This window comes from Sceloporus occidentalis, unplaced genomic scaffold (genome assembly GCF_023333645.1).
Source record: "Sceloporus occidentalis isolate IW3139 unplaced genomic scaffold, rSceOcc1.0.p SCAF_2, whole genome shotgun sequence".
Taxonomy (NCBI): Eukaryota; Metazoa; Chordata; class Lepidosauria; order Squamata; family Phrynosomatidae; genus Sceloporus; species Sceloporus occidentalis.
The window spans coordinates 93,572,040-93,690,594 of NW_028316982.1; the positions used below are offsets into that span (position 1 = coordinate 93,572,040).

The following is a 118,555-nucleotide window of genomic DNA, read 5'->3' on the forward strand; positions in this document are numbered from 1 at the left end:
AGTTTCATAATTTCCCCCGCTTTTTTTCCTACCAATTTTTTCCTACCAATTTATGACTTCTGTAATACTATGAGAATATATATATATATATATATATATATATATATATATATATATATATATTCTTGTATGCCTTGTAGTCATTTCCAGCTTATAGCAAATCTAAAGTGAACCTATTACAGAATTTTCTGGGACTGAGAGTACGTGACTCGCTTTAAGTCACCCAGTGGGTTTTCATGGCTGAGCCAGGGACTGAACCCCTTTCATCAGAGTCTAAGATCTATGCTCAACCCACTACACCATGCTGGTTCCTTATTTAATACATACTGTCTGTAAAAGTTGCAAATCAAAATGGATTCAGCTCATAGTTTTAAAAATGGTACCCATTTCCTCAAGATGTGGTCATAGATGCCAGATTAGATGGCTTTAAAAGCATGTGAGACAAATTCATGGAAATAATAATAATAATAATAATAAAACTTTTATTTATATACCGCCCTTCCATTGATCAGGGCGGTGAACAACATAGTAAATACAATACATACATTAATCAAGTTAAAAACAATATAAAAACCCCCGGTCAGCCATCCATCTTGCCGTCAGCAGGGAGAGGGAGGCCATCTAGGACTTCACTCGGGGAATGCAGTTTGAAATAGAAGGGTTTTTAAATCCCTTCTAAACTGGGCCAGGGAGGTGGCCGAGCGGAGCTCTGTGGGCAGCGTGTTCCAAAGGGTCGGGGCAACGATGGAGTACGTCCTCCTCATTGTAGAGGAGAGTTTGGCCCCGGGGACCCTAAGTAATTGCTGCCCAGAAGTTCTGAGGGTGCGGGGCGGAATGTATGGGGAGAGGCGGTCCTTCAGGTATCCTGGGCCCAAGCCATGTAGGGCTTTATAGGTAATCACCAACACCTTGTACTGTGCCCAGAAGCGAATAGGCAGCCAGTGCAGATCTTTAAGCACCGGTGTAATATGGCTGGTCCTGGAAGTACCAGTGACCAGCCTGGCCGCCATATTCTGTACCAGCTGTAGCTTCCGAGTATGATACAAGGGTTGCCCCATGTAGAGCGCATTGCAGAAGTCCAATCTAGAGGTTACCAGAGCATGTACCACCGTTTCAAGGTCTCTCTGGGCCAGGTATGGGCGCAGCTGGCGAATAAGCCGAAGCTGATAACAGGTGTTCCTGACCGTCGCATTCACCTGAGATGTAAGGTGAAGCGATGAATCAAGAAGCACCCCCAGACTGCGCACGGAGTCCTTCACAGGAAGCGTGATCCCGTTCAGGACAGGTGGAACCACCGCCATTCCTGGACCAGGGGAACCTATCACGAGTACCTCCGTTTTCTCTGGATTCAGGCTGAGTCGGTTTTTCCTCATCCAGCCCATTACTGACTCCAGGCATGCCATGAGAGGAGAGACGCCATCCTCGGTCACTGCATCAATCGGAGACATAGAGAAGACTATCTGGGTGTCATCAGCGTACTGATAACCCCGCGCCCCATGTCTCCGGATGATCTCTCCCAGCGGTTTCATGTAGATGTTGAATAGCATGGGAGACAGAATGGCTCCTTGAGGGACCCCAGTTGTGAGGGCCCTCTTATCGGAGCACACGTCTCCCAGCTGCACCATCTGGAACCTCCCAGAGAGGTAGGACCGGAACCACTGGAGCGCAGTGCCCCCGATTCCCACCTCAACCAGGCGTTCCAGAAGGATACCATGGTCTATGGTATCGAAAGCCGCTGAGATGTCCAAGAGCACCAACAGGGACACGCTTCCCCTGTCGATGCCCAGACGGAGATCATCGACCAAGGCGACCATGGCCGTCTCAACCCCGTAACCCGCCCAAAAGCCAGTTTGAAATGGGTCCAGATAATCCGTTTCATCCAAGACCGACTGAAGCTGGATTGCAACCGCCCTCTCGATCACCTTCCCCAAAAATGGCAGCAGCGAGACTGGCCAATAATTGTTATATACCAGGGGGTCGAGGGAGGGCTTTTTTAATAAAGGTTTTACAGTGGCCAATTTTAACTCAGATGGAAATTGCCCTTCCCTCAAAGATGTATTAATAATCCGTCGCAGCAACAAAGTTACTGCCGGTCCCCCCTGCGCTGCTAACCATGAGGGACAGGGATAGAGAGAGCAGGTTGTCTTCCGAACACTTCCGAGGATCTTGTCCACATCATCGGTACTTACCAACTCAAACTGATCCAGTTTAATGGAGTCCACGGAGGCTCTGGACGCCTCTACCCTAGGTTCTGCTACAATGCCAGCGTTAAGACCTTCGCTTATCCGAGAAGTTTTATCCGCGAAGAAGTTGTTAAATTGGTCACAGCAGGCCTTAGAAGGTTCAAGGATCTGGTTCGGGGCGGGAGGGAGCTGAGTTAGCTCCCTGACCACCCTGAACAACTCTGCTGGACGCGACTCCGCGGACGCGACACGAGCAGCATAGAACGAGTTCTTAGCTGCTCGTATCGCCTCTCCGTAGTCCTGCAAAAGGCGGTCTAGGAGAGTCTTGTCGGCTAAGCATAGGTGTTTCCGCCAGCGGTGCTCTAGCCGTCGCAGGACCCGCTTCCTTGCCCGGAGATCTTCCGTATACCAGGGCTTACGTTTGGAAGCGGGCCTGAGAGGGCGCTTGGGAGCGATGCTGTGTATAGTCCTAGAGAGACCGGTATTCCAGATACCAGTCAGGGCATCAACAGAGTCGCCGTCACTTCCAACCATGTATCCCTCTAGGGCTTCCTGGAACCTATTGGGTTCCATCAGCCTTCGAGGGTGGACCATCCTAATAGGTCCACCACCCCCGGGGGGGATCTGGGTAGCGACCTTGATTTTTGCCTCCACGAGGAAGTGATCCGTCCATGACAGGGGGGAAATATTAGTTATTTCCACCCACGGATTTTCCGCATCCGAAGAGAAGACCATATCAAGTGTATTACCTGCAAAATGCGTTGGACCCGCAATCAGCTGGGACAGGCCCATGGCTGCCATGGTATCCATGAATTCCCGAGCCGCACCAGGTGGAACATAGCTGGCCGAGAGGGCTATGTTGAAGTCGCCCAGGACTAAGAGCCTGGGCGTCTCCAGCATCAGCTCCGCGACCAGCTGTGTCAGCTCGTTAAGGGAGTCCGCTAGCGCACGGGGTGGTCGATACACCAACAGAATCCCTAGACTGTCCTTAGCCTTTAGAGTCAGGTAAATGCACTCGATAAAGGACGTCTGCCGGATGTGGTTCCTGGTGAGAGACAAGGTGTTCCTATGTATCAAGGCCACACACCCCCCCCCGCCCACCTAACCTGGGCTGGTCCTTCACCGAGAACCCAGCAGGAAGGGCCTGTGCCCACACAGCGTCACCCTCAGGCCCAAGCCAGGTCTCGGTAATGCAAGCCAGGTCGCAATTAGTGTCCTCCAGCAGATCGTGGAGGATGTGGGCCTTGTTGTTAATCGACCTGGCATTGCACAGGAGCAGCGACAGGGTTTGTGGCACGGTTGGAGTGACCCTCAGGTCCCTTTGGTTGGGAGGGGGACAGGAAGGAGAGATAGATATGACGCATCGATCCCGCCTTCCTCTGTAACACAAGTCCCTTCTCCCACCGCCATATCTCCCCTTGCCCAGCACTACCTCAATTGGGGCTCCGCTCATGCCGATGTTATCCCCCCCCTCCCCAGTCCGCGCATCCCCCGCATCCATAACCTCCTCCCCCCCTTCCCCAGCAATAGAGAGAGCAGAGGTTAGCCACTTCAGGCATCCCCTGCTCTAAGGCTGACAGCCACACAGCCTCTTCTGGCTCTTGCGCCGCTAAAACTGCGCCGCTGCGCGGCTGCGCAGTTGCGCAGCTGGAGTCCTCCAAACAGTCCGTGGGCGGCCTCCCTGGGGCGGTGCGCAGATGCGTACCTCTGACACCCCAGAGAGAGCCGCCCGGCAGCAGCAGCTTGGCCCTTGGCCCAAAGTCCGAGAGGAGAGGGAGGCGTGGTGAAGGAGGAGTCCAGGGAGCTGGTTTTCAGCGTGTTGCTGCCACCGACACGCCCCTCACTCCACCTTCCCCCCAGGTGTCCCCAGTCTGGTCCTCCGGAGCCGCCTCGGAGCCACAGCAGAAAGCACAGAGGAGTCCTCCAAACAGTCCGTGGGCAGCCTCTCTGGGGCGGTGCGCAGATGCGCACCTCCGACACCCCAGAGAGAGCCGCCCGGCAGCAGCAGCTTGGCCCCTGGCCCAAAGTCCGAGAGGAGAGGGAGGAAAGGAAGGCAGTGAATGGTTTCCAGTCATGGTGGTTATAGACAGCTATCAAGACCAAAGGCAGCATGAATCTCAGTGTCAGCCAACAGGGAAGCAATAGTAGGTGAGAATTACTACCATCACACCCTACTATTGACCTTCCTATGAGCAACAGGTGCTCCACACAAATTGGTCCTTAATCTGACCCAATAGGGCTCAGTCTGAAACCAATAGGTTTATGATGTTAATGGGTAACCAATATAAGCATAGCTGATGCAAGGACTAAATGCAGATAATAGGTTTAACAATACATGTTTTAAAATCCTAAAGCCAAGGATTGATAACAATAGGACATTTTAACTTTCCTATTGAAAATATTTTCTTATTGGAAAACATATTTGCTTTCTGATGAGCCACCTTTTTTCACTGCAGCAGTTTGAAGAAGCCAAACCTGTAAGTATTTTAGATCAACGAGACAATATGAATGGAAAAAATAAACTTCAAAGAGAAAGACACTTTGTTTTTTTAAAAAGATGATCTGCCAAGTTAAAATCTGTGCTAATATAATTGCACAAGGATAAAACATATGCACAAAGCCCTTTGTAAATCCATAGTTTTATTAAACGCTAGTGCATTATTGCAAAAGATGAAACAAATACGTAGCAAGAAAAAGGTTACCATATTCAAAAGCAGCAGTTCATGAATAATAGACATCTGTTCATCATTTCAATAATCTCATTTTGCATGTCCTTGGTTATTTTAATGAAACAACACTGGTGAGGATTATGGATACTTCTTAATAATTTAAATTATCAGTTGCACTTAGCCCTTAAAGCAATATTATTGAGTATTATGGATTTTTCATCACATTCCATTGACTCTGTGCCTATGTACTAATAATCAAGGTTTCCAAACATCATTTATAAGAATTATAGATATTTCTTCATTATTTTAATGATATCCATGTACATGTGCTCAGGTGCATCAAGCCCCCAGATAAAGTCTAAATGTTGCCATTCAGGAATATACTTTTCATAAATGAGATTACTGATCCGTGGGACTAACATTGCTACATCTCTTGGATCTGCAAAGAAATCTTGCCCACCTGTCCAGATCGCAATTGGAATTTTTATATCTTCTATTTTGTAGGTAGGAGGTACTGTCTGGAGATAAAAACAACACAGGACTTGATGTCAGATTTGTGCATGTTTAATAATATAGGCAGTATTATATGACTGTATAATTTGTTGATGGAAATGTTTAGGACTGATTAACACTGACGTACAAACTTGCTTATGACAATGTGAACTTGTATGTTGTTAAAGATACATAATGGAAGCAGGCCAACATTTTAGATTATGTTAAGAGTGTCTCTGATAATTGGAGAAAACCTACGAGTCCAAAACAGCTGCGACCATACTTTTAATTATGACTGATTCCCTCCTTTTTTGGCGGGGGGGGGGGGAGGCTTCTAGATGGATGTCGATGTTGTTAGGCCCATTAGGATATTATCATGCAGCCACAGCCTCATCTTACTAGGATGGAATCATCATATATTCATATGTCATGAAGTGGGCTGCTGACAACACCACTTATGCTAAATAAAAATCTTTAAGTTGCAACAACACCCTTAGATTTTATCCTCTGTAATGGACTGAAATGGCTAACCCACTTCAAATCATGTGTTTTATGAAAGTTCATTCAAAATGAACTAGTTGACAACAGGATTTTAGGGATATTCTCCTATACATTTTGGATTATTAGCATGAGAGCAGTCTGACTGAGATCAAAACAAGGGAAAGTAAAGACCTTTCTGTTTGCTCCTGGCCAGCCCTTCAGCTTGCTATGGGGGCCTGGCCCCTCTCCCAGCAAGGACTGAGAGAGATTGATGAGATGCCAAAATTGTTTACCTGACTAGATAGAAAAATTTCATAGAATTTAGGAATAATTTCTGTTTGTTACATAGGTGGAACCTGACATCCATAAGGTCAGGTGACACTGAGCCTCCCTTTTATACAGCCTGCAGAACAATGGGAAGACCTACTCTGTCTACTCTTACTCGTTTCTCAGCCATTCAACCATCAACTGCAGAATAGATGGACAGTAGGGATAAATGACTCCTTGGGTAGATTAGCCACTGTTAGTCACAGAGGTTGCTGTGTCCTCAGTGTTATTACAAATGAGAACACAGTGTAGAGCTGGAAAGAATATTCAGAAATATTCAAAAATGGATATGTATTTTTAAGTGATGACATAAATTAGACATGTTACCGTCATTCTCACATTTTTGAGCAAAAAGCAGAATGTTTTGTTTTCTACTTTCTGCACCAAAGTTGCTCTTTTCAACACAAAATTATGGAATTTTACCCAAATAACTGAATTAGTCTTCAAAAGCTGCAGTTTTCACACTTTTTTTTTTGCAGCAATTGGTAAATGTACATGTTGCTTTTTTCTGAGAACTGGATTAGTGAAGAATCATATCTTTAACACAATGTTGCACGTGATGACTTCTGAAGGTAGGAGACAACTTAGTCTTGCCCTCATCCCAGTGATCCTATTAATAGCAGTAAAGAAATAACAATCTGACCTGGATCCTAATCTTCCCTTCCTGTGCTCTTAGCAGGCAAGGATGAAGCCTTCACTTAAGTAAAGGGGTATATGCATGCATGCATACATGTATCTCCTGCCCCATCACCCATCACAACATGCAACCCTCAAGACTACAAAAAAAAAAAAAATCACCCTTGCTGTTATTTGTTGTTTTAGGACAGGTTTGCTGTGTAAGAAAGTAAAGCACTGAACTTATATACTGGGTAAAGTGCTTCTTGGGATTTGAATCTTCAAATTAGCCCAAAATTAGCAAGCCATTTTGCTTCTACTTTTCTTGCACAATACCAAGTTAATTGTCTTACCTGATTGTACTTTTCCATATTCTTTTCTGTAGAGCCATAGTCATATGCTTGAAACAACTTTGCTCTATTCATCTATAAGTAAATAGAATATCTTTATAGAAATGAAGAATAATGGTATTAACAGCAGTTACTGAATTGTCCTGTTTTACTTCACTGACTGTTTACACAGTGAGAGAAAGAAAGAGACAGAGAGAAGATAGATAGATATTGATCAATCTTTGAACTATTTTGCAGTTATAGCTTCAGAAGCTTCAAAAGACAAGTGCTAGAATTCCGCTAGTGTCATGCACACATGTAACACCAATGTACGGGCACACAGCTCTTGTTATTCACTAGCCTTTTGCACACCATAGAGAATTATCCAGGGAGCTACCAAGTCCCCAGAAACTGCTGCCACAGCCATTAAATAACTGAGGGCAGGAGAAAGAGGAGACAAAGCAGAGAGGACTGCATTGTGTCCCAGGGTTAGGGTAGTTAGAGAAACGGTAAAGACCTAAACAGAGTTTTGGGAGCTAGAAATGAGGAAATTGTTCAAGGAATTTATGCTTAATCTACCCTAGGGCTCCTGTCAATAATCTTGCCTTTTACCCTTAAGATCCCTCCCTGGATCTGGGACTCAGGCCTCAAGATGTCTGTTATTCTGGACAAATGGCTGTGTTGATCAGTGGGCTCAATGTGGTAAAGCATGACCAGTTCTCCTTATCAATTCTTAAATGAAGCAGCCAGGCACAGTTGTAGAAAATAAAAGAAGTAAAGATTTATTATATAACAATTAGGTTAAGCATGAACTCTCATAACTCTATTAAGATCTTTACCTTCTCTTGCACAGTTCTAACACATACCAGGTGGGGGGGGGAAGGGAAACGTTGGGCTCCATTATGTCATATGAATGCTGTCTTTTAAAATGATCTAAAAATTATGGAAATTATGATGTATGAATTATATAAAGAAATACTTTTGATTGGGGATTCTCTAAGCATTTTCAGATGGGTCATGTTTCTGTATGTACAGTGGGCTCTCAGTATCTGTGGAGGTTTGGTTCCACCACCCTGGGGATGCCAAAAATTGTGGATACCCACGTCAGTATTTAACATTTAAAATTACCTGGATGACAAAATCCAGACACCAGGAAGGCATTCCTCCTGTACTGTTTCCCACCTTCCCATCATGAAGGCTCTGCCAGAACTGAAACCCTTTCCTGGCCCTGTTTCCCACCTTCTCATCCTTCCCATCACAAAGCCTCTGCCAAATTTGAAACCCCTTTGCCACTGATCCAGATCAGGGAGGGACAGCAGAAGGAGTGGGGCAAGGGTTTAAATTCTGAGAGAGGCTTCCTTGTGTTAGGCAGGGAAATGGAGTGAGCCAGACGTTTAAATTTTGGCAGAGGCTTTTTCATGTAAAGGTGGGAAAGACATTGAGGAAGAGGTTTAAATACTGTCTGTGGCTTTGTGATGGGATTGACCTCTATGGGGGAAGGAGGCACCCGTTTGCCTGGGTCTTGATACAGCTATTGCCCTGGGACTGCTTCTCAGCAGTGAACCCCACAGGAGGCAGGGCTTCCCGAGACTGAAGTGGCAAGAAGGTCTGGGGGTGGGTGGGTGGTGCATTTGGTGTCACCCCTCTTTTGGGGTGTCACCCAGTATGGGCTGTATCTGCCACACACACTAGTGACACCACTGTTTTCTAGCCTGGCTATCACAGGTTAAAAAATTAATTGTTTCTTCATTTCAAACAGTGATTGCTTAAATCCATGGCTATCAAGTATAGAGGGCCCACTGCGCCCCCCCCCCCCCATTTTTAAAATATACAGTAACGGCTGTAATGGTGTTTTGCTAATTATGGTTCTTATCCACTGAAGATGAAAAGGTAAAACATATATATTGTTGTAACCATATAGGTTGGATCCAGATTAGTCATGCATAGAGTAAACCAACTGATATTGGTGACTTTAATGGGTATAAACTAGGTCCAATTTTATTGAATCATTTCCTGTATTGCTATGTATTTGGTATGTATTTTATATGTATTATCCTACTAGAGAGGCAGGCTAGCTCCAACAGGCCTGCCTGGAAGAAGATTAACCATCCATTAAGAAGCCAAGCCCTCCCTCCAGTCCATCTCCCTTGGTTCAGGCCTCGGAGGTAGAGAAGAACTGTGGGACCTCATCCCCTTCCCCAACACCATTCCCTTCTCCTTTTGTGTCATGTCTTTTTAGATTGTAAGCCTGAGGGCAGGGAACCGTCTAATTAAAAAGATTGTATGTACAGCGCTGTGTAAATTTACAGCGCTTTATAAATAAAGGTTAATAATAATATTAATAATAACAATTCATAATAAAGTCATCTGAAAATCAATATACCTGGATCCAATGAAGAAAATTTCTCCCTGATGTTCCAGAAGACCACTGTGCTGCATACACGCCAATTCGGCTCTAAAATAAAACAGTTGTTAAGCATTATGTCTCATGGAACAGTACATATTGTCTCTCTAAGAGTCTAAAGGGCTAGTCAGACAGTGAAAATAATTCAGGACAAATCTGAGTTGAATCCCTGTTGTTCACACGCATCCCGAATGCACACAATTAAGTTTTGGGAGGAGGGCTACCCCAAATCCCACTAAACCCAGGATAATCAGTACTGGGTTTCCCCCCAAGTTTTTTCAAAAGATTTGCATCATGGTTAGTGTGAATAAAGATGCGAATAGACCCAATACTGAAACCTGTATGCCCGGCTGCATCTTTCCCTTCCAGTGGATCCAGTGAGGAGGACTCTCCCTTGTCTCTTGGCATCTGGCAGCTCCAGGGAACAGTGGGAGACATTATAGATTATTTCATTACAGTCTTATAGTGCTGCTATTCCACTTTTACTGCTCTGGTGGCCTCTTACTGCTTTCTGGGGTTTGTAGTTCAGTGAGGCCTAAAAGCTCTCTGGCTGAGAATTCTAAATGACCCTTCTTAAACCGCCAATCCCAGACTGCAACAGGAGGCAGCCAGAGTAGTGAAAGCAGAATAGCAGCACTGTAAGAGTGTAGTGCAGTAATCTACATTGCAGCCACTGCCTTGAGCAACTGAGGACAGTTTCTCCCGGGGTCATCAGAACCTTTGGGGGGGAAGGTGGAAGGATGGCGAGCATGTCTGAGAAACAGAATATGGAGACGTGAAGAGATGTGATTCCGATGAAAAAATGGTGTGAATAACAAACCTGGAATGTGTGAGTTGGCTTATTTGCATCATCCCGCTAAAAAAAAAAGATGTCTGAATAACCCCTAAGATTCAACCAAATTGTTACAAAATCTGGAAGGGAAGGGAAGAAAGATTTCACCTTAATGGACCTTATCACAAGGGAAGCAAAGTACCCAAATGCCCTGGATAAATATCCCAAAAAAGCAGGATTGTTTTCAGACATGTTGGGCTAATTGATCATTAATGTGACATTAATCCGTGCAGAAAGTGGGCAAAATTGTGCCGCTTTTGGGATTTTCCCAAAAGTAAAAAATGGTGCGATTTTGCAACTCTCTGCACAGGTTAATGTCACATTAATGCTCAATTAGCCCAATGTGGTCTGAAAACAATCCCACTTTTGTGGGATATTCCCTAGTTTAAACCCCATTTATCCATGGCATTTGGGTGTTTCCCTGCTGTGTGATAAGGTCCTAAGTCAGATCCGCCTGTTGTTCTCCTGAAATGTAATGGGAGGAAGTATCTGAAGACTAGCCAGGGAAGGACCTAGTGATATTATGAATGTTTCAAGGCCAGTTTTAAAAACTTCTTAGTCCTCCTCTATTTAGTGAAGCAGGCAACTAACACTTGACATGCTCTTCCTTCCAGGTAACACCATGAAATGTATTTTCTTCTTCATCGGACAATGTATCCAGACTGACACCATGTTCAATGTGCCCTACCCAATAATTCAGTTTTTTCTTAACCTCTGTGGGTAAGCCAATTATTTTCTTCATTGACTTCTAAATTTTAATTCCACTGCCATTGATATATACCTTTGTAGTCTACTCTAGCTGCTGAGCCAGGCAGCTATTTTCCAGTGTGGACAACAATCTAGTTTAGGAAAACAATAGACGCTTTATTTGACAATATGTCCTCACTCCCAATTAGTCCCTTTCTAAATAATGATCATCACAAGCTTTTTTCTCCAGAAAGTATCTGTTTGCCACTCCAAGGTCCTCCCATAGGGTTAACATTTCCTCAAAAGTATTACACACACACAAAAAGATATCCACTTACCATGTTTAAATTAGGGATGTTAAATCCTGATATTGAACAGAAAATGTGGACACAGAATTTAGGAAGATATGCACAGAACATAGCAGATAGCTTTCTTGTATATGTAGGGAGGTGAAACGTTCCTTTATTTAAAAATCCAAGCTGAAATATAATGGTGTTTGACATTAGTTACTGCTAAGTAAGACTATGAATATATATTTTTTGTTCTTGCTGAATTTCTGAATTTTTCAACAGAGTTCATAATTCAGCCCTTTTGCACACATGAGAAATACCTCCTGAGCTGGACATATTCATAGAAATTGAGTATTTTAAAAAATTTTAAAAATTACTTAGTATATACTTTTCAAATGTATGTCTTTTTCTACTACACTTTTATATACTTTTACAGTGATAAAAGCATGTTTGTGTGCATTTTTTATATTATTTGCAAATTGCTAAAATCTTACACTTCCCTACTTCGAAATGCTGCCCTTCCTCTTTCACACATTTCCAATCCAAGATGTATTCTATTAAGTTGACAATCTTTGTAAAGTGGGTATTTTGACAGAGAAATGTGAGTTCTCTATGGAATTCTTGACTAATAAGAATTAGTCCCACCCTAATCCAAATCAAATAGCAACCCAATATTGTTCACGGTTTGAAAGCTCCTGCTCCTCCTTCCCCCACCATAAATCTAATGATAAACCCTTTAGGAAACAACATGTCATTCTGTGCTTTGTGCCCCTGTTTTTCTATCTAAGCCCAACTTTGAATGTGCAAACATATTATTTCCTTATAGCTAAGTTTAGTGGAGAGAAAGAGAAATCAGTAAGGGGCTGTACAGACTGGCCATTTAGACCGGCCTGGGGTGGAGTCAGGGCATGGCATCCATACGATGCATGTCCCAACTCCGCCCACAGGTTGGCATGATGCCATGCACCACACCACACAGTGCACAGTGTCACACCGCTCTTCTGCCGGTGTGTGGTTGCCACAGGCCTGCTCTTGTGCAGAGAGAGACGGCTGCAGACCACCCCTTAGGAGCAGTCTCTACAGCCTTTTAGTCTCTCCACTAGATAATGCATGTGAAACAACTTGAACACATGAAAAAATCCAAAACACACATTGGCCTAAATCCTATTGATAACTCCTGACTAAAACTCCTGACAATGAAACAATAGGATTTAGTGCTAACTTGCCATTCAACATTTGATTGAATAGGTCTGCTCTAGTGAGAACTAATCAAAAGGGTTCTGGCAATTAAGTATTATTAATTCTAACTCTACTTTGAGAACTGGAGAGAAAGCAAAGAGGTTACATATTCAGTAAAACAAATACTGTATATGTATCTTTACTTAAAAGCAAATCCCACTCATTTTAGTGATCTTCCTCCTTAATAAGTATGGTTGAGTTGTCAATAGAACAATAACCCCAACCCAGAAAATATGGTACAATAAAAATTCAGAACAACAAATACCAATAAATCAATATGAGATAAAGCATGAGCCTTGTTTACAAGCAGGATAAAACTGGAAGTATTATTAATATTTTTAATAGTAATACTTCAGTAAGAAAAAGTGGTCACAAGCGTAACCACACAGTTACACTGTTACATACTCTGTTACTTGGAAATAAATCTATTTATTTCAATGGGACTTCCCTACAGTAAGTATATGTAGGATTGCAACATTAAGCTGCAAACATGCATATGTGTGTATACGTTCCATTGGAGTCAGTGGAGCTTGCTTCCATATAATTTTAATTATTCATATGCATGCCCTTGTGAATTTGCTACACAATAAAATTGGGATCAGTGTTTAACCAACCATTATTTAAACAATCAAAAAAGCAACAAAGCAAAAAAGCATCTTCTTTGAAGATGCCAGCCATAGACACAGGTGAAAGTTTATGAATACATTTTTCCAGAACACGAGCATAAAGCCCGACAGCCCCCCCCCCCCCTCAAAAGACTATGGATTTTGGCTATGAAAGCCTCTGACTTCACAAAAAAGTAACACATACTAACTGCAATTTTCCTATATAATAATCAATTGCTAAAGAAGCAGAACTGAGAGAGACTTACATGAAATAATTTTTCATATGCAGCTCCCAGTTTTATTATGGGAGTTGTAGCAAATGTTATTGTAGTTATGGGTGCCAAAGCAAAAAATACTTTGATTTTTTCAGCCAGTTTTGGCCAAGTAGAGAATGCTATGAAACCTGAGAAATGAAAAGACAACTGAGGCAGACGAAATTGACAGTTTCTTCAGGTAGGCAATAGAGATGTACCATATATACTCGACTTTAAGTCGACCTCATGTATAAATTGAGGGAAAGTTTTGGGGCCAAAATATGGATTTTGACATGACCCATGGATAGGTCGAGCATAAAACTTGGAGGCTCCTTCAATGTGTATATGCAAGTGGCAAGAGGGAAGCAGCAAGCAATACAAGGCTTCAGTGTTTCAACCTTCACTCCCAAGACAGCGAAGTGTGCAGGTGGGAGAGGGACAGTAATCCATCAGACACCAAGGACTCTTATCTGCTTGGCTCAGGACAGAACGAAATTGCATGGGGAAATTGGTTACAACTAGATATTCATACACATTGGCTGGCATCCTGCACTGCATTTATGTATTCATAAGCTAAAGTTACTGATCCATATGTGCTCCATATTCACCTATGCCACTTGTTCATAACCATGGCATCACTGTTATGGTTTTAAATACCCCTGGAAAATAACTTTAACCCTGAGAGAGCTGCTCCATGTGGAGGAGGTCCGGGTGGAGGCACTTCAGAATGATCCAACTAGCCCCCTCCCACCCTTGAGCAATGAACAGAAGCTTCTGCTTGCTGTTCCATCATTCAGGGGCAGGAGAGTGCTAGTTGTATCATTCTGAGCATCTCTTTTGATTGTATTACAGACCTCCATTGCACAGAGGAGCTGCCTCGAATGGTGAGAGACAGTTTTAACAGCTGAGAGCTGACAGTTGGATGAGTCAGAGGAGAGAGTCAGTAGAGAATAATTCTATACTGTGTCTGAATTGATTGAAGGAAAAGGTTTGACATAACTCATGTTGAATATTGTTATGTGTTTGGAATAGCAATAGCAAGTACATTTCTATGCCACTTATCAGTGCACTTAAACACTCTCTAAGCACTTTACAACTTGGAAGCTAATTGCCCCCAACAAGCTGGGTACTCATTTCAGCGACTTTGGAAGGATGCCTGGATGAGTCAACCCAGGAGCCTCTGGCTGGGATTGAACTCATAACCTTGTGGCTTGTGAGCGAGTGGCTGAAGTATTGGCATTTGTAGCCACTAGGGCTCTCTAGGTACTGGAACTTGTATTAACTATTCTACAGGATATAATAAAACACACTTGTTAATTTGTTAATGCTGCCTTTGACTGGCTTCCTTAACCCTAAATCAAGGATGGATCATGCTTACCATAAATAACACAAAGCTAGCACACATTAATACACAGTGCCGTCACCTGGAGAACCAGTCACCCTAAATCCAAGGAATAATTCTAAGGGGGGAGTTTGGGCTAAGGTGAGAGTGGCAGGCATCCAAAGCTAGGAACTACCAGTCTTAGGAAGGTCAATGTCACAGTGAGTTTAGACCAGCAGTTCTCAACTTGTGGATTGCGACCCCTTTGGGGGTTAAACGACCCTTTCACAGGGGTCGCCTAAGACCATCGGAAAACACATATTTCCGATGGTCTTAGGAACTGAGTGAAAATAATTTTATGGCTGTGGGTCACCACAACATGAGGAACTGTATTAAAGGGTCGCAGCATCAGGACGGTTGAGAACCATTGGTTTAGACAGTACTGAAGCAGAGGTAGCAATGGATTGAACTGATATAAGCGGCAGTGGCTGGTGGCCTCTATGTCAGTAAGGCACTGAATTCATTTCAGGTTTTAGTCCACCCACACAAAATATGAACCAATTTGGGATCCAGCTGTTTGCAAAGTCTCTTTAAAGTTTAGACTAAAAGCCAAAATAGATTCACTACCCAGCCTTTTTTTAAAGCAGATATTCCAGCTGCATAAATTTCACACTCTAAAACCAAATGCCAAATGAACTCAATGCATGCTTTATTCCTTGCTTGCACCTTGTACTGTTGACAGTTTCTCCACTGGAATCAGCACTCTTACTTATATATGCAACAGCAATATATACAGCAATTGCCTCATTTTATTTGTTAATGCTGCCATTAATTGGGGAAACAATTCAATGACTCATGCAGCGGTACAAATGCCAGCTCAGTGCAAGTAGTATTCCTCTTGCCTCATGAAATTTACACTGCCAAAACTGGCACCTCTCAAAAACTGGGCTTCTGTTTTCACCACGATTGCATGATAAAGAATGTCATTTATGTGTCTGCTCGATAAACACTTTGATGTGTCCAGTTTTCCTCTCATTTTCCAACTGCACATTATTAGTTTTCACACTGAGCATTTTTTTCCAGTTGTACATTTTGAGTGCACAGTAAAAAAAACAAATCTCCTGCTGCTCAACTGATATGGGGGCAATCAACCACCACCGGATATAAGCCAGCTTCTCTAGTTTGTGAAATTACACTTCAAAATATTCACCAATAAGTATGAATTTTGTAACATACCTGCAGTTGAGCCCTCAGAATGGCCTATATAAAATAGCTGTTTTTGCCCAGTTTTATTCAGGATGAAATCTATGACTGCTGGAATGTCATAGTATCCCATCTCATGGAAACTAGAGACAGAAGCACATAGAGAAGGATGGATAAACAATGGTGTTACTAAGTTAACAATATCTGGCAGAAACTGCAAAATAATACAGACATGGGATATTTAAACTGGCTCATGGCAAAATATTCTTGAGTTCTTATCCATTTGAAATGGAGTAAGAACAGACAATGTGATAAAGCAAGCTAAGCAAGTTGGGTGTTTAAATATTTGCTCCCCATCTGCCCCACATGTAGAAAGGGATGTTGCTTCCATTCTGCTCTGTAAAACTGCAACAAGGCATCTGCTTCCTTCCATTCTTCTTTGATTTGAGAGAAGGAAGTTGTTACCAGGTTTTTTCATTAAAAGTACTATCTAAGTTTTGAATAATTGTGCTTTAAAAAGGCTGTCAAGATGGATCTCTTCTGTCAGGCCTTCCCTGACTGATCATCCCAGTCCCACTGACATAGATTGCTTTATGACTACCCAAGATGTCTCATTTTAACTTTAAATTTGACTATTTTAGTGATTTTAACCTGTATGTTATAATGTTGTTGCTGGGGGATAAGGGGATTATGTAATTTATTTTGCATGTAACTATGTATTTTATTTATATATTTTATTGTTGTAACCTGTCTTGATCCATTGGGAGAAGCGGGATAAAAATAAAATTATTATATTATTATTATTATTATTATTATTATTATTATTATTATTATCATCATCCAATCAACAAGGTGTGCTTAAAGCAGGGGTGGTCAATTGTGGAAGGGTAGGTGGCCCCATTAACAGAGACCTTCGAAGGCTGCATGCTTCCATGCTTCCTGCTACAAAAAGCCACCACCACCAGACAAATGCATTCTAGGGGACATGGGAGTATTTCCCCCATGTTTTTGAACCTTCCTTGATTGTTTTGGATCAAGGATGCTTTTTATAACATCAAGAAGTGAGTGGAATGCATTTCCTGGCCTTAAATTGGCCACAGGTGGGGCAAAATATGTGGAAATATCACCTATACCCTCAACAGGCTTGAAAAACCATGGGATAAGCCCAAGTTGCATACAGGCTACATACGGGCTGCATATGGAATAATGAGATAAGATCGGTCTTTGAAGTTAAAGGCATGTGTATCCAGCTGGTAAAAAGACAGGCTAAGGAGCATGTGATAATCTCTGCCATCCATACCCTACTGAGGGCATTTTGAAGCAAAAAGATTTTTACCTCTGTTGAATCCTGGGGGGCCTGGGGACCATATGTAAACCACAAGACATTTTCCCCATCCTTGGCTTAAAGGGAGCAGATGACTCCATTGTTACAAGAACTTCAGCGTTTCTGAACAGAATTCATACTGCTGGTTGTTACTCATAAAGTTCTAAATGGCTTGGGTCAAGGCTATCTGAAGGATTTTGCCTTACAAGCCTGCCCTTGGGATTGCTCCCAGACTCTGGAATGTCTTTCCTAGGGAGACTACACTACCTTTCTCCTGCTTGTCTCTCCATTAACAAGTAACACCAGCAGGCTTTTGGGAACTGACTGTTCATAAACAAAGAGCTTTAATAGCATGCTGTACTATTTTTTCAATGGATATGTTTTATATTGTTTTTAATTCTATAGACAGTTTAATTTCATTTTAACAACAACTGTTTCTATGTTTTTGTGCGTAGCTGTTTTGATTTCTGTTAGTTGCCTTGCGCCCCAGTTTGGAGGAAGAGGTAGAAATAAAGGCACAAAAACACAACAATCATTTTCATAAATACAAAGGGGTAATTAATATCAGTTTTCCTTTGGGTCCTATCAGTTTTCTTACCTAAAGTCCCAGAATTTATTTTCACTCAGATCCAGTGTTTTATGATTTGAAGAATAGGTGTTCCCTCTGCTGTTTCCAATCCAAACATCATAGCCAGCATCTGCCAAAATGAAACCCAAACTGTTGCTGGGTTGATTTGAAATCCATTGGAAAGCACCTCCAACGAAAGGATGTAGAAAAAACACAGCAGGCCTTGAGCCTGGAAATAACAACAGAAAAGGAGGCTTTATTGCCTGAAATATTTACATATTTACTCTTGATAATTCAGTCCTAAGGGATATACTATGTTATTATGTCTCACATATTTCTACATTTCAAAACTGTTAACAAATGGTTCTATCAAAACTGCATCTTCAAAGAGTTTTGGGGAATACCATGGATTTGAAAGGTGGCTGTTTATAACCAATCATATTTGCTATACAAACACCGGGCAGGATCCAAACACATGCATGTATAGAAAACTGAAATATTGACCAACTTAAATTGCTTTAGTATCAGTAGAATTTCTGTCCCCAGCATCATTTTGCCATATTTTCCAAAGTGAGTCCAGAATATCTTTAGTTCACTCTTTCTGCATTTGCTGGTGAGAAAGAAGTCAGTGCTCAGACTATAACATGATATCAGATCAAGACAGCAATCCTATATGACTCAGCATAGTATAGTAGTTCTGCATATGGACCTATGCTAGAGACATATGTCATTGCACAGACTGATCATACAGCCTTTGAAGTCCCTCATGTAGCCATTCCATGTCTCATGAGGAGTGGCAGGTTCAGGGAATCATCTGAATATGTCCACAGATGCAAGATGATTTACAGATATCTACCAGTGTCCTCAGGAAGTCTCAGCCCAACTATAATCATTTTGCATCTGGGTATGGGGACATAGCCAGATGTTCCTCCAGTGCTACCTACTCTCCACAAAGCAGAGAATAGCTGTGTAGGAGAGTATCAGAGATGGTATTTAAAACATACTATATTATACTGTAATATACAGTAGAAACTAGTTCAGAAAATAATCAGTAGAGAAAGAAAAGCTACTGAACAGAGCCATAGAGCATGCACACTCTCCAGAAGGGCTCCAAACACTTTTCTTACATATGGACGTATGATCAAAGGGCCTTGACCATCTTCATTCCATTCTAAGGCTCACATTTTTCTTCTTCTCCAATCTGTTTTTCTTTATTTCCAACATAACAGTTTTCTGCTCCCTAAATCAGTTACCTGACATGGATTCCAAAAAGTACTCTCTGTCCTCCCTCCCTGATGTCTTCTCAAAGAAATCACCCAGGTTAATCTGCCTAAACACAAGGCCATGTGACACATTTCTTCCAATTCTAATATGTTTTCTCCTGAAGGAGCTGGCTTTCCTGTTTTATTGAATGTGACAGAGAGAGAGGCACCCACCCAAACAAATTCTAATGAATTCTGATGGCTGGATTTGTTAAAGCCTATTTTAACTTCAGCATTAAACTAGGCAATCTAGAAAGTTAAGTGAAATTATTAGAAATTTTCATGGCTTGATAAACTGACAAGTTACTTGCAAGTTCTAGGAGAATTGTTTGAATGGTGAAAAGAATTATCTCTCGTGGTGTGCTAAGCTCGACACAGGCTTGCAAAGCTCGACTCAGGCTTGCATCCTTCCGAGGAGGAAGCTAAAATGAGTACCCAGACTGTTGGGGGCAAATTAGCTTACTTGCTAATTAGCTTACTTGCTGTTCACCGCTATGATCTTTTGGAATAGCGGTATATAAATAAAACAAATTATTATTATTATTATTATTATTATTATTATTATTATTATTATTATTACCTCAGCAGTAATTCAGTACCCTGAAACACTGTCCTATTACACTTTACACTCTAGTTCAGGGAGATGAGGAACCTGCTATTTCCTTCTTGAGAATAATTCTTATCTGCTCAGCAAAGGTCTTGCAAGAATATTGCAATCATTCAAAACTCTGACACATGTCCTCTGGAGTAGGGACTTTATCACATGGGGAAAAGTGATGGGAGCATAGCAGATGCTCCCGTCGCTATCACACTAGTGTGCTAAGATTATCAGACAATGTCGCGAGATGTTGTCATTATTGGGTAAATAAAAAGGAACTCTAGCACTGCTTTTCATTCATGGGAAAGTCCCGTGAATGAAAAGTGGTGCTACGGTTCCTCTTTATTCACCCGATAATGATGGGGTTATGGCAACGTCGCACTACCATCATTTTATAATCTTAGCACACCAGAGCTATAGTGACAGGAGCATCCTGCTATACTCCTGTCACTTTCCCCATGTGATAAAGTCCTATGTTTCTTTCTTTCTTTTCCTCAGAGTTCCACTTGGATTCTTTCAAAGGGACAGTAATAGATATTCACACTCAGAAGTAAGAAATATTAAGACAGATTCTAAAAGGATAAACAGACTGGCCAAAAGGGCCAGCATCAGGATTGAGTGGGGGAATGATGGCCACATGATGTATGCCCTGACTCCACGCCCAAGCCACTGTCACATTGACCGACCACATGGCAGGCAGCGTTACAGTACTCCTTTTGCGTGGCGTTCAGATGCTGCATAACTAAAAGAGCTCTGGAAAGTGCTGCTGCAGCAGCAAGGGTGGCTTTTTGCTGATTCCAAAAGGACGGCTTTCTGCCACTTCTTTTAGAGCCGGCAAAATGCTGGATTGGTGTGTGGTTGCTGTAGCCCTGATCCGGTGCACAAAGGGGCAGCCTGATGCCGCCTTGTTAGGGCTGTCTGTTTAGGCCCTAAGCAAGTAAATTAATTATCCTTTATATGTACTAAAGCATATAAAACCTGGGGGGTGGGGGAGATAAAAATTGCATTTATGTTATTCACATAGCCTTTTTATGGCATTACTTTTGTCAGCACCATTGTATCCGTGAGGTATTCTAAAAACTGTAAGGATGTATCCATCTTCTGTCTCAATATGATATTCCTCACTTGGGTATCCATGATATTGGATAATTTCGCTCTGTAAAACATAGTACATTTATGTAAAAGTTTCTTCTCAATTTCAGAATGAAGCATTCATTCTAACAGAAGAACATAATTAATGCTAAAAGCAGTTTAAGAATATGGCAGCCATATATCATTGCATAGCATTTAACACTGGATAAGCTACCAGGCCCTCCAAAGGCACTACTTTTCTAGGTGGTGGAATTGTGTGTGACATATTCAAGTCTTTTAGTCCAAGTCTCAAGTCAAGTCTCAGGTCTCTACCTTCAAGTCTCAAGTCCTTGAAGGCTATTTTCAAATCGAGTCTCAAGTCTCAGAGCCAATTTTTAACAGAAAAAAATGGAGGCAGTACATGTTTCTCAGAGGGAAACAGAAAACATGTTAAACAATGGGTATAATGCAGGGTTTGAGGTCCACTGAGCAGCCTGTTCCCACAGTACATCAGAGGATCCTTTTAAAACCTTTCAAAAAAGGAGGAGTCCTGGTTGTGCTGTGGTTCAGTGCCAGTACTGCAGCCACTCACTCACAAACCACAAGGTTGTGAGTTCAGGGGCTCAGGGTTGACTCAGCCTTGCATCCTTCCAAGGTGGCTAAAATGAATATCCAGCTTGATGGAGATAATTAGCTTACAGTTGTAAACTGCTTAGAGACTGCTCAGTGCAGTATGAAGTGATAGATAAATGAGGCTGCTATTGCCTCAAGCTCATTGCCTAATGCCTTTGCTGCTCCCTTCTGAGAAATACACCCCATGCCTTGGGTGTGGGTTCTGCCTATGGTTCAAAGTGAATGGAACCTTCTTCCCCCACATGCATACCTCATCACTTCTCTACCCAGTTTCAAAACTGAATTAAAGACTATATTGTTTAGAGAAGCATTCCCAGAGGTGAGCCCCTCTCTGACCCAGGAAGCCTCCTTTTAACCATCTATCAAGAAGCCAAGCCCTTCCTCCAGTCCATCTGCCTTGGTCCAGGCCTCGGAGGTGGAGAAGATCTGCTGGACCTGATCCTATTCCCCACCACCACTCCCTTCTTCTTTTGTGTCGTGTCTTTTAGATTGTAAGCCTGAGGGCAGGGAACCGTCTGACTAAAAAATGTATGTACAGCACTGTGTAAACTTACAGCGCTTTATAAATAAAGGTTAATAATAATAATAATGGCGCTAGCAAGCCAGTCACTAAAATATACAAGTTTCAAGTCAAGTCAAGACAATGTGTCATATTTGTCAAGTCAAGTACAATTCAATTCATTGAATTGACCTGAGTCAAACTTAAGTCCAAGTCAGTTTGACTCAGGTCTACATCATTTCAAGAGGCTATGCTGCTGAAAGTAATGCTGCTGATAGAGTTGCCTGTGTGAGACAGGTTTTTGCTGAGGAACCAGATTAAATCTGCCAAACAGTAACTGGGCAGTAGCAGTAGTGGGGGGATGATATGGCAAAGCATCTTTCAGACACAACAGTAGGGGAACGATAGGTAACACTTGTTAGTACTGTGCAGAAGAAGGCACGGAAAACCTCCTTTCAATGTCTTTTACCATGAAGCCTCATGATGAGATAATTAAAAAAAGGAAACAAGAGACAATGGGCTCTGAGTTGTCAGGGGAAAAGTGGGCTGCAATGGCCCTTTTGACCTTTATGGCACCTGCTATCAAAAGACCGTTGGTGATCTCAGTATCTAACTTACAACATTGAAAAAGCACTCAGGATCCATTGTATGTTCAGTTGCAAGTTGCTCTGAAGTCCAGAATCCTAAATTGGTTATTCCTTGCCACAAACATGCTGTTATGATAACAGTCCATATAATCAACCTGTATCAAACAATAATTGTTTAATATAAATCAGACATAGAAATGGTGCTTTATGTGGTGATTATATAACATTTACAAAGAGGTAGCTGAAAAACATATGTTAATTATATTGAACAGGACTCTTCATTTCCCACATACATTAATTCTATGTTGGTATTTAAATTTCTGTTACTTTACTGTACTAAAAACCCAACCTGAATAAAGTTGAAAAATATATAAATGATTTGCTCTTCCTCTTCCCTATTCATTCCTTTTTGACTTTGGGAGATAATGAAACAGTTAAATGGATTATTGAAAACTTCATTTCTCACTCATCCACCTACTGAAAGGAAAGGAAATAAATATTCTAAATCTTTTTTTGTTTGTTTCCACTTTGCTTGGCATTAGCATTACTGAAAGTGCAATAAGACAAGGGTGGATGATGTATGTGCAGATACAGTGACAGTCAGACATGAACATGAGGTTAGCTACATGGTCCCACCATGACTAAACCTTATCTCTCTCTCTCTCTCCCTTCTTCCAACCCTAGTGTTTTCTTTATGTGGCTAGTCTGGGGAGAAATGTTCTGACTAGAAACTGTTAATCAGACCGTGTTCACATGAAAAGCAGAAAACTACAATTTGTTTTCATGTCTTTCTTTTTTAGAATTTTGTTTAAAAAGCTACTATGGTAGTTACAGTGGAATGGGTACATACAAAGGTGGGTTACAGACCGCCGAAATGTGGCGGTCTGCTGCCGCCACCGGTTCCTGTGTCTGGGAACCGCAGCAGCCAAACGGCACAGTTCCCGGACACAGCAAAGAAGGAGCGCAATTTGCGCTCCTTCTTGTGGCCCGGAAGAGATGCCATGAGGCGCTAGTTGCACACTCGTGGCGTCACTTCCGCCACGCGACGTGTGGACGCAGAGTATCCATTACATCAAAATGGCGGCGGCCATGTGGAACAGCCGCCGCCATTTGTTACGGACTCCATCCCTGCTAGGGTTAGGGGCGTCTGGAAGAGACGCCCCTTTCTAACCCTAGCACAGACTGAGTCCGTCCTAGGGTGCCCATCTATAACGGGCCAAAGTTTTTTTTAAACCAACAACAGATAGCTTTATAGATTATGACACTTCACAAAAGTTAAGTGCTCACCTTGAATTTAAATTATTACCATTACTTCAGTATTTATATTCCCATATAGCATACACATTGATATACTGGGGTTAAGGCAAGATTGCCAACACTGTAACTGGAATAGGGATGCAAATATCTGCCAGTTTTGTTCTATTGCTATAAATCCCACCTGTATCTTCCTTCTGTCAAACCTTTTGGTGATTTTGTTGAATTTTTGATAATCCTGCTTGCATTTTCTTGATTTCTCTTCTTCATACTGGGCTGCAAAACTTGTGTCTTCTCTCTGTATTGAAATTTGCAAATTTTAAAGACACTTTCTTAATTCGTACTTTTATTTGTGAAATCTACCTGCAACTTTATCCTACTGTCAAAAGAATTTTTTGTGCTTTAAAAAAAATTATATCTGTTTACATTTTAGAATACAGTTGGTCCTCTGTATCCACAGATTCTGAATTCATGGACTCATAGTTCAAAAATATTCACACAGTTCCCTCACCCCCCAAAGCAAACTATTTTACTATGACATTGTATATAATGGGACTTAAGCATCCAAGGATTATGGTATCCACAGGATGTCCTAGAACCAAGCCCCAGTGGATACTGAGGGACCACTATGCACATTGTTTCGTTCATATTTTATTTCTTGAAACTACCCTGTCAGTCTTATAAATATAGGGATGCACTTGGGCAATGTGCAATACTTTCACAGGGAAGATGTGAAAATGCTGCATTCATTGAAACTTCCGAATTCAACATTTCTTTCTATTTGTAAACTATTACAGTATGTCTGCAGAAGTATTAAAATACCTGACAATCCAAACCCTTCAGCTATTTCGGATAACTAGTCTTATCAGCCCAAGAGTGCACTGTTTATTTTAAGGGATAGAGTTGTAATTCAAAATATCTGGAAAGGCTAGAGCTAAATCTCATAGAGCCCCCTCCCCCTCTGTAAAAGAAGACTCACCGAAAGCAAGGTTGCTGTTCCTCTCTTTCCCCTTGAAGCTCTTTTTGTGCTGAAACTCCCCAATTATGAAGGGCAAACTTGCTGTGCAAATGTAAATTTCACTTTGCAGCCTCCATTTTAGATTACCTTCAGAAAGCAACAGAGAACTGAATTTCACAGAAGGTTTTATAAAGCAAAATCTGTTAGTGCAAGCATTGACAGGTAGTAAACACACTCCAAACAGAGCTATAATTATGCTGTTGGGAATTGGGATGATCAGATGGATAAATTCCAAAGAATTTCATAACAGCTCTTTCATGCTCTTTCATACTTTTTCATACTCTTTCACACTCTCATATTCAGAGATATATAGGTAGGTGTTTCTTGAACATAAGCCATACCCTCCTTCCAATTCCTTTCAAAACTGAGGCACTGTTATCCACAAAAGCTTCTGTATACATGATCGCACCCCAACCACCCATATTATTGTTTCTGGTCCAAAAGGTTTTTCAGGTTCATTGCAAAGATCTGAAAATCTTCAAAACCTGCTTAACATTGGGCAGAAGCTGGTGAAGGGCAGAGAGCAATGTGTGTAGCATCTCGATGCCGTTCTGCTTCTACCACCTTCAACCCTCCCATAGCTCCCCAAAACTATTCTCTTTTCCCATCCTTAGTAAATACATCACATTAGCTCTCAAGTCACACACACCCCCTTTGTTTATTTCTCCAACATGTGATGTAAGGGGAAACCGCAAGGCTGAATTCACTGGCTGAACCTTTATAATCACATCCTAACTGCCCCACCTTGCCCTGCACACGTAGGGCTAGAACAGGTAGATCTGTTTTTGCACATAGCTCCTGCATGTAATTTCAAACTCTGATCTCACACATAGATCCCCCTACTTTAGACCCTCCTTAAATGTTGAATCTTCATTTGTGAAGATGCAGCAGTGGAAGTGTCTAAGCCTTTCCTGTATGTGATCATAAGTAGGTACAAAGAAACAGCTTCAAAGGGATTAACTAATTCACCAATTTGTTTTCTAAAATGAAATTATTCTTTCCCCAGGTGTCCTGAACAGTGGTGTCCCTAGGGTTGGTGTCACCCAGTGTGGTAACTCATGGTTTCACTTCCCCCCATTGACTTCCTCCCATTTCACACTTTACAGAATCCTTAGCAATGCTTTTTTGCACTGATGTTACCCATAAATCATAATTCCCATATACCACTGAATGTAATCCTAAAAGTTGTGACATAAACAACTAGCAAAATTAAAAATTATATCTCCAAATTACCATATCATATGCATAATTTAAATGTATTTACATATACATAGTGAAGATTTGGTTAAAATGTAATGTTTTTAAAGAAATTTTTAAAATAATATTTATTTTAAAAAATCAAAATTGTATTTTTATTTTAAAAAATTAAATTTGAAATTTGAAAAATTATGGGGCCCCTCCTTTCTTCTCTCACCGAGGTTCACTTTACTCCCACCATCTCTTAAAGCATTTTAAAGAGATATAGGCAAATGCAACAATGTTTGTGCCAAAATACAGGTGTTTGAGCAGCAGTGGTGTCAACACCCCCCCCCCCCCCTTTTAGGGTGTCAGTGGTCCTGAATTACATGGATGTGTTCCTGAAATTATATTTTCACTAAACAATATATAAAGATGCTGAAAATGCCTTTTAATAATAATAATAATAATAATATAGTTTATTTATACCTCTCCCACAGATCGAGGCGGGATTACAACCTTAAAAGACACTTAGTACAATTTACAATCAATACAACAATAAAATACTAACACTGAATTTACCAAGAATTCCTATTAGTTCTCTAAAAATTCCAATTCCAATTGCCTGAATTGTATTTGAAAGTGCACCATCTGCCTACTTTCTTCATAAAACATGTACTGTATGCACCCAATCATCTCCACTGTCCTTACTCCGTCAAGGATTTTGACAAACTGGAAATAGTTCAGAGTAGCGCAAAATACATTATCAGATGTATGGGAAATTAATCCTATGAAGAAAGGGCAAAGAACCCACATGGGGGGTGGGGGGGGGGGCTGTTGGCATTCTTAAACTGTCACACAGGTGAAATAAACAAGAGAAAGCAAAACTAGATCTAATAAGATGAAATCAGAATAATAGATTGAAATCTTGAGGACAGTAGGAGCTTGACAATGACACTAATGATGAAGTGAGTGATTTTGAAAGATACTGATTATGACAGCCACTAATAGCAAAGCTTCTGTTCAGGAAATGCACCCACATTTCTCTAATCTAACTAATGAGGATGCAGTTGTGAAAACTGTTGGGATATTTGGGAGTGAGGATCATTTTATTTTCTAACAAAATATTTTGAAGGCTATGGTAACATCCCTTTAGATTAAGCAAGGTTATCTTCCAAAGACCAAAACCCAAACAAAGCCTGGACTAGGATACATCCTTTCCGCTGTTAATTTTGCAGAAGAGTCCACATTTCACCAAAACTGATTTGGAGGAGACTATTTATGATGACATTCCATTTGAATCTGATTTACATGTCTATTGCAATGTAAGGAATTGCAGTAATGTGATTGGGTGGGGAAATGTTAGTCATGTATAGAGATAGAAAGAATCATTACTATACATGTATTTGAAGAGCGCTAGGTTTCCTGATGCTTGAGAAATATCTGCAAGAAGAGTAGTTCAGTGGTGATAATTCTAGAGTTTGCAATGTACTTGTGGAAAATTATTTCTATGCAAAAAATACACATTTTTGTACAGAAATGTTATTTTATTCACCAGAAAACATTGTTTCTTGCACAAACAAATTTATCCTGTTTTGTGCCCAACCCCTTCCATTTTTTGCCATGAAAAGCCATAGGTCCCATCCTGTTCAATATTTACTAGACTGTAAGCTGGGCTGAGGATCTCATAACTATTTGGATTCATGTTTACCATTGTTTATGAACAAATATGATCTCAAAAGACTAACCTCTTAATCCAGGCAATGTCCCAACTGAAGGTGTTCTGAACTGCTGCAACTCAGGTCCCTGGGAAATGAAAACTGTAGCACTCTTGTAATTGTGGAGTGTGTTGAGACAAGCAAGTGTAACAGGATCCTGCGGGTTTCACCAGCTGCCTATGTGCCTTGCAATTGGAAAAGTACTGCAGTCATCACTTCCCAGTTCCCTCATATGTAGCACCTCAGAAACATTTTGAGTGGGTACTGCCTTGCTTAAAAGAGAGAGGGGATGGCATCAGCAGGTGTAGCTAAAATATGAACTTCATTGTTGTAGTATCTGACAATGCAGAATCTCAAGGCATATGTATTTCTGGATAGAATAATTCCACAAAAGGCTTACCATTGTGCAAAAACTGGGAGAATAGTATAGAAAGATCTTTGTACTCTTACACAGTGGTGAGAGTACTATGCAAAGTTTTTTTTTAATGTGAGCATCAACAGTGGAAAGGTTTGCACGCCTAGAAAGTTACTAGCATTTTAAATGATATAGATAGCAAGAAATCAGGTGCAAATGCATTACAGAGAGAGGAGTTTATCATACGGGAGGGAATTGACCAAATCCCGTGAAGAAATGAGATTTTAATTTTGGGAAATCCTGCAAAAAAGTAGCCTTCCAGTAAATCTCCTTTAAAAATACTTTCCAGATTATTTTCTGATAAAAGCACGAGATGTGACATTTGAATGAGAAAGGTTAGAGAGTAGTGCATCTAGATGAGTTTAGATCTGAGGTGTAATGGTCTTACCAGGATTAGAGAGAGGAAGGTTTGTAGTTAAATAGTTGCATATATCATTTCAGTTTTGAAGCACATAGCTAAGTGTGCAAAACTTTCCACTGCCCATGCTCACAGAGTAGGGCAGAGTTAATTCCTCCTCTATGCCTGCTGCAAATTCAGTAATAATCACTTTTCTAATCCCTGCCCATTAAATGCAGAGCTACATCAAACTCTTTCATATAGTTTCCTAAAGCAAGACTGAATTAAAGTGGGTGAGGTCCATGTTACAATGGTTACTATATGTTATTTTGTTTTTTTACCCCCTGAATGTTGGGGCGTTGGCTAGGGTGGGGCAAGAAAAAGCACTGTCCTGGATGCCTTCACTGGGTGCAGAAATTGTTAGTTAGGGAACTGATGAGGTGATTTAGAGATATAAAATTTAGGAAAAGGTGAACTAGAAAAAAAATCAAACGGATAACCCATTCTTTGGCATTAAAAGGGTGGGTTTTAATATAGTAAAACAAAGAGATGTCAGGATGTTTTAGGAATGAAGCAAGAAAAAAGAAATACAGTGGGTCTTTTGTGTCTTTGGGGGTTTGGTTCCAGGACTTCGTGTGGATACCAAAATCCATGGTTACTCAAGTCCTATTAATAATAATAATAATAATTTGTTTTATTTATATACCGCTATTCCAAAGATCATAGCGGTGAACAGCAAGTAAGCTAATTTGCCCCCAACAGTCTGGGTACTCATTTTAGCGACCTCGGAAGGATGCAAGCCTGAGTCGAGCTTGAACCCTTTTGCTGGTCTTGAACTCGCAACCTTGTGGTTTCGAGTGAATGGCTGCAGTACAGGCATTTAACCACTGCGCCACCAGGGCTCCTTATTGTATTATATACAATGGTGTAGTAAAATGGTGCTCTTTATATAAAACAGCAAAATCAAGGTTTGCTTTTGAGGAAAAACTTTTGCGAATACTTTCGAACCATAGTTGGTTGAATCCACGGATACAGAAGGCTGACTGTATTTTGATGAGAAGGTTACATATGGGAAAATTCTAAGTAAAGATCAGAATTTCTAATGTTAGATTTGAAAATTACTTCAATGATGTTAAAAGTAATAAATTGAAAAAAAAATTCACTAGCATCAATACCAATGATTGAAAATGTTTTGTAAGTCACATTATTGTTAATTAACTTTCATTGGATCACTGCTATCCAGGACAGATCATGGGGTTCAGAAAGATTGCAATGTGGACCTTCAAAACTACATTTTCTTTCAATGTAATGTTACTTTCCCCCAAACTGAATTTTTTCCCAGATGGATTACAAAGTCCCTCATTCAATGTTTTCTTGGGAATGGTGCAATTTCAACATGTTTGGAAACTTTCAGGCTTGTCCTAAAGCATGACCTCTCATCTTAAGAAGTTGATCATTTGTCATTGATCTGCCTTTCTGTTTTCTTGCCCTAGTTTCTCCTACCTATACCAACTTGTACACTGTTCACTTGTCCTTCAAACAACTTGTTTTTTTTTTAAGGTTATTAAATAATGATGTTAAAGGTTTGTAAGGAAAAATGTCTTTTTTCAGGTATAGCACATTGATTCATTTAATTCAATAGAATTTACTTCTGAGTCAGTTTTTTTAAAAAGAAGAAAGGCATCGGAGGTTATCATACCTGAGCTTACCATGGGTTAAACACTGGCAAAACGCTCCAGAAACATGAAGGTGTGATAGCCAGTCGTGCATCTGAAGTGTCACTGGAATGTCCCCTCATCTCTCCCATGCTCAAAGCATTCACAGAGCAGCCATTTCTTTATAACGGAAATTCCTGTTATTGAAAAAAATGGCTGCTCCGCAAACACTTTGCTAATGGGAGAGGCGACGGGATGCGTCAGTGACGCTTCAGAAGTTTGATCACACCTTTGCGCTTCTGGAGCATTTTGCCAGCATTTAACCCACCGTAAGCCTCCTGTGTGATAATTCCCATAGGCAAAGATATGTTGGTGTGAATTACAGTTGGCCCTTCCCTTACACGGGGGATCTGTTCCGGACCCTGCCACGTAAGGGAAATACCATGTAAAGTCAAGCTCCACTAGAAACAATGGGGTTAGTTCCTGTGGTGTGCACCCAGCATGCCGGGGGGCACACACCACGGGCATGCACCCCATTATTTCTTCTGGGGCACAGGAGAAACTTTTCTGGCGCGGCTCCCAGCATATGCCTGCGTATGATGTGGGTGCACTGTAGTTAGATAAATCCTTTGGACTCCAAGCTCCAACTTGACCAAATCCCTCAAGATATGTGATCATAGAATCATAGAGTTGGAAGAGACAATAAGAGACATCCAGTCCAACTCCCTGCCATGCAGGAACTCTCAGTCAAAGCATCATAGAAACATAGAACATAGAAATGGTTGTGTTGTGGAGGTTGCACTGCTGAAAAGGTAGACTTTGGTAGATTGGTATTTGAAGACACAGCTACATACCTGTAGCAATATCTCCTGAGGCAAGATCTCAGTCACTGTTTCACCCAACTCCCTGGAGTTATAGGGCTGGCTATTTTTCTCTACTACCGTATATACTCGTCTATAAGTCGAAAAATTTATGCCCAAAAACTGATCTCAAAATCTTAGGTAGACTTATACATGCGTCTATACGGTAATGCAGTTCCAAAAATGGCCACCGTGACTCTTTCCGGGGACTGGGGGTTGGTTTGCAGGTCTTTCAGTCCAGGGAGAGGGCCCTTAAGAGAAAGGCTGCCTGCCTTCCCTCCCTGGGTCCCTGGCGCTTGCCTGAGTCGCCAGTGCTCCTGCAGCTGTGGAGGCATCCCTGCTTCCTTCCTTCCTTCCTTCCTCCCTCTCTCCCTTGCTTGCTCCATGAGAGCAAAAAAGAGACCTCCTCCTCTGGGCTCTGCAGCATGAGGAGCCAGGAGGAGTAGCAGCAGTGTTGCCGACAAGCCTGGGAGATAATTCCCGAAAATGTTTGTCCCAAACCCGCTGAATCCCCCCAGATCACACGGAATTTTCAGTCACAATTCCCGGAAAATTCCCATAATGTTAAAATGGCAGATGTTTTGCAAATAAACGTAAACATAATTGAATAAAAATAATTGTAACTTATTTCAACTCTCAAAATCACCATTGAACCAAACAAAGAATCTTTCAGTCCTTTTAAGATATTTATTTTGACATGAAGGGGGTTCAGGAAGCTTTGTGCCAAATAGAAATGTTTTAGGCTGCAACCGCACTGCAGAAATAAATCCAGTTTGACACCCTTTTAATTGCCATGGCTCAGTGCTAGGGAATCCTGGGAATTCTAGTTTTCGGAGACATTTAACCTTCTCTCTCAGCAAACTCTGCTGTGACAACAAACTACAATTCCCAGGATTTCATAGCACTGGGCCATGGCAGTAAAAACGGTATGAAACTGGATTGTCTCTGGAGTCTGGAGTGAAGATGCAGCCTGCGTTGGGTCCAAGACACACTGCAGAAATAAACCAGTTTGAGACTGCTTTAACTGCCCTGGCTCAGTGCTAGGGAACCCTGGGAAGTGTAGTTTTGTGAGACATTTAACCTTCTCTCTCAGCAAACTCTGGTGTGACAACAAATTACAGTTCCCAGGATTTAATAGCACTGGGCCATGGCAGTTTTCTTCCCCTTTAAAAACATGAGCAGAGATCCCTTCACCTTTTCCCCCCAGAGAAGCCTGGCTTGCTTGCAAGCCCAGCGCCTGGGAGATTTCCCCAGATGGGCTGCTTCAGGAGAGGAAAGGGAGCAGAGGAAACACTCACTGGAGCCACTCAAGCATCAGGAAAAGAAAATCAGCGATTGCTGGTAGAAGTCAGCTTGCCTGATTTCATCAGCATCAGGAAAAAGAAAAAGGGGGAGAGCTCTATGGTTCCCAAACTCTGGCCTTCTAGGGGTTTCAGACGTCAGCTCCCAGAATCCTAGGCCATTAGCTAAGAGGGCTGAGGCTTCTGGGAGTTGAAGTCCAAAAAACCTGGAGGAGCAAAGTTTGGGAACTACTAGCTGCTCTGTTCTTAAAGGGGCAGAAGCTTAAGACTTGCTGGAGAGCCCAAACTGAAATGGTGGGGGAGAAAGGAGCCTCTCTTTAACTCTTTCCTCTCCAAAATATACAAAGGAGCAAAAAAAATCTGAATCTCCCTCTTTGGAGGTCTTTAAACAGAGGCTGGATGGCCATCTGTCAGGGATGCTTTGATTTGGATTTCCTGCATGGCAGAATGGGATTGGACTGGATGGCCCTTGGGGTTTATTCCAACTCTATGATTCTATGAACACTTTGAGTTAGAGAGCCCCAAGGGAGAAGCATGGGAGAGGGAGCACTGGGGAAGGCAGCAGAGATGGCTTTTTGGAGCTTGCCCTCACAGAGCACCAAAAGGCAAGCAGAGCAGCAGGGAAGTCTCGGGGGGGGGGGGGGTAGGGTTGCCATAAGTCAGGACCTCCAAACCGGGACAAATGTAGGACAAATGCAGGACAACATTTTCAAATGTAGGACACATTTTTAAAAATGGAGGACACGTGAAAAAAATCAGGCTTTTTTAGAAATGTTCATAGAAATGCATGTTTCTTAGGCATGATCAAAATGGAGGACATTTTGACATTATTCGTAGACAGATTGCAGAAATGTACTTCCCTTTCTGGCCACCCCCCTCTCCCCATTCCAAACAGCACCTTTGGGCATTGAACACTGCTTTATTTTAACATTGCCTCTTGCATATTTCAGAGGCTTATTCCACAACCAAACCCTTTGGTCAAGGGACTTTGGTTTTTCTTCATTTTGGCTTGTTTTGTCTGTATTCCTCCCCACTAAATAAAGGAGACATGAAATGGAGTTAATGGGTACAAGTAGTTAAACAAAAAAGTCTTGTGAGACTCTGTAGGCAAGAGGTGCACCATGTTAAGAACTGCATTAAGCACATTTAGGCTGCTGCCACACTGCTTTCACTCTCGTCACTCCATCCTATGGAATCCTGGGATTTGTAGTTTGTTGTGGTGCCAAGGCTGGGCTTTGAAATCTCAGGCATAAGAGAGGCAAAAGGCTTGGGCTGCATCTACACTGGAGAAATAATCTGGTTTGAGACCACTTTAACTGTCTTGCCTGAATGCTATGGAATTCTGGGAATGGTGGTTTGTTCCAGCACCACAGCAGAATGGCAGTTAACCCCTGGAAAGCTCTCTGACCAAGGTGACCAATGCCCTCACCCCAAAATGTAGGGCACCCAAGCAAAAAAAATGTAGGACATGGCCAAAAATAAAAGCTAAAAACACCCATGTACTTATAAATCCATGCTTCTTAGCCATGATCCAAATGGAGGACATTTTGAAATTTGACAGAAGAGGACATGTCCTGGAAAAGGAGGAGGATGCCTGGTCACCTTGTCTCTGGTCCAAAACACACTGCAGAAATAAAACAATGCTGGACTGAAATGCCCAGAGTTCCACACTGAGGAAATAATCCACTTCGAGAGTGACTTAACTGTCCTGGGTTAGTGCTGGGGAATGCTGGGAATTGTAGTACACTGTGGCCCCAGAGCTATCTCTGACAGGGAGTCCCATAACCCTCCAAACGTAGTTGAACTGCAGTGCCCAGAATTCCTCCCCAGGTGCATCCACACTGAGGAAATGGTCCAGTTTGAGACTGCTCAGTGCTGGGGAATCCTGGGAATTGTAGTCTATTGTGGCCTCAGAGCCATCACTGACAGAGAAGTCTCAATGTCTTCCAAACACTAGCATTCCCAGGATTCCCTAGCACTGAGTTAAAGCAGTCTCAAAGTGGGTTATTATTCCTGCAGTGTGTGTGAGAGATATAAAAGCTAGGGACTGGATTCATTTGGAGGATCTCTGTGTCCAAAACACACTGCTTGGACTGCCAGGGCTCAGTGCTATGGAATCCTGGGAATTGTAGTTTATTGTGGCACCAGAGCTCTCTGACAGAGAAGGCCAAATGCCTCACAGACCCCAGAATTCCAGAGCATTGAGCTTTGGCAGTTAAAGGGGTCTCAAAGTGCAGAGGGGGGGGGGGGAGAGAGCAAAGCCAGGGAGTGTGAATGAGCTCTGAGAGGAGGAGGAGGAGGAGGAGGAGGAGGAGGAGGGAGAGAGCCAAGGGAAGTGGCCAGGACCACCAGAGGAGCCCCTGCTTTTCCTCATCATCGCAGCCTTCTCACTGCTGGCAAGAGGCTCTGCCCCCAGCCAGGCAACGCCTCCATTCAGTCTCCTTTTGTCAAAAGAGCTCTGGTGCCACAAGAAACTACAATTCCCAGAATCCCATAGCACTGAGCCATGGATGTTTAAGGGGGGGTAAAACTATTTCTGCAGCCTTTTGCTACCCCAAAGCCTTCTATTATTTACCAGCAACTTACAAGGCAAAATCTCTTCCTTCACCAAGCCATTGAAAACCAACCCAAATGGAGGGCTGATTGCTTCTTTCCCATTGGTCAGCTTTGGGAGAAATTTGCATATTACAAGGAAAGGTGTTTAGGGCCTCAAAAACGATCCTGTGATAAAGAATTACAAGAATACTGAGTGCTATACATTTAAAAGATGAGGCATTTAGACTCCCAGGGAAACAGGAACCATTTATGGCCTTTTTTCCCCTCACTGTAACCTGGAAAGTAAGGCCTCTTGCAGGGTATATATACCAAGTGGGCTGGCCAATAGCTCTGAGTGGCAGGTCTCCTGAAGACCTGCTCTCTAGGCTATCCCAGGCAGGGAGGCGGGAAGGTGGCACACAGCCATGGGGAGGGGTGGAGCTGCCTCCAGGGCCTCGCTGGGGGGGGAGTCCTGGGGGTGGGGCCAAACTGGGGTGGGACCGTGTGGCCCCGCCCCAAACTGGGAAAGTCCCGCCCCCAGGTGGGATATGGCAACCCTACTCGGGGGCAGCAGCCACTCAGAGGAGCACCAAGAGGCAAGTGGAGCAGAGGGACTGTGACTGCACCCTTAACTTATCCACAGGTCATATTAAAACCCATAATATTGGCCTCCAAACCCCACCTCGACTTATACATGAGGTGGACTTATACACGAGTATATATGGTAATTAGATATACATCAATTCCCCTATAGAGGGATCCCCTCCCCTCGATTTGGAAATGATCTACTTGAACTGAGGAATCTTCCAGGATGCTCTGAATTCAGAAACACTCTCATGTCTCACAGGTTGACATATGAGGCACAAAAGAGCCAGGATCCCCCCTTCACTAAATGGTTATCTCAAATGCCCTGTAGACCACTATGCCTTCTCTTGTCATTTGCATTTCTTCCCCTTCAGCACTTTGGGTGCATCTAGACTGTAGAAAAACTGAAGTCTGACACCACTTGAACTGCCATGGCTCCAGCCTACAGACTCCTTGGATTTGTAGTTTTGAGAGGCACCAGCACTCTTTTGACAGAGGAGGTTAAAGACCTTTTAAAACTACAAATCCCAGGATTCCATAGGATGAAGCTATAGCACTTAAAATGTTGTCAAAGTGCATTATTTCTATAGTGTAGATGCACCCTGAGACAGTGGGAAGTTTATTGAAAAGTAATAAGGAAACAAAACAGCATAATGAGTTATGATGAAAGTGGTATGTGTACAATATGAGCAAGTTACTTTTCAGCTTGGTAATAATCTATAGGACAGATTTTTTTCAAAGAAAGTACTATAAGTTTTGGGTGGTAAAAATGATGTGAGCCTTGTTAAAGCAATTAGGTTGTACTGCCAACCTCAGATGGACGTGTTAAATGAAGCTGTGGTCCTACTCCATCCAACTCTGAGTCTCACTTCTTAATTTCTGGGTTGTGAGTCAGTATTGTTGTTCTGTGCCTATAAGTCATTTCTGACTTATGGCGATCCTAAAGCAAACTTATCCTGAAGTTTTCTTGGCAGGTTTGCCTTTGCCCTTCTCCGAGGCTGAGAGTGTGTGACTTGCCCAAGGTCACCTAGTGGGAATTCATATCATGGTTTCCAGAGCTGTAGTCCAATGTTCTAACCACTACACCACACTGTTTCCTCAGGGGTAATATATCACTATAAACATTACACAGTAGCAAGTGCTGTGTAATACAGAAGAAGAATTCCTCATTTCATGTATGATATTAGAGAGAGAGAGAGAGAGAGAGAGAGTGGAACAGAAACCCAAAGTATATGGTTATAGCAGTCCAGATGACATGCAAGCATTCTTGGGCTGTTCTAGACTAGCCCCTCTCCAGAATGATCAGCTTTCTGAGACCTCATAATAATGCAAAGGAAAGGCACTGTAGAAATACTTTCCCCCACTCTACCGCTTTATTAAATATCAGCAACATTAGAAGATCTGCTTACTGAGATGGATTACCATATATACACAACTATAAGTTAAAAAATGGATGCCCCAAAATTGACCCTAAAATCCTGGGTTGACATATATGGGTCAATACATTAATACTGCTTAGAAAGGTCCTGTCCCATGCCCCACTCTCCATGCCTGGCAGTGATCTCTGAAAGAGCTGCATAGGCTGTGGATGAGAGAGAGAGAGAGAGAGAGAGAGTGTGTGTGTGTGAGAGAAAGAGATGATTCTCTCCTCAATACAATTTTAAAACCTTCTCTCCCCATCCTCCTACTCTGGATCTCTCTCCCCACCAAATCCCCCATTTAACTCCACTTTCCTCCTTTCCCAATAAGATGTTAAAGCCTTCTCTCCCCATCAAACAGAGACTCAATCCAATGTTAAACCATCTCCTCCTGCACCTGGGAAGTGGTGTTAGATGGTTGGGAGAGGTCCAGAGAAGAAGGGAGGGAAGTGGTGTTTCCCCCCCTTTACATTCTTTGTTGCTGCCCCTAAGTCTTGCCCTCGACTTATCCATGGGTCATATCAAAATTCTTCCCTTGACTTATACATGAGGCCAATGTGTACACGAGTATTTATGATAAACAAAGAGATAGCAAAAATTTCACACACTTCCTCCCAATCAGCTTTTAGTGAATTCTTCATCATCTCAGTAACCTCTACCTTGTACTTGTGCCCCTCCCCACCTTTTTATTTTTATTTTTGCTGTAGACTTTAAAGAAACAACACCAAGATGGATTCTGGATATTTATTCATTACGTAAATGAGGTCTAATTCACTTTGGTTTTAAAATAATATTGTGTAGTATTATACACTTTTCATTTCTGTGTACATATACTAATTGATGAAAACTTCTTAACAGTTCTTATTGGAATTATGGATATGCCTTCATAATCTCAATGATCTCCATGTACATTTTCTCTGGTGCATCAAGCCCCCATACAAAATCTAGATGTTGCCATTCAGGAATATGCTTTTGATAAATAAGGTTACTTATCCGTGAGGACAACATTGCTATATCTCTTGAATCTGCAAAGAAATCTTGCCCACCTGTCCACATGGCAAGGGGGATTTTTATATCTTCTAGTTTGTAGATTAAAGGTGTTGTCTGGGGGAAAAACAATAAAGGGTTTGACATTGCTAGATTTTCAAATATATAACAAAATAGGCATTTTTGCATCACTAAAAATTTCTTATAGAAATCTTTCGAGCTGACAAAATTGTATGTATGTGTGTAGCATACATTTGTAGTTACCCTCTATTTGTTTGTTCTCCTTATATTCAGGTGTATAAGAAGAATAACAGCCTACTGTATTTGTTTGTTCTGCATGCCCTTTGAATAGCTTGTGGCTGTCATAAACATGTAGATATGCACAATTAGAAGATGCTTGAACTAATATTTCTTGGGATCTTTCCTTGGGCTGATCCAAAATAAAGATCCCTTGTCACAGTATGAATTCAACATAATTCTGTGTGATAAATTCAGTGTGAATTTAATATAACTGTGTGATGTAGTTATTATTATTATTATCATCATTATCTTATATCCCGCCTTTCTCCCACTGTAGGGACTCAAAGTGGCAAACAACAATATAAAACAATACAATTTAAAAACAGTAAAACATTAAAATAGATAAATATAAAATTTAAAAAGATTAAACAATTGTAAGTGTTAAAACAGTTAAAGATTAAAATGTAACATGTTAAAAACACACACTTTAAAATTTATATTGCACAACATTTAAAACCCAGCCCTTATCAGCTTAAAATGCCTGACTGCACAAAAACATCTTCACCCGACACTGGAAGGATAGTAGGGATGTTGCCATCCTGGCCTCTCTAGGGATGGAGCTCCAAAGCTTGTGAGCAGCCACTGAGAAGGCCCTCTATCTTGTTCCCACCAAATGTGCCTGAGAGAGTGGTGGGACAGAGAGAAGGGCTTCTCCAGATGATCTCAAGACTCTAGTGGGCTCATACGGGGAGATACGGTCCTTCAAATAACCTGGGCCCAAGTTTTATAGGTCAAAACCAGCACTTTGAATTGTGCCTGGAAATAGACTGGCAGCCAGTGGAACTGTTGAAACAAGAGAGTTGTACACTTTCTGTAGCCAGCTCCAGTTAACAACTTGGCTGCAGCTCTTTGGACCAGATCTATGTCTTTAAGGTGTCACTTCTCTGATTTTTGCCGTAATTGATTGACATGGCTACCCCACTGGGGCATCATAAAATTTGCCAGAATGGACTAGTCAGCAACCTCCTTCAAGATGTATCAGCCTGGGATTATAAACATTATGGGCAGTCAGAACTCCACAGAGAGTCATGGCCCGGTCTGTTTAGTCCTGGATAGCATCTAACTATTTTGCATAATACCTTTTTTTTTTACTGTCCTACCTGATTGTACTTTTTCTTATTCTTTTCTGTGGATCCATAGTCATATGCTTGAAACAGCTTTGAATTACGAATCTAGAGTTAAAAAGTTTATAGAATTGTGGTTAGTGTTTTATAATAATTGGTATTTTCTAGGGTGTTGTGTAGTGGCCTGAGCATTGAACTATGGCTTTTGGAGAGTTTGAATCTCTCCTCAACCATGGAAAACTACTGGGTGACCTTAGGCAAGTCACACTCTCTCAGTCTCATCTTGACAATCTTTACAATTCAGTTTCTGTTATGTTCTATTCTAGAAATGCTGTTTCCTGTGTTGAGAATGCTGTGTTCTGAGAAATAAATAAATAAAGACATTTAAAAATTACTCATTCCATGCTGAAATTAGTGAAAAATTACACCCTCAGTATTCACATAGAGGCTGAGCTAAACTATATTAGTCATACTTTAATTTCAGTGAAATAAAAGAAATTTCTCCCCCCTCCCCTCCTATTTCTTTATCACCCACCTTTTCCCCATTCTGGGGACGCAAGGCAGTTTACACCAGTTAAAACAAACATAGCTAAAAAAGTATCTCATATCAAAGTTAAAAAGACTATTAAAGTATCAATAAAATTAAAAACATAACATTCATAAGAAAGTGACAACTAGACAATACAGCATATTATGCAAGACCCATTCACCTTAAGCAGTCAGTCTTCAAAGCTCTGCTAAAACAAAAATGGGCACATTGAGACGGAATAAAAAGACCAGAACACTCAGATTATGTCCCCATTTTTTCTGATTTATTTTGGAGACTCATATGCATTTTGTTTATGAGAGAATATTTCCTGTTAACCCCTGGTACAATCAGAGACTTTTTAATACCAGCTCCATGTTTTGGTTTAGTTTATCCCAATATAAAATTGAAAAGCCCAGCGACAAAATCAGGGACTTTTCAATCAGTCTGGGTGCACCCAAAGTCATCACCTGCTTCCATAAAGATAGAAAGGAGGCTGCCATTCTAACCTATCTAGGGAGAGAATTCCAGAGCCTGGGAGGAACCACCAAGAAAAACCTTTCCCATGTTCCCACCAGGTATATTGTGAGAGTAATGGTCAGGGAGAAGGGCCTCCCCAGGATACCAAGAAATGGCCAGATTTATACTGAAGCACATTCTCCTCCTGATAACCTGGGACTGAGCCATATTGGGCATTATAAATCAAAGCCAGCACTTTGAATTGTGCCCAGAAACAAACCAGCAGCCAGTGGCACTGTTGTAACAAAGGAGTGATTTGCTTTGGGACGTTAAAGGAACAATATAGCGATGCTGTGTGAAAATCTTCTATATGGAAGTAGGTGATCCCTCAGATAGGTTGGACCCAAGCCATGTAGGGCTTTAAAGGTGATAACCAACACCTTGTACTGTAGCCGGAAGCCAATAGGCAGCCAGTGGAATGACTTTAAGATGGGTGTTATGTGGTCACTCCTAGATTTTCCGGTGACCAACCTGGCTGCCATATTCTATACTAACTGAAGGTTCTGAACTAAGCACAAGGGTAGCCCCATGTAGATATTCAAATGTTCCCCCCAAAAAACATAGGATCCCTATGGCAAGGGTAGGGTAGGCATGCTGCAAGGATGAGAGAACCACTTTTGAGACCCTCCTGCATCCCCACCATCTTCATGACCCTAGAATTAATCCATCTCACAGTACCACTTCATCGCTGTCACTCCCTGCCTGGCCTTGCCTCCACAGAAAAGGTTAGAAAGACAAAGGTTTAGAAAAAAGGCTAAAGGTGGGAGAAAGCAGATTATAAATATAGGAAAGATAGAAAGATTAAAGTCTTTAAAATAAAGCAAAGGAATGAGTGGAAAAAGGAAAACACAGCTTAGACAAAGCTGAGACAGGAAATAGAGTGAAGGATGCCATGAAATCTACTGGGTAACCTTGGGCAAGAGACATGGGAGATTATCGCACTGGGTTCTGAGAACGTTCTCATCCCGTGATGAGAACGGAACGCATTTGAGTATACCGCACGTATGTGTTCCAATCGGGTTCTCAGAACGCTTAAATGTGTTCCAAATGTGTTCCAGGAGGGTACAGATATGAATGTGTTCCCAGAGAGCTGAAACGTGATGAGAACGTTCCAACAGAAGTGTGTGCGATATTCTTATCTGTTCTCAAATCCGTTCTCGCATTCCTCCGTCTCCTGATTGGCTGAAAGAATGACAGGCAGGGAGGGAGGCAGGCAGGCGAGCGACTGCAGTGAGGGAAGGTGTGTGTGTGTGAGGGGGGAAAGAAGGAGGGAGGGAAGGGAGGAAAGTTGGGACAAGTGAGAAAAGAGGAAAGAAGGGAAAGAGAGAGAAAGAGAGAGGGAAACAGGGGGGCCAGAGCAGAGAGCAAGAGGGAGAGGGTCTGGCTGCTTCTGCGGGGGCCTCTAGTGTCATGTCCAGTGGGGCTCCTGTGCTGTCACAATGCAGGAGGCAGGGATGCCCAGGACCTTCTCCTCCTTCCCTCCAGGAGGGAACCCACAAAAGCTCCTCTGTTTGGAGCACCACAGAAAAGCAAGCAAACAACTCCCAGAATTCCATAGCAAAGAGCCAGACAAGAGTTAAATCGGGGAGGGAAGCTCACAACCTGAAGGCACACATTACATGCACACACACAGGAGCAAAAGGGTGTCAAGCTGCCAAAAAGGGGAAATGGGATGACAGCAGAGGACTCTTCTTTTCTAACTGGTTTAAAGAGCTGCAGTGGCTGCCGGAGCTCTGCCCTTGGTCCAGTCCCCTCCCTTTCCTTCCGCTTGAAGGGACCTCCGTGGAGCTCCCTTAAAGCCCAGGCTGCCAAGGAGGGGACTCTGCCCTTGGCCCATCAAGTTACATAAGTTTTATCCTATTTTCTTCAAACATATGCCAGCATATGAAGCCCCAGCATTTTATAGGGGCTTGCCTTCCTTCCCTCCCAAGAGAATCCTCAGACTCCCTTCGGAGGGAAGACAAGATGGGAGGGGGGGATGCTTGCCTTCCTTTCCTCCCAAGAGAATCTTCGGAGGGAAGACTTCTCAGTGAGGCTGAGAAGCACTCTCCCAGCCAGAGTCCCTAGGCTTACTGAAATCCCCCACCTCCCTTCCCCATAGAAATCAATCCAAAAACTGAGTTTAAAAGGAGCAGAGGCAAGCCCTTTGGGTCTGCATCTGGGAGAGATTTTAAACTCCGTTTTTGGATTGATTTCTATGGGGAAAGAGGGGAGAGGGAGAGATGGCAGGACATCCCCATAGCCAAGCAAGCTCTGCCTCCTCAGATGAAGACCCATAGGGCTCTCTGCTCTTTAAGCTCCGTTTTTGGATTGATTTCTATGGGGAAAGAGGGGAGAGGGAGAGATGGCAGGACATCCCCATAGCCAAGCAACCTCTGCCTCCTCAGATGAAGACCCATAAGGGCTCTTTGCTCTTTTTTAACCTCCATTTTTGGATTGATTCCTATGGGGAAGGGAGGTGAGGGATTTCAGTAAGCCAAGCCTCCCTTTTTCCTCTTTCCTGGGAGCAGCGCCTCTCCCGAGCCGTCCAACCTCTGAGTGGCGACGTCATCAGAACACAGCCCACAAAACGTAATACAGCAAACCGTTCTGAGAACGGTTTCGCTGTGCGGTAAAATGCAGTTCTGATCACGTTCTGATCACGTTCTAGTTTACTAATGCAGTAATATCTGTTCCAGGAATGTTCTCATCACGTGATGATAGGAACGTTCTCAGAACGCAGTGCGATAATCTCCATGCTCTCAGCCTCAGGGGAAGGCAATGGCAAACCTCCTCTGAACAAATCTTGCCAAAAACCTCCATGATATGTTCACTTTAGGATTGCTGTAAGACAGAAATGACTTGAAGGCACACAACAACAACAACAACAACAACACAATGGTGGGGGTTGCTCCCCTGGTGGTGACTCCCTCTAAGTCAGTTTTCTGTCTACCAGAGAAATGAGAAGGATCAACCCATGATAAGATGTTTTCCTTCTCCATTACTGAAAAAAAATACATGACTAATTTTATTTATTCCAATGGGATTGAGATGTGTGTAAATTAGCTCCTTTTCATACTTCAAGAATATGAATTGAATTGAAAATTAATTAATTTATTAATATTAATATTTATTCTTTTCTGCTATGGATGGATGCTTTAATAAACATATAGGGTTGGATCCAGAATTAGTTGTCCTTAGAGTAGACCTATTAATATCAATGGCTAATATGCATTCCATCAAACTGAGTCGGTCTATTGTAATAGCCAGTGTTGGATAGTGATTTGAGTGCTGGACTAGGAGTACAGGAAACTAGGGTTGAAATCCTCACAGAGCCATGGAAAACGAGTGGGTGATCGTCAGCAAGCCACACACTTTGGGCCTCAGAAGAAGGTAATAGCAACCTCCTTGGAACAAATCTTGCCAAGAAAACCCCAAGATAGAATTATCATAAACTGAAGTTGACTCGAGGGCATATAACAAGAACACTGAATCTGTGTATGAGTGAAGGTGGATTCAAATCATAATGAATATAGAATATATGAAAAGTCAATATACCTGGCGCCAATGAAGACCATTCTGTACAGATGTTCCTGCGGGATTATGTGCTATATACATATCAAGCCGGCTCTGAAATAAAACATTTGGTAATCATAATATGTCTTAAGGAATAGAACATATTGCCTAACTAGAATTCAAAAGCATTTTATTGGATTATAAATCCATATTGTGGCAATAACTTTATTAGACAAATCGAAAAGGAACAAAGGAGGGTGAAAACATTTGAGATATTCAGATCTCTTCATCAGCTAAGATATTTAAAAGTCAGGGAGGAGGAAGAGAGGAATGAATTTACTTTAAAGTCAGGTCTATCTGTTGTTTCCTAAGGAACAGTGGAAGGAATTATTTGGAAATTCACAAACAGGCCTCACAAACAGGACACAGAAAATTCTGAGCTTCCTCTAAGTGAGATCCCTGAGTGCCACTTGGTCTTGGCCCAGATGCAGTAAGAAGTTTGGGTGTTGGAGTAGGACTCTGGAGAGCAGGGTTCGATTCCCAGCTTGGCCATGAAAAACCCACTGAATGACATGGGGCAAGTCACATACTCTCAGCCCATGAAAGGTTTGCCTTAAATCAGAAACGACTTGAAGGCACACAACAACAAAATTGCTCTTGCTGCATATGTGCAGCCAAACCTGGAGTTGTGCCTGCAAGAACATAGCACCTTCTTTGTCTTTCCACTCTGATCAGAACAGCTTCAAGCCAAACCAAGAAAATATGTGGCATATTTATATGCAAAAAAAATGCATATGGAGGCAGGCAGATAGCAGCAGTGACGGCGGAGAATCAGATGGCTGTTTTGGTTTCCCAACATAGTTCTGATTACAACATATTCTCCAGCATTTAATAGATGAAAAATGGGATATATGTGGCTAAGAGATATCAGAATGTGGTCAAGATGGCAAAAGTTATTAAAGAGGAAAAAGAGATGAGCTAGATGAAGCTGCAGTAGTTTGCTTTTCGTGTTGTAGTGGTTTCAGTGTTTGACTCTGGAGACCAGTATTTAATTCCCAACTCAGCCATGAATCCCACTGGGTGACTTTGGGCATGTCAGGTGCTCTGAGCCTTAGAAGAAGGCAATGGCAAACCTCTTCTGAACAAATCTTACCGAAACAAACAAAAAAAACCCAAAAACCTAACTCGAAGGCACACAACAACAATGACAAAACTGGAAAGGGGACGATTCTGCTTCCTCCACTCTCCTCTCCCACTGCTGAGGTAACTGAGTACAAACTACTCTTTTGTTTTGAACTCAGTTTCCATAAACTGAGCTAAGATGAGTGTGGGTGGGGTTGGTGGTCCAATCTTGGGAAGGCCTCCTTTGGGGTCCATGTTCCCACTTCATGGGAAAACAAACTATTTAGAAGTCGTAAGGGTGAGGCTTTCAACATAACAGTGATTTTAATAACTCAAACAAACTAGGCATGCCTCTCCGGCGACGAAACTTCAGAATAGTCTGAAAAGGAGTAGGGACCAGTTACCTCACTGTCCCTCTCCACAGTCCTCTTCTATTCCACTCCATGTTGTGAGGAATGGATGGTTTTATGAGTGAAAAGTGGCATTAGAAGACTGAACAAAATGGAGATTCGCAATGCATGATATGGGAGTTACCTGGCAAGGGAAGCGAGGATTTTTGATCCTGTTGGTGAGGTGATGGTGCATCTATGAAAACCAAGATGTAGCTGCCAAGAGTTATCTATAAGGAAAGGACATTCCATCCAAGGGTTGGTATGAACTGCAAGAAGTTACAGAATGTTTGGACATGGACTGATATGTAGAGAACTCATCAATCAAGGAAATTTCTGTCTGAAGGCCAAAGGGCAGTGGACATTAGAAGTGGAGAATCAGAAAGCCTTAAAAGAGAGAGTTTTCCCAACCAGAAGTGTGCTCCTGGATCCGTGGCAACAGGGCTCCCACGCCTTCATGAAGACGCCTGATCAATGGCTTCAGTGAAGTGCCATCTGTGTTTGTGAGTATTGTATGAATGGTGTGTGTGAGAGCTCTCTTGGTACTTGTATTTGTTTATGTCTGTGTATTCCAATAAATATTACATGCATAGTGTCTAAAACCAAATTTGGTGTCTCTTTGTCTGTGTCAGCCCTGCTCTGAAAAAGTCCACTGGGAGGGAGATTTCCACTGCACACTCTCAGGTTAAACAGGTTGCCCTTAAGATCTGGGCATAACAACGTGGGGCCTGCTCTTCTTCCGGAGCTCCTGCCCGAAGGGGTCTGAAGGCCCTCTCTGCTGCTTCCACCTCCGCTTGAGCCCTATCAGGGGTCCGTGTGTCTCTCATGAGGCACCTTTCCTTACACTTCCACCAAATTTCCTCTGCTCCCGGAAGTCTAGGGCCGGTCCGTCCCAATCTGGGATGGAAACACCTTCCCAACGAGGGCTAGCCGGGTGAGCAACGTGGTGAGGTCCTACCTGCCGGTGACGGAGTGATGCACCAAGAAGCCATGGCCGGCCCAGGGAGTGGAGAACTCTCACCTCTCCCTCTTCCGCCGTCCTCACCGCGAGCTCCTCTTCTGCGTCGTTGTCTCTTCCCCCCAGGCGCCTCTCCCTCCAACCTAAAAGGGCTCCCTTGCTCCACCCCCAACTCTCGGGGCCATCTCCCCACTTCCCAAGACACTTCCACCTGTGTGGGCTCTCCACCTCTCTCCTTCTTGTCCTCCCCAGGGTCATCCTGCCTGTCTCTTTCCTTCTCCGCCTGCTCAACCCGCACCTCCTTCACCAATTCTCTAGAATGAGATAAGAGTAAAAGTCGGAGAAGGAAAGAGAAACTGGAATGTTTTAAAAGCAGCAGAAAAAGTGGGGTGACAGAGGGTTAATTGAGACTTTCCTGCCAAATCAGGATGGAGAGTATGCTATAAGAGATCAGGCAAAGGATCAGGATCCAGTGTGGAAGCGAGTTTTCTTTTAGTAACTAATAAATAGCTTGTCTTAGGGAAGTGGGGCTCTGTAAGGAGGCAGTTCAAATTGATTTTATGTTGCACTGTTTTCCCCCCAATAAAACTTGTATTATTGGGCCCTTGTGGCACTAGGCTCCCCTCACACTAAAAAGCACTGTTTTCAAAGGAACCATGAAACCAGGACTGCTCTCTCTCTCCTATCATACCTTCAGAATCTTTTCAGAATTGTAGTTTTTGTTCACTCTAGAACTGTATCACACATAAACATTTGGCACTGCCTATCAAGCACCATCTCTTTTCCTAATTTGGTACACATGTGGAGATGCACATACACATACAGGTTTCCCCACAGAGATATAAATAAAAAGTTTTAAAGGCTTATCCCCATACATTTCTATGTTCATGCATGTCTTTCTGTTTCCTCTCTCCACATATCAGGATAGATCAGACTTCTCAGCAGTCTAAATTAATCAATGGCGTAGTGGCTTGAAATTAGATTCCACATTTATTTATTGTTTCTTCCTCATTGTCTCTGTCCCATGCTCCATTCTCTCTCTCTCTCTCTCTCTCTCTCTCTCTCACACACACACACACACACACACCCCCCTAATTTCAGGCCACTGCTCCACTGATTAATTTAGGCAGTCGAGAGATCTGATCTATCCTGACCTGTGGTGACAGTGGGGAGACAGACACACATGTGTGCATATGCATGAAACTGTAAGGGGATTTATATTGATGTGAGGGAACCTGTATGTGGGTGTCCGTGTGCATGCCATATGCTTGTACTTGGTGGGCAGTGCCAAATGTCTGTGTGCAGTTTGGTTTTAGCATGAACAAAGGCTGCAATGCTGAAAGGATTTTGAAAGTGAGATCGGGGATAGACTAAAGTAGTCTTGATTGTACTATGGACTTTATCACATGGGGAAAATCGAGAGTTTAAGTAGTGATTATCCTGTGAAAGTTGTGGGAATGCAATTAAGATTTTTGCACAACATTGCAATTAAAGAGCCATTATCCCGGAAATAACTGTGCAATAAACAGCAACAAATCATTCATGGGAATCCCATGAATGATTTGTTGCTGTTTATTCCTTGGTTATTCCATGGTTATTGAAAAACACGCATGAATAACAAACAGGACTTAATAAATGTATTAGCAAAGTGTTTTTAGCTTCTGCTTTCTTCAGCTGGTCAAAATAAAAATGAGATGCAACCATGGTGGCAGTTTAGAACTGTTAACATCTTAAGCAGATGATGGTGCTACATATCATCCTCTAGGGTGAGGCCATGAGATGTTAAAGTCTTAAGTCCGTGGGTTTCTTATAACCACAGTATTTGAAATTGGCAAAGGAGTCAGGCAAGGCTTTATTCTACCACCCTACTGTTTCAACATGTATGCAGAAAATACGCACAAAAAGCAGGTTTAGACTCAGAAGAAAGAGCAGTGAAGATAGGTGGAAGGAACATCAACAATCTATGACATGTTGATGACACCCTAATACTAGTGGAAAACATTATAGACTTGGAACAATCACTAAGGAAAATTTAAGAAGTGCAAAGGCAGACTTACTGCTGAACATAAAGAAAACAAAAATAATGACCATGATGGAGCTGCATAAATTCAACCTAGATAATGAAGAAATAGAAATAATTAAAGATTCCCTGTACTTCAGACAAAACATTGATCAGAATTGAGATTGCAATCAAGAAATAAGAAGACTAGGAATGGGAAGGGCAGCTATGAAAGAACTGAACAAGATCCTAAAGTGCCAAGATATACAACTATGCATTAATGTTGGAATCATCCAAGCCATAGTGTTCCCCATCACCATATACAGATGTGAGAGATGGGCAGTGAAGAAAGTGGATAGGAAGAAAATCAACTCATTTGAGATGTAGTGCTGGAGAAGCCTGAACTTGCCCTGGAAACCAAGATGGGGGGACTGAGGCTGTCAAATTTTGGCCATATCATGAGAAGGCATGACTCATTGGAAAAGACACTTATGCTATGGAAGGTGTCTACCGTCTGGTAGTAAGAACGAGAAAAAGACCAGATGGCTACATTCAATCAGGGAGGTCACGGACCTGAATTTTCAGGACCTAATCAGAGCAATGGAGAATGTCTCGTCCACAAGGTCGCCAGATACCAATAACTACAAATGATGTTTCACATTAGAATATCCTATCCTCTGGTTGCTCAATCTTTCCTAGTCAGGATTACAGATTTTGGATTCCTGAAACATGTACTAAAGCCAGAAATAGGACTGCAGGACCAGCAGCTGATTACCTATAAGAATATCTATGGTACAGGCCATCAGCACATCATATTTCTGCACACATTGCTGGGGCCATGCCAAGATTGCTAAGGAAACACTACTCAGTCACTATTCCACTGATTAAACAGGGAACAGCTGGGAGGAAAAAGAAGGCTCTTGCTGCTGCTCAGTTGATCAAGGCCAATGAAAACTTACATCTCTACCCCACACTTAACCCCCAAATAATGTATCTTTCAGCTTCGCAATTTTTCTTTTGCTGGTTAAGTAGTTCACTACAAGTATTCCATTTCTTTTACTGGTTAGGTAGTTCAAGGTTGAAGTGATCAACTACCAAATAAAGAGTGCTGATCCTTACTAGCAAAAATAATATCTCTAAATGCAGTGATTTATGATGGAGCTCAGTATTTTCTGTCTTGAAACTTCACCAAGGCCTCTAGTGGCAGAGAAAGTATGGCATGTCTTCCAATTCCATTCTAAACCTATTGAATCTGAATACAAGCCTCCCTCAGATTTCTCTTAAATGTTGGCGGGAAAAAGATTCTCACTTACCATGTTTAAATTGGGGGGGTTATATCCTGATATGAAAAATAGAACGTTGGTACAAAATTGAGGGTGATGAGTACACAATGCAGTGGCTGCCTTTCTTAGATATGTAGGGTACTGAAAAAGTCCTTTGTTTCCGAATATGATCTGAAATACATGGCACTGGAAATTAGCTACAGCAGAATAAGAATGTGAATGTGTATAGGTCCTGTTCTCACTGAATTTCTGAATGTCCCACCAACCTGCTTACTCCATTCCATTTCTGTACATGGTCATGAGAAATATTCTATCCCTCAACATGTGCATATTCATGGCAATGCATAATTTTTCCTAATTCAAAATATATACATTTTGTATGCATTTTTCTATTATAAATTTTGGCAGAATTTTACTTTGGCCAAGGAATATCTGCATGCATTAAAAAAAAAAAAACACCAAACATCTTGCATTTAAAAAAAACAACCTATGGTTAACTGGAAATGTATTACATTTTAAAAAAATGTTTTTTAAAAAATGCCCCCCTGATTTTTCTCACCAAACAAGTGACTATCTGTGAACAATGTTTTGTTCATAACTGTTTTTTCCCATAAACTGCCACAATCTTGGTGCAAATTGTACCCCTACCCCATGCAGAATAATTTCCTAAACATTTAAGATCTGTGAATTCTGGGTGACAATTATACAGAAATAGTCAGGGAAACTTACTTCCATAGACCTTTAATTATATGGTATATAAGCTGTTTTGAGTTTGCTGCAAGAAAAAGTGGGGTCAATGTTTAAACAAATAGTCTGTTGGTTGTAGCAATCAGTAGTCATAGAAGGAAAACTCAGAAAGACTTACACGAAACATTATTTCAGAAAGCTTAGCCAGTTTTGTGAGGGGGGTTCTAGCAAATGTTACGGTGGTTACAGGTGCCAGGGCAAAAAAAACTTTGATTCTTTCAGTCAGTTTTGGATAAGTAGAAAATGCTATGAGACCTGAGAAAATAAAAGACATCCTAAGCAAAGAAACTGACAGTTTTTGCAAGTAGGTAATTGTATATTGAAAGACTCCCACTAACTAGCATGTGAAGTGTACAGAGAAATGTTGGGACCACTGACACATTAACAGAGAACTAGAAGTGAAATTGCATCACTTCCAGTTCCTATTTTCAGTGCTATGCCCTTTTGGTGGGTGGGCTGGGAAAGATATATCAAGTAAATGACTATGTTTGGAGGTGATTTTAGGTTTATAGGGGGATGAACCCAGGCAAAAAGCAGATTATTTTAAAGTAAAGACACTATTACTCCCCAACTTTTTCCCAGTCCAAAACTCAAGTCTGCCTACAAAGGTAAATAATAAATAAATAATAAATAATAAAAACAGACACAGATTAAAAAAAATTCAAATCATACAAAATACAGAGGCCTCACTAGGTATGGGGACATCCTGGGGTGGGGTACACCTGGGGGTGCGGTACACCTGGTGAAACTCTCTCAACTACTAGATGAGTGAGAAAGAGCACTGGCTCCCTTTCTTGTTCACCCAGCAGCTATGCCAGGCCTGAAATGAGTCCTCTTCTGGGGGGGGGGGCATTCCTTCTGTTTGGAGTGTGGTTACTGGGTGAGCAGCTATGCAAGACCGCAAACAGGCCCTCTGGAGGCCGCAGTGCTACCCAGATCATCATCAGCTGCTGCTGTGGAGGGGGGGGGTCTTCATTTGGAGTCTGTCACAGCTGCACGGGCCAACCAAATGGGTCCAGCTGGCCAGCCAGAGAGGGCAAGCAAATGAAGCAGCAGGAGAGAGGGAGGGTGCTGCTGTCTGCTGCCCATTCTGCATGTCCCTTTCCTGGAGCCAAACTGGGTGACAACAACCTTGGTGAAACCACTGCAAAAATATAACTAAACTAATACTAGAATTAAAAAGCAGCTAAAATCATGACCATCAACACAACAAGAAGAAAGAAACAGTAGCTGGAATGGAGCTTGAGCATAGGTGGAATTCACCTTACGTGGGGAGTCTGGAATGAATCTCCCGCGTAAGGTGAGGTTCCACTGTATTTTACGTGCTAAAGGATCATTGCCTTTCCTGAAATTACATTAAATATTCACCAAAAAGGATGATACCAGTAACTTACCTACTGTTGAGCCTTCAGAATGGCCTATAAAATATAGTTGTTCCTGGGCAGTTTTCTTCAAGATGAAGTCTATGATGGCAGGAATGTCATAATATCCCATCTCATGAAAACTAGATAAGAAATACATGTAAGAATATTTAAAAAGTGTTAATCGTCTATTGGGTTAGCAGTGTCTAAGCTAGAGTTAGTACAGAAAAATGAAAGATACATGAAAAATGTGATCTGGCTCTCAACAAAATAATCTGATATTTTTTTTATCCACCAGAAAGAAAGTAAGAGTAGATTACCAAATGGCAGTGCAATCATGGGGGAAAACATGGACACCTGTACAGGAAGAGGGCTAACTAAATGTTCCTCCTCTTTCCCCTGTACAGATGAGAAAGGGAAGAATAATGCAGCTCTTATTCTGATCTGTAAGGTGAAGCTAAGCATCTGCTTTCTTTCTCTTAGGAGAAGGAAGCCTGTTATCAGTTTTCATTATTAGTAGTGCTGTCTCAGTTGTGAATATTTGCTTTTTAGCACAGGTGAAACATCTGTGCCAAAAGATTAGGAAACTGCTTTTCATTTCTGTCCATTCTCTACCTTGTATACTAGATATACTCTGACTTGTATAAGTAAATACAGCCTCACTTATAGTTTTTGTGTGGGTTTTTCGGGCTATGTGGATGTCTTCTAGAAGAGTTTATTCTTGACATTTCACCGCCATCTGTGGCTGGTATCATCAGAGAATACTGGCATGGAGGTGAGTGGTGTGTGTGTACACACACATACACACACACACACACATACACTGTGTGACCCTAGAGTGATTTGCATGTTGAGCTGTGAATTGTTCTGTTGTGGAATGGCAAGGCCTCAGAGTGGGAAGTTATGCAAGGAGGATTTGTGCCTGTTTAATTTGTGATCTGCTGAGGAAAACCCTGATCCTGGGTGGCTGGCTGAACTGAAGAGTTTTTGACCAGGGTGTGTTTTCTCCTGGTGATTTTGTTGGTTGGGTCTTGTTTCCGTTTTTTTGTATATTGCAGGATCCAGGAGATCTTTGATTTTTTGTTTGTTTGTATGGTTTATGATTATTGTGGCATTGCCTTTCTCTTCATGGAGAATGATGATTTCAGGGTCTGAACTGAGGTCCTTGATGTCTTTTCTTTCTTTTTTTGGTTATGTTGCTGGGAGTGGTTTTGCCTTCCACAGAATCCTTGATGTTTCTCCGCTTGTATCTCCCACTTCCTCCTCTGGGAGATGGTGGAACCTCATTCATTTGTGAGTTTCCAGCCTGTATTCATTGCCTTGGTCCAGTCACAGTATAAGTTTCCTGGGATATCTAGGAACTTCCTATACTGGGAAAGCAGCTGCAGTCTTGTGATGGTCATGGCCTTCCAACATTTCACAGAGACAACTCCTGACGTGGGACAGAAAAACCTCACTAGTATGAGTTGCTGACTTGATACACTCTACTGGTGGACCGGCAGAAACTCTACAGTATAGAGCTGAGAGTCATGAGTCAGGTACAATACCTTCTCTGATTTTAATAATTTCTCTCCTTCCTGTCTACCTTCAGCCTCTCTGCCCTTCTTCCCACCCTCTCTCTTTTAGTTGCATTAGTCCATTTCAAATTATCTTTTGTAACCAAATTTGTGTGTCACTCACTATTCAATAATATTTTAAAAAATGATTGAAAAAGTGTCAGGGAATCCTGGACTGACCATCATCATTGCAGTTCAAGTCTTCTTCTGTGCAAAATTTGCTCTTTTTTAAAATGTAGAAATGTAGTTTTCCTATCATTACCTTCTGGTAAAGAATTCAAGTATTAAGAAAATTCTGTGTGCAGAAATTGCTGTTTTCTGTACAGACACGCATATACACCCACACAAAACAAGGTGCCAGTTCTGTGCAAAACGCAGCATTTTGGCACAGAAATATTATTTTCTGCAGAGAAAGTGCTATTTCCTGCATAGAAATTGTTACTTACTGAAGAAAATGGGTCCATGTGAAAATTTTGCGCAGAAAAAGCCAGAGCTGCAGATCATCTTTGTAAACAGTACAGTTTTGGAAGACTGTCTTGTAGAGGGAAAAAATATTGATAAAATTATTTGTCCTTTCTTTTTATAATAAAATTAGCTAGGAACTACATCCCTATGATTCCATGGTTAGCATGATGGCTTAAACATAGCTTCCACATCATTATGATTACCAAGATAGTGTTTGGCACATTTATAGAGAATGATGCACTGAACTGTCTAGGGAACCTGGATGAGTTCCCCATAAAACTATTATATTTAATGTTCCAGGCCAATACAACACTCTGGAGCCATGCAAGCATTCCTCAATTATCATTTGCCTTCTTACTTTTTCTCTCTCCATCCTTCCTATTCTGATTCTTGCCATCACCGGCCTCTTTATCTTTATGTCCAGCTTCTTTTAATTATACAGTTAAAGAAAGATGGGTCCAGATAATAGTGGGTTTGTTAGATATTTCATAATTAAAAATACAGATGAAACAAGATGTTTTGGGGAATGGATCTCTAACCCTTGGGGTTCTACCAGTTTAGTCTCTAATTATGGTTTGTAGTCATTGTGTGCTTTGAAGTTGTTTCTGACTTATAGTAACCCTAAGGACAACCTGTCATGGAGTTTTCTTGGCAAGATTTTTTCTTGCCATTGCCTTCCCCTGAGGCTGAGAGCATGTGAGTTGCACAAGGTCACCCAGTGGTCATTATGGTTATGTTATGTGGTTTGATGACAGAAGAAAATCATTCTCATATGATGTTCTATTGCAAAGCAATGTTATATGAGAAAATAAATGATAGGCCAAACTAGATGGGACTAAGTGCAGTGGGCCCTCCCCATACATGGGGGATCTGTTCTGGACCCTCCCATGTATAGGGGAAAATGTGTAAGCTCAAACCCCATTTGTTTGAATGGGGGAGTGCTCCCACGTGCAGCATTGCATGCGCCCCATTATCCTTCCCATGGCTTAACCTTCTGTGTAAGGTTAAAGCAGCGTATGATGTGCCAGAGTATGGTACAGACGTGCTGTATATGTCTCTAATGTCTGCAGTGTGTACGGGTAAAACGAGCTAAATTTTTGTTTTTGAAAAAAAGATGTAAGTGGGTAAGGGGAATGAACTTTAGCTAGAATTTTGTCTACATTATATTGCTGGCGTCATTTTTCTATCATTACACCTGACTGAAAGTTAATGAGCTAAACTCAGAATGAGTCAAAACATGAGAAGCTAAGGCCCAAAACACACTGCAGAAATAATCCAGTTTGAGACCACTTTAACTGCCTTGGCTCAGTGCTAGGGAAGTCTGGGAACTATAATTTTGTGAGACACTGAGTCTTCTCTGTCAGAGAGCTCTGGAACCACAATAAACTACAATTCCCAGGATTCCCTAGCACTGAACCAGGGCAGTTAAAGCAGTCTCAAATTGGATTATTGCTGCAGTGTGTTTTGAGCCTAACACATGGAATGAGCAGAACACACAGTACCTTTCCTTGCATACAGTATTGTAAACATTAGATTGTTCTCTGCTTTACATCTAGAGAAGACATGTGAACAAACATATTATTCTTCATCAGCTGTTTTGGTGAGGATTGGCAATTAGCTCTTACATTCAGCCTATACATGAGTTTTTATATGCTTACGTATGAATAAACTAGTTTAAGGCACTTAATAGTTAATCACACAGGCTCTTAACAATAATATTAAGAATGTTTTCTAGTAGCTGTAGTCAAGCTTTTGTGCCGTCTATGACTTCAGTGTCATAGATTAAGATGTTCTGTTCTGGAACGCCTGATAAATTGTTCTTTTGTTAGAAAATATTCAAATGCCCCCTAACATTAATTTGGTCCTGGAAACAGCACTAAACCTATGGCCTTCTCTTGCAAGTTGAGGCCTGCACTGCACTGCACTACTTTCTAAGCAATCAAGAAATAGAATATTTTCACATGGAAAACATCAACCCAAACAGTTCCGCGTTTTATTGAGGGATTCTCTAAAAACATTGCTTAGGGAACATTTATTAAAAAAAAGTTCAGCTCTAAGAGTAAAATACAATAAACTTGCCAGATGCAGATTAAATATTTATATTTAGATAGATGATAGATGTTTAAAGCTTAAAAATCTAGATTAAAAAAAGAGTCCTAGCACAGTTGGAAGTTTGCCTATACTGAATCTTAAACTGTATTTTGGAGCTTTCCAGCCTTGTAAGGTGATTATGCCCCGGTACATACCTGCTTGAAGGTCTGGAGCAGTGGTGGTGGTTTTTCCTCTGCAGGGAAGCCACAGCCACCAAGCTGCATGGCTTCCCTGCGGAGGAAAAAGAACCTGCAAAAAACAGGTTCTTTTTCTGCCATGCCAGTTACGTCTGAGTGTGCCAATGGCACACTCATGACGTAACTAGCGCGATGCGACGTGCGGACACTATGCATCCATTACATCATAATGGTGGCGCCCATGTACACAGGGTGCTGTCATTATGTCGCCGCCAGTATGTACTAGGGTTAGGGACCATGCAGTTGTTGCATGGTCCCGTAACCCAGCATGGCGTGAGCACGGTGCTTTTGCGCCATCTGTACTGCACTTTAGTTAAGCCACCAAGATGAATCCAGCATCTGGCTCTGAAGAGAATTCAGAATCAATCTACAGTAGAAGCACTCTCTGCCTTTTGTTAGAATCTCAACTATAGCTCTGTCCAAAGTTTCTAATCTGTTTCTCTATATTATTCTATGTGCCTGGTGTAAATGGTCTAAATTATTATTATTTCACCTCTTATTCACTAATCATTGGATCTAATATAACTGAATAGACAGTAAAGGAGTGGAAAAAGAGGAGACATAAAGGTATTTTCTATAGAGGTATGGCTCTCTCCCTAGAATAATACAACAGAACCTATCTAACCTCCAAAACCCACATTTTTCAAGGTATGTATCTCATGCATTAGGAATCCCAAGAGCATTTACCCTTTATGGAAATTTATATCCAAATTTTAATTTTAAAAGGCTAGTGTCTAGAATATATCATTGACCCTTATATTACTCTTACAATTTGGCAAAGGATCTGAAAGAAGGGTGTCAATCAGAGCTAAATCTGAAGATAATTTAGGCTGAACAAATGCCTCTCACTGGAGAGAAGCAGACTGTCCTGTAGGAGTGGCCTTTGGCTGCTCTGGCCACAATCAGGCTGGGACAGTGCTGACCGCACGGCCCATTCCCAAAGGGGGCCTCCACTGCAGTCCCAACCCATGCCGGCCAGGATAAATTTTTAGGCCCAGAGTGTGGCCTCGGCATGGCTTCTGCAACTTTGGGGAAAGTGTCATGTAAATGCCATGCCCCCAAAGTGGCTGGAAGCTGCTTTATTTGGCCTGTGCATGATGCATTTCGGGCCATAGACAGCAAGGCTTTAGGAGGTTGCATCATTGTTACTTCACTCTGTCCAAACTCCCTTCACATTATTATCACCTTATTGGTTAAGTACCAGAAAGTCTGATAATTTTGGTTCCTTTACACACAGTGCCCATGGCTGTTCGATTCACGCCACAGATTCTACACTTAAATTTTGGGATGTGCTACTTTTCTTGCCAATCTTTACAAGTTCAATCAGTAAATTAAGGTAGCAACTCAGCAAGTAGGATTATACACTGAGGAGCTTATTGCTTGGCTATTAAACCCAGCTCACCTCTATCTAGTTTAAAGATTAATTCAGGTGGCATCCTGATCTTATCAGAAGGTTTTTGCTGCTGAATTTGCTGCCTGAATACAGCCCAGTTCATCCCCACTTCCAGGAGTGCTCCACATGGCTCTTTTTGGATCCAAGAGAAAATGGCCAGTGGAGCACTCCTGGAAGCTGGGATGGTGCTTGGTGATAGCTGATTTCCAAAATAGGGAGAGATGTTACACAGCATACCAAGTGGTGCCATCCTATCCCCAATGCTGTTCAAATCTACATGAAACTGCTGGGAGAGAACATTCGGAGGCATGGGGGCAAGGTGCTATTGGTATGCTTATGACACCCAAATATATTTCCCCATGCCTTCAAAAACAGCCTCACCTAATAGTGTGTCTCCTCTGAAGGAATGCCTGAAGGAGGTAATAGTTTGAATGAGGAAAACAAATCTGAAGCTGAATCCAGACAAGATGCAAATGCTTACGGTCATGGGTTCTAACCAGGGTTTGGAGATGTGTCAACCAGACATGGATGGGGTTACATTTCTCCTAAAAGACTGTGTTCATAGCCTAGGAGTACTTCTGGATTTGTCACTCTAAGTGACAGCTCAGGTAGGTGCCACAGCCAGGAGTGTTTAATATCAACTTTGACTGTTAAGATAAACTACTAGAGCTGGAGGATCTAAATATGGTATTGCACACACTGGTAACCTAAAGGCTGAATTTCTGTTATGCACTGTACATTGGGCTACCTCTTTTCCAAGTTTAAAAACTTCATTTAGTTCAAAACATGGCAGCCAGATTGGTTATTGGTACATCTAGGAGTGATCATATTACACCAATATTAAAACCACAGCACTAGCTGCCAATTAGTTTACAGACAAGGTACAAAGTGTTGGTTGCTACCTTTAGGGCCCTACGTGGTTTGAGTCCAGGTTACCTAAAGGATCACCTCCTCCCATATAATCTGCCCCATATACTGAGGTCCTCTGGTCCTCTGGTGGAAATTTACTCCAGTCAATCTTGTCTAAGTTAGCAACTGTCACCCAGAGGACTTTTTCATCAGCCATCCCTAGACAGTAGAACAATCTGCTGAAAGATATTCGACCACTGAACATTCTGCATTTTGTACCTACTCTGAATTTAAAACTGCATTAAAGATCAATATTTTCTAGCAGATCTACCCAGATTATTTTTAAATTAAGAATGTTAAAGTATGAACTGATTTTTAAAATATGTATTGTTTGTATATGTTCTTTTCAACTGATGTTATGTGTTTTTAACTGGCTCGTGTGTTCTATTTTATCTCTTTCCCCCCACCTTGATCAATAGGCAGGTAAGAAGGTGATGATATTATTATTATTATTATTATTATTACTGTGATAATATGTTTAATGTGGTTTTACCATTTGAACACATTTTAAATATTTCCAGTTTAGTGTTCCTGATTAATTAAAGATGTCTATTATTTTTAAATAAATTATAAAACAGTGTACCCAATGAGCCACCATTCAGCTGCACCTGTGATTTGATTTCATTTTGACAGATCCTTGAACCTAGAGCCTGAACACACCAGCACAATGCACTGGCTTGAGGGCGGTGTGGGGATGTGGTGTGTAAATGATGCATGCCCTGATAATTCACACTGCCTGCCTGACCAGATGGCGGGCAGCATTACGGTGCTCTGGCGGCACAGCGTTCATATGCTGTATGCTGCAGGAGCACCGAAAAGCCATTGCTGTGGCCCCAAAAGGAGTTGCATTTTGCTGCTTCTCTTTGGGCTGGAAAAATGCTGGATCAAAATGCCTCCAGAGAGACACCGCAGCAGCCAAACCATGTGGTGTCCCTCTGGACCAAAAATAACCCAGAAAAACCAAGTTTTTCTTGGCGCATGCAGATGACATCACCAGTGCGCCATTGGCACACTGTGATGCATCCATGATGGAAGTGCAGAGCCCGGAGGTGCGGACGCTGTGCCACGCCTGCATCATAGGCAGAATAAAGATGGCATCACCCATATGTGCTAGGGTTCCAGAGCGTGTGGATGCTGCATGCTCTAGAACCCTAGAATTGGTCCCAGGCAGCCGCAAACTGGCAGTCTGTACTGGGCCTATAATAGCAACAAAGGCCATTGTTAGTGGGGATGACTGTAACTAGTTGACAGCATACCTCATCTGACTATTATAGCAAACAGCAATAGCTAACTGTTAGATGGGCAATTTGAAGGCTCCTAATTGTGTTTTAAAAAAATATTTAAATGAGTCATGCACTGGAGAAACTCTCCTAAGAAAAAATACCTTCAAATAAGAATTTTTTAATACAAGTGTTTCAGTTAAAGGATAATCACTTGGAAAGTAGCATATAGAGGAAACATTTCTAGTTTCACCCTTAGACCCATAAAGCAATCCCTTTCACAAATGTAAAGGTGAGTATTACTATCAGTTTCCTATTCGGTGTTACAATTTCTGTGTTTTCTTACCTAAATTCCCAGAACTTCTGCTCATGGGTTTTCAAGGTCTTATGATTTGAAGAGTAGGTGTTGCCTCTGCTGTTCCCAAGCCACACATCATAGCCAGCATCTGCTAAGATGAAACCCAAACTGTTGTTGGGTTCATTTGAAATCCAGTGAGAAGCGTCTCCAAGTACAGCATGTTGCAAAAACACGGTAGGCCGTGAACCTATAAACAATAAAAGTAAGAGATGCTTTTTATTGCCTGATTATGTTCTTACTGAAGGGCTCCAATTTTCAGTCAGGCCTGAATACAGTCTGCTTGCTGATTAACTATCAATGGAAGCTAGTCAAAATTAGCATTTTTTAAAAAAAATATGAACTTCATATTAAACTAGTAAATCACAATTTTCTTTAGTGTGTCTTCCATCTTTCCTCTGCTCATCTTGAAAATAGGAAGCAGCACACTGAGCTTATTCTTGAACTTCCAAGATGTTTTTTTTAAATAGAACTTGTGTGTTGTACTTTTATTCTCATTGTTATGCTTTTATATTGCTTTAAATTAGTGGTGTTTTAATAGGATAGTTCAATTGTTTTAAAAATTAATGTATTATCATTGTTTCACAACTGTACTTTGTTTTAAATGAGAAAATATTTCATTGTTATAAGTCACTGTCCAAAATCCTGCATTGGGGTTCTGACAGGTTTTGCAGGGGTCTCTAAAAGCAACAGACTGTCAATTTATTAACTGAGCATTTGGCTATGTCAAAGCAGATTCTCCCCAACCAAGAGCCAGTGTAGTGTAATGGTTTCAGCAATGGACTATGACTCTGGAGAGCAGGGTTCCAGAGAGCAGAGTTTCAAACCCTGCTTGACCATGAACATCCACTGGGTGACTTTGGGCAAGTCACACACTCTCAGCCTCAGAGGATAGCAATGGCAAACCCCGTCTGAAGAGGCTTGCCAAGGAAACTCTGATAGATTAGCCATAGGGTTGCCATATGTAGGAAACAACTTGAAGGCGAACAGCACCACACCAAGCGCCCTTATGTACAATGCTGTGATTAATAAATAATATTAGAGTAGCACAGACACTTCACAACCAAAGTGTATATATTAACATGTTGACCCCTGCCTTGAGGAGAGGCAGAGAAGAAATAATAATAATAATAATAATAATAATAATAATAATAATAATAATAATTCCCTTTCCTTATCAAAGCATTGGTATCTAAAATCACTAGCAAAAAGAGAGATACAAAGTGAAGAGCAGCACCATTAAGCACAGGAATTCATATGAGTACATAGTTGTTAAACAAGTACCCTATATACTCATGTATAAGTCAAGGGCAGGTTTTGGGGCCAAAATTATGGATTTTGATATGACCCATGGATAAGTCGAGGGTAAAACTTAGGGGCATGTGAGAAAGGATCTAAAATGAAGCAAGTAAAACAATGGCACACAACTTACCAAATTTCAGCAGGCACAACTGTTTGTGCTTATCCTAATCTGCTTCCAGGACAGATTGTGCTCTTCATTTTCACCAGAACATGGATGCTTTTTAAATAAAAGTTAAAGTACAGTACTTACATTGACCCATGCATAAGTTGACTCAGGTTTTGGGGGTCAATTTTTTGACTAAAATTTTTAGACTTATACATGAGTATATACAGTATATCTCTTATGCTCATATCAAAAGATACATGTACTGTCAAGCAATATAATATTTCTTATAGAAGTTGAGGGGGAAATCGAAGTTGTATGTTTCATACAGTATTCCCTCAGGCCAGGGACATATTTTCTGGTGAGGAAAAAGTATCCATCTGTGTTCTGTTCGGACCATTATGTAAGATTGCCATCAGACATGTTCTTAGTGTTACATATTTCAAAGCCACGTGTCCCTCAAAGTATATTTTTCAATACCTAGTAATGATAATAAGCGTATAATATATGTTTCATAATGTATGTGTCTTGGCATGAGCAAAATGTGCATAAAGTTGGCCAGACTAATTGGCCCAATGCCCTTGTTTGAACCATGTAGGCAGCTTTTGATCCTGGCATGAACTTTTATACATGAATTTAGTTACTCAAGATTTACTGTACCAGGTGTGGACCAGTGCCACGTTCCCCTTCCTCATTACTTTTAATTAGAAGGACCATATATCTTGTTCTCTTGGCACCAAGCCCATTTGAGCCTGCTTGAGCTTCCAGAGTTCATGGCTTTGAGCTCTCCCAAAGAACTTTATGGCTTGGGCAATGCAACTAAACAGTTTCTGACACAGGGTGACCCACATTTTTCTAGATTACAAATCTGTTGAACAATTTATTTCACCACATCTTGCCAGACTGCAGGAAAAGCTGAAGCTTCCTACCAATGTTCCCTGCTACATGGAAACTGATTCGTTTCTGGGCACAATTCAAAGTGCTGGTCATAACCGATAAAGCTTTGCAATGGTTAGATCCAGTCTATCTGAAAGACCATATCTCCCCATATAAACATGCAAGGATTCTAAGATAATCAAGGAAAGTCTTTTTTTCAGTCCTGCCACCATCATAGGCTCACTTTGTGAGGATATGAGAGAGAGAGCTTTCTCAGTGGTCTATTTATGCTTTGTAACTTTTGTGTTTACAAGGTAATTTTATACTGTTTTAATTAGATGATTTTAATTGGCTTATTGTTTTTAACTAGATTTGTCTGTGAGCTGCCCTGGGTCCATTTTCAGGAGAAAAGCAGCATATAAATAAAATAAAAAACATAAAAGCACTGAGTTGGGTCCAGATGTAGCCATGTATGGAGTAAATCCATTGATTTAAAGAGTTTGTTACAAGTTGCATTGATTTCAGTGGTCAGATGGATGCGAAGTACTGAAATCTGGGAGTATATTTGAATTATAGAATCATAGAATCATAGAGTTGGAAGAGACCACAAGGGCCATCCAGTCCAACCCCCTGCCATGCAGGAAATCCAAATAAAAGCATCCCCAACAGACGGCCATCCAGCCTCTGCTTAAAGACCTCCAAGGAAGGAGACTCCACTACACTCCGAGGGAGTGTGTTCCACTGTCGAACAGCCCTTACTGTCAGGAAGTTCTTCCTAATGTTGAGGTGGAATCTCTTTTCCTGTAGCTTGCATCCATTGTTCTGGGTCCTGTTCTCTGGAGCAGCAGAAAACAAGCTTGCTCCCTCCTCAATATGACATCCTTTCAAATATTTAAACAGGGCTATCATATCACCTCTTAACCTTCTCTTCTCCAGGCTAAACATCCCCAGCTCCCTGAGTCATTCCTCATAGGGCAAGGTTTCCAGACCTTTCACCATTTTTGTCACCCTCCTCTGGACATGCTCCAGTTTCTCAATGTCCTTTTTGAATTGTGGTGCCCAGAACTGGACACAATATTCCAGGTGGGGCCTGACCAGAGCAGAATACAGTGGCACTACTACTTCTCTTGATCTAGACACTATACTTTTATTGATGCAGCCTAAAATTGCACTGGCCTTGTTAGCTGCCGCATCGCACTGTTGACTCATGTTCAACTTGTGGTCTACTTGGACTCCTAGATCCCTTTCACATGTACTTTTACAGGCCAAGGCTAATGGCTTTTACTCTGTTCTCATCCTTCTTGATTTGTCTGCAGCCTTTGACACCGTTGATCACTGTCTCCTAATTGACATACTCTCTGACCTTGGGTTCTCAGACTCTGTTCTTGACTGGTTTAGATCTTATTTATCAGACAGATCTTTTGCAGTGGTTGCAGGTGGTCAAACTTCATCTCCTGTTCCCTTATCTGTTGGAGTTCCCCAGGGCTCTGTTTTGGGTCCCCTTCTGTTTTCTCTCTACACACTGTCCTTAGGTAAACTCATCAGCTCTTTTGGTTTTTCCTACCATCTGTATGCTGATGACACCCAGTTGTATCTTTCCACCCCTGACCTTTCTCCAAGGCTTGAACAGCAAGTTTCATCTTGCCTCACAGCTGTCTCACAGTGGATGCGCCATCGGCGTTTGAAGCTCAACATGTCCAAGACGGAGCTTCTTGTCTTTCCTCCTAAGCCCACCCTTCAACACTCCTTTTCTGTCTCTGTGGACAAGATTTCTATTCAACCAGTCCAGCAAGCCCGCAGTCTTGGTTTTATCTTTGATTCTTCTCTGTCGTGTATTCCTCAGATCCAGACCACAGCCAAGGCTTATAGATTCTTTTTGTTCAATATTGCTAAAATCCGACCATATCTCTCTGCCTCTACTGCCAAGATCCTGGTCCATGCCCTAGTGATCTCATGACTTGATTACTGTAACATCCTTCTGGCAGGACTTCCTCTTTCTCACCTCCGTCCTTTAATTTCTGTCCAGCATTCAGCTGCACGCATTATCCGCCCACCACTGTGACCATATCTCTCCTGTGTTGGCATCCCTTCACTGGCTCTCCCTCCCTTTCCACATTCAGTATAAGCTCCTGCTGTCGACATTTAAAGCCCTCCATGGACTGGCCCCTCCTTACTTATCAGACCTTATTTCTCCTCACCTTCCCACTAGGGCCCTCCGTTCTGGTAGTCAAGGTCTGCTGTCCCAGCCCAGGATTTCCTCTGCCCCATCTCGGATTCGCCCCTTTTCACTTGCTGCCCCTCACTCCTGGAACCTTCTTCCCCCACGAACAAGAGCCATCACTTCTTTAACCAGCTTCAAAACGGAGTTGAAGACCATCCTGTTCAGGGCAGCGTTCCCAGGCATTGCATAATTGTCACTTGCTATTTGATGTTCTTTTGTTGCCTGTTTTATTGAATCATTTCCTATATTGCTATGTATTTTATATGTATTATCCTACTAGAGAGGCCCCTTCCCCACCACCACTCCCTTTGTGTCGTGTCTTTTTAGATTGTAAGCCTGAGGGCAGGGAACCATCCAATTAAAAAGATTGTATGTACAGTGCTGTGTAAATTTACAGCACTTTATAAATAAAGGTTAATAATAATAATAATAATAATAATAATAATAATAACTTTCATTCAGCCATGTGTCCCCCATCCTATATCTGTGCATTTCACTTTTCTGCCCTAAGTGCAGTACCTTACATTTCTCTGTGTTGAATTTCATTTTGTTAGCTTTGGCCCAGCTTTTTAGTCTATGCATGGTTGTCTCTTACTGTATTCAGTGGCATGAGGTGAATCTGGATGGGGCAATAAAAACATACAAATAGTGAGTTACTCATAATTTCTTTTTCCATTATTGAAAGGATAAATGAGTTATTGTCAGGACCATGTTAACTAGCCATATATTTTATATATGTTTTGTAATACTGGATGATGGGAATAGGTTACACCAGGGGTAGGCAACCTGCGGCCCGCGGGCCGGATGCGGCCCCACGAGGCCTTGGGACCGGCCCCAGCCCGGTCCTGCCGCCGATTGCCGCCGGGGCCGTTGGGGGTCAATTGTCTATAGAAGCCTCAGAAACATGCATTTATATTAACATTTTTTTTAAAATCAGCAAATTTTTTCATGTGTCCTCCATTTTTTTTAAAAAAAGTGTCTTCCATTTGAAAATTTTGTCCTACATTTGTCCTGATTTATTTATATATTTAATTTTAAAAAAAAAAATTAATTATTTATTTTTTGGCTTCGGCCCCCCAGTTGTCTGAGGGACAGCAACCCGGCCCCCGGCTCAAAAGGGTTGCCTACCCCTGGGTTACACAGATGATGGAGATGGGTGGAAATATTGTTTAACTTTAGAGCTGGCTAATGAGCAGAAGTGAGAGGAGGAAATAAGCAGTGTGGGCTGTCAAGGTCAGTTTGGTGGGAATGCTTGGTATGGAGAGGAAGGCGGGTAGTTTGGTGAAGAAAAATGTTTTCATTTGACTATGAAAAGGGTGCGAGCATGCAAAAAATTTTGAATTTCTATGTAATTAACAAGTGCTTCAGTCCTAACAACATTGTAATGTTGTGAGCATCTTTAGTTTTTTGATTAAAGCTTTATGAACTTTATGAAGTTTGCTTTTGTGAATGATGCAGATGTTTTAGCAAACTGAATTACAGTTTGCATATATTGAACCAGAAAATCAAAGCTTAGGTGGGAGACAAATTGCAATTTTTCATTTGTTTCATATGTTTCATTTAGCCATTCTATTGCATTACCTTTGCTTGCACCATTATATCTTCCATGAGGTATTCGGAAGACTGTAAGGATGTATCCATCTTCTGTCTCAATATGATGTTCCTCACTGGGATATCCATGATAATGCATAATCTCACTCTGCAAAACACAGTAGACTTATTTAAATGGACCCTCTTTATACCAAAAGGAAGCATTTATTTTGAGAGAAGAATGGAATTTGTGCTTATAGAAGCCCAAGAAACTAGCAGCTACATGGCATTTGTATAGTATTTCACAGCGGGAAAATTACTAAGATTTCACTACAGAGTGGCTATTCATACTTGGCAAAATAAGTGAAAACACAGTCATCCTCTTAATAAAAAATACATTTATTTCAAGGTGTGTTCAGCAAAACAAAAAAAAATCACTCTTTAATGGTGCCATCCTGGCATAAGTAGTTTCTTTTCACCTTACTTGAAAAGAATAAACTACAGAAGACATCTTTTGCTACTTGGATGAAATGGGAATCATGAACTACTTAGACTTAGGGCTGAAACAGACTGCCCCAAATGTCCAGATCTGCATTGGCTTGGGGCCGTGGCATTTAGACATGCCATGTCCCCAAGCTGGACAGAAGCCAGGCCTGTGATTACATGCCAGCCCGCTTCTGTCCAGCTTGGGGCTATGGCGTTTAGAAGTCACTCATCCCAAAACCATCAAAAAGCCGGCTCCAACAGCAAAGTGGTGGCTTTTTTTCCACCCCAAATAGGAGCTGATTTTTTCTGCTCCTATTTGGGGCAGAAACTGGCCAGATGGAGACCACGGTGTGCAATTGCTGTGGCTCCAATCCAGATGTCTCAGGGGTGGCATGGAAGACAGTCTCACATAAAAAAATTAATTAATTTTTATAACATTTTCTTCAATAAATAAAGTGAAAAGTGATTGAGTCAGGAAGATACACTCACAAACCTCATACCTTATGCTTAAATTAGCACAAGAATATATAACATGGGCTGCATCTGCACTGCAGGAATAATCTAGTAATTGTGATAGCTGAAATTAGAAATTCTGGACATTGGTGTTTGTTGTGGCATCAGAGCATTCTGTAGCATTGTGCCAAGGCAGTTAAGTGTTGTTAAACTGGATTATTTCTGCAGTGCAAATTCAGTCTTGTTCTTTTGTATTCTTATTCTTACTATTCTGTGATACAAATAAAGTACTTCTGCCTTTTCTGTCCACATGAAATATTCTTTGTATCTCATGATAAAAACTGCAAAAAACAAAACAAAACAAATGAGCAAACACGTTTGTTGAGTGGTACTTTATAAAGTTGATCTAAGAGTGCTTGACAAATTTAATGAACTGAAGTAATGCAAGAATGAAAAGGTTAGTATTTTAGTCTGAACTTACAAGACCCATTATTGTGTTGCTAGCAGTCCAGTGAGAGGTAAGAACATGGAAAGTTACTGCATCATTGGCTGACTCAATGCATATTTTGCGCCAGACATAAAGAGAAAGCAGATTAAGATGATGGCATGTGCACGACCATTCTTCTACCATATGAGACTCTTGGGGTTATGAGATCTCATGGGAAGGCTGCTTACTCTGATGTGAGCGGCTGACTTTTCTCAGTTTCATGGTACCATCTAACAAAAGGCCACTGGTCAAATCTGTGTCCAACTTACAACATTTAAAAAGCATTCTGGATCCACCGTATATTTGCTTTCATGTTCTCCTGATGTGTAGAATCCTCCTAAACTGATAATTTCTTGCCATAGACATGCTGCTATAATGAAAATCCACATCTTCATTCTGAATGAAATAATGCTGTTATTTAATGAGAGATTTAATCAGAGATAGGAATGTCAGTTGTATTGCAATCTGGAAAAATTAGGTTGATTATGTTGAAAACAAAGTTTACAATGACATTGCACCAAAAACCCTGTATGAATGTGAAAAATCTAATCCAGGATTACAGTTCTCCCCTCTACCCCACTGCCCCTCTCTCCCCTATTTTGAAATGTTGCAGGGAGCAGCTGCATGCATGTTTGAAATCCGCATTACATTTCTTAATTATTCATCCAGTGCAAGATAAAGAATGAAATTAAAAACAAATGTATATATAAAGGAAAGATGCCAGAAGCAGAAGGTTTTCCTGGGTGGCAGCATGACAGTAATAAAAGAGATGGCAATTAAAAAACAACACCAACACACACACAAACAAGTAAGTACAATTAATAGAAAAGTTGAACTAATTCCCTGTCCAAGACTTCAGTTGTTAAACAAGGGATATAAGCCTCAAAGTACAGAAATGTCAATTCAGGGTCACTCCCACTACCAAAAATTTTGGATCTTCATTCAAGCTATAAGCCCCTCGTTCCCACTGGAAATCGATTTGATCAATTCCAGTGGGGGAAAATGGTGAACACCTAATGTAGAGTATGGGCACATCCAGATTGATGGAAAAGTCCCAGATATTGTTCCTGTGCTTGTTCATCCTGATTTTATAAACATAATTCCAGGTCTTCCACAGAAACAGAGCAGGCTGGCACCACTTTAATTGTCATGGCTTCATCCTGTCAAATCCTAGGGATTGTAATTTGGTGAGGTATGCAGCCTGGTTTGTCAGCATGTTCTGATGCCTCACCAAACTACAAATCCCAGGATTCCATATGAAACAATCACTTTAACATTTTTGTTAAAGTGGTGTCAAACTGCTGAATTTCTGCAGTGGAGTTACCTCTGGAGAGCTGGTATAAAAAGTCTCTGGGCATACTGAGAGCTGAAAGAAAATATTCTGAGATAAACAAAACATGTATGGATTTCTGAAATAAAATTGAAAAGAACAGGGATAAGATCTGGGACTTTCTGGTCTTTTTCACTAGTCTGGATGTGCCTTATATTACTTTTTCAAACAGTTCTCCTCCTTCATCTGGGTATAACTATGTATGTGTAGCCTTATTATAAATTTAAGTCAAAACTGTTCTTATTTCTGTGCCAATTATGTTCTCAAAATCTCTGTTTGCCATTTCATAATTAGATCCTGCAATACATTATTTCAGATAATTTCATATGAGCTGATATCCACATGAGGTTAAGCTGGTTTCTACCTTACGCTCTTCCACAAGTATGCAAAAACATATTTATTTAGACACGCTCTTGGATCTTACCTGGTTTTTCTGGAAGGGGCTTTGTAACAAGGGGTGCTATACTTGCAATTTTATTCTTATGTTTTCAGTGTTTCAAATTGTAACTTAGCTTTAATAGAATGTTTTAAACTATTATGAATGAGTTTTAGCTGGGCTTCATTTTAATCTATGTTGTGAATCACTTTGGGTCCCATTTTGAGAGAAAGGCGAGAGAATTATTTTTTTTAAAAGAAAAATTTCTTGTGAAATTTTCTAGTATATGAATTTCCCCCCTAAATTTCACTACAATGAAACCACCTCTGTATGTTTCCACAATCACCCTTAAGTTTCCTCCCATTTATAGTCAAGTGCTTCTAGTCAGGTTTACTTTTTTTCTTGATTTTATGCCACATTGCCTATAAAACATTTGTATGTTTCTAAATTACAGTAAATTGTGATCCTGGGATCACAGAACTGGAAGGAAACACTCTTTGGACTAGGCCATTGGCCAGGGCATCAAGGGGCATTGGGTGGTTGCTTCTTCTGCCTCCTCAGAAGAATATGATGACAGATTGGAAGGGCAATATAACTCCATTGGACAGAAATGGAGCAGCACAACAAGCTTGTTCTCCCGCTCCACATATACGTCTGACCATATCCACACTTTTGGCACTTCTGGCCATGTGCACACTTTTGTATGCATACTCAGGGCAACTGTTAGTATGTGCATACCAAGGGTAGGCAGTTGCCCTGGGTATGCTGACCGAAAGAGAAACTCCAGCACCACTAAGGAATAAAGGCAATAAGAGAGGCTGTTTGTTAGACTGGTGGTTCTTAGAGTCAGGAAATGGATCCTGGATTATGTTGACTTCACCCTGGAAGAGAAGGTCTGCAGCTTAGGGGTCCTCTTAGATAGTTCTGTCACAGGAGGCCCAATTGAATTATGCAGCTCAGTGTACTTGGAGTCAGCGTGTACTGGCTTAGCATTTATAGCCTTTCGTGGACAGGAATAACTTAATCATACAATTTCATGCACTGCTAATTTCCCAATTAGACTCTTGCAATGCACTGTATCTGAGGCTGCCTTGGAAGATAACTCGAAAACTGCACCTATTGCAAAATACAGCAGCTGGACTGCTGACTGCAACAGTTTATAAAGATCAGATAAGACCTATTTTAAAATACTATATACTGGGTGGTTCAAAAAGAATGGTGTATAAGGAAAGCTGTTCTTATTTGGTTTTATACCATTCTTTTTGAATCACCCTGTACTTGCTGAGTGGGGCATCTTCCCATTCTGTTGCACAAGAGCTTCCCCAAGACAGCATGGGGAACTTAGGCTCTTTCCATCAGCCTAAGTTTGTATTGCCAGTTTTTAAGGATGCAAGTAATTGTATTAGTCAGCCCTTCTTATATACAGATTTTTTATACATGGATTCAAGCATCCACAGTTTGAAAATGTTCCAAAAAAAGTATAAATTTCAAATATCAAACCTTGATTTTCCATTTTTTATAAGACACACCATTTTGCTATGTCATTATATTTAATGGGACTTGAGCATACATAAATTTTGTTATACATGGGGGATCTTGGAACCAAACCCCAGCGTGTAACAAGGGTCCACTGTACAAAATATGAGTGGGGATACCATCTGGTAGAAGGCTACACTCGATCTATGTCTGCTAATCTGAAGGGTTTTTCTCCCTTCTAAAGTAGAAAAAAACATATCTGTCAAGAGAAACAGAGAGGGAAAAAGAATGAGAGAACACTCACCCAAAGCACAGTTCTTGCACCTCTTCTTTTTAATTGAAGCTATTTCTTCCAGCTATATAAAGGGATAACTTGGTTTCTGGGAAGCTTTTGTTTGTGGTTGCGATTCAATCTCTCCAGAAGTTGAAGATTTGGGTTAGATTAGATTCCAGACAGAAATGGAAAATATTCCTTGAAGAGCAGTAATTAAGAAAACCAGATGATCATATGTTAAGTGGCAAGGAGCCAAAGAATGTCATAACTACTCCTTCATAGCATCAGAAGCGATGAGTGTATGTTGATGGGGCATAACTCAACCATACTCTCCTCCTAATTCCATGTGACAAATTGCTTCTAAAATTAAGGCACCTACTCCAGCCAAGCATGGAGTTTAACACTGCGTCTATCACCTGCGTTCCCTGAGTGGCCACTTGGAGGTGGAGTTTGTCTCATGACTGAAGTATAATTGCATTGGTCTAGCCGTACAACTGAAGTTTTAAAAAACAACAACTGAATCCCTTTTACCTTTGCTTCCCCTTCAAAAAGACATTTTACTAGCTGGAACATGAAGATCAACATAAATACATATTCAAGAAGAAATCCTATACTCCAGTGGAATGTTGTTAAACATGCTATGTAGGTAAAATTGGTGAACATTTCAGTGTACAAAGCAACTTGCTGATCGCCAAAAGTGGAACTCTTCCCTCTATCCTTTCCCCTTACAGAGACTCTGAATACACAAGCAATACATTCCCGTTATCATTAAAAAGTACAAACGAGACATAGGTAAAGGTAAAGGTTTCCCCTTTGAGGTGATTGTCCCCCCAAAATACAAAGGAAAGACATATAAGTAGGTGAAGGTGGAGAAAGGGATCTCTTAAAGGTAAAAGTAAATGTATTCCTCATTGACAAGGTTGTCAAGTAGTGTCCGACTATGGAGGGTGGTGCTCATCTCCATTACTATGCCAAAGAGCCAGTGTTGTCAAAGTCTACTCTGTGATCATATGACCAGCATGACTGCACAGAACACTGTTTACCTTCCCACCAAAGTGGTGCCTATTTATCTACTTGCATTTGCATGCTTTCAAACTGCTAGGTTGGCAGAATCTGGGACTAGTTATGGGAGCTCAACCCATCATGCGGCACTCGGGTCTCAAACTGCCAACCTGTCAAACTTGCAATCAACAGAGTCAGTGTCTTAACCACTTGAGCCACTGAATCCCAGTGCAAAATAATTTACCAATGCAAAATATTGGTAAGAATTCTCCCCTGAAATCCACACATTTCTGATGAACCAATGCTACTCCTAGGAACAGCCAAATGAGCAGTATAGTAAAGGGACATAATTTAAAATTCTGCTTTTTGGTATCTAATTACAAATAAGGCTACATGGTTAATTAAGCATGGTCAGAAATTTCTATATCTGATGTTACTTTTAAAAAGAGCCCCAACCAAAAGCAAGCCCTTTCCAGCATCCAAACTGAGCAAAATAAATGAATAAAATGAACACTGCAGGGTGAGGCTAGTTCTATCACTCACTGCTGTTGTATGTCTTCAAATTGTTTCTGACTTATGGCAACCCTAAGGTGAAACATCTTTCTTGGCAAGATTTTTCAGAGGGGGCTTGCCTTTGCCCTCTGGTGAGGGAATGTGACTGGCCCAAGGTCACCCAATAGGATTCTATGGTGGAGATTCGAATTCTAGTCTCCAGAGTCACACTCACACTACTACACTATCCTGAGACTTCCGTAACTCATATCAGCTCCAATTCTATAGCCACACAGACAATAGAACTGTTGCAGTCTATTAAAATGGGAAAAGGTTGCACAAGGTGGAAATGTTCAGTGTATGAATTGAAGTTTAGAAAGCAACTTGTACTCTGGGTTGAGGTTGCCATCCTATGCCCATTTACCTTAGAGAAAGAAGCAGTGAATTCACTGTGGCTAACCTTAGAGTGGATATGTGTACAATTTAACTGTGAAAGAGTTTTCACATTTTATTCAAAAAAGGCGATGGGGTATCTGTTCTCATTTCTTTTTAACATGAATGTGAATAAAAGGGAAAGAAGAGATCAACATTATGTAAGTTTTAGATGTTGATTCCCTGCTTCCTTTTCCCAGTAAAAACCATGAGAGATCTGACAGCTGTTTTGTATGGATCTATTCAAAGTTAAGTAGCAGCAATGCCAAACACCAAACTTACCAGCATATCTTCTTCACCTTTACCTGGAATTAAGTCCCATCAAATTGAAAAGTACATCCTTCTGAGTATGTATGCACAGAATGGCAATCTTTGTTATTATTTCAGAGGCAGAACTCCGAGTTCCATGCCATTTAAACAGTCTGAGGGAAACTTTGCACCAACTGGTTTACCTTTAAACAGCAAAAACTAGTTGTTCTTGGTTTGGGAGAAGGTGTGATGGACACCCCAAATCACCTTCTTTATTTCCAGTCCCTCTAATGAGTTGTTGGGATCCCTGTTTCTTCTTTTGGAGCACGAGCACACTCATAATAAATATTATGTTTCCACATGGCCTTTTAGAGGACAGGACCATTCAGAAGTGGGACAGAATCCCAGGATTCCTATTTGTAACACAAATGCAGCCAATGAATGGAGTATTTTTTTTATTAGTAATACAGGACCAGCAGCCACTTGCAACACCTTGAAGGTCCAACTTGCCCAGGATAAAGGCAGTAAAGAAAAAAAGTAAAACCAGCCAGAGAGCAAGCCTGAGATGTGTAGAGCAGGGTGATAGCAGTAGCATCTCTCAGCAACGTTTGAGGCTTGGGCAGGCAAGTCTTGAAGATGGAGTGGTGGGATATAGGATCACAAGAGGGAAGTTTCCAATACCAGGCCAAATCACCAAATGTCTTGAAAGGGGGATTATCAGGGGGGGATCTCACTACTTGGACTGAAGACAATAATAAATAAAATATGTTTTCATCACCTTTCTACTGCCTTACATTGCTTTGTTGAATTTCACCAGTTGATTTGCTGGCGGAATGAAGCAATAAAGTACTCTCTCTTCACATATGTGGTTATCATTTTCTTTGTTATAGAATCAAAGAGGCATCTGGTCCAAATCATTGCCAAGCAGGAATACACAATGAAAGTACTGCGAAGGGGTAGTCATCAAACCCTTTTTTAGGAACCCCCAGAGAAGGAGAGTCCACTACTCTCTGAGGCAGTCAATTCCACTGTTAGAAAGCTCACGCAGTCAAAAATAATTCTTCCTAATGTTTAGGGCAAATCTCTTTTCTTGTAATTTGAACCCATTGCAAGCAGAAAAGATGCTCCCTTCATCTTCTACATGACATCCTCCAGATATTTAAAGATGATTATATCATTTCTCCATTTTCTCTTCTCAGTTAAATATCAGTTAATACAGCACAGGTTAAATCCTGTTTCTTTCACTACATGCCAAGTAGGTTAAAGGAAACGAACTCATCAGTGGGTAACAAAACTATGCATGTCTTAAAAGTTTTTTTTAGTTGTGCACAAAAACACACTTGACTATCCATCTTGATGGAAGCAGAAGTAGCAGCAAGATGTACTGGATAACTGTTATTGGAAATTAAATATCAGGGTGTGAGGCTTTTTTATGCTGCTTATTTAGATGTTTATCGCTTTTGAGGCACTGCTGGGAATTTCCCATGTTTTTGTGGTAATATCATTCCATGCATTATCCAGTGAGTGTGACTCAAGCTACCAATTAACAATAATTAATTTCACCACTTACGGTAGCAGAAGGTTACAGGGAAGAAAACAGTTTGCCAGTCAAGCTTCATGTAGGTTAGAGAGGCGTCAAAAAGCAATTTTAGAAGGCCAGAGGTTTTTAAAAAAAAAGAACGAGTAAAGGAGGACAAAAAAAGCAAGTAAAACCCAACCCAACCCGAAAGGACCAGATATCCATCTTCTCTAGCCACGAAAAAGCCTGTGAACAGAGCAAGGACTCTTGGAGTTCAGGTTGTCACAGATTGTTATGTTCCTTGGCTGGTTGTCAGTTCCTAGCTATTTAAATATACTTTGTTTTTGTACTTTTGAAATTTCTTAAGCAACTGCTCAAGGAGAAGTGCTTCAAGCTGGATGATCTAAACAACCTGATCTAATTGTTCTTGCCATAGAATAAAGTATTCTCTCCACACGTCTCTGTTAAACTTCCAACTGCTTTATCTCATGGCACACAGATTATTTTCCTCCTGAAAAAGGGAAAGGGAAAAGTGAATCTACTTCATTTTACTTATTATGTTGTCACTGTCCTGGGGAAGAGGGGAAAAGAATGGGCACAGCAATCATATGATAAGAAGCATGAGCAGAAGGGCTCCTGGCTGGCTAGCCTTCCTCCTTTGTTCCTCAGAATAGAGAAAAAAAGGTAGACATCTCTATGGGTTTGCTTAGTTAGCATGACTTTTGGCTTAAGACATGCTGAATCATGGTGGAGCCATTAGGGCTATTGCTTGAACATCTTTATCTGTATGAAAATGAGTTCAGTTAATCTGTTCTAATCCCAGTTACTCCCTGATCTGAATAATCAAATCATTTTCCAGACTAGATCAGGCCTCCATGCACAGATCTAATAACTAAATAGTATACTGCTTGTTTGTTTGTTTTTCCTTGAGGAAATGGGGGAGAGTTTTCTTTCAGCCGGCTTTTGAAGAATTTTGTAAAAAAAAAAAAAAAAAAAAAAAGGAAAAGAAAACAAATTTATTTATAGTACAATGGGCCCTTGGTATCCAATGGGGCTTGGCTCCAGGATCTTTCCCCCCCAATCAATACCAAAATCTGTGGATGCTCAAGTCCCATTAAATGCAATGGCATATTAAAATTGTGCCCCTTACACAAAATGATAAAATCAAGGAAGCTTATCACTTGGTTTATTAAATCGGCTTTCCTCTCCCGGTTTAAATTTCAATTCAGGCTGCATCCTAATCTTATCAGGTTTTTGCTGCTGAATTTGCTGCCTGAATACAGCTCCACTTGGTTCTTTTCGGATCCGGGATAAACCATATAAAAATTGCTATGGTTTAGCAAGGAACATGTTTCAGAGAAATTGTTAGCTAAGGATAAGAAAATGGCCACCGGAGAGCTCCTGGAAGTGAGGATGCACCTGGGCTGTATTTGGGCAGCAAATTCAGCAGCAAAAGCCTTCTGATAAGATCAGAATACAGCTTGAATTGAAATTTAAACCAGAAGAGGTAAGCTGAATTAACAAGCCAAGCAATAAGATCCAAGGTTTGCTTTTGAGAATATATATATTAGAATATCTTCTAGTATGGATGGTTAAATCCATGGATAAAGATTCATGGATATGAAAGGCTGACTGTATATTCAAGATGGGAACGACTGCAGGGTTTGGGTTTTTTTAAATGAAACAAAGTGACGCCCCTTCCTAAGCCTAGTACGTGCAGAGCGCATACATTATGCCCATCCAGAACGGGCCGAAGAAGAAAGTAAAACTGACATACAAGTATACTTCAGTTAACAAAATACATGTGCTCTTGAGCATGTTTTCATTAACAGAATATTTGGTACCAGAAGCAGAAATAACATGCAATGACTAGGGATAGATTCCCACACCAGAAAAAAAGATGAGCAGTTCAGTGCATTTTTGCAAACCCTTAACTCCAAATTAACATGCACATATGAAGTGAAACAAGCAGGTTAAGTAAATATGTACACAAAAACATTTTGAACCTTCTAGAGACCACTTGAAGGCTTATTTGAAAACACACCAAGTGATAGCTTTTTCTTTCTCCAGCTTCTGCTTTTCTTATGTTTTCCATTTTGGTGGCCAGATTTATAGATCTATGCTTTTGTATATATATCACACTAAGGGGAGCTGGTAAGACAGGCTTGTCTGCTCTCGCCCTTTCCCTCTATTTTGCTGTTCATATTAGCTAAGTAAAAGATTCTGGAGGCAAATGCCATTTCCCTTGCCTGCTTTAGGCAAGCACACACATACAGGCCAAGGTTTCCCCAGCCCTTGTCACCATACTCACAGTGCAAATGCTGCTTAAGAAGTCCACCTAAATCAAAAAGGGGAATTGGGCAGGCGTAAAAAGACTTTGTAAAAAGGAGGTGCATCGTCTTGGAAAACTTCAGTACTTTTAGTCTTTAAGATGTCCTTCCAAAGTACAGCGTGGTGTATTAGCAGCCACAATTCTTCCAGTACTTTGTTTATGTATTCAATAAACAAGATCAACTTGTCCATGAAGTTTTCATGACTAGTTTGTCCTTTGGAGGCTCTCATGTTATCTGATAGTTCTTGGTAAGCCACATGTCCCAGATTCTTCTCCCCAGTTATCAAGGGGTAGATCTCCACTCTTTTAACTTTTAGCTATCTCCATGGGAGCAGCTATAATGAAGATGGCAACCAATGAGGAAGGCAAGCAGCGCCATTGAAAACAATGGGGCAGGTGCATGGGCATTCATGCCGTTGTTTCCCCTGCGGCGTGGCTTCACTGTAAGCTGAAAGCCATGTATGGCACATCTGCGTATGGCACTAGCTCACTGCAGAAAATATGGACAGGGATTTATTGTTTACTCCATGGTGGCTGTCATCAAGACACTGATTTCATTCATTCATTCATTCATTTCATTTCATTTCATTTCATTTCATTTCATTTATATGCCACTTTTCTCCCTGAAAGGGACCCAAGGAAGCCCACAAAGAAAACTTTAAAAATATTACAGTAAAAAAATTTTAAAAATTAAAATCATCTTGTTAAAACAGTATAAAATTATATAAAACATCTCTCTGGCTTTGCCTCGCGAACGAAGATTCAGGAAGGACTCATCCCGCACTTTGTACAAGCGCATTGGTGACTAAAAAGGCCAATCCGGGACAAACAGGTCCGGTTGCAGAAAGCACAGCGGAAAGTCTCCTTGGGTGATGTTTCCGGGTTGTGGTTTTTTCTGCGTTGTCATTTCTCTTCAAGATTCGTACGGCGTGAGCTTTCGAAAAAGGCTGCAGCATCGTGGATAGTGCGTCTCCATGCCTCCCGATGCGAGGCCAGGGCAGACCATTGTTGGTGATCAATTTGGCCAAGCCTGAGATGTTGTTTCAGGTAGTCCTTGTATCTCTTCTTTGTGGCGCCCTTCTTACGCTGACCCGTGGCGAGTTCACCATAGAATACTATTTTTGGGAGGCAATGGTCCTTCATCCTAGAAACGTGTACTGCCCAGTGCAGCTGCGTTCTCAATAGCATGGCCTCAATGTTGGTGATCCCTGCTTGCTCAAGGACAACAACATTCGTCACATTGGCGGGTTACAGACCGCCCATTTGGGGCGGTCTGCACCCGCCCCTTCCCCCGGAGTATCGAGGCTTCAGCAGCTACACCGGCAGCTGCTGAGGTCCCGATCTGCCGCTTTTCAGGCTGTGGGGAAGCGGAAAAAGGCCCCTTCTCCGCAGCCTGAAAAGGGGTGTTCCTGGGGCTTCAAGCCCCAAGGACACCCTGCGGTGGCAGGAAGGAGGAGAAAGGGGCCGTTTGGCCCCTTTCTCCTTTGGTCCACTGGGCGCAGCCATCTGAAGGCTGCGCCCAGCGGACCAAACCAGGAAGGAGCTCCGTTTCGGAGCTCCTTCCTGCTCCGTGCTCAGGGCGCACTATGCGAGGATGTCACGTCCGCGCCTCCCCGTATAGAGGCGGTGCGGCCGTGATGTCCTCATGGCAGCCCCCATGTAGATGGGGCGCCGCCATTTTGTACGGAGTCAGTCCGTACTAGGGTTAGGAGGGTGCAGAAGCACCGCACCTTTCTAACCCTAGTACAGACTGACTCCGTACTTTAGTGCCCGTCTGTAACGGGCCATAGTCAGTCCAGATATAAAACATACAAAGGAAAAAAAACATACCTACAACACCACCTCATATAAAAGCCTCCCTGATAATAATTAAACCATATATACTTGACTATAAGTCAAAAAAAATCTATGCCCCAAAATTAATCTTAAAATCTTGGGTTGACTTACATACGGGTCAATGAAGTAATTGCTCAGAAAGATCCTAGAAGAAGCACCTCCCCGAGGCCCCACACTCCATGCCTCAGCAATGATTTCTGAAAGAGCTGCCAAGGCAGGACTGTGTGTGTGAATGCGTGAGTATGTGAAAGAGGAGATTCCCTTCTCAAACTAATGTTAAAGCCTCCTCTCCTCATCAAACACCACATTTTCCTATAGTTCCTTCCTTCTCAACCTGATGTTAAAACTTTCTTCTCCCCTAAGTTTTACCCTCAACTTATCCACAGGGTCATATCAAACTTCATGATTTTGGCCCTAAAACCTTCCCTTGACTTATACATAAGTTCAGCTTATGTATATATATGTATATACATGAGTATATATGGTGTATTAAAAGTCTGCTTTAATACAAACATCTTTGCCTGCCAGTGAAAGAAAAGGGAATGTCAGCCTAGACTCCTTGCAAAATGAGTTCCAGAGAGTGGGAGCAGCCACTGAGAAGGCTCTCTCTCATGCCTTCACCAAGTGAGCATATGATGGTGGCACCCTCCTTTGAAGATCTTAGAGTTCTTGTAAGTTTGTCTGGGGGATACAGTCTTTCAGATACTGGATTTAAACCGTTCACTTGTTAATACTCAAACCACATATTAAAACTGCCCCCTTTTTCATTACATCCCCTCCAATATTCCTGTGTGATGATCCTGTTATCCCTGCCAATTTTATAGGTGAAAGGTACAATTTGTGAATAAGTTAGGGGATGCATTCTTTGGCAAGAACAGAACCATGGTTTAAAAGGAGATATCCAGAGACTAGATCAATCTGGTTTTGGTATTGAGATTAGAGTTCCAACCTGCGCTAAGGATTTTACATTTTCCATTTTCTTTCATGTGGGTCTTTAGAGTATATGTACATTTGATCAAAAACTATTGGGGCATGTGGGTATTTTCCAAGAGATGCCAGTTTAGATGCAAATGTAGATATCTGACATAAGTATAATCAGTTAGTGGCTATAATTCTGAAGGTATATCTTCTGATCTTTTTTTTTAAAGAATTCCTCATAAAAAGAGATTCTGTGTTGTAAAAAAATCCCTTTGCTTTTCCAGTTTTTAAACTGAGTTGGTTCATCTGAATTATGTAATAGGGGATGCAAAAAGAAGGGCATAATGAGGGAAGGGTCAGGGTCAAAATTATGTTTCTATTTGATCTGTATACAGATAGCTCTCCTCAGAGAATTTGACAGGCTGGAGTGGTGCACTACATTAAGCACTTTCCTTAGAGCTGCTGGAAACTTCTTCTAGACATGAATCATACTTGATTAAGGTTGATATAATCTGTAATAAAACTGTTGATCCTATTAGCCAAATGGATATAAAAAATTTAGGCCGTGATGAATCAGTGCTATTGATCTGCATGGCAATACCAGCAGGTGTGCTTTTGGTATGGGTATAATACTTGATCTTTACCAGCTGGCTGCCAATGGATCTTGTTCCATGAATTCATTAACAAATCAACCAAAGGTGGGGCAAATTCATTATATAAATGCTTATAGAATGAATCAATGAATCTGTCTGGGTCTGAGAATTTCCCCTTTTTAAACTTTGTAATAGCTCGTTTCATTTCAACTTCAAACATGAGATAGTTTAAAAAATAATTATGCAAATCAGAGACCTTTTTTAATGTTCATGGAATTAGTAAATTCAATACTATTTAGACTATCTGTTGATTCTGATGACTATAATTGGAAATAAAACTCACAGAATTCTTGAATAATTTCATTAGACGTTTTTAAGCATCCTTGAGGTGTACTGAGGAATGTGATTATTTCCTCCCCCCTTCCATTTTCTTAACTGCTTTAATAAATAATAAATAAAACTTTTATTTATACCCCGCTTTTCTGCTACAGGAGCAATCAAAGTGTCTTACACGATAAAAAAACAGTCAATATACGCTACATACAGTCTGTACAATACTATATCTAAACTCCACCCCCCCCCCCAAAAAAAAAAAGGATTAAATACATTCCCAGAAACTGGGTATTTTTGTAATTATTTCCATAACAACAATAAGCCCTGGTGAACAACAATGAGTTTTAATTCAATATAGATTCAGTTCATTGAGTTCTGCCTTCTTCTGAAACAACTTATCAAAGATTGCCTGGTTTTGATTTAATTCGTGTGCACACATGATTTTAAGGTATGGAAAACCTTCAAGGAACACATGACTTAGGGCTGCTCTCAACCTTTCATTCTAGGCTTTGCTGGCCCTTTGGTCACATAGAAGGTGAGTGGGGAATTCTACAGACCTTTACCGGTTTTCTGTAAAGTTCACATACAGTTGAGTGGATGAGTATTTAGTATATCATTAAATGGTCAAGTGATCTATGTATTTTTATTATCTCAGCTGTAAACATTGGCTGCTGGTGACATATAAAATCATCTAAAGAATAGTTTGTTGTTGTTGATTGCCATCAAGTCAACTTCAAAATGTCCATCAAAAATGTGTGGGTGGTTGTGGACAAGACACCTGCTCCAAAGCAAGTGGAATGTTCTGGCAGCCATCATCATGTAGAATACTCATGGATAATGAGGAAACATCCATGGTAACTAACACCACAACTACAGGAATGGGTCTACCTTCCAAAGTGAAGTTAAACCGTTGGCTGTCTCTTATGTATGAAGCTCCTGTTGATACAAAATCTCTAATAAAGGAATTCAAATACTGGGCTAAGGGTTCTGAAACCAAACCTGTTCCTGAAACAATAAGGCAATCAGGAGTGGCAAACACTTCCATAAGGATCTTAGGTCCCTACCTGGACCGAAAGGACCTTGAAGCAGTGGTACAAGCACTGGTAATCTCTCATTTAGATTTCTGTAACGCGCTCTACTTGGGGCTACCCTTATACCAAGTTCAGAAGCTTCAATGGGTTTAAAATGCGGCAGCCAGGCTGGTCACTGGTACATCTAGGTTTGACCATATAACACCAGTGTTGAAATCGCTTTACTGGCTGCCAATTAGTTTCTGGGTGCAGTATAAGGTGTTGGTTATTACCTTTAAGGCCCTACATGGCTCAGGCTTGAATTACTTGTGTGAACGCCTCTCCTTACACAATCTGCCCTGCACACTTAGAACATTGAGGAACTATTTATTGGAACATCATATTACTAGGTTAATGACAACTTCCCATAGGGTGTTTACTGCTGTGGTTCCAAAATTATGGAATAGCCTACCGGAAGAGATCTGTCGTCACTACCTTAGAGGTCTTTAAGAAGGAACTCAAAACGGATCTCTTCCGGTGGGCTTATCCACCGGACTCCATATAAAAGGTTATGATGATTGCTCCACTCCTGACTATGATTGTTGGCTATTGATGAATTGTTATTTTAGAGAACTAATAAGAATGTCAGTTAATTCAGTATTAGTGTTTTATTGATCGTATTTTGTATTATTGTATCATTTTTACTGATGTAATCCCACCTCGATCCTTGGGAGAGGTGGGAAAAATCTTGCCATGTCTCTTGTGACAACTCCCAAATATAGTGCATTCAGGTCCAGAGTAGATTTGTTTAAAGTAATACATTTTATTAAATCTAGGGCTTCAGGGGGGAAACAGAAACAACAAGCCTCTCCAGGTTCCCAAATCTACATTTAATATCGTGGTAAAGGATCCTATGGTCCTTGCTGTTGAAAGGGCAGTACATCAGAATGTTGAGGAATTGGGGGAAAGACATATATATATCAAATGGAACTTCACTGATACTCAAAAGAGAATTCTTGATCATTTGGCTACAGATAAAAGTGTGGTAATAAAACTTGCTGATAAAAGTGGAGCAATAGTGGTGATGAATTTGTGTTATTATATAAGGGATATTATTAGGCAATTAAATGATTTAATAGTTATAAGAAACTGGACCAGCATCCAACTGATCATATCAGATGTGTTATTACAACAGTGGTTTATGAGAGTATTCTTTAGAATACATTCAGAAGAAAACAGTCAATTTTCCCATCAATGGATTTTCCAGGATTCCTGTTTTATATAATAATAATAATGATCATGATAATAATAAAGTTTATTTATATTTATGACAGAGAAGAATCAAAGATAAAACCAAGACTGCGGGCTTGCTGGACTGGTTGAACAGAAATGTTGTCCACAGAGACAGAAAAGGAGTGTTGAATGGCGGACTGAGGAGGAAAGACAAGAAGCTCAGTCTTGGACATGTTAAGCTTCAAACGCCGATGGCGCATCCACTGCGAGACAGCTGTGAGACAAGACGAAACTTGTTGTTCAAGCCTTGTAGAAAGTTCAGGGGTGGAAAGATACAACTGGATGTCATCGGCATACAGATGATAGGAAAAACCAAAAGAGCTAATGAGTTTACCTAAGGACAGTGTGTAGAGAGAAAACAGAAGGGGACCCAGAACAGAGCCCTGGGGAACTCCAACAGATAAGGGAACAGGAAATGAAGTCTGACCACCTGCAACTACTTCAAAAGATCTGCCAGGCAAATTAGATCTAAACCAGTCGAGAACAGAGTCTGAGAACCCAAGGTCAGAAAGTATGTCAACTAGAAGACAGTGATCAACGGTGTCAAAGGCTGCAGACAAATCAAGAAGGATGAGAACAGAGTAAAGACCATTAGCCTTGGCCTGTAAAAGGTCATTCGAGATCTTAGTGAGAGCTGTTTCTGTGGAATGCCTTGGGCGGAAACCACACTGAAAGGGATTGAGGATGGAGTTGGCTTCAAGAAACTCAAGACAGCGAGAATAAACAACCCGTTCCAAAACCTTAGAAAGAAAGGAACTATCTTCTCCTTGAAAACTCTAACAGTTTGAATGTGATGATTTTGCCATAAGAGTTTGCTCATTTGTTGAGTCATGTAGGGGAAAAAAGGAGAGCTTAAATGTCAGTAAAATATGATTAGTTCTTCCTGCACTGGGTAGATAATGAAAGTCACTCAAGTCAATAATTTTGTTTTGATAATTTAAAAGCTGAGCTAATTCAAACACTATAGTCTCACCACCGTTCCATCTGTGTACATTCCAGTGCACTTCTAGGAGGAGTTGATTTTGAAGCAGCACACGATTGTGATTTATTACTCAGCAGTTTCTTGGTATCCTCTAAACCTAGGACATGTTGCAGAAACATCCACACGTCCGAATTCCTCTGAAGACAGAACCAACTGGTGTGCGGTCTCCGTCTTTTTCTACTGCCTCTCCTAACATTATTGTTTTTTTTCTAATGAATCATGCCTTCTCATGATGTGCCCAAAGTACAACAGCTTCAATTTGGTCATCTTGCCTTTGAAGGAGTCTTTCTTTTTTGCTTCCTTGAGTTCTCTTGGCTGAGAGAGCCAAGGCCATGGAGAAGCTGGAATGAGTGGGTGCCAGCAGTGTGGCAAGCTGGTTGAAAACTCACCATAGCTGCCAACCCCCACCCATTTTTCTTCACTGCCTTGGCTTTCTTGGCTGAGAGAGTCAAGGCTGTGGAGAAGCCTGAATTGAAGGCAGCAGCTGCAATGAGATATTACAGCTGAGGATGGGGATGGCAGCAGTCCACCTCTGTCCGTGGCTGGAATGTGTGCCAGCAGCATGGGTGGTGCAGGGACAGCAGTGAAGCAGTCAGGAAGGGTAGGGCAAATGACAAGTGCCCCTCTCTGCCTGCTGCCACTTCCACTTCCACCGCCACCCCCTGTTATGCCCTGATCTTAAGGGCAACCTGTTTAACCTGAGAGTGTGTAGTGGAAATCTCCCTCCCAGTGGACTTTTTCAGAGCAGGGCTGACACAGACAAAGAGACACCAAATTTGGTTTTAGACACTATGCATGTAATATTTATTGGAATACACAGACATAAACAAATACAAGTACCAAGAGAGCTCTCACACACACCATTCATACAATACTCACAAACACAGATGGCACTTCACTGAAGCCGTTGATCAGGCGTCTTCATGAAGGCGTGGGAGCCCTGTTGCCGCAGATCCAGGAGCACACTTCTGGTTTGGAAAGCTCTCTCTTTTAAGGCTTTCTGCTTCTCCAATGTCCACCGCCCTTTGGCCCTCGGACAGAAATTTCCTTGGTTGATGAGTTCTCTATGTTTCTCCTCTTATCAGTCCATATCCAAACATTCTGTAACTTCTTGCAGTTCGTACCAACCCTTGGATGGAATGTCCTTTCCTTATAGATAACACTTGGCAGCTACATCTTGGTTTTCATAGATTCGCCATCACCTCACCAGTAGGTTCAAAAATCCTTGCTTCGCTTGCTAGGTAACTCCCATATCACGCATTGCGAATCTCCATTTTGTTCAGTCTTCTAGTGCCACTTCTCACTCATACAACCATCCATTCCTCACCCCCCCCCCCCCACAATCTCCATGTTGTCTCCCCAGAGTGGCTGCCCCTGCCTAGGTGTGACAACATGAGTTTTTTGCACCGAAGTGACACCAATCCTAGTTACGCCACCATATGCTACTAAACATATGTTAAGAGAAATGGTCTATCTTTGATCTGTGAAGTGCTGTAAGAGCTCAAGTGACAAAAACTACTGGAAAGTGTGGCAATAAAGAATGGTTTTGGATTTCTGCATACAGCCAGCCCTACATATGTATGGACTTTCTATCCACAGATTCAAGCATCCACAGCTTGCAAATATAATAAAAACATATAAATTCCAAAAAGCAAACCTTGATGTTGCCATTTTATATAAGGGACACCATTTTACTGCCCCATTGTATTTAATGGGACTTGAACATCCATGGATTTTGGTATCGGGGTGGGGGTGGGGGTGGGGGTAGGGTCCTGGAACCAAACCCCACCATGGGGCCACTACAGTTTTTAAGATTTCCATATTGATATTTCAGTCCTACCAAATATTGATTGGCCTACTCATGCACACAATGATCAGATTGGTCTAGAGCTGTAAGAGAAATTCTGAAATCTTCAACCATTTCCAAACCTGTTTGAATTTCATAGTAGTAGACTTAGTATAACTTAGAACCATGTTAATAACCAACCTGGTTTGCAGAAATAGAGACATAATTAGCATATTTGTTTGCAATGATCCCAAAGGAAACAATTCAAGATTTACTATCCTATTACAAAAATTCACTATGTTGGACTTTGAAACATAGTTCAGAAGATATCATAAAGGAATGTGTAATAACAATAGAGGTCCTTTATTGACAGTAAGTCCGACATATCTCATTGGGCCTGCAATTTGAAGAAAGATACAGAGCAGTGGGCTACAAGTTTTTTAAAAAATATATTGTAGAAGTTTTGGCTGGTGTGAAAAATGCTGGAACATTTTTGCATTAGTAGATTTATGCATGCTGCCTCATCAGAGCAATCATTTCGTTGTACATTCGCTGAGGTGCATTCAGTCCCCAGATGAAATCAAGATGACCCCATTCTGGAATTGCTTTATGGAAAACAAGATTTCTAAGATGAAGGAGAAGTATAGCAACATCTTTTGGATCGGAGAGTAGGTCTTTTCCTCCAGACCATACTGCTGTTGGCACAGTCATATCTTCCACTTTATATACAGGAGGGATAAACTAAAAAAATTATATGATATTAGAAGTGACCTGTTAAACTATCACCTCTTCTCTAAATTAAAATAAATTAAGCAAATGAATGAATATTTAAATATAAATTCTCCTTTGAATTGTAATTATTCCTTGCATCCTCTTTCAAATTGATTTTATCACTTAGAGCATTGTTGATTTTTACTAGTACAGTCATCCCTCTATATCCATGGATTCTTTATCCATGAAATCCATCACCCACAGCTTGAAAATGTTCCATAAAGATATACATTCCCAAAAGCAAACCCTGATTTTGCTATTTTATATGAGAGACACCATTTTATTCTGCCATTGTATTTAATGGGGCTTGAGCACCTGTAGATTTTGGTATCCATGGGGGGTCCTGGAACCAAATCTCAACTGATACCAAGGGGCCACTGTATACAGTTTGAGCATTTTCACAGTCTTTTCATAATGGCATTTCCCTGCTCTTGTTTGCGTCATAAAGTGCACAGGCTTCTCCAAGCCATGTTATATGAAACCCACTCTTTCAATACCATGGAACTGGTTGGGTTTTTTTCCAGCTCCTTAATATCCATCTCCTCACTAGTTTCCTATCTCTACACTCTTCTAATTGTCAGTTCTCCAACTAGCAATTTCTATACCCACCAAAGGTTTCTAATGCAGTGCTTCCCACCATCCCACCCTAGTGCATGACAGCCCACAAATAGATCTATAGAAAAAACAAAAAACAAATATTATCCTTCGACTGATCACTTGGGTAAATGATTGGTAAAATATGGGATGATTTACTCTGATGCTGCCCAGAGGGCTGCTGTTGCACCAGGCATCCCTTGGGTTGTTGCCAGAACCTCTGAGGAAATGAGCAGTTGCTTGAAGTCTGTGCTGCATGAAATCTTGTGATGGCATTGCCATTGTGTGACTTTGAATGAAATCTTGTCTCAGGTCTTGGAAAATCTTGTGGGATGGGAACTCCCATGAGTTCTTGAGTGTGAATTCACAGGCATATATATGCCTGCCCATGTGGAAGCCATCTGTGGTTGTCTGGACCTTCCAAGCGAGCAGGTTGCATGGCAGCCGGTTCACTTTTGGGCCTTCACAATGCACACTGTCCAAAGGAGGGGATGAAGGAGGGTTTGTAGGGGGAGGATGGTTGGCTTGGCTTGGCTTGGCTTTGGGTTGGTTCAAGATTGTAGGATCTGCTGGGGAGACTGGGGGCTGAGGGCTGGACGGAAAGAGGGGAGGCTTGGCCTGCTTCCCTGCCCATCCATTAGGCCCAGGGTCAGTGGTGACAGGGGTGGGGGCCTCCTTTTCCTTTCTCCCCTTTCTTGTCCACTCTTTTCTCCCTCTTTCTCCTTTCTCTTTGTGGGGCTGGCAAACAAGTGGTAGTGGGGGGCAGGAGTTGTCCGGTGGGAGGAGAAGCCATCCAGGTGAGTCATATGGGGGCTGGCTGGGCTGTGGGTTGAGAGTTTAAGAGGGAGGAGGAAGCCCAGCCTGCCTGTGTGTTAGATCTGGAGGCCTGCAGTGACACTGGATATGGGGCCCACCTTTCCCTTTTACCCCTTTCCTGTTTTCTCTTTCTCTCTCCTTTTTCTTTGGGGGCCTCTGGTGAGCAAGTGATGAAGGCACACAATGTGGGAGCAGGGTGAGTGTTAGGACCTTACCATATAGGGAAAATTGGGGGGAATCGGGGGTTTAGATTGCTATAATCCCATGAAATCACATGGTGAATATTTTCACACGACATCGCAATTAAAGAGGACTTGTCCTAGGAATAACTAGGTAATAACCAGCAACAAATCATTTACCGGAAAAACCCATAAATGATTTGTTGCTGGTTATTCCCTGGTTATTCCCGGGATAGGTCCTCTTTAATCACGATGTATGTGAAAATCTTCCCATGATTGTGCGACTTTCCCAGGATAATGACAGTTTAACCCCCCCCCCATCCCCTCCCGATTTCCCCCTGTGTGATAACATCCTTACTTGGGAGGACAGGAGACACAGTCAGGAGTGGGAGTAAAGTTATCTGGGTAAGCCATGTAGGATGGGGAATGGAGGATTTCCACTTTCTACTGTCCTCCATCTCTCCTTCACTCTCTTTTCTTAACACACTTGTTGCTTCTCCTTCCTCTTTCTTTTTCCTCTTTGTTTCTCTCTCTCTTTCTTGTGTTCTGCTTTCTTTGCCTCTAACAATGCCTCATGCTATTTATTGGTCTTCTGTTTCCTCCTTTATCTCCCTTTACTCTTATCAACCCTCATCTGAGGCCTCATGGTGTACTCTCGGATCTCTCTGTTATTCACTGGCCACCTGACTTTTTTCTTTTCATCCCTAGACCACACGGCATCCCACATCCCTTAGTTGCACAATGTGTTTTCCATCCCCAGCCATATGGTGCTTCTTGTTGCCTCCTTCATTTTTCCCAGACTACACAGCACCCCACATCCCTTTCTATCTCCATCCATATGGTGCATCTCATTGTTAAAAAGAGCTCTGGTGGCATAGTGGTTACATGCTGGTACTGCAGCCACAGCAATGAAAATTCGATCCTAGAGGAGAGCTCCAAGATCCACTTAGCTTTCCATCCTCTAGTTGGATGGTACAATGAGTACCCAACTTGTTGGGGGAAATTGGCTTACATATTGTAAACCACTTCGGGAGTGCCAGTTCACTGATAAGCAGTTTAGAAATGTACTTGCTATTGCTATTTCCTGCCCTTCCCATCCACAGACACTTGCTGCACTCTGCTGCCTCCTCGCTGCATTCTACAGTCGGTCCTTCTTATACACGGATTTTTTATACACGGATTTAAGCATACACGGTTGGAAAATGTTCCAAAAAAGTATAAATTTACCTTGATGTTCCATTTTTTATTAGGGACACCATTTTGCTATGTCATTATATTTAATGGGACTTGAGCATACATGGATTTTGTTATACACGGGGGATCTTGGAACCAAACCCCAGCGTATAACAAGGGTCCACTGTATATACTTATCATTAGTGCGTCAGGGTATTCATTATTCAAAAATGTTATTACTAATTTATATTACAGTTACTGACCATGTTAATTTTGATACAAACCTCTACCGTTCTTTGTACAGGTATCTGCTATTACTCTATGTTTGTTATAGTAGCCCACGCTTTACACACTTTTCCAACTGTGTTGCTGCTCAGTGATGTGCTTCTTTTGGAGTATGATTTGTTTCTCTGTGGTTTTGCATGCCTGCAGAGGTTTGAGGTCTGGGAAGTACCACTATCTGGTCTGCAGGTTCTTAGCATTTTTTCACTTAATTTTTCTTACTTAATTTTTATTATATCTGATATATCATACCACTCTTAGCTACAGATTGTTCATTTTTCACTTTCATGTTAAAGCTGAAATTGGCTATTGCTGCAGCATTTATTACATACTTATTCTTATTACTGCAGTCTGTGTATTAACCATTTTATACTCTGTGTCATAAAGTTATTGGCCATTGTTACCCTAGTCCTTTATAGCAGGCTTTAGCACTTAAACCGTTATAACAGGCTTTAGCACTTAAACCATTTTTGATGCATCACAGCATCCTTCCTGATGTGGTTATTATATTCTTTTGGTGATTACTGTATTGCAGTCTTTATTACATAAACCTGGTTATTCCACTTCAAATGGTCATTATGGTATTAGCCACAGTTATTGGTCATGGTTACCATTTTCCTTTGACTGTTATAACTGTTTTTAATACATAAGCCATTTATAATGCTTGTTACTATAATCCTTTGGTGATTACCATAATATATATGTCTTTATTACACATCCACAGATTTTGTTATCCATGGGGGTCCTGCTGATAGTGCTAGAGACTGAAATTAGAAAATGATTCCTTAACATTAAATCACTAAATTCTCAAAGAAGCCTTTTTAGATGAGACTGGCAGAGAGAGAAAAAAGCTAAACTAAGAGGATCTAGATGGCAATAAAAAAATTCCATTATGCTAGTCCCATGAGAAACAGGCATTTCTCCATTTGTGCATGGAATATTTTAGATTAGATTAGGTTTCTTTACCAGGAGATTGTTGTCTATGGAATGTTTCAATCAGATTAGGTTTCTTTTATAGAATCATAACATTACATAGTTGGAAGAGACCACAAAGGCCATCCAGTCCAACCCCTGCCATGCAGGAACTCACAATCAAAGCACACCCCTTCTTTAGAAGATAGTTGTCTGTTTGATTGATGACATGTTTTCTGTTTTCCATCAGCATTCTTTGGTGACATGTATAATGGACGAAAGTAGACATTCTGGTTGGATTCAAATGTAGTGACTAGCATTATAGCTCTGTTTGTGGTTATTTAAGAGCCAAAAATCTCTCATTTCTTCACTAGGATTGATCTCAGTAATCCTAGTCATTTTTTGATTTGCAGATCAAAATAAATTTTGTTCCTGTTTTAATCCTCTGATTCTTGCCTGGAAAATAGTTATTTCACTAGACAAGAGGGAATAATTGCCTTTTTCTAGGCTGTAACACTGGAACCAAACCACAGTGAATACCAAGGGCTCACTGTACTATATGGACAAAAAGGAGGAAGGGACAGGAACAGGGGAAGAAGGAATGTAGCAGCATGAGCTTTTGTGGATAGAAACCCACTTCTTCAGATATAGTAAAGTGGATTTCTCTCTCCATTCCTCCTTTTTGTGCTTCAAGAGACTAGCCTGGCTACTTCATTGAAAACATATTTAAATACTGTAAGCAACTCTGTGCAAAAATCCCACCCACCTATTCCCTTTCCACTTCCTTTTCTTTATCAATGGTTGTGCTTTTTAGGAAATGTACAGTTCTCTACCTGGTTGTGCTTTTCCTTATTCTTGTGCTCATCACCCCAGTCAAACCCTTTGAATAGTCTACAATGGAAAACCTGTTAGGAAAGACAAGAAATGAAATATTACATTGCCAGGTTAACAGTGCAATTTTAACACAAAAATGCACCAAGTTTAGGTTACAAATAGGCACCACATATTTCTGTGGCAGAAATCCTATTGCAATATGATATCAGAGGTCTGCCCACAGAGTGAACCCTCACATACATGTGGGCTCAATTGGGCTTAGCTCTCAAAAGTGGCATTACTGGGGGAGGTGCGGTGGTGCGGCCCACACTGGGTGAAACCCCAGCAGAGGAATAACACCTGATTGGGCCGTTCTCCCACTGGGGAAAGGAGGGAGCACCCCCAGCCCTGCTTCCCATGGTGGTGGCAGTTCCTCATGAGGAGGCAAACACCATTGTGAGGAAGGAGAAGGTTGAGGGCACCTGGCCCTGCTTCCCTGGGATGGTAGTGGTTCCTCATGAGGAGACAGCTGCCACCACAGGGAAAGGGAAAGGTCGTGGGCACCTGGCCCTGCTTCCCCACTGAGGTAGCAGTCTCCTCATGAGGAGGTTGCTACCGCTGCAGCAAAGGAGAAGGGGTGAGCATAGCCTTTTGGCTATGCCCCCTGCACTGGGTGACACCTGGGCTGGCAACTGCTTCTGAGAAGACATGTATATGATTACAGTTCAAAATTCATAGGTTTTTTGGCTTGGAGCTTAAAAGACAACTTGCTTGTGGAAAGCATTTTTAAATTGCAATTTGACCTTATTCAATGTAAACACAAGAGGATTTTATATAAGATATTTGTTTGGACCAGTAGCAAAACAAGATGTCAGAACTCCTTTGCTGCTTATGTTAAACCACTTCACCAAGCTCACACCTGATTTTTTTAAAAGAATGAACCCAGCCAAGAAATCTCAAGCTGGAGTTGAAAACTGCTTGGCCATTTTTTTATTTTTTACTTTTTGGCAGTATGAGAGCTCTTCAAGAATAATAGGGCGATAGTGTACCGTATGGTATTTCTTTTTAGGGTCCTTGTAAGCTTAGAAAGAATGACAGAGGGGAAAGGATGAAATGCAGATGGCTCTGCTGCTGTTCTTCCTGTCTTCTGCAGGGAACAGAAATGAGGCAGTTTGGTTGGCAAGAAGGTGACACAAGTGGCTTTGGGAGAGTTAAGAGGATGGTACAAACAAGCAGAGGGTAGAGATCTAGTGTTTTCAGTGTTGGACTAGGACTCTGGAGATCAGGGTTTGATTCCCAGCTCAGCCATGAAACCCACTGGGTAACCTTGGGCAAGTCATATGCTTTTAGCCTCAGGGGAAGTCAATGGCAAACCCCTGTCTTGCCAAGAAAATCCCATGATAAGGTCACCTTAAGGTCACCATAAGTCAGAAAAAACTTGAAGACACACAACAACAACAAAAAAAAAAAGACAAGAAACTTGAGGAATTAAAAGATTCCCCTTCCATTTCGAGAAGGGGCATCTGAACATGACTGTTCCATATCCAAATTTGACTTGGAAAATCATCTCTAATATTTTACTAGATACAATTATAGATTGTTATGAGTCATGTCTTCATTATAGTACTGTACTTATATTTGATGGTCAGGATTATACAGTTGGCCCTCCATATCCACAGATTCTTTATCCATGGATAGAACCATCCAAGGCTTAAAAATATTAATATATACATCCCAAAAGATAAACTTTGATTTTGCCATTTTATATAATGGATGCCAGTTTACTATGCCATTGTACAAAATGGGACTTGAGTATCTGCAGATTTTGGTATCCACAAGGCATCCTAGAATCAAACCCCAATAGGGCCCACTGTGCCTACATAGCAAATAGTAGAGGACCTAAGAGCCAGAAATGTGATCTGGCTTCTTTATATCTCCTTTAAGATGTATAACAATGTGAGACGGATGAGGTGAGATGCCTAGAAGCACCTCGTTATTTGGGATTTGGATATACAGAATTTGGAAATTTATTTTCTTTCAGTCACAGCTGTGGGGCATCCTTGACCTACAATTCCCATTGTAAATCTGAAGTTGCACTAATAATTGCATCACCACTTTCTTCCCCTACAGTCTGCTTTTACATTTATTTAGGGTCTGATATTAGAAGAAGAAGCAATGATGCGATTCTATTTCATCCAAAGAAAACAGAACCATATAACGATTTGGGGATTTTCTTCTGTTTCTGCAAATCTCACCTGTATTCTTCCTCATTTTTGTTTCTTTTCAGCTTGTCAGTCTGTTATTGTTGGGTTTTTTTTTTTTTTTGGAAGTTTGTGTGTTTTGTTGTACACACTTGTCTTAATCTTTGTACTTTCCCCTATTAATTTTACTAAACCATGTTTGTGCACATTTTTCATAGAATGGGGGTTTGCAGCACCTTTGAAATTAGAAGGATGCTGGAACTTTTAGAGGCCTGCTATGTCAAGTTTACTACATATATCAAGGATATAGTTGTTTAAATTTATTCTGACCCAGATACCAACACTGACACAGTTCCAGAGGAAGCATCAAGAGCAATTTCAGCTTGTTTATGCAATGAATAAGAGTCACTTTGCAAGGGATTTAGGTTGTTACTATCTAGGTGGGATTACTGTAATGTGTTATACATTGATCTGCACCTGAAAACAGCTTTTGCCATTGTATATAACGGATGCCATTTTACTATGCCATTGTATAAAATGGGACTTGAGTTGTTACCATCTAGGTGAGATTACTGTAATGTGTTATACATTGATCTGCACCTGAAAACCTCATGAGAGGCTTCACTTTGTGTAGCATCTGGATGCTAGAATTCTGGTTGTTTCATCTTGATGAAGTGCCATTCTAACAAAGCATAATGGGCTCCTCTTTGCCATGACAAGCCCAATTTAAGTTGCTGGATTTCATTTTCAAAGCCCTAAATGGCTTCCAGTCCAGACATCTGAAGGAAAACCTCTTTGCATTTGATTTTGTATGTGCATTAAACACTTTAGAAGAGTGCCTTCTGCAAGAACTATTACTGGGAGAACTACATTTTGTATTTACAAAGGAGAAGGCTTAAAATGTGGTCTCTCCCTGGATATTACAGTTGAATCCCAAGACAGAGATGATTAGTGCCAAACTTGGGGTTTTTCCCCCTCTGTGGCAAACTAGAGCACTCCTGTTCCTCCAGGCATTGTCATATTTATATTGAGTTTTTAAAAACAGAATGTGATTGTTGTGCTTTTTGTTGGCTTGCTATTTGAGGAGTTAGTGTTCATTCTAATTTTTTTACCCATACTACCTTGGGATCACTTGAGGATAAAGGGATATATATAGAATTTAAACATATATGTATATATTGAATCTCTCTCTCACACACACTCTGTAGGTGTGTGTGCATGTTATGTATGTATGCAGGGTAAATATACCTGGCTCCAATGTAATATATTCTGAGAAGATGCTCCAGCTGGTAAATGAGACACGTACACATTTACTCGGCTCTGGAAGAAAAAAGAAAGGAAGATTCAGTGTCTTTATAACAAAGCATGATTCTCAGCCTGAATAATAATAATAATAATAATAGTTATTGTTATTTACATCCTTTTCCCAATTTGGGAGTGAAGGCAGCTTGCAACAGTTAACACAACCATTGTTCAAATTCACAGCACATATATTTAAAAAATAATTATAATATCAAAAAAGATTAAAGTTAAAGCCAGTTAAAATGAACAAAATGATTAACATTATATAAAAATACATGATCATGTTTCTCTCAAAGTATGAAACATGTCTGAATTGTAGATGTACAGTCATCCCTCCATATCCACAGATACTTTATCCATGGATTCAGCCATCCCCAGCTTGAAAATACAACTGGAACATTTTTGATCTTTTCAGTCTTATGTTGACCAAAGAGGGAGAAAGATATTTCTGGAAGTTGTGGTACAACTGAGGTTCCTTGGCTTTCAGTACTGTTCTGACATTGGGGAGATTTTCAGATGGGGAAAAGGATGTCTTTGTCCTGTCCTTTTCCTGCCTTACGGTGTGATCGCAAAAATATTTTCATACGACGTTGCGCTTATCCTGTCTGTGTCCCATCATTGAACTACAGTTGACCGTAGTCACACGAAAAAATTTCACACAACATTGTGCTTATCCTGTCATTGTCCCATCATTGAAGTGGAATTATCCTGTCATTTTGTATTAACAGGAATTTGCATTAACACAATTCCACTTCATTGACAGGATAATGACAGGATAAGTCCACTGTCTGTGAAAGGCTTTCATGCAGTTGTGATAATGATGGGATAAGGACGGTAAAGCGATCCCATCCCTGTCTGATAATCTTGCGGATGATATTTGAATTGATCTCTTAGTTGCAAGGGCAATTAATTTATACTTGAAGAATCTTAACTATTATTTGATGTGGACAACTGAACACTAGAGGGCAGTGTTTTTCAAAAACTCAATTCTTTTTTCACTCAAAACACAGCTACAAATTCTGTTCCCTTGAAAATACAGTTTTTAATATGCATTTCAACATATATTTTTTTCATATACCTCTGTATTAGATTGCTATAGAGTTGTAAAAATTAAATTCTAGCCTGGAAGTTAGTCTTGGAGGTGCAGATTAGATTAGTTCACATCAGATTGGAAAGGCATGAATTGTTCAAAAACATCCCTCACTGCAATGCGGATTGCTCTTTAATTCTAAATGAATTCAAAATATGAATTATTGGGTTTCCTCCTGGAAATGAATAACCTTCCTCTCAAGTATGCCATCAGATGTCCTGCAAGAGGTGAGCCTTAAAATGACACCTCTCCGCTCCCATGGTAGTATAATGCAAAACCAGGTAAACCCACAAAAGATTATAACAATTTATGTCAGTTATTATCTTAATTTATGTGGCACAGATTGGTCAGACATAAGTATTGTTTTATATTGTTCCTTTCTCCCTTATGTTCATCAAGTCGTCCCCTCAAAAAGCTTTCCTTTTTTAATTGTGTTGTTGTTTTGGAGGTGGGGGTTGGATGATGATGATGATGATGATGATGATGATGATGATTTTATTTTTATCCTGCCTTTTTTCTAGTCTAGAGGGGTAAGTAGTGAAGCTCCACAACCCCTGGCAGTTGCATACTCCTGATATACAAAATCAATTTTCTCTTTTTTTAAAACTATGAGGAGCCAAGGAATACAAGTTTTCAGTCTAAATAGAACACTTACCATATTTATATTTTCTGTATTATATCCATTGAGAAGGAAGAAGACATTTCCACAAACGCTAGTAAAAAGTCGCCGGCCACAGAAGTTAGTAAGCATATTTTTGAATAATCGATTCTGAGGAAGGAATTCTTTTTTGCCAAGCATAGCCTGCAATATACAAAGAGAACTGTCAGCTGAAATAATTTGAAAGGGTCCTAGTTTCTTCATGTCTTTTCCAGTTTTGGCAGCTGTCCTCCTCCATACCTCCCAACATTTCAGAGATGAAAATCACAACATGTGTGGCTAAGCAACATCAGATCATAAAAGTTATTAATGAGGAAGAACAGATGAGGTTAGAGAGGCTACAGCAGCTTGCTTTTGCCTACTGGGAAGGTCAAGATTTTTCCTCCTTTTCTCTCCTCTCTTCCCACTTCTGAGTTAATAGAGTGTAAAATGTTTTGTACTACTTTTTGCACAAAACGTTTTGCAATATTTGCACAAAGTATCATTGCACTTTGAACTCAATTTGCAGCATCAGTGTAAGCTGAAAACATAGAGGGAAGGTGGGACAAACCAGGTGGGATGGCAAAGAACTGATTGGTAGCGAACTAGATACCAGACTCTTTTCAACTATTTATTCATGGATAAAGCAGTCGTGATTTTTCCAGTCCTGAACCAATACTAACCTGACTGCCAAAGAAATTAATGCAACTAAGTGCATAATGTCTTACTTTCATTCAAGAATAAGAAAAGTAAACCAACTTTCAGAGATGCTCTAATGGCATGGCTAGCAATTTTACTTATAACTCTAGGGCACTCTGACCAAGAGTATAAATTACTACCCATTTTTGTTTTTCATTTTATTAACAAGAGGACAAAAGTTAAGTGCAATAAATTGGTTTAACTTGTATGTATTCATACCCCCAAGTGCTTAACTGATGATTTACTGATGGAGATTCTCATGAATTTTGAGATTTTCCCTCCCCCGCTCTTTTTTCCCCATTTGGCAGAATATTCAATCAAAAGGAGTTTTGATTTAGGAGGTGTCTATACTATTGTAAACCCCTTCACACATTTTGAATTAGTGGTGATCTGGCCATGTAATGTTCTGACTAATTTTTTTTTTCAGAAGAACTTCTCAATTTTCAGATCGGACACCTAACCTTCAGCAAAACAGGGTTTAATGTCCCTCAGACTTCTCAATATAAATTTATCTCCTCCAGGCGGAGTCTCTTAACATTAAGGTGAGTCTTACTCTGACATACATGCACACCACTTTCAGGATCCATCACTAAGCGGCTATCACATGAAGGGTAATAACAAGAGACACAAGCAGTTCTACCTATAGCCTTCCTCCAGAGTTCAAGGGAATAGGAATGTAGAAGATCACAACTTTACACTCTTAACAAAGCTCAGTTATAATAACTAAAAGCAGGGAAGATCATAATGTTAGTAATGAATGCGTTCTGGATATAATATAAAGAAATATTTCACTCTTTATTTTTTCAACCTTTTTACATTACAACCCTATATAATTTATATTCAGTTCCTGTTATAATGAGAGTCTCAAACAGTTTAAAACTTTTCATTTTTTGGTAAGACAGATTGGTAAGACATGTTTATTTATAAGAGATATCAAAATATTCTCAAGAGCTGTACATGAAATTGTAAATATTTAAGATTGTAACTCTATTCATGCCTACTTGTAAGTTCAGTGGGGTTTCTTCAGAAGAAAGGGTTATATCACATATAAGTGCATCCTTAATTATATATGATAATGACAAAAAAAAAACCCCTAATACAATTTGGAGGGTTATAGAAATTTAGATTATGGCCATTTGCAAAAAGAAAGGGATAAAAAAACAATACATACCCTGAGGAGTCTTTCTGGAAGATTAAGAAGTTTTATAGCTGGACTTTTGGCATATTTAAGTCTAGTCACAGGTGCTAGGGCAAAAAACATTTTGATCTTTTGAGCTAACTCTGGCATTGTTGAAAAGGCTATGAATGCTGGGGGAAAGAGACAAAGGAGATCAAACAAAGTAAATAAAAACCACATGCACCCTGTGTCCCAGCAACTTTAACTTTAACTTATATAGCAAGATTTCAAAAATTAAATATTGGCCTGAGGATTGGACTATTACTTTGGAGATCAGGGTTCCATTCCCCTCTTGAGCATAAAAACCCATTGGGTGATCTTGGGGAAGTCACACTCTCTCAACTTCAGAGGATGGTAATGGCAAATTCCCTCTGAAGAAATTTGTCAGGAAAACCCTATTAGCCTTAGGGTCACTGTACTTCAAAAATGACTTGGAGGCACACATTATCAACAACAATGACAACTAGTTCAACATGTGATGTATACGAGAGGGTATGTATTTCACTCCACGTTTTATATTTTGTTTTGTCATTCTTCTTACACATGCATGCACTTTCTCACGTTCTTACACAATTACACTCTCACACACACTATTCATCAGGGAAATATGGGTCTTTTTTATTTTAAAAAACCCACACTTTTCATAGGTGTTCTTTTCACTCCCCTTATGACACCGAGACTCTGTACTGGATTGTCCTTTGTGTGCATGCGCCTTCAAGTTGCCTGTTGACTTATGGTGACCCCATGAATTTCTCTAGGTGGTTTTGCCAGTTCTTTTCTCTGAAAAAGAGTCTATAGCACCTGGTATTTGTTGGTGGTCTCCCATCCAAGTGTTAACCAGGGCTTCATATTTCATATTTTAGCTTCATATTTTCAAGTTAAGTCTAATCTGCACTGCAGAAATAATTCTGTTTGATTTTGCTTCAACTGTCATGGTTCAATGTGGATTTTGGGAATTTTATTTTTATGAGATATTTAGCCTTTTCATGTCAGAGAGCTCTGATGCCACAACAAAGTACAAATCCCAGGAACTTCCATTTTCCCCTCTCTTGCAAGAACCACTTGCAGCAGAAGAACTATTTGTTGATGGCTACAAACCAAACACCTAGACAAACACCTGCTCACCAAGGATAGATCATAAACTGTTGAAAGCTAGAACTGAATCTATTAGTGTCCATGCCATTTAGTTTTCTGATAAAACCCATATCATAAATTTATGTTATCTTTCTTATCTAGTTGATTCTCCAATTAAAGCTATCATTCATTCATGACTCGGCCTTTTATAACTACAGTATATAGCACTGATGAGTTTAGTTTCCCACTTACCTCTTTGGTATCATAAAGAAGTCCAGCTTTTGATTTTTAACATAAAGTAGTTTGCTGAAGTACTTTGATTTGCATTGCTGCTACTGTTATAAAGACATCACAAGTACGTACATATGAGTCTTTATTTGAAATAACATACCTATTGCAGCACCCTGTGAATAGCCGACATAATATAGCTGCTGTTGTCCAGTTTTCTGCAGTATGAAGTTGAGCACAGCTGGAAGGTCGTACTTAGCCATCTCATCAAAACTAGAGGAAAGGAACAAATACACTGTACTAGTTCATTGCACAGAGATCAAAGAACTTGTACAGAGTTCATTTCATCTGTGTAACACATCTTACTAAACAGATGCCAACTAGAAAAAGGATGTAGCCATTTGAACAAAAAACCATGTCGGATTTGATTAAGCTATTTATAGCTCGTGCATTTTTGGGGTATGGAAGCAAATGCTTGTACCTCTGCATTTTTACAATCTTGCATTTGCTTTGCACTAAAGGGAAATCTCAAACAGCAACAAAGCCATAGCATGATTATGTTTTGCAAGAATATAACATAGTTATACAGTGAGTCCTTGGTATCCTTGGGGTTTGGTTCCAGGATTCCCCTGTGGATACCAAAATCTGTGGATACTCAATTCCCATTAAAGAAAATGTCAAAGTAAAAAAGATGTCCCTTATCTAAAATGGCAAAATCAAGGTTTGCTTTTTGGAATTTATATGTATTTTAAGTATTTTTCAAGCCGTGGATGCTTGAATCCATGAATAAAAAATGTGTGGATATGGAGGTCTGATGGTACTGAGCTATATCCACTGTGCAAGGTGATGTAGTTTTCAGGCTAAGCAGTATTCTGCTGTTGCATAGGCATGCATTGAGCTTAACATCTCCTGTTCCTAAATTCCCCAGCAAACTAAACTGTCTGGTTCTCCTGAAAACATAGACTGGTTCATTGTTTCTTTACACACAGCTTCAGAAGTCTGTATTCACATTGCTATTGAGTCAGGAAAAGCCAAACTGTCTGTTCTTAGGTTAATTGTTAAAGACAAGGTATAACTTTTGCCAGGCATTTGGGATAAGGGCAGTGGCATCACTAGGGTTGGTGTCACCTCCCTCCATGACTCCCTCCCATAACACAGCATATAGTACCCTTAGTAATGTCTTTTGCACTAATGTTATTCGTAAACTATAATTTCTGCATGTCACTGAATGTAATGGTAGACTAGCAAAACTGATATAATGCCTCTAAATTACAGTATCATACACACAACCTAAATGTATTTACATATACATGGTTTCATGTGGTTAAAGTGAAAATTTGATAAGATATTATTTTTAAAAATATTTAAAAATAATATATCTTTATTTATTATTATTTTTTTAAAGATAGAAAAATTAAAAATTAATTTTAAAAAACTTAAAGCCTCGCCAGTCTCACTGAGTCTTGCCCCATCACACCATCTCTTCAGCATTTTAAAGGAATGCTGGCAAATGCCACAGCCTGCTTCTGCCAAAAGGTAGATGTTTGGGGAGCAGCTGTCACCTGGTGCTATTCCTCTAGTCATGCCCCTGGTTAAACATAGGCCTATAGAAAGTAAATAAAGGATTCATCTTCTTCAAAGGTCACAGAATTTTCTTGAGTTTTCCCAGAGAGACTCAGGCACTGCCCAGCAACAATACTACAAAGACCTAAGAACTTTCCTTTGTTGTGTTTTGTTGACTGAACATCAGCCAGGGGCCTTAAAACAGGCTTTAAGAGCTATTGTAAAGTTGTGTCTAAGGACATTATCACACGCCCAAATAAAGTGTCCTTTCCCCAATGGAATAAGGTTGCATTACAGATTGCTATAGGATGTTATTACATGCCAAAAAGTCATTGCCACTGTTGTTGGGCAACTACAACCCATAGGCAGCCAATCTCCCAGCTATGTGTAGTCCTCCAATTTTCAAGAATGGGAAGCTGAAAATTGGTGGGCTAAATGCAGCTGGGAGACAAGTTGTGGTTGCCCAGTGGCAGTGGTTTGGCATGTGATAATATCCAATAGCAAGCCATCACTTGACCTTATCCAGTCAGGAAAAGACGCTTTGTTTGGGCATAAGACACAGTTCTGTAATAAAACTTTTGTTCAAAATGCCTTCACTTATTTCAGAGGAGTGCATTAGAGGTGGGTCAATTGGCTGGAAAAATGTGTGGGTTGTTTAAGCAGGCAAAAGTTTAATCATTTTAAATATGGCGTGATCTCATCAGTAAATACAGAAGTGCAATTGACTGTTTTAAAACTTCTGTTTTAAAATACATCCCCCACCTCATTCAGTAGAAATGTCCAGAAGCAACCATGGTTAGCAACCACTCAAACTATAATGGTCTCCCACTATGCCATTTTTCAAGTGGAAAGTGGATTGCATGGAGAAAGAAATGGCAGATCCCTTTCAAAGATATTTGTTCCTACAGATAACAATGCATGCTCTCTCTGTAACACACAGCAGTTGCATTAACTGTAACGTAAACAGGTGAGTGGGAAGTAGAACTTCTTTACTTCAGACATGAACAGTCGGGGCACATTTTACAAGGCAAGGCTACCAAACATACATTTTGAACTAGCTTATAAATGTTGATGACTGGTGTCATCATCACTAAAAATCAGAAGTGCATTTAGTGCTTTTTAAATACAAATGAAGAGAAGAACTAACTTGCATTTTGAAACACCATCACTTTTCACCCTATATTAAATTGAAAGCAGTGAGCGAAAGGATATAGGCTCTGTTCTTTACCCAAGAAATTCTGCTACCTGACATAGGGCCTGTTCAGACAGGCCAAAATCAAGCTGCTTTGGGTCACTTTGGAGATATGCTGTTTAAATGATTCATGTGTCCTAAGAGTCCGGAAGCCATGCCAAAGTCACGCTCCAGTCCTTAGGACTGGAACATGATTTTGGCGTGGCTTCTGGACTCTTAGGACACATGCATCATTTAAATAGCATACCTCCAAAGTGACCCAAAGCAGCTTGATTTTGGCCTGTCTGTATGGGACCCATGTAACATAAATTTTAAGACTTAAGTGTTGCACTTGTAGTATCTTAAGGCACTTAACTGAGTGTTATTAATGCAAATTACAAAGACTGCAATAGTTAAATATACCTGAAAGCCCAAAATTCATCTTGATCTATGGACAGATTTTGGTGACTTCTGGACCAAGTGTTTCCCCTGCTATTTCCAAGCCAAACGTCATAGCCAGCATCTGCCAGGATGAAGCCCAGACTGTTGTGAGGCAGGTTCATAACCCAGTTGCTTCCATCACCCAATAAGCCATGCTGGAGAAATACCACTGGTTTCAAAACTGAAGAAGGAACATGATGTTAGGAAGAATTTCCTGACAGTAATGCTATTCAACAGGGGAGCAGACTAACTCAAAATATGGTAGTCCCACCTTGATAGAAGGTTTCAGGGTGTTCAGATTCCTGCACTGAATTGCTATTGTTGCAACAATCTCAGAATAAAGCTAAGCTTTTAAAATAAAGACATTTGCTAAGACTGATTAAGCCAGCCCCTGAATCAGGCAGTGACTTTGTGGCTCTTTCGAGTGTGCAGCTATTTCTTTTATAGTTTTCATAAGCAGCATTTTAATCCAAATGTTGTTGCATAAAACACAACCCTGCATCAAATAAGGAGACATGCATTATCCTCTTATCACTTTTTCATGGATGTGATTTGGACAATAAAAGAAATAATGTTTTAATACATCTGCCTACACCTAATTTATTTCAAATCACCCTGTTTATCTCATTTTCACCATGCAGATTAAAAATACCTGAATTCCCCTGATTCTTAATACCAAATGGTATTCTATTAATGCTAAGTATATAGCCATCTTCTGTCACCACTTTATATTCCTCACTGGGGTAGCCTTTGTGTGCAATAAGTTCATTCTGCGAGAGAGAGAGAGAGAGAGAAATTATTGCTTTCTTCTGAAAGATTCCTATTATAATGTGCGGCAACCAAATGTGACTGCAAAAAATATGGATTAGTTAAGAACAATATAATATACTTTTAGGAAACTGACAGCAAGTTTGGATAAGAAGAGCCCTAGTTTATGTTACAGTAAATGTACAGTCATTATTACTCTATATCTCTTCTTGGAACCTGAATATTTCATTACAGAGAAAGCAACAGTTCACCATTCTGTTTTAGTGGATTCTTTTTCTAATGGGCACTAAAATACTGAGGGCAAACACATCATGCCATACATTTTCTTTAATTGAGTATTTAAAAAAGATTAAATTGAATGGTAGCAAGAGTGATGGATTAGTCTTTTGAATAGGCTTTGAGTGTGTTGAGCCTTTAAAAATCCTTATTTGTGTTGCGAAAGTAAGGTTTTTAACAGGTTCTCATCTTCAACAACTGTATAGCACTCCCTGTCTAGGTTGATAATAAGCTATATATGAATTATACCCTGACCTTGCATCTGCCATTCTCACCGGCATGTTTCATCACAAATCCCAGCAGTGCTATGTGAGATATCTCAAATGATCACTTAAGGGATGGTCAGTATTTGGTTTTGGAGAGTGCCAGAGAAAGAATGAATTTGGAGACATGACTTTAAACATTTAAGAAAAACCTTTAGAGTTAAAGGATTGTGCTAGAAAAATGCCAATGCCAGTGGCAATTGCTGGAATGGTGAATCCACTCTGGACTTTAGCCCAGACAGACACTAAGGAAGCTATCCAAAGAGTGGAACACTATCAGCCAAATAGTTCTGCTAAAGCTTGTATAAAAACCCAGTACAAATGTACCAACCCATTATTATGGAAGCCATCAGCTGCTACTGGATGATAAATACCACTTATTTGGATTAAATGCTGAAAGACAACTTACAATGTTCATAAATGCCTCTGGATCCACAGCTCTTTTTGTTCTCACTGATTCTTTTGAATGAGCAAGTCCTTGGACCAGGCACATCACAACAATCAATAGCCACATCCTGTTCCTGGACAGTGTAGTACAGCAATTCATTAAAAATAATATTCTGTTCAGTGTAATGAAAAGAAATGAATTTTACTCCTTAATATGTTGTATTGAAGGATGCAATTAATTGTCAAGCTCCCTGTTTAAAGTGGGCAGACTTCATGTTTGAAGGATTTCCTTCAAGAACCTTAAGATCCATCAACGAAAGCTAGATGCAAAATATATACAGACAGAATTAAAGAATTAAAGTTAACTACACGTAGTTAAATTTTATATGTCTCAATTTCAGCAGCCTAATTTGGGTGGGAAAATCAGCACTATTGTTATTATTAAACAAATGAGAGACACAAAACTTCTTGCAGATCTACTTCAGATCACCCAAAGATCTACCAGAACGTCTATATCTTTATTCTACCCAGCCCTGTTTTAAAGCCTACAGCAAAAGAGATTTCAATGGCTCATGCTGTTTCAGGTACAAAAAATATCAGCAGATAAGCTGGGGTCAGTTAGTGGATTTTCATCAAGAGTAATGTCCCCCCCTCGTTTTTCACATTAACAACATAATGCATAAACATTCAAAAAATTAAAATTCATCATGAAGGCTGCTATTTAAAAAAATCACCCCAGGATTCAGAAGTTATTGTTTTAGTCATTAGACAGACACACAGATAATTCTAAAGTTACAGTGAGACAGTGTAAGATTTATTAGTTTATGAGGTTTCTAAGGGTTTCTAATTTCATCCTCATTCAATCCAGCACCATGAAAAAGTGCACAACTTGATTCAGCCATTCTTGTGATCCCAGGATATACTGGTGATCCTAAAATATACTGGATCCCAGGATATACTGAAATCTGAGCATGGATTTTTGGATAATAAAACATGTGACAAATGGTGAGTTTCAAAGCAGAACATTAGTGCATGCAACAAGGAAAATTTGTACCCAGAGGAATAAAAGAAGAAGAGAAATCACAGTTTTTATTTAAATTGCAAGAATGGCCCCAGAAAAATCCCATGAAACTCTACTTAAGTGTGAAAACCCTTTCTGGTTCCCCAACTTCTAAACAGAATAGATTCTCATTCTTTTATGAACTTATGTGTCAAACTCCTAGCTGGTTTGGAGAAATTGTAACTTTTTAATTATTTCAATTTATAACTATGCACAAACATATACATGCGCACCCAAAATAGTGTTTATCCTCAACTGCTAGGCTGATGGAATAACCTCTAGGCTGGTAGAAATCCTCATCTCGTTTTTCTTTCTCATTATTATCTTAAAGAAGACTATACAAGAAAGGAAGATAAGCCATATCATTGCTGCAGTTCCTGGCAGGAATTTTTGAATCTTTAAAATTTCCACAATGATAGAGGCAAATGTTTCTAAGCATAAAATAAGAATGAATCACAGAGAATATGGTTTGTACCATTCATTTACCTGTTTGACGATGCGGTCTACTGTATAATAGAGAACACTAACCTGATTCACTCCACTGAACCAGTTCAAATGTTGTGATGATGATGGAAACTTTCAGTCTACCATTCATACCAAAAATACAAGCTAAAGGTCACAGATAAGTGGCACCAATCACCCACAGCTCTTTGCTTGGAATTGTTCAATGCTGGAGGTTTATATCCATTCCTATCCCAGCTCCTTATTTGTCCAGCTACCACTTCAGTTTAGTAACACTGAAAGGAAGTCATTGAACACTAGATCTTTGTACACTCAAGGGTTGTTTAGGGGAAAGTTCAAGCTTCTTTGCAGGGTTAGGGTGGGTGAGGTATGTGTTGACGTGAAGGAATTTCAAGTGCAAATAGCTTGCCTCAAACCAGGAAATACAGTTTTTCTTTGCTGGGTCTGTTATACTGTACTACGAGAGAAATCATGTTTGAAGGTTCATGGGTTCACATGTTGCAGGATTACAGCCAGAGATGTGGGCTCATTGGTACAATGTCTGTGAAGAGACAAGACAGCCATGAAAGGGCCAGGGGTTTTCCGGCACTAGTAAGCATCAGAAATGTATTCCCAATCTGAAGTGGATGAAAAGTTAAGTTTCAGTTCTGAGAACTTGACTGATGTGTTCTGCTGAGTGTTGGAATTAGAAGTATACAAAGAAACAGATCATCATTATTGCCTGGTTACTATCTTTCTTGACTAGATAGGAAAAAATACTCTGTGGTGCACTTATCCTACATGTGCCCAATAGTTTGAAAATGGAGCTACATGAAGTATCCTTGTCTTTCAAGAGCAACTCAGTTGCGCAAGATCAAAGTCCAAGGCTGGTTCTACCATTTTACAGGGTGAGGCAGTTCCCTAAACCTCACATCTTTAGTATTCTCAAAAGGAAGCACTTTATTAGAAATTTATTTATTATTGCACTTAACTGCTGAACAATGTGTGTGAGAGTTTCTGCCACTGGTATCAAAAGAACTTGAATAAGTTTGGGTAGTATCAATCTTTAATTGGGAATGGCACTATTTTTACTTCAGTCTCACAAAGCAAAATTTCTTGAATTGGCACTGTTATGCTTTGGAGAGCAGTTGTTCCAGTAAGAAATATGTATTCACTTCCAGATGCTTCATATTATTCAACTTGCCAAGAGTTATAGGTATTATAGTTACTTGAGAAAAGTCATATTGCCCCCCCCCCCTTCCATTTGTATGTGGCTTCAAGTTTCCTGTCAACTTATGGCAACCTCATGAATTTCATAGGATTTTCTTAGGCAAGAATTACTTGCAAATGTATTGTTTTTTGTGGGGGTTTTGGGCTATGTGGCCATGTTCTAGAAGAGTTTCTTCCTGACGTTTCGCCAGCATCTGTGGCATAACCCGAACCCCCCCCCCCCCAAAAAAAAAAACAAACTATGGATGCCAGCCATGAAAGCCTTCGACCCCACATACTTGCAGATAGTTTTGCCAGTTCCTTCCTCTCAATTATAGCCTATAGCACTTGGTATTCATTGGCACTGCCCTGTCCCAGTACCAACAAGGGCTGAACCTCCTTAGCTTCCAATAATTATTTATTTGTTTGTTTTATTTCATTTGTATGCCTCATTTCTCCCACAGTGGAACTCAAGGCAGCTCTGAGATGGAATCAATAATTTTTTTTTAAAAAAAAAATCACAATAAAAAATTTAAAACGATTAAAATCAATACATAAAACAATATAAAATCGTTTTTTAAATTACAAAGTTCATATGGGGAGATATAGTCTTTCAGGTAGTCTGAACCTAAGCTATATCAAGCTTTATAGGTCATGACCCACACTTTAAATTGTGCCCAGAAATGAAGTGGGAGCCAGTGAAGCTGTTTTAACAAGGGAGTTATGTGTTCCCGGATGGCATTTTGGCCACAGCATTTTGGACCCACTGAAGTTTCCAAACAGTTTTCCAAAAGTAGCTCCACGTAGAGTGTGTTACAGCTGTCAAGCAGGGTATAATTGAGGCATGTGTTACCTTTGCCAGGTTGAGGCACAGTTGGCACACTAGTTTCAACTGTGCAAATGCACTCCTGGTCACTGCTGAAACCTGGGCATCCAGGCTTAGAGTTGAGTCCAGGGGTGTGCTAAAGCAGCAAAGATGGAGCCACTGTTCACAGACTTATCTTTTTACTGAGCAGGAGCATTTCTGTCTTGTTTGGATTCAATTTATTTGCCCTTATTACTGACAACAGACATTAGTTCAGTACTGAGACAGCTTCCTTGGAATCAGATGGGAAGGAGAGGTAGAGTTGAGTGTCCTCAGCATATTGATGATGCCACAGCTCGAAACTCTACATGAACTCTCCCAATGGTTTCATGTAGATGTTAAATAGCATGGGGCCAAAACAGAACTCGGAGGGACACCACAGGCCAACAGCTAGTGAGGCACACAGGAGTCACCTAGCACCATCTTCTGAGTTAGGCCATCCAAGAAAGACTGAAACCAATTCATAGCAGTGCCCTCAAGTCCCAAAAGATTTGGCGTAAAACTACTGAGAGGTCCAGCAGAACCAACAGGGACACACTCTCCTGACTAGTCCTCTTTGTGGGTTATCCACCAAGGTGACCAAAGCTTCTCCACCCCGTAACCAGGCCTGTAGCCAGTTTGAAAAGGAGCTAGATAATCAATCTCATCTAGAAACACCTGGAGTTGGGAGGCCACCACATGATCCAGAACCTTGCCCCAAAATGAAATATTAGAGACTTGTTGCAAATTATTCAAAATGGTGAGATGCAGACCTCACCACAGCCTCTTTTAGGCAGGATGGAAATTTCCTTTACTGCAGTCCATTCGTCTTATCCAGTCCGCTTACCCAGTTGGCCAGTACCTCTCTAGCTGCCAAGAAGGACAAGGATTCAGTACACATGGGGTTGCTCTCCAAAATGAGATGGGAACTGATGTCTGTAGGGCATTTAGGCACTTGCTTATTCTACTATTAAGCACACAATAGAAGATGGGAATAAGTAAACCAAACAGGGCTGTGTAATTTTAGAAAAGTATACGGGCAATCTATTCATAATTATTTGTCTTGAGAAATCTCCATATATTTTTTTTTTTACCATCAGTAAAGATCTTACTGGAATTTTCCAGCCTGAGGTGTCCGCTCTTTGAGTGTATTGCTCAAAGTGTATTGCATAGATCATTTTAGTGACCCGATACCTTATGTTCTCCTTAAATGGGAATTTTTATAAGATAAACCTGAAGCCCAGATTTTGTCTACCTTGAATTATGGCAACATACCTTGGGATTCTGTTGACACACCTCCAGTTTTCCCTATTGCAAAGTGTATTTTGTGGGCTGTACGCAGCTCTCAAGGCCACTCTGAAATCCTGCAGCATCCCTCAAATTAGTATTTCCAGACCTCCAGGCATTGCCTCTAAGACAAAAGCTATAGGCAAATTCAGGAAGCTTCTGACAGGTGTGTAGTGTCAACATGACTTAGCTGTGAATTCATGTATATCTGGCAGTAGGTTAAGTAGGAGTCCAGCAGCAGCAAGTGGGGAGGCGACGAAATAAAAGTCCAAAGCAGTACACTTGGCCCTTGGTATCCACTGGGGATGGCATCCAGGACCCTCTGTGGATAGCAAAATTGTATTTAATACAATGGGGTATTAAATACAATATAGTATATGATAAAATGGCAAAATCAAGGTTTGCCTTTTGGAATTTATATATTTTAAAAATATTTTCAAGCTGTGGGTAGTTGAACTGGTGGATATGGAGAGCCAACTGTATTACCTCTGGAAGGTGTTTTCTGCACTGGCTGCTGCTACATTGCCAGTCATGGAAGGCTTGGGAGGAAGAGGGAAGAGCTGAGCTTCAGTCTGGATTGGAGTTGGAGAACAGGAAAATGGTGGTGGTGTGTATGTGTGTGAGAGAGAGAGAGAGCGAAGAGGAGGAGGAGGAAGAGGAGCAGGGTCAGGCAAAGAAGGAGATGGATGGGAATATGGGGGATTGAGAATGATTTGGGAGGAAGCTGCTAAACTCTAGGCTTGCTGACAGAGCTGATCAGAAATTGGATGGTGGTGTAATAAGAGTAATTGTTGTGTTGGACTAGGAGAGGATATCATTTGAGGTACTGTTGCTTCATTATGTTTCCAGAAGAGGCTTGATTATTGTAGCCAAGAGAGAGAAGGAGAAGGGAGAGGCTGAGTGTTTTTAATCTATTTCTAATTTGGAGGGGGCTGCCATCAGTGGCAAAGAAAAAAAGAATGGGGAGTTTTGGTGAGAGTGGGGTCAGAGTAAGGTACTGATCTGATAGAGTGCCAAGAATGCAAGCGCAGGAAACAGTTACCTGGATCTAGAGAGAAAGAGGAGAGAAAGTGAAGGACTATATAGTAAGATAGTTCTTTAGATAAATATGGCAGATTGGAAACATTTGTTGCTTCATTAATTTCTGACTTGGAATGGATAATTTCAACTTTGTTTTTCAGCCAAGTACTGTCTTTTTGCTGTGGTTACACTATAACTCTCATCACATGCCAATCATTTAACCTAAGGTTTTGGTGTATGAACTGTGTGTCCTTCAAATCCAGAGAGAGATTACTTGTTTTAATTTTTTTAAGCTGCCTTGAGTTCCAGTGCTGAGAGAAGGAGATATAGGCAAATATGATGAAAAATGGTTGTTGTTGTTAATTTTGTATCTGCCTTGGACCTTTGCCTCTTCCCTCTGGAATAGAGGCAGTCCAGGGAGAGGGGGTAGATTTGGAAACAGCCCTGTTAGCTAAAAGCCTTATGTTTGTTCTCAACAAGAGAAATATTTGCTCTCTGTGTGCATATGTGTGCGCGTGCATCCATGTGTTTGAATGACAACTATGAATGATGCTTAATCTGTAAAGCTTAATGCTATCATTAGTCCACCCCTGTGACATTATGCAAACATTTCCTTGAGACATCACCATGGGAGTAACCCTAGATCTTGGGTTTTGGCCCAGAAATCTCAGGGCTTAGGATAATCTTGACCTGGCCGCTCTATCCACAATTGATGTGTGTGTGTGTGCGCGCACGTGCGATCACACACACGTTCTAACAATGTCCACCATGCCACCTGTTTGGCATTTTTACCAAAACGAAATGAAAATCAGAGGGAGGGGACATGTTGTGTTTGCCCTCCAAATCCTGGCAGCTTCCCACCTCTATTTTATGGTTATCTGAAAATACCATGTAGAATATCTTCCCTTAAGTGAGGGATGAAATTCTATTCAGCTTGCAACTGAAGGCATGGAGGTAGATGGAGGAACAAATAATTAGGACCTAGTCTTGCTCCCTTGCTTCCTAAAGAAGTCTAGGTTGATTGAGGTGGAAGACAGGAAGAAAAAAACAACATTTCTAGCTTGTCCTGGATTGACCCACTGAGCTCAGTAAGGACAGGAATTTTACCTAACTCATTTAGATAAAGGGGAAACAGGGAAACAATGAGATTCCTTCCCTGGTGGCTGGGTGCCATTTGGGCTGGTCTGCTGTGCTACAAAGAGGAAAAAGTCTTAGACCAGCCCTGGATCTCCACATTTTCTGTTCCTATGAATTATGGAATTCATTTATGGGACAGTGTGCTACATGTCTACTGATACTCTAAAAGGAGGACCAGTTCAAATCTGCTGCAGACTAGTTTGGGGAAGGATAATGACATTCTAACAGGGATGTGGTGACTCAGTGGTTAAGATTCTGACTCTCATGATCTCAATGTCAGTTTGAGGCCCAAGTGCCATATGACGGAGTGAGCTTCCATCATTAGTCCCAGCTTCTGCCAACCTAGCAGTTGGAAAGCATGTCAAAGTGTAAGCAGACAAATAGATAGCAATTTGGTGGGAAGGTAACAGTGTTCCATGTAGGAGGTGATGCAACAAATACATTGTTACAATCTATAATAAATGCATCCTTCAGGGAGGAAAAATTCCTGGAAACACTCAAACAAGCAGTGGTTAAGCCGCTATTGAAAAAACCCTCCCTTGACCCCCTGATTTGAAATAACTACAGACCGGTCTCTCTCTTACCATTCTTGGGCAAAGTGATTGAGAGGGCAGTTGCCATCCAACTCCAAGCTGTCTTGGATGAAGCGGATTATCTAGACCCACTTCAAACTGACTTCAGGGCAGGATACGGAGTAGAGACTGCCATGGTCGCCTTAGTCAATGATCTCCGTCCGGGCATTGACAGGTGAAGTGTGATCCTGCTGGTGCTTTTGGACATCTCAGCGGCCTTCGATACCATTGACCATGGTATCCTTCTGGAATGCCTGAAAGTGTTAGGTATTGGGGGCACTGCGCTCCAGTGGCTCCGTTCCTACCTCTCAGGTAGATTCCAGATGGTGAAGCTGGGAGACAGCTGCTCTTCTAAAAGAGAGCTAACATCTGGCGTCCCTCAGGGCTCCATTCTGTCCCCGATGCTGTTTAACATTTACATGAAGCCGCTGGGAGAGATCATCCGGAGACATGGGGTGCGGTGTTATCAGTACACTGATGACACCCAAATCTACTTCTCTATGTCTCCGACTGTTGAAGTAACTAAGGATGGCATCTCTCTGAATGCCTGCCTTGAGTTGGTAATGGGCTGAATGAGGGGAAACAAACTGAGGCTGAATCCAGAGAAAACGGAGGTACTAGAGATAGGAACCCAAGGACCAGGAAAGGAAAGTTGTCAACCAGTCCTGGATGTGGGGTCACACGTCCCCTAAAGGACAAAGTCCGCAGCTTGGGAGTACTCCTGGACTCATCACTACAGTTGTCATCCCAAGTTGATGCGACGGCCAGGAGTGCTTGTTATCAACTTCAATGGATATGCCAGCTGCGTCCTTGGCTGGACCAAAGGGACCTTGAAGCTGTGGTACATGCACTGGTAACCTCTCGTCTTGATTTCTGCAATGCACTCTACATAGAGCTACCCTTGTGCCAAGTTCGGAAGCTTCAATTGGTTCAAAATATGGCAGCCAGACTGGTCACTGGTGCTTCCAGATTTGACCATATAACACTCGTATTAAAAACACTTCATTGGCTGCCAATTAGCTTTCGGGCACAGTACAAGGTGTTGGTTATCACCTTTAAAGCCCGACATGGCTTGGGCTCAAGTTCCTTGTAGGAACACCTCTCCCTACACAATCCGCCCCGCACTCTCAGAATATCTGGGAAGAATTTATTGGAAATACAGACAACTAGACTCGCTGTGACTTCCCAAAGAACTTTCACTGCCACTGCCCCAAAACTGTGGAACAGCCTGCTGGAAGAGATCCACCCCATTACCACCTTGGACGCTTTCAAAAAGGCACTCAAGACGGAGCTCTTCTGGCGGGCCTACCCATCTGAACTTGTTTAGGATATTCACCATCAATCCTTGATGATGTTTCTCTCTAAAAAGCTCTATAGAACAACAATGCTTTCTCTGAGTGATATCATTACCACTGACATGATGTATTTATTGAACTGTTTTATTGAATTGTTGTATTTAATCGACTGTATTGAATGTTTTTTTACTGGGTTGTAACCCTGCCTCGATCCGTAGGGAGAGGCAGGGCAATATAAATTTTTATTATTAATTATTATTTTAGTCATGCTGACCACATGACCATGGAGTCATCTTTGACAATGCTGGGTCCCTTAGCTTAGTAACGGAGATGAACACCATTCCCTACAGTTGAACACGACCAGACAATCTTGTCAAAACCTTACCTATTTAATGATACTCTAACTTCCAGTGAAAGTTCTGAGGGCTTTCTGAGTATTTAGCTCAAGCACACAAAATGGTCCAGAGTGCCTTTGGCCTCTTCTGATTCTCTCTCAATTCTTCAAAGCAAAAACCACAAATGTACCCAGGACTTAAATATCCCACATGCTGATTTGTTGTTCTTATTTTGTGCCTTCAAGCAAAGTCCAGCCTATGGTGAACCCTATGGTGAACCCTATCATATGGTTTTCTTGGCAAGATTTCTTCAGAGGAGGTTTGCCATCATCTTCCTCTTAGGTTCAGAAAAAATGGCTTGCCCAAGTTCACCTATTTGGTTTTCATGACTTAGCAGAGATTTAAACCCTGGCCTTCCAGAGTCCTAGGACTTTATCACATGAGGGTGGAAAAGTGGAATGAGAGCAAGATAGTAGTGTCTGTGGTCATACCTTATCACATGATGCCGTGTCTATCTAATAGCTGGTCTGTAGTCTATCTATTGCTGAAGTGGTCGTTGATGTCACCCAATCTTGCTGCTTTTCCACTGTTGATTCATGTGTGATAAGTTCCTCCTGACATAGTGTTGATATGCAAGCAGTCACAAGATGCAAGTTGGCATGATTATGCTTCTCTCCTCCTTTCCCCACTCCCCCTCACTATTCTCAAGCAGGCTATTTTTGTTTCTTTTCCCCCCAATTTCTTTTCTTTCACTGACTGTTTTTATGACATGGATTGCCACGATTGCACAATTGTGTTAAAAATAAAAAGAAATACAGAACAAAAGGCATGCTGGGGTGGACATAGAGTAGGGAGGTGGAGCTATGGAGGCTGACATGCAGAAGACAGAGCCCAGGACAAAAGCAGCAGCATGGTAATTTGGAAGAACTATGTGATAATGACTGCCCTTATCCCAGCATGCATGGTGCCTTACAAGCTTGGTGTGATAAAGTCCACAATACCACACTGGACCAAGCTGATGCATGGAGTATATTTTCCTTCTGAGGATCCTGGGACTTACAGACTTGTTTGTTTGTTTGTTTGTTTGGGTGTCTCCAGTCACATTGATGTGGCTGCTGTGCCAGAACTAGCAGAAAGAAAGCGATGGAGAGGTGTCTCATAGCAAATTTTGCCCACCTTGTAGGAATTTTAACAGAGATGTTTGTATAGTCATATACACCCACTTAAAATTTTAGCTCCCAATGTGTTATATTCATTTTGTTAAGAACAACCAACCCACACTGAATGGCTAGCTTGCTTAACTCGTGACAAACAGGTTTCTTTAAGGCTGTGCCACTCATTCTCCCTTGCTATTTATAACACTACAGTTTAGAAAGAAAGAAAAAGGAAGGTCAGGGGATGCCAAGCAAAAGAACAGTTAAGCTTATTGAAATTTGGAAAGAAGAAATTAGTCATTTCTGCTCACAAGGCACGTTCTTGACCAAATATCTGAGTCATCAGCTGAACAGCAAGAGAAGAAAGCACAACAGACATATTTCTTTACACTTTAGACCAGAGGAAAAGCAAACTTTGATGATATTGCTATAAAAGATTTGGTTTTCTAGAATATTTTTAACAAATGACCAAGGGAAAGAAAGTTTTGCTGTCTCTAGAATTCCAGAATGCCCATCTCAACTGAGATGACATAGTGAGGTGGATGCTTTGTTAAAAGAAGGGTTGAAGGGTTTAATGGGCCTTAGTATTATCACCAATACCAGGTGTAGTTTCAGGTTTTGGAAGCACTTGGACAAGATCTCACAGGGAGCACCTATGTTTTTCTGAAGAAGCCATTTTTTTAAAAGCTGCAATGCCATGGACTCCTGGGGCCTTAGATTTTGGGGGAACCGGGATGGTAGTCTCAACTGCATCCAAAGGAGAGTGGATGCTGGAATAAATGTGGTAGTAACATTGAAAAGAAGTCACTTTCATTCAGAAAGTTATCCCACTATTACTGCAGGGTTTGGGGAAGTGTTTAGTGTTTCATCTGGTCAGGTTTCTTGGAATCATGCAGCCTGACCATGTCAACAAGATGCTTGAATCAGTCTGTCTTATGACATGTAAACTTGACCTTTGTTCATCTTGGCTGATAAGATCAAGTGCTGAGGAATGCCTCCCCCTGTCAGGGGGAGGTGTTTGCTGTTTTGATAGAGGCTATAAGTCATTCTCTCATGGAGAGGACTTTCCTGCACCGAAAGTATGTGAGAATGATCATCTCATTGCCAATACCCCCTTTTTGGGCAAGGAGTACTTTGGGGCAACTTCAGACATTCTTGAGGGGAAAATTATATGGGCCCATTTCAGTCTGGTTTCAAGCTGGAGTATGGTAACGAAACAGCCTTTACCACTCTGAGTGAAAGACAGGGATCCTCCTGAATCAGTAACAATCAATACCATTCTCTATGGTATCCTACTGGATTGGTTCTGCACAATGAGAGTAGAAGTCATACTGCTATGTTGATTCTTTTCCTATCTACAGGGCTAGTTGCAGAGATTGACATCAGGGATTTCTATTCAGTCTCATGGCTGTGAGGTATCATGGAGTTCCATCCAATTCCCCAAGCTATTTAATATCTGCATGAAGCTACTAGGTGAGACCATTAGGACTTAAAGGGTCAGGTGCCATTGGTATGTTGATGACACTGCTCTAATTCTCCGGCTGTTACAGTCAGGTAGGATAGTGCATTGTGCTGGACCAGAGTCTGGATGCTGTAATTGGCTAGATGAGCATGCAAAAAACTGACACTGAATTCTAATATGATGGAGAGTTTGTGGAGTGGTGGTGCTTCTGGATCCAGGAATTGGGAAAGTGTCTTGCCCTCAATGGGGTTGCACTGATGGAGCAAGCATGTAGCTTGGGATTACTCTTGAACGATCTCTATCATTAGAGACCAAATTAGACTCCATAGCGTGGGGTGCATGGGGCCAGCTTCAACTGGATTTTCAATTATGGTCTTTCATGGATAGGGATCACTTGGCCACAGTAATTCATCTCTGATAACTTCCTGATTAGACTATTGCAATGTGCTGTATGCAGGGCTGTCTTTTAAGAGGATTTGAGGGTTGTAGCTAGCCCAGTATACAGCAGCAAGTTTTCTGATGGGAACATCATTTAGAAACATAATTACACTAATTACACCAGGCTTATGCTCTGAATTCAAGGTATTAATGATGAAAGTTAAAGCCGGGCGCAGTCTGGATCCTTGATACCTGAAGGAGTTCCTCTCCCTATATGCATATTCCTGAGCAATGAGGTGTACTGGAGGAGCCCTTCTCTGTGACCTACAAATGAGAGCAATATATTACAGAGGACACAGGAAAGGGCTCAGTATAAGGTGTTGGTTATTACCTGCAAAGCCCTACATGGCCTGGGTCCAGTCTACTTGAAGGAACTCCTCCTCCCATATAATCCTTCCCGTACACTCCGTTCCTCCAGGAAAAATCTTTTACATCCAAAAAAGACCAGATTGGTGGTGACCTCCCGGAGGTCTTTTTCTGCTACAGCTCCTAAAACTTGGAATGACCTGCTGGAAGCAATTCACCAATTATCCTCATTGGAGGCTTTTAAAAAAGCGACAAAAACCTTTCTCTTCCCGCAGGCCTTCCCTGAGTGATAACCGCCCAGAACCATTTCTATCTGTCCTTCCTACTATATCTCTTTGTCATTTGCAGATTGTAGAATAATCTTGTAATGCTGTATTGTTATATATTTTAATCATGTTTTATGTTAGTTTTATAGTCTGGGAGGGAGGGTTGAGTCAGGGTTTTGTGGGTTTTATTGTTTTTATATTGTCTGTCATAAACTCTGTTGTTACTCGCCTTGATCCCCAAATGGAAGAGGCGGGATATAAATAAATATTATTATTATTATTATTATTATTATTATTATAAAGTGCCTTCTTTGCCGTGGCACCCTGATTTTTGAACATCTTCCCCTTCGTGGCTCAATCAGCAGTGATGCTGGTTTCACTCCAGCAGCACGTTAAGAAGTATATTTTTGTTAAAGTCTTTGGTGTCTAAAGATCTTGTCCAAATCTGCATAGGAAGGCAATAGCAAACCTCTGAACAAATCTTGCTGGAAAAAAACCATGATAGGTTCACCTTAGAGTCACTATAAGTTGGAAATGACTTGAAAGTACACAACAACAACAACAACAACAACAACAACAAAATATATGGTTTTAAACCGTTTAAAATTGTTTTATATGTTTTAAATTGCTACATTATTCTTCACTTGTTTTAAACTGATTTTGGTCTTTCGCTGCTCTGAGATAAACTGCTTTGTTAAAGCAAGCACATACAAGGAAGCAGCTCAGAACTTTATAGTTTGCATTAAATTAATTCCACTGTAGTATGCAGGACCACAACTGTGAAAGTCCAAGCAAAACATTTGCAGTGTAATAGTGCAAATCATCAATTTAATTTAATTAAACAAAACAAAACAAAACAAAAAAAGGAATGCTATGACTGCTCTATCTTTGGATCACTCAGACTTTGAGCTTGTTTTGACTCTCACAAGATAATTTTACAACTCATTCCCGAAAAGCCTTCTCTTTGGTTGATGACATGCTTTCTCCATGTTTTACCAGCAATCCTCTACTGAAATCCAGTGTGTACTTTACTTAAAATATGAATTCTTCTGCTGATACCAGTGTAATAACCCACATACTTACGTTTAAGATTAAGGGTTCTGATAAACATATTTATCTCTTTTTCCATTGGAGGAAAAATGAGGTTTACTTCTGACTTCCACTGAAAAATGTGAGTGAGATACATTTTTACATGCAAGTTTTAAAGTTAAAGCCATCTACAAGTAGTATGATCCATATGATTCTAGCCAGGCTGACAAGGAGAGCAGGGCCATAGTAATAATCCTTGACTTCACAGTTGCATCTCTGACAGCCACTGCTGTACACACGTTGTGTCTGAAGGTTCAAAGTGGGGAGCCTACTGTTACACAATCAGGTTTCCAAATTGTGCAGAGAGACTGTACATGTTCAATAGGTTTCTGTTTTCAGACCTTCAACCCCAGTATCTGGCTCATAGAGAGCTGAACCATCAAATACAGAAATAGAGCATGTAGGATCAAGTATCTAAATACAGTGAGTTTGATTATTTGAATCTGATGCTG

The 118,555-nt window shown here is 40.9% G+C and overlaps 3 protein-coding genes across 4 annotated transcripts; all 3 read right to left on the bottom strand.

Moving 5' to 3' along the window:
• Positions 1–4,812: 4,812 nt before the first annotated feature.
• LOC149318714 (lysosomal acid lipase/cholesteryl ester hydrolase-like) lies at positions 4,813–32,273 on the bottom strand. Of its 2 annotated transcripts, none has more exons than XM_089510337.1 (12): positions 32,204–32,273; positions 24,706–24,831; positions 23,911–24,024; positions 22,504–22,627; positions 20,724–20,838; positions 17,853–18,051; positions 15,964–16,073; positions 13,419–13,555; positions 11,357–11,497; positions 9,479–9,550; positions 7,120–7,191; positions 4,813–5,370 (listed from the first exon to the last, which is right to left on the bottom strand). In XM_089510337.1, the coding sequence occupies exons 3-12, from the start codon at positions 23,994–23,996 to the stop codon at positions 5,137–5,139; spliced, it is 1,290 nt and encodes a 429-aa protein (XP_089366463.1). In that variant the 5' UTR covers positions 23,997–24,024; positions 24,706–24,831; positions 32,204–32,273; the 3' UTR covers positions 4,813–5,136. The 2 variants fall into 2 exon arrangements, with proteins under 2 accessions (XP_089366463.1, XP_089366464.1); XM_089510338.1 differs by lacking the exon at positions 32,204–32,273 and adding an exon at positions 30,900–30,978.
• A 5,218-nt stretch (positions 32,274–37,491) lies between these two features.
• Positions 37,492–70,695, bottom strand: LOC149318715 (lipase member M-like). The gene is made up of 10 exons (XM_089510340.1): positions 70,625–70,695; positions 67,408–67,534; positions 65,764–65,881; positions 59,672–59,870; positions 51,528–51,637; positions 50,252–50,388; positions 49,417–49,557; positions 43,678–43,749; positions 39,132–39,203; positions 37,492–37,848 (listed from the first exon to the last, which is right to left on the bottom strand). Exons 2-10 carry the CDS (start codon positions 67,531–67,533, stop codon positions 37,615–37,617), a joined length of 1,209 nt encoding a protein of 402 aa, XP_089366466.1. The 5' UTR covers position 67,534; positions 70,625–70,695; the 3' UTR covers positions 37,492–37,614.
• A 13,659-nt stretch (positions 70,696–84,354) lies between these two features.
• Positions 84,355–104,348, bottom strand: LOC149318716 (lipase member M-like). The gene is made up of 9 exons (XM_089510339.1): positions 104,211–104,348; positions 103,147–103,264; positions 102,477–102,675; positions 99,483–99,592; positions 98,012–98,148; positions 96,160–96,306; positions 94,361–94,432; positions 90,932–91,003; positions 84,355–86,112 (listed from the first exon to the last, which is right to left on the bottom strand). The coding sequence occupies exons 1-9, from the start codon at positions 104,346–104,348 to the stop codon at positions 85,879–85,881; spliced, it is 1,227 nt and encodes a 408-aa protein (XP_089366465.1). The 3' UTR covers positions 84,355–85,878.
• Between the last annotated feature and the right edge of the window lie 14,207 nt (positions 104,349–118,555).

What these genes read in the sequence shown, in the direction of transcription:
- LOC149318716 (XM_089510339.1), bottom strand. Translation starts at nt 104,348, where the DNA reads ATGAATTGCTGTACTACACTGTCCAGGAACAGGATGTGGCTATTGATT. An exon ending in TTCACAGGGTGCTGCAATAG is followed by an intron (nt 98,149 to 99,482) that starts GTATGTTATTTC and finishes TCTTTCCCCCAG; the next exon opens with CATTCATAGCCTTTTCAACA. An exon ending in TTCCAGAAAGACTCCTCAGG is followed by an intron (nt 96,307 to 98,011) that starts GTATGTATTGTT and finishes TGTATATTGCAG; the next exon opens with GCTATGCTTGGCAAAAAAGA.
- LOC149318714 (XM_089510337.1), bottom strand. Translation starts at nt 23,996, where the DNA reads ATGAAGAAGAGAAATCAAGAAAATGCAAGCAGGATTATCAAAAATTCA. An exon ending in ACATCCCTAATTTAAACATG is followed by an intron (nt 9,551 to 11,356) that starts GTAAGTGGATAT and finishes GTTTTATTTTAG; the next exon opens with AGCCGAATTGGCGTGTATGC. An exon ending in ATTTTCTTCATTGGATCCAG is followed by an intron (nt 7,192 to 9,478) that starts GTATATTGATTT and finishes ATTTACTTATAG; the next exon opens with ATGAATAGAGCAAAGTTGTT.
- LOC149318715 (XM_089510340.1), bottom strand. Translation starts at nt 67,533, where the DNA reads ATGAAGATGTGGATTTTCATTATAGCAGCATGTCTATGGCAAGAAATT. An exon ending in TTCTGAAGGCTCAACAGTAG is followed by an intron (nt 50,389 to 51,527) that starts GTAAGTTACTGG and finishes TTATTTTCTCAG; the next exon opens with GTCTCATAGCATTTTCTACT. An exon ending in TTTCTGAAATAATGTTTCGT is followed by an intron (nt 49,558 to 50,251) that starts GTAAGTCTTTCT and finishes CATGTATTTCAG; the next exon opens with ATCATATTCGGAAACAAAGG.